The sequence below is a fragment of the Boleophthalmus pectinirostris genome, unplaced genomic scaffold (assembly GCF_026225935.1).
Source record: "Boleophthalmus pectinirostris isolate CB_2022bp ecotype Guang Dong unplaced genomic scaffold, ASM2622593v1 HiC_scaffold_15, whole genome shotgun sequence".
In the NCBI taxonomy this organism is placed as follows: Eukaryota; Metazoa; Chordata; class Actinopteri; order Gobiiformes; family Gobiidae; genus Boleophthalmus; species Boleophthalmus pectinirostris.
The window spans coordinates 18,189,028-18,290,293 of NW_026571070.1; the positions used below are offsets into that span (position 1 = coordinate 18,189,028).

A 101,266-nucleotide genomic window follows, 5' to 3' on the forward strand; every position below is an offset into this window, starting at 1 on the left:
AGAAAGTTGACAATGCAACTACATGGTCAAGATGCAGGTATACACTGATCAGGAGGTCCATTGTTGCTGCTCAGACTTACATGTGCATTAATCATGATGATTTTGTGAAAAGAAATTCAAATCACACAACAAGAGCAGGCTCTAGAGGCAACTGCTTTGTGCCGTTTTGGAAAAGTGCTTTTGGACAGCTCTCTTTTGCTTATCGAGAACTTTCAACACAGGCAGCATTTTCTAAAGCCTTAAAACAGTGGTTGTTCAATGGTCAAATATATCACCATGTTTAACCAAATTACATTTTCTTTTATATTGATCTTATATCTTAAACTCTTGACTTTGAACTTCAAATGAACTGTTTGAAATGAACTGTGTGTATAGTGAGTGTGTTGAATGTATAGTCAGTGTGTTGTATGTACAGTGAGTGTGCTGGTATTATGTACTTTTGTGTGATTGTTGCTGTATTTCTCCTTGTCCTGTAGATGGTTTTACATCAACATGCCGAGGAACTGAAGATGGAAATTCACCCCGCTGGCTATAATCTTTACATGTTTAAATTTTTAATGTTCATTAATCTGTGCTGTCCCTTTACAAATACATAAAATAAGAAAAAAATAAGATTATCTGAATGAGACTGGTCAAAGCGACAACAGAGGACAAGCCAAAAAAAAAATCTAACTTTAGTTAAATCCAGTTGAGAGAAAAGCACAGACATCGCCCCTGTCCACAGATGAACAAAAGGGGGGGTGGGCGTGATTGGTCACACACCACCTGTTGGGCCCTATCGCACCAGCGAGTGTGAGTTTGTGAACTTACAAATATGGAGAGAATTCATCTTGTTGTGCAAGGTTACTCTGACTATACCAAAAAAGAAAATAAGGTTCAAAACATTTTAAAGAAATCCTTAATCAGAGTGAAAGGTGCACTGTGTAACTTTTGTTGGTCACCTGCTTGTCTCCATGGAGATGATATAATTTTGCCTAGAATGCCTGAGATGAAACTACTTACATATGTCCATAAAGACAAGCAGGTGACAGGTCAAGTTACATGTCAGATCTGTGGAGAGGAATCACGGTCACAATAATAACTCAGGATTTAGCCATAAAAAGTGTAACTGAATAAATGAAAAACACTGAGGAACATTTCCAGGCAAGTTGCAGACCCTCCACCAGAGAAGTTGCATCGCATCTTTAAAATACTTTCAAATATTTCTCAACAAGCAGCTTCCATGGTGTATATTTTGATCATAATTTCAGTACACCTACACTCTCATAGATATTTTTGTGATGTATAGGAAGATGGGCCCTGCACATGAATTTGATTCTATAGAACAACCATTACCTGCACATCCCAAAGGTCTCGCTAATATTGAAGTGAACATATGGATCACATATGGACCAAAGATTACCTTGTGTTTTACTAACAAAGCGCATCTCTTCCTTCTCCCGCTCCATCTTTCCCCAGGTCTGAAATGCAAGCGGACAAATTTCGATAGCACGATAAAAGCCAAGGAAATGACTCCCTTATTTTAGCTCTGATTGATTGTGCCTCTGACCTGTTAGACTGAAGAGGTGGTTAACATGAACAGGCAGTGTAAAATAATTGGGCCCGCTGGTATCCAAAAGACGAAAAAAATTCCTGTATCCCTGAACTCAACGCACCTAGGATTTCTCTACCTTGGAGGAATTTTGCGTTTGGTATGTCTTTTATTGAATAGATGAAATACAAAAGATACTTGTAACCACTATTGACATATCGGACATGCCACAAGAAAAGGAAGTACAGGTGTCAGAAATCCTGTGAGACAAACAACAAATAAACACTGCATTTTTGTTTCATCTTTTTTTCTTTTTCCTTGGCTCCAAAATCGTGTCATTGGCTTTTGTGGAGGTGAGCCTGACTTCCTCGTACAAGTGGGATGTGATTTCTGAGCTGGTAAAAAGAAGGTAAATACAAGAGCACAGACAGAGGTGGGCAAGCTAAAACTGTACCCAGGTGAGATCATGGTTCAGAATGAAATATGTGTACTTGTAAACATAAGTGGAATAGGCCAAAAAGGAAAGTGACCACAGCTCTAACCAGAATGAACCATGAATGAATAATGCTGAGTCATTATAAATTGTCATTGTCATTTCAAGTAACTACACTGAAAAAAAAGTTGCTGGATTTGCGTAAAAAAGTTATGGACAGCGGTTGCACGCAATAAAATTATGTTTAGGCTTTGAAACTTTTTTCGAACCCCTCTACACATATTTTTCTCGGAACATGAACATCACTTTTTCATGTTGATGAAATTTGAACAAATCATGCTGAATATGTGAAGATTTATTCCAGTGAAGCTCTGGTCTCTGCCTGTGGACACAGAATAACACATGATGATTACATTCTGATGATCTACTCTGTTGTACATGTTTAAATACACTTAAAGTACTTATTACTACAATAATGGACCAGAACAGAATCACAAGAACATTAGAAGTGTATCTGCAGAAACAAAACTCACCATGTGCTGCTTTTCTTCCTCTAAACACAGTAACAGGGAGGGCATCTGGTATAAAGTCTCCTAATGCCACATCACCCTGTAGAAACACGACAGCTGTTTCAATAGGAAGTTCATTTTGAAAAAATTGTAATAATTTTAGTTGGTTTACTTACTTTGTTCATCTGTGGTCTGTGTTTTGTTGGTTCTCAAACATCTTCCTTTTTTCTGAAACATCAACTATAACATTCATGAACTTCCCCACAGCTCCAGCAGAGCTCTGGACGTCACTCTTTGTAGACGACTCTGGAAGCAACACATTCAAATCTTAGAACAAGTGTCACACTCTTGTAGATGGACAGTCAAAAATATTTGTTTCAAGCTGTCCTTACATTAACTCTAATTTCAAATAAAACAACACAAACATGTTTTAACAATGACGACATTTTAGGCCGGAGAAGCACATAATAAAATCTTTGAAAAGTCTTACCTCCAGATCAGCTCTCATAATCCTCCTGCTTCACACTGTGTGTCCTCTTCTCCTGTAACTGTCCTGTGTCCTGTTACATTTGAATTTTCCCTCCAAAAGTTTTGGGGAGGAGAATTCCAGAGGGAGGAGCCTCACCAGAGATTATAATAAAGTCATGTTTCCTCAACCTGATTAAAACATGCAGGTCTCACATCGGCCACAATCAAGCGATGTTTGTAAGATTTAAACATGCTTGACAGAGAAACGTAAAAAAGTGATGTTACTGTTGTCAAATTTGTTTTTGCAATTTGAGCAACCCCTCGCGGACCGTTTTTTCAGTGTACAAATTGTCTAATTTGTTTATACTGATACAATTTGTCCAGTGGTGGAAGGTAATGAAGTACAAGTAGTAAAGTGCTGTACTTAAGCAGAATGCTTAGGTGCCTGTACTTTACTTTTACAGTGGATACTTTTTACTTTTACTTCACTACATTTGAGAACAAGTATCTGTATTATTATACCAATAACTTTTTTTAACTGGATTGAAAAGTAAAAAATACTTTTTATTTGATCTGGGTGGTCATTTTCTCCATGTTTGTGGCAATATCCAGACTAAGGTGTTCAGTCAAAGCTTCGGTTCTCAGAGAATAAAAATAAATACACAAAATTCAAGAATTTGATAAAAAATTGATAAAATGACCAATATCACTATACATAAATTAATGAACAACACTTGAAATAGGTGAAGTACTTTTTACTCTGGAAGTACATTTTTAAACAAGTACTTTATTACTTATACTTGAGTATAATAGTCCAGTGAGGTTCATTTGGTCTTCTGATATTTTATGTTATTAAGTTCTTTTTTCAGACCAAGAATTTGTTTTCATACCTGACAGTTTCGACTGCTCACTATCTGTCTTCCTCAGAGTGGTCATGTGATGTTGCTGTGACGTGCTCGGTCAGCTGATTTATACAGGTTTTGTATTCCTGTATTCCTACTGGTGGAGACAGGATGACAGTGCCTTCTGCAGTCCGACTTCCTCAGGACAGTATCCCAGGGGTGTGAGAGTAAAAAAGTCCCCTCGTCCCGGTTTATCGTCCCATGGGCACGTTTCCTTATTTCGATTGCCTCTTAATCCAGCGATGGTGTTTGTTTTCCTCTGTCCCAATGATGATTGCTCCATCCCAGCTGAAATACGGAAACGTGCCCACAGGACTATAAACGGGGACGAGGGGGCTTTTTTACTCTTACACACCTGGGATACTGTCCTGAGGACGTCGGACTGCAGAAGGAGCTGTCATCCTGCCTCCACCGGTAGGAAGACAGTGCCAAAACCTGTGTAAATCAGCTGACTGGACACGTCACAGTAACATCACGTGACCACTCTGAGGAAGACCACTAGTGAGCAGTCAAAACTGTCAGGTATGAAAACAAACTCTTGATCTGAAAAAACTACCTAATAACATATTTTACTTGAGTATCTTATTCAAGTGATGCTCTTACTTGAGTAACTTTTTTCTCTTTTATCTGTACTTTTACTTAAGTGGCAAAATTGAGTACTTCTTCCACCACTGCGTTTTTCACTTTCAATATAGGAGACATAGAGAGATTTATCTGAAATAGCCACTGATGCAGCCTACTTAAGCATCAAATGTATTTTCAAGTAGAAGTAGAAGAAAATAATTCCTACCAACCACTCACAGAAGGACAATTCCAAAAGTACATCACATATTACTGCCCACCTCTAGCACAAGGCCAAGAAACACAGGTATTTTACTCCTTAATTTCATTAGGCTCTCCCAGTCCTTCAAGCCATTTCAAATGAAGAGCTAAAAGCCAGGCGTAAGCTTAAATGATAACATTCTTTCAAGGGATAAAAATACACATGTACGAATCAAAGCTATTGTACTATCCTTATTATTATCCACCAGCCGAGGGCCCTGTTCCAATTAAAGAGAACCACAGAAGGGCCGTAGAACAAGCATGCACCCAAACCAATGAGTCTACAATAGGTAAAGTAAAGTACCCCATATTATCGGCCTAGAGAGGAGCTTTCTACTTTAAAAACTATTTAATCAGGAAAATCAACGCCCCAGATCAAAGCTATGGAGATGAGGGACAGGCGGATAAAGCTTCATCACAGCAGATATAGTTAGGGCTTCTCCGCACTAATTCCCTTTCTCTTAAACCTTCGTCAGAGGGGGCACGGGGCCAATTTGCTCCTAAATGACTGCATGTGAACGTGTAGATTACTTTGCATAGCCACTGGGGATCTGGGCTTCCTCAGTCTCCTCTTCTTCCTCACATCTAGGCCTGTGAATTAGAAGAGATTCAGCGACAGATAGGCTTAGCGCATTTGCAGCTACCTTTGCTTAAGTCCAAAGCACAGATCAAACTTACAACTAAGAGCTCATCTCAATTAATATACTTTAGTGTGGCGTATGGCTTTATCAGGTCTTACTCCGAAGACTGGGGCTTCAATTAGTGATCCGGGGTAAGAGCTGAGAAAAGGGTTCAGTGTAGCTCAACTTTAAGACAGACTAAGCGCATTTGTTCTGTTGGTTTGAATCTCGTTTTAAATTATTTTGCTTGTGCTCTAAGATAAGATAAGATTAAATAAGATGAGATACACCTTTATTTGTCCCAACAATGGGGAAATTACAGTCTTACAGTTCAAATAAAAGCAGGAGAATAAGAACATGCAATCAAAATCAAGATAAATAACTATTAAAGGACTTCACAATAGACATACACACACAACAGGAACAAAACAGTTAAAGTGACTTCAGAACTGGGGCTCTCTGAGGTTTGCTTTTAAATGTTAAGTGATTGTTGTAGGCTTTTTGTTGGACCAAAACATGGGCCCTCAACTACCGGTAGTACTTTTGTAGAACTCACATGAAATAATTGAAATTGCCTTTCTTGATAACATTTTATAATATTGGTACATGAGTTAATGCCTTAACAACAAGGCTTTCAAATTTAGGGAGTACTAACACAACTGCAACACAAACACAAAGTATATCACCATATCACCAAGGCTGCAAATATTACAGAGAACACTTTCCTGTAGTAGAATTGGTGACTGTAAAATGTCCCCCACAGAATGCATGTGAGAGCTGGTTTCCTGGCACTGTATTATTAGAATAATATAATCATAATAATAATTATAAGAATATAATCAGTCCACAGTCCACCTAATATCTGCAGCATCACATATGGACAGTGCTGGAATGTAATGAAGTACAAGTAGTAAAGTACTAGTCGTAGTAAGTAAAAGTTTTAGTACATTTTAAAGTAAGGATATTTTTTTCTTTTATTTCACAACATTTGAGAACAAGAATATGTACTTTCTACTCCACTACATTTTTTAACTAGACTGAAAAGTAAAAGTATTTTTATTAATGTTTGAGACCTCCTGAAAAGGTTGAGGCTGATTTTATTTATTTATTAAATGTTCTGAGCAAACAAAATATAGGCTATAAAAATTCTGATGATTCAGTTGTTTCTGTTAAACATTTTTAAAATCAAAATCAGTATATTTGAAACTTTATAAGACTTGAAAAAATGCATGTACTACTTTTACTTTTTACTCTTGAAGTACATTTTAACATGGGTACTTTTACGTAAGCAGATTTTTTTTTCAAGTGATACTTTTACTTATTTTGTTGTTCCAGTATCAAAATGTTTACTTGAGTAATAAAATTGGTTACTTTCACCACTCCACCACTGCATATGAATAAACATTAACACCTTAGTTTCACGTAGTCATCTTTATAACAAACAGTTGCAGACATTGTCTTCATTCTTTCTTCCTTACAGCTCTTTGTTACAGAATGGCATATATTAAAATGTCCTTGATGTGAGAGCCCCTTCACACTGTTCTCTATATTTTATATAATGTCAAACCAATCATCATTGCATATTTGAACCCTGACCCAACTTTCCATGAGTCCCGCGGTACCAGCTCTAGTACTTCTATATATGCGTGCAATTCATTAATTTCGGCCTTGCATTATCATCAAGGACGCCGCACATCTATTCAATAGGTGTGCGTGGGGGAAATAAAGATCCCATTGGTCAGTGGCATTAATAATTTAAAGTTCAATCCTCCAAATATTCTCCGGGACATACCTACGCCCGCTGAGGTCAGATATTTTACACTTTAATCCAGTCTGTTTGACGTAAATAATAATCTCATCTATGTATGGGCCGATGTATAAGTGTGTCTGCCTTCTTCATCTCTCCAATAGGCTTTCTATCATGCCTGGAGATGCAATTGATCTGCAATCAGCAATTAAGCCCCAGTGATCAGAGTGAAGGAGAAGGGAGAGGGGAGGAAGTCAACCCCCCCACGCTCGTCTTGTGTCAGCCCGGGAAAGGCTTCACTCAGCTGGGGTGCGTTTGGCCCGCGGCTGGGCTCACTGGTGGAGGTTAACTCCGGCATAAATAAGCATCTTTGGACTCATTACAGGGATTAGAGAGTAATTCGCCTGCGAGGAAGGAGCAGGCTGCCAGGGTTTTGGTACAGTTTACTACAGTCTTATAGGGGCGAGCACCCTAGAGATTATTACAGGGGGAGGGAGAGAGAGAGGGTCTGTCTGTCAAGAGAGAGAGTGAGAGTCAATCCACGCCCCTGGCTGGCCCTTGATCTGCAGCATGTTGGGCTGCTGTGAAAACGGATAATAGGAGTTAGAACGACCAGGGCCTAGACTATGCACGAGAGGGCCGCTCTGATTGTACCAACTTTTCCCTCATCTAGGCACTTAGCTAAACAAACACCCAAGAGGTAGCACTCTATCAATTTTAATGATGTTGAAACACAATTTAGGCACAAAATACACAACAAATGCTAATTCGGTCATGATGAGAGGCATCAGAAATTCCGCCCCATTATTTATTCAGTCGACTTTCTGCATTTTTCATCAGAACAAATATTCCCATTTCAACAAACACACACACAAGCACACAGAGAGCAAATTTGAAGCATAAATCAACAAGTTCACTCGTCAAATATGAGCAGGGTCTGGTCCGCCGCAGTGTCCATTGAGCTCTGGACTAACATCTGTCCAAAGTCCGGCCTCACAAATATACAGCCAGACAGTCAATATGCCCACATACATTAAACACAAGGTCAATGAGCTCAGGCACTAATACACTCTTATATACATAATCCATTTGTGCTTTGTTTACAAATGTACATTTTTCATTTTAAGGAAAAAAAGTACTTTATAGAAAAATCTAACCCGTATATGTAAAAAAAAAAATTCCACACTATGGCAATAAATGTAATGACAGTATTTTGCATTTATATAATTGCAGGTGTTTTTTCTTATAAAAATACCTTGAAAATCAGGTGAATCTACCCATATCTGACTTGTAACTTGTTGGCCTGTTAGTGTCTTGTTGAATGCCATATTGTGGAATATTCTAGATTAATCATAATTGTTTTCATAAGCTATTACAAAAAGTCAAATCAAATCAAAATCAAATATGCCAACTCACATCAAGTAATACCAGGCATTTCCCTTCCATGACTATAATTTATATCTGTGTCTGTTAAGCATTGTTATTTTTCATTCAGCATGAGGCATCTCTCCAAAATAGCTTCCTCGTCTAAACTGCCTCCTACACTGTGCGCATCACCGTTCTTCCACCTCCATGACGACGGGTGTGGGCTGCCCCGCTTCGGCTCCACATTTGGGACAGGTGAGGGAAGCGTCTGCGATGCTGTGACTTTTGACGCAGTAGTAACAGAAAACGTGCCTGCACCCAACACTGTGAGGCATCGTGGGCCATTCTCCACAAAACCCACACTTTCTCCACTCCACCTCTCCGCCCGTACTTTCATCCTTATTCATCATTCTACCAAAAATAGCAGAATAGACTGTTGATTTAATTTTGTGTGTATTTATCAATGGTAGAAAGTATATGAGGAATTCTGCAAAGCCATGCCATAGCAGCTCACGGTTCATGTACTGGTAGGAAATGTCGCGTACAACATTTGGTTTGCAAAAGACAGCCCTAGCCCCTACAATCCTCTCAGCCAAGACTGGATGCTGCCCCTTTTGCAAAAACACCAAAAAGTTGAAAAGACTGGCAAACTGGATGACACTGGATACGAAAGAGAAGCAGTTTCTTAGTCCATTTTTGACCGCGTCTCTCTGCGATCCTCCGGGACCCAATCCTAAAGCAACCAACAAATTATGTGAGCGTTCTTGGAGCCAGCGGGGCCCTGCGGAGAGAAAGGCCAACCCCAGCTTCTGCCTCCGGGACAGGGGCCGGTAGCGCGGAGAGGCAGAGAGTGAGCTGTGGTAGCGCACATTAAGAATAGATTGTCCCACTGTGGCGCTGTTGGGAAAGAGGGTGAACTTCCACAAGAGCAGGTGGAGGAGGGCTCTCAGCTCGGGCTCGGCGGGGGTGAGGAGGCCCGGTCGGAAATTCTGGAAGCACTGGGAGAACTGGGACCACATCAGCTCCTCCAGGGAAGAGTCCAGCTCCAGTGCGTCGAGCTGGCTGATCCGCAACACTGGATTTAACGCATCGGAAGTGGAATAGGCTGTGTTTTTCTCCTCGTCCCCTGAAAATAAAATAGAACAAACGCATGTCAGTTTATTAGATTTTATAGCCTTCTTGTTGATGAGGAAAGTCTAGATCAAAATCAAATTCATCTTCATTCTCAAAACCACAACTCGTAAAACTGCACGCCATCATTGCATGGGTGTTTGGCATGTGGTTTCACAGTAAATTGTTTTTTATGATGCACATTGTGTTTTTCTTGCAAATGCGAGATTTTGGGTAATGAAATGATGGTTTTATTGAGCTGTTGTTTGAGTGAGGCTGTGTTTCTATACAGTCCCGTGTCGATGAATGAGGAGATGGTGAAAAGTTCAATGCAAGTGTAAGCCAATTGATATAGTGAGTGTAAAATCATTCAACAAATTGTTAAATACAACGGTATATGTACTGGATCTATATTACATACAGTCAGAGTGTAGTCATTATTGTCTTTTTAGTGTAAAAAAAAATCAAACAAGCCCTTAGAGCATATAGACTTCAACCAGGGCACTCCCTCAATGCTCGTATCATTCTCTGATGTGCTTATAAACTTAAAGATCCTATATTATGTAAAATTGACTTGTGAGCTTTAAACCATGTTAGAATATTGTTACCTTATGAAAAACATACCTGGATTTGTGTTTTGTTTCATTCATATGTTTGGGTGATCCTGGTTTATTGGTCTGTCATCTCAAAAAGCTCTTTTCCACCTTTTAATGTCATGAAGTGGTAGAACCAGACTTATTCAAATGATTCTAGTGTCTGGATTTTAAAAACACAGTGGAATACTTCCTGTATTACCATCTGACATTACAAGGTTGAACAGTGCTTTCTGTTTGAGAGAACTCGGCCTAAATACCAGAATTGTTAAATATGTGTGAATAAAAAACACAACCCTGGATAGGATTTTGATGAGAAAACAACATTATAACATAAATCAGAAAATAACCTAATATGAGCCCTTTAATGATTGAGACTTTCACAACAATAGGTTTACTTAAGTGTTTCAACTATAAAAACAAAGGATGTCTTATGTTTAAAAATGAACTATAAATTTACCAGCAGAAACAATGTAAAACGCTGAGGACAATACTTGGAAATACCCTTTCAACAGCCCCCAATGTACAGCAAACTAATGTACACACTGGGACGAACTGCTAAAACCGCGGGTATGAGGCCCTGGAGGTGCAGCCCATCCTGTTAGCGAGGTTATTTTTCTTTATACCCACAAACGGAAATCACTTTTCACATGTAAAACCCATCCTAAATGCAACCTTTGAGCTGTGCAATGCAGACGAGCGGGGGGTCTTAGGCACACAGACACCAGCCAACACACATATGAGGGGTGCGCCTAAAGGTCCCCTCTGGAGATAGGCCTGTGTACAAATCACATCACCAGGGATTAGGCTAACGGCGGGGTCCATGCTTCACCGTAAATATCTGCAAAATGTGGAACTTTTTTTTATTCTAGAGCTGGCTATTGTGGCGTCCAGTTTGAAATACTCTCCAGTTTTATCTGCCCTCGAATGCTTAAGACTAACTAATAGCAGAGCGGTATAGGGCTGGGGTGATAGAGGGGACTTCTCCGCCAGTGGCTTTTGTGTCCTTCCCAACAGGATTTGTCATAAGGCTTTAAAAGAGATTTCAGCTGCGTAAATATGGCACTTTTGACAGAAAAAAGCACACATGATGGTCAACTTTGTCAAGTAGGTGGAAAGAAATAATATGCGGTGGCAATGGTTTAAAGCTTTATGGTGGTTCACAGGGGCATCTGCGTTTTCAAGATGCTTCAATAGAGCCTGGACACACCGTCCGACTAAGTTAGAATTAGCAAATGAATGAAAAGGGTGAATGCAAGCCACGCTAAGCAGGTGTGACAAATTTATTGAGCAGCTGCAATGTTTAGGATTGAAACTCGCCTGCAACGGAAGTACACTGAAGATTATATAAAAAGCCAAGATGTAGTTTGAATGGTAGAATCAAATATACTTTAAATAAACAGTGTACCTTCAGGGTTCTCCAGGTACTTTTGCAACATCTTAATGAAATTCAAGGTAGAATTTGCATCAGAGACGTTAAATTATTTATCAAGTTTTAATCAAAAGCATACATTTCAGTAATTACTCTAGCGGCGTCTCTCCTCTTCCTTTTGGTTTATTTTCTTGTCAAAGTGAATCAATTACCTCCATGCAGTTTAGTTTTAGTTTTTCTAAGTTCTGAATGGCAAAAAAGTAGAAAAGGCCTACAACTCTCTGTAACTGGATGTGTTGTTCCCAAATTACCTAAGAAAATTACTTAAGAACAATTGTTACAGGGTTACAGCTTTACCTTATACTTACAATGAATAGGCTAATTGATGTAATTGATTATGATCTGAAAAGGACATCTTGATTTTAACCTTTTTCCACTCTTTGCAAATTACTTTTAAATTAGAATTAAATAGTATTCGTGCCTCACTAGACTATACTGCACTATGGCCGTGCTCCACATAGTTGAAGAGGTAGACCGTAGCTTCCAAAAGGAAAAAGAGAAAGATGTATTTTTGTATATGAGAAGTATTAAGAATGAGTTCTGTTGTTGCATATTTTTAAAGGTTTACTGCCTTCATAGAAATTATTTGTTAATATCACATCATTTTATTTTATTTGCAAATATTAAATGGCTTTTACAAGTCGTACTCTCCGTCTATTGTACTCCATTGGCATAGTAGAGAGCCATGCACACACATACACACAGCAGGTAGTGGAAATCCCCATCACTACTACAGCAGCAGCAGCAGCAGCAGCAGCCCTCAGGAGAGTAAACCCGGCTGGGTCCAATATTCTTTTCAAAGCCTTTTATCGAGCAGTTTACAAGTTATGAATGAATATGTTTTATTTGGGGAAACACGGTATTGACAGCCACCTATCAATAGTAATGTGACTATTGTCAAGGGTGTGTCGATATTAATGTAATTATGATGTAGAGGGATCAGGGGGATGTCGGAGTCGGGGGCCAAGTAACATCTCCTGCCCACTGCCGTATCAATAGCCGGGATTGCTATTGACGGCTTGCCTTCAGACTTGCAGCACTTGCCAAATATATAACAAGCAGACACTTCAGTCAATGCCAAGCTGCCTATAAAAATTAAGCATTCGAATTTACAGCGCTTTTACCTTGGACAGCTGGAAATCCATGTTCCTTATGTAATAGTCAAAAGTCACAGTCAATGCCAGTGTTTACAGAATAGCGACACGGCAGATCTAATAGACAGTGGAGCATTTGCACACAGAATAAGGCAGGCAGGCTAAGATTGATGCCTCTCTCTCTCCCTCACAGCAATGCTCCACGAAAGGTGAAATATTGACTTGATAATACTCTTCTGGGTCATCCAACCAACTGAACTGGTGACAAAATGCCCTCTATTGGAAAGCCGGTGTCAGATAGGTTTTGTGAAATTCAATCAAAAATTATTAAAAAAAAGAAGTCAGGTCGCAGCGGTCATTCAGAAAAGCATGTAGCACTTTAACATACACTTTGCAGAAAATATTATAAAAGGTTTTCTTATTTGATTCAGGTCATGAGTCCGCTCCCCTTGTTCTCTCAGCCAGTGCATCTTGCTCACACAAAGATAACGCACTGACTCAAGGCTGACTGCCATAGCATACAGACAACAACAACAATATCCAATCTAACGCAGAACAAGCTACAAGATTGCTTCAAGGCAATGGGGCCACAACCAGTGTGAAGGAGGAGAGATGGGGAAACAATAGTACGCAGCGCATCTGACTTTTAGGGCCTACAAGATGTATGTGGGTTACACACAATATATAATGTAAAAAATGAATGGACATACAATTTTAGGGTTGTGAGATACTGGGAAAGTAAGAAAAATAAATATAACAATATATTGAAGAATTAACAACTATGCTAGATAACTTTTTTTTTCTGGGGCAAAAATTCAGGCCCAAATATATTCTTGTACTTGCCACCCTACCAGTGAAGGATGGGTCAAATGAAGACGACGTAAAGATGTAAAGCTACCTACCTTCAGTAGTTGCTTCTATTTAAAACATGCACACCACTACATGTAATGCCTTATAACAAGTAGAGGTGAGATAGATGTGAAATAAGAGAGGACCATATGCAAACCCCTATTGCCATTTAGTGTGACCTTGGCTCTAATGGTCACAATAGGAGGAGGGAAACACAAGGCCCCGCCACACTGGAGGCTCACACCTGGGGAATAGCCCATAGATAAAAGTGAAAGGATGTCTACCTCTTATTCTTGACCTTGGCTTCAATGTCTCTGGGTGGAGAGTTTGGAGCTATAGACTAAGGACTGGTGAGAACTGCAAAGGTGACACTAGTGACAGATTGGATTAAGCATTTGTCACAACAGACAAGATGCTCGGCTATCATAACAAAGCACTTTTAAATCATGAAAAGAGTTAGCTGCTGGCAAACTAGTCTAGTACATTTCCAAGCACTTAGCCATGCTTGTTTGCATAATACACTGGCTGAAATAATGCAGAAACATTCACTTGGACTGGTATGAAGCTTGTAACGAGAAATAGGACCCCACGTTTGGCAAAGCGCACTGGATTGCAACTTTACATTTTCTTCTCTCAGTCATGTAAATTAATTTGTGTAAAAGCTCGGGTGAATAAAACCCATTTCTCCTCACCGCTCGCAATTTTTACCCCCACTCCTGCACTTCCTCTTTATTGCCCCTTTCGCCAGGAACAGCCTATTAGCCACGGCCTGCTAATGTCCTCGCGATGAAAACGGATGGGAATGTCAGATTTCCAACTTTAAGAGAGTGATGTCATACAGCAGACCACGGGCATTAAAGAGCTAGCCACGATCACCCAGGCGGGAACCAGACTAATTGTTATGAGTATGTTTCATGAAAAATGAATGCGTGCAAATGCGCAGAGGGGTCTTCTGGTTGAATACATGTATGTCTCTAATCACCCTCCACTTCCCTGAGCCACGTGGTTAAGGCCTGAACACAGAGAGCCAAAAACACACACATCAGTTATAGATATCCCACATACAAAAATGTACTCAGCTTAATCTGGTTTGCACAGAGGGTAAATTATTTAAGAGAATTAATTGATTTCGGTGATATGAAGGTTGAGTACGCTCAGGCTGTTTGAGTAATAAGTACAAGGCTTGGCAAAAAACAACTTAAAAAGTAATGAATTATTTATAGGTCAGAACAGAAAGTACAATGAATGTGAAGGCGAAAGCTCAACACATAATAAATTAAGGGCACTGAAGTTGATTTCTCTGGAGTCGATGAAAAAGACCTTTAACTTTTGTGTAGAAAGTTTAAAAAGTAGCAGTGAATCATTTGTAAACTTTGAAATAGTAATATAGCCACTGTTGGCAGGAACATACCTATTAAACACTTATAGCAACTATGTATGAGTTGCCTGAAAACAAGCTAAACCCTACTCATTTTCTATAGCAAATGCGGATAAATGTCTCAACTATATAGTGTGGAAAAATGGTGAGGAATTCATTCATTTTACTTCAGACAATCCAAAATGTAAGTGCTTTTAAGTTTTGATTTGTCATAATTGAGTCTGACAAAATATAATGGTGTTTATAAGTTAGCTCCGATGTGGGTTATTAGGTTATCCATTAGTGAAATCAAAACAAAATTGTTATAATTTTACCAAATACTTGTTCATCACACACTTTGTATTCAATCAGCAAGCTTTTTTCACAACCTCTTTCACATTCTCTTTGTCTTTTTATGACTATTATTTTGGTTGATTTTCAGCAACAACAAAAAACTAAATCTGCTCTATTTTGATAATAAGGCAAGAGCATTATGTGATAATCAGGGTAGGGATTAGGTTAGGCAACGTGTGTGAGGGCAATTCAGTCAAAGCTGCTGGAAAAGAGAGATATAACCGCGAGACAGATAAGAGGAGTGATGATTGGGATGAGAAAAAATGAAGAGTAGTCTCTTGAAAATCAATAAGATCAACTTTGCCTTGAATCTCAATGCAGAAGATTTGGATCTCTTGCGCTGATTATTTATGGGAAATGGACTTATCTGGGGAGCAAATGGCATTTCTCCCCTAGAAACAGAATAACAGTAGCAGTAGCCTCCCATCCTAACTTACGGCTAATTAGAAGGACAAAACTACTGTATTATACATAGATTCTTCGACAGGAAGGTAATCAGAGAGAGCAACATGCCGTCTGTATCGTTAACCTTACATTATTCTAACGTGTATTTACGCTTACTAGACGCTATCAAATCATCTAAAGCAACAATCCGGAATATAATATCGACATGTATATAGCAAAACAGAGCAGATATTCACCCATTTGCCTCCTGCTGAAGACCCTTGCCCGTGAAACGAAAACAACGCGTACTTCCTGGTAGAAGCGCTAAGCTCCGCCTTCCTTACAGAAAATTACCAATCGTGTGCATCGACGTCAAACATCGTCATTCCATGTGACCACAGCAAGCCAATCAAATTCAGAAGCTGCACCACAGCGGTAAACAGCAGGGGAAAGTTGCCTTTTTTTCCTATCAATAGCTCTTAAATCACGTTGTAATGTTGTAGTAACCGAACATAGCGACCAAGATGGTGTAAGGGACGCTAATACACGTACTCCTGCAGATATACACGTTTATATGCGTTATTTTTGCTAATCATTGATTTTGTTGGACACCTTTTCTAATCTAAATGTGGGATGATAGGACCTGCAGTAACTTTACACGTGTGGCATGTATGCTAGTCAAAGCAGAGCAGATGACACGAGCAGAGCGGAATTGCTGAAAGACGTGGCTAGCAAATAACAAAGATATTACGCTAAATATGTGCTCCACATTAAGTGACAATGTGGCAGACCATATTAAAAGTCTTTTAAATGACTTTAAAAGTCTTCACGAGCAGAGACTGGAGTATATTAACAAAAGTCCAGCAAAAATGACGGGAGAGGAACTACAACAGGTATGTGACGTCATATCACGTGTCCCAGGTAGCGTGGCCGAGCGGTCTAAGGCGCTGGATTTAGGTTTCAGTCTCTATGGGGGCGTGGGTTCGAATCCCACCGCTACCATTATGAACCTGATACTAAATTATAATGGACACCCCATTTCTTCATTCATTTTCATGTAACCAAACACAAGGCTCTCCGTCAACCAGAAAGTAGCAAAGAAATAAAGAACATGATTTGCTGATAGATTCCTTTGGCATTAAACAAACTTTTTCACTACATAGAGTGTTTCAAAAACAATATAATACAACTCTTCTGAAGGGTGACACGGTTTCTTGACACAATTGAAAGGATACATGAAAAATCCCAAAAGAAGACAATAAGAAAATGGTTTAATAGTATAGGCCTACTACTGTTTCAATGGACATAAACCTATTGCCTATCTGCCCTTTGTTGTAATATTATTGCTAAAATCAAACCAGGACTCTTGACATGTGTAGATTTGTCTATCCATTAGGTTATGATCTGGCCCAAAATTCAAAGAGCATCCTGTTCAGTGTGCCTTGGCCATCAGAGATGACCTCTGTCCTGTCAGATAAATGACAGGAGGAAGCAGAGGGGTGCTTTCATAAAGCCGCAGCACTTGTAACAGGTGGCAAATTGCATTATGTTTCCATCCCAGCGGTAGCGCTCAGGAACACAGATCCACACTCATATTTAGAAAAGGAGAGGTTTCTAATCATCAGGATTGTCATGAGGCATCATTTAGTTACACAATGGAGCGTGTGTGAGGCGGCCTGTGCATCAGAGCAGGTAACAAGGTTTCAGAGATGGGTTTGGTTTGCCGGCCTCAGCCTTGTTTGGTCTTAACAAGGTTATTGTTAGAACCAAGGAGCTTCTAAGTCTTACAGGCTGATGTGAACAGTCCATCACTGCTTAGCCTGCCCTATAGAGACATTGGCAGTTTTAAAATGTATTACCACAACTTTAACTTGGATGAGACAACACATTTTATAAATTTGACATTTTTAAGTCTGCTTTAATTGACCCAATTATATTTGTTAACTTTTGTGGGGTAATTAGCACAAATTGATGAATTATGTCTTGCTTTTTTCTTTTTATAGATGAAAGAGGATGTGCTTCAGTGTTATGTGAAAGACCTCACTGAACAGAACCAAGTCCTCATCCAGGCCATTGAAGATTTACAAAAAGAAACTTTTTCCAAGTCTGGAGTGAGAGTGCATTTGTCCTCTTCTAAAGTAAGTCCAGAGTTTATGAATATATATATTTCTTCATCTTTCGATAAGTTTAAGTCTGTGGGGATGTACTGTATATGTGTAGTAGCTTTAGACTGCACCGGCCTTATGTAGTTAATTGATTCAGTTTATTTAAAAGGCACAATTCTGTTAATATTAAATGATATGAAAGAAGCAATTTTCCAATTAATTTTAGAATTTCTATAATTTAAGAGTAATTATTCTAAAAGAACTCCATAGACAAAAAGGCCTCTTTGTTCTGAAAATAGTTTGAAAATTTTAATCCAAGTTCAAGGCCTACTTAATGTGAATTAGTGAACATGAGTGAGCTAAGAAAATTCTTGTAAACAAAAAAAAAGTCTTAGGCAGTTATATGAAAGGATGATCAAGAAGGACCGTAAACAAAGGAGGTCACATCAAACTCAAACACAATTTACTTTGAAAAGTAATTTCTTTCTTATTCAGTGAGAGGGGGGACACTTGATGTAGTGACCTTAGTATTGTCCCTGTGGTTATGGCCATACTTCTGTCACCACACACACTGAGTGGGGTCTGCACACAGAAAAGTAATTACGCTCCATTGTACATCATAGTACTTATCTGCTTTTATAGACAAGGTCAGAGGGCTGGCTTTATGTGCAAAAGGGTCATAGCAATATAAAGATGTGCATTTCTCAACATTCAGAGCTGCCACTTTGAACTTCAGTCAATTAAATTTTCATCAGGAGCAGTGGTAGAAGCTTCATATACGAGCTGGTACAGGTATGAGAGCACTGAGTTCCTGTTACTGTATTTCTATACAGTTCAGCATTAAGTAACACAACTGTACATGCCAGCAATCAGTATTTTATTTACTGTGAACATTTTACCTTGGAGTCTATACTTTTGTCTGTTTGCTTGTTATTAAATAGTGTATACAACTATGGGAATTTTATAAACAACAAGTGGTATAATATAGAAAATATTGAAAAATTTGAAAATAGATGGTGTGATTGACTGGGCTTCACTGTTTTCCCACGCCAACTCACTGTCTGTTGAAGTTACTTTGAGTGTTTTCTGCGTCCAAATTGGTAAACAAATACTTAAACAAATGCCCTGCTCCACTCCACAGTCTATTAGGGTAGTCAGGGGACAACTGTGTATTTCTGCTCTGATGTCCATAATGTAAAATCCAATCAAATGAAGAGCATTTAGGACTACTTATGGGTCGTTCCACCATGTAAACGATGCAATGAGCTTGGTAATAGGAGCTTGGCTAACGTCTGATTGAATCGTAGTCTATGGCCCTGTTGATGCACAATAGGGTTCAGGGGTAATGGGCACTACAGAGTTGGTTTTGTGACCATAATATAATGAAATTCAAAGCGTTCTATGGACTGCTGCAATTAGCCAGTTTATTTGTCATTCACAATGTGGGAGGATTTCCATATATTTCTGTATAGCTGTTACATACAAATTCAGTTCATAATTTTGGGGAATATATCTCATTATCAGTATCAGAAATTGTGTTTTTTTAGTGACCCCTCCTTTAAAATCTCAACGCTGAGATCGTATTCTCTTATGTGCAGCTAAGAAAACACGAAAAGGTCATCATAGGCCTAGTAACTGCTAACACAGCTGGTCCAGCAATGAATGCAAGAATGTATTTTTGGATGCAATAAACCACAGAGAAGGATCACTTAAATAGTAACACGCACATATATGCACATTAAACTATTCAGTAATGTAAGGCACAAACCGGTATGCATTCCTGTGAGCTTTGACCCTAGGCAATGGAAGAGTAGGCCTGTCACAATTACACATTTTGAAGTGCGATATTGTTGAAGAAAACAAACAATAATTGTGGGTAAACTGGCCTGATGTGGTCATAGTAGAAGGCAGATTTATTTTGTTAATATAAAATATTGTAATCACAAATAAACTGTTCAAACAAATAAAACGAAAATGAGTACCATAAATTAAATACAATGCAACAACCATGTGCACCTAACTACACAGACGTCTCTCCCGTAACTGACAACACACACAGCTTCAGCAACACAACTTCCTTGCAGGCCACAGTTATACAGGTACTTTTAAGTACCTATATCTAAAGCTAGAGGTTTACAAAGGGCCTAACTCACTTTAAACCATGCTTAAAATAAACTAAACACTAAAATACATCAACTAAATACACAAACAAATAAATACAAAGGAAACCAGTTCTCCCCTCCACATGGTACAGCCCACGACTTCCCCCAGGGACTTTAAAAATGGCCACTGTGGCACATGCCCCCGCTTCATTACGACCATGTGGAGATACAGGTAAGTTAAATAAATTAACAAATGAAGTACATTTAAATTAACAATGTGTTGAGTGATAATTTAACAACCCCCCCCAAAAAAAATAAAAAAAATAAAAAAAGGGCTGTAAGGACAAACTGTTTAGTTGTATATGGAGAAATGAGAAATTAATTGAATGAATGTTAATGGGACAAAGACCCACTTTGTCACAATAATAAAACTAATTTATGCCTCCAACACAATTATCCTGAACTAGAATTATCCCCCTCCAAAATATTCTTTATTATATGGTTAAAAACACCAACTGCAATAATTAAACAGGAGAATGCAAGACTTTAGTAGTTAGTTTGTATCTATAATGAGTCAAATAAGTTATTTATTCAACCCTACAGCTCAAGTCTAGTCATATAACATGAAAAATAAAAGTTCCCCACTAATACTAAGAAAATTCCATACAATAAATACTGACCCCAAAAATGATTGTTCCATCATTGAACAATAAGTAGATATAGTAATTCGTTGTGACAAGCCTATGGAAGAGGGAAAGGGGAAGATTTCTAGTGTGAATTTAATGAAACATTATTCTTTAAACAGGATTACATCTGTCTATATAATGGAATGTAAAAGAGCCCCAATCTTCCATGCAGCATAGTAACTCCAGTCAATAAAGCAGGACATTTCCTTCAGGTCCACATTAAAACAGTCTTCTAAGTGCGTGACCTTTTGTGTTGTTCTAGCCGATGCGACGCTCATAGACATAGACTTGTGTAACAGCTGCTTGGAGGGAGTGTGAGGAGCCAGTGAGTGCGAGCCAGAGAGGTCAGGAGGTTGCGATGGTTGACTATGCTAATGCTGTTGTTAATGACTTTGCTGTGAGTGATAATTGATCGTCTTCATTACCATATTAACTCCAGTGCCCCCACCCAACTCAGACCCCCCTCCCAACCTCACAGTCTCTCGCCATGCGGTAATGGATGCCCCCGTTTGATCCTTGGAATAATGAACTAATTAGCTTAATTAAAATCAATAGAGGTGCCAATACTGGGTTACACATTTCAGAAATGCTGTCTCTATCAGCAGGGAAAGGAATATTCCCAGCGTCAGAGCACGCTGGGCGGGAGGGGAGTGCATTAACAGGAAGCTAGGGTCTACAGAAAAGGGATTGGGATACAGGAAGGCTAATTATGTCACTATTTGTAAAAAGAAATACTAAAATAATGTTTTATTTCTTTTAAAGGGGGTAAAACTGTCAACATAAAATCACCATTAAACCCTTTAATTAAATGGCTAAAGGCTGACTTTTGAATTACGCTTAAACCTGCTTGTTGGTTTGTTTAGCCCTAATCCAGCCTCAGTTCGTTTCGGGTTTAGACCTGGTTTGAAACTTGGAAAAAAAAACTCTTTAAGCAGAAACTGTTGTTTGAGAACTAGGTTATTGCTGGTTTAGTCTCAGGCTAAACATAAAGTCCCCAGACCCGGTTCAGTTCTGATATAGTGCAGGCTTAATGTTAATGTTTTGTCATTGATTTGCAGATACAACATTGAGATACAACATTGGATGTTTTTGTAGTAGAGTGCAGACATTCTGAATTTGTTTAAAAGTGTTAAATTTAAGCTATTAGACAAGGGGACAAAAACGTAATGGGAGGGGTAAAATGAATACTAGAGACAAGCCAGGAGCCAGAGAAAGGGGAACTAAATGAGAGCGAGAGGGCGAAAGAGGTTCCTAATGCTGATTTATGAGTGCTTGACGGTCGTTAGCTGGAATAAATGGCTTGTAGGAGTGGCTGTTGCATTACTCCCTGTACAGGATACTAAGTGCATTGTAAGGTCAGCCATAAGGCCAAACTTACATATGTAGCACAGTGCCCTTGTAAACCTTTGTTAATATATCAGCACCAGGATTGGACTCTAAGTACTCCAACTGATGACTGCATGCGTCTGATATGTGCACTACAACGGAGGGACAGGAAGGAGGAAGTTTATCTAATCATCAATGTAAATACTTGAGTGTAACTACAGCAATTGCTCTTGATTTTAATGAAGGAGCTCAAGATATGCCCAACATGCTCATTAGCTTGACCTAAAAGTTATCTCAAACTTTCCTAATTTGTGATGAGAATAATCACCAGTTGTTTTTATAAACCAAGATAAAATAAAACACGCATGCAATATTAACATTTTATCTTTTCTTATAATAAGAAAACATGATTGTTGCCTAGCGTTTACTTCCATAACTTTAGCAATAGACAATAAACAAAAGTATATGTTTTTGGTAACTATCCACTTTGTAATATTGTAAATTCTTTCTTATTTTAGAGTTATTTTAGAAGATGTGCACATAATAATATTCCACTTTTATCAAGTTAATTATGTTTTCGTCTAAATATTTCTCACAAATATTGCATATTTTTCTGTTTGTCTCAAAACTAGTCCTTATTAGTATGAAAAGTATCTGATATGATGCAATGTTTGTGTAATCTGCTCTTTTGCCACTCCTCCTCCACTTGTGTTTTTGACCATTAGGTTAATAGCAGACTTTCCGCACCACTCATAGTAGCGTTATTGCATCTCTCTCATCTAAAAACACATGCATATATTTGTGTCCCTTTTCCCTCTAACAAATGAGTTACCATGGTCATAACGTCCACGGAGCATATTACCTTAGATTGTGGGCCTTTTTCATAATGCTAAGACTAGTGCTGACAGATTACTAACAGGATGAAGTCACACACACACGCACACACGCACACACATCGGGGTCCATAATGAGACCTTATTCCGGACACCGAACCTCAGCTGCCTGTAAATTACATCTGCCACTCTGCCATACATACTTAATCAGCTAATGTTGTTTTATTTTGTATTATTAATTTGTTCTTGTTTGTGATTTATCTAAAGCGCCCCGACATCACACCAATATTTTGTCCGCTTTACAGTTCAGAGGGGGCAGAGGAAGGAGAGGAAGCCGTGCACAGAGTCGTGTACTTAGGGGATTGCATCTGTAATGAATTGACTGGCTGTTTAGGCATACATAACATTGCCTACTACTCACCTTAATAATGTAAGCAGGTCGTAACTCCTGCTAACCCAAGGGTATAGAAGGCACGCATGCAAAGACACACATATTTTCTATTGCCACACGCACACACACACAAATCTACCTATATTAGCCGCTGACCCCGCTGTGTGCCAGGTCTCCCCATTGTCACAGGCAGGCTGCTTTGGAATATCAATATTTCATGATGGGGGGAGAAAATGGTGCAGGTTTGTATATGGTGTATGGATAATAGCAGCTTTCTATAGCTCAAATGACAACGACTTTAGACTGTGATCACATGTTCTGTTATATAGGTCTACAGTAAAAAGACTATTGTTTTTATTTATACAATTTTTACAGATTTATTATTAACAAGAAATCATCTGAATTTGAAAAAGCTCGAAATAAATTGCTTTGTACTGAGCCAGTAACATTCATTTACTTACATAAAAATGCCAATTACATTTTATTAACAGATTTTTTCAAACTTATAGCCATCATTGTAAATAATTTTAAGTGCACATTTTAAATGCGTACAGTTTCAAGGCCAGTTTATGTATATGGCATTTTAATTCCCTATCATTACACAAATAAACAGATGGAGTTTACATTACAAATCCGGTTAGTTTAGACCCAGACCCCGTCCTGCAGTTGTAAAGTCCCACAAACGCTGACCGGTGAGTCATCGCTGTCACCATCGATTTCCGTTTCCCTGAGTGACCCCTGTCGCCACGACGATAGAGTGACCCATATTTCACCAGACCTGCTGCCCTTTCTCTCCTCTCTTTTAAACATTGCAGCTATACTGGCACTCAATGGGCTTTGTGTACCCCAAGCATTACTATTTTTAAGAGATTTGTATGCACTCGTTTCCCATAAATAATTGGATAAATATTTTTTTTAAAGACATGTTTAATTATTATTTTTTTTCAATCACATCTATAATCAGTCAGTGTGAGGTCCACTGAAGAATTTTATTTTCTTCTTAAGCTCTGACTAATGCCAGCAGTAGGGTTTTATGTATTGACCATGTATTGATTGTGCAACTTTTACTATTGTTGATTGTCTACATTGTCCCCAGTTTCATAATACACCACAAGTATGCTTCAACTCATAATATCCAAATTATGCTTATTTTCAACCAAATAATGCTTACTGACTGCCTATGATTGTTGATGTAGCCTAATAGGGGTTATTTAAGTCTGCCTTTAATAGGAATCATAAATTGAACTGAACAAGTGTTGTGTTTCTGTGTATCAAAGTGTTCCTTTCAAAGCCAATGACTTCCTGTGCTACTGTTACATCAAATATGTCTTTAGATGAAAGCCTAACTATCGCATTATTACCATAATCACATTTCAAATTTTACTTCTTCTTTGTAGGCCATTTGATCTTGTTAGTCTTGTTCTCCCTGATCTGAATTGGGTTTATTTATGCGTACTTGATCCTGTCATTGGAAATCAGACAAACATTGACCGGAATAGTCACTTAAGTTGTTGTGTGCTTTTTCATTTATGCTTCAATTTTTCCATGATGCATTATGATGTTTTCCTGGGCCAAAATGTGCAGATTTGTTAGCAATTAATAAGTATTTCTCACCTTTTCCTGTTAGCATCCTTTCAAACCTCAAATCAACTGGGCAAAAAATTAAATCATGTGTGATAATTAACACATTTTACTTTTTAGATCTGTGATTAAAAACAATTAATTTATTCTTGCGTTTTCCCATGATGCATTGTCAAGTTCACAGCCAGAAAAGGTGAAAAATTTAACTAATTAACAAGGATTTTTGCGCGGTTAGCATCTTGTCAAAGCTCATATGAGCCGGACTAAAAACATGCACTTAAAAATAATACGTGATAATTACTGCCTTCAGAGATCTCTAATTAAAACCACTAACGATATTGTAACATGTCTCTTGTATCGCCCGTAGGTCTCTGCGGAGGAGCTCAAGGCTGTGTCTCTGTGTGAGCATGTTGGCCCCACAGCACACTGCGCTCACTGGTAATGTATTTAAATATGGTACATGCTTCTTGTGATAAATGTCTTGTCAAAAGTTTACTCTGCACTATTAACCAATGAACTAATAAGTTGCATTCTAATAAGTTCCTGGGTGGACCACACACCTCGGCGCACGGCAGGCGGGTGCTGGCGGGTGTTGGCGGGTGCAGGCAGAGGTAACAGAGCTGGCCTCAGGGACTCCTCTCTCCTCAGGGAAGTGGAGGTCCTCAGGGAGCCGCTGCAACACCACTGTCCCTTTGGCAATATGCTAATTCTTATATGATATCTCCCACCGTGCACCGCTCCAGCCCCTCAAGACTTGTTCTGTTTTTAGTTGATGGATTTTGTAGGGGAAAAAAATAGTTTTAATTTTAACATATACTTTTTGGAAAAATCATTGAAACTATCATGTTCTGAATCTATAATATCATGCATATAAATGTATTTTACATTTTTACAATGACACTGAGACACCTGGACTCATACCAGTTTGATATGAAAATTTCTTACAAAAATCTTGGGTGGTTTTGGGAGAAAAGTTATCTTATTATAAAGTCATGTTACTTATTGCAATAATTAATTATACATATCCAGTGCTTTTTAATAGACTAACTATTCATAACTTTGCACATGAATTTAAAACATACAGTCACCAGTGTTTTTGGTGCTCCCCACTGTGCAAGAGTCACGTTTCACAGTTAAACAGATATATTATAGGGTAGAACTGATAACAGTGGCCACCACAAACCCCTGAAATTAACAGTTATTACAGTTATTTTTATTATTAAAAATAATAATTAATTTGACCTTAAAATAATATTCAAGCAAAAACTGAAGAATTTAACTATAACAATGTTAGAAAACTACTTGAAACTGTCTAATCTTCCTGTGCTATGTCAAAAAGCAATCCAAAACAAAGGGACTTTATCACTCAGTCAATATTTTTTATTGTTTTCCTGAACAGCAAGAGGGCATCCAGATCTGGTGTGAACTAACCAGACAGTGGTTTGACAGCTTGTGGTGCAATTAAACCAAGCAGCCAGGCTGAAATGGCCTGCTTTGGCTCAGTGTGGTACAGCCTGTGTACTGTGAGGCAGCCTTCCTCTTCCTCTTCCTCTTCACTCATATTGCACCGCATGCAGGAGGGCATGATGGATCCTCGGTTAGGGCACTGACTGTCACAAACACATAGATTTAACATTGCACCTGGAGCTCTTTAAATGGCTGTGCATGTATAATACAAAGTAAGAGGAGGTAAATGAAATGGGTAAATCAGGAGGAGGCAGATGACAGGTTGAAACGCTGGGTGAGTGTGTGTTGTTTGTTGCCACCAGCGTCAACATTAAAAACATCAGATTGAAGCCAGCCTCCAGGGTAGCATCACTCAGCCAGGTGTGAGTGTGTCTGTGTACACACTAAACCGCTTTCATCTACTTCCCCATTCCTCACTTTTTGTTTTTCCGCACATTTATTTAAATATTTCCATTCGAATGCCTCACAAAACACACATACACATTGATCTATTGATGTATTGATGTGTGAGCGGATGTCACTTTTGTATTTTCCATCTCCCTCCAATTTTTTAATTCTTTTCTGCGAGTGTAATCTCCTGCAGAGTTTTTTACGCTTGAGTTAGCGTGAGCGCTGTTGCCAAAAGCACTCAAATGCTTAAAGTTAGTTATAGGGAAAAGAAGCTTTGACACAATATCCTCATTCTCATTTGGGAAAGGTAGAAACTTTTCCAGTCCTGCAGTGCCCCTTGGAGTATTTGACATAGTTCAAAAAGTTTTCTGGAAACACAAAGATACATAAGAAGTAGACTGCGGGTTCATTACTGTTAGATTGTTGTTTAGCTTGTGCCTGCACTAGCTGTTTGTGTCGAGCTGTCACCCGAGTTTGCACTGAGCTGACAGACTGTGCCCTGGACCCAGAGTGGCAATCAGACCTAACACAGCCTCATAGACACTCTACATAGTACAACATCATTTACAATTATCTGAACTCAGGTCATGTCAAGAACAAGACCCTTTTTATGAATTAGCTTTTCCACAATGATACATTCATATGTACATATTTAGTGGCAGCTTGTGTCAAATGCACAGATGTCACACACTCCACTCTCTTCAGACTTGTGCTTCACACCGGAGCTTCCTCCTGCTGTTCTCACAGCCTGAGCGCTGTGACATCTGCAGTGCAGCCACATGGATAAGCAGCTGCCACAGTGAGAGACAGAGGGGAAGAGAGGGGGGAGGGAAGAGAGGGAGGCAGAAGGAGAGGGAGGGAGAATGAGAGGAGAGGTAGGGGGAGAGAGAGAAAGGGTGAAAGAGAGCGGGAAAGGAGAGAGGAGGAGACAGAAAGAAAGAAGGAGGAGAGGGAAAGAAAAGTAACCAGTGGAAGACAATGACGGCACAAGCTGAGAGGGAGTGGACCCTGATAAGCAGCAACAGTTAGACGTACAGCAGGGTGACACGGAGTGCACCTGCACACGCGCGCGTGTGTGTATGTGTGTGTGCGTGTGTGTTTGTGTGTGTGTGGTGGGGATGTGGCAGCGTGCCAGCTGGTGCCATCTGGCTGCTTGACAGAGCTCTTCTCATTAACAGGGGGTTAATTGCTGTGGCAGCACCCAGGCTGTGTCAAACATCACCCTGGGGACGTGAGGCAGCAGGCACACTGCACAGTTGTGTGTGCCCGCGCACGCTTCTGTGAGAAAACACTTGACATTAGAAGCTCTGTCTATTCTCCATGTGTAAATGGTTGACTACAATGAGCAGTGCATTAGCTTTGCCCTGGCATGTAAAAGGGCAGAATTAAGACCAGGGTGTTGTGTATGCATGTATGCCAGGGCACGTGGATGTTTATGAATTATGCCTGCTTGCTGTAATGATGTAGAAAGAATTAGGTTTACAGAGCCAATGTCTCTAGCCCTAAGGGCAAACGCAGACGCGCACACATCTATGGGACAGGGAAAAGGGGTGGCAATTTGCATGTTATTACTGCATATTCATGACTAATTTTGTTAGCCTTGCCTAATAGGCCTGAGTGACAGCTTGAAAAATCGGGAGGCTGCTTTAATATCACACACACTTATGCACACACACTTCAGTCACGTTCGTCCTGCCATCTCTGTCCACACAGTAATCATAACAGCACTTATAGCTCTAAATAGGAATTCCCTGTTCATCTGTTGGCTTGACACTTTGTCATTTGTTTACAGCCATGTACATTACAATAGGGTAAAATATATAGCCTCATTTGTTACATGCATAATCATTACCGCTCACCGCAGGCATGGCATGAATATATTTGCATTTTGACCTGCAGATAATAATATACATCCGGATGTAGTGCATTGTAATATGCATTTTCTAAAAGAAGCTAAAACATATGAAAATAAATAATGAAAATTGATCAAAAACCTTTCTGTTTTGTGAGATATGCACAAATATTTGGCTTTATTATGTGCACAGTCGCACTTTTCAAATGAAATGAATACTTTGTCATTACAAAATGATATTTCTTATCACAGTTAGTGGGGCTTAAGCAGCCGTGTGCATGTTGACACACACACACAGCCACTACCCGCTGTGCAGGTGAAAATAGGGATGAAATTGGCTGCAGTTCCTTTCATTCAACACCTCTTTCCATTTTCAACCTGTTCCCGTTTTAGACCATTACGTCTCTAAAAATTACTTCCAAATTTTGGCTGATTCAAGTATTTTCTTCCCCAAACTGACAGGAAAATAAGATTGGAAATAGCTAATATTCAGGCAATGTTTTTGCCCTTAGTGCAAAGAGAAAGTTAACATGTTTTGTCCTTTGCAAGTTTTCACACACCCTTAGTAAAAAAAAAACAAAAAAAACATTTTATTTGCACAGAATGTATTGTTTTTGTATTGTTTTGTTTATTTTGAGATCACTGCTCTGCAAAGATGTAATGTACAGTGAGAGCACTATGCTCACACAACAAATCAACTGCCTTTACAATGCCTCTACTACACATACGTCCCTACTCTTATAAAGCCAGTTTTATGTATATTCTTTCTTTCTTTCAAAGTAGTTTTTTCTCGTTCCAGCTCGAAGATTTAACTCAGAACCCTCTATCCAGTCAGATGTCACTTTTGTCAAATCTTGCCTTTCCTTCGCTGCTTGGTTGTGTAGACACGCTTGATCAAATGTAACTTTAACATTTTTAATCTGTGCAAAGTTTCATCAGAGTAACTCATCTCGCGAGGCTGGTAAATATGAGATGTGTGTGTGTGTGTGTAGTTTTTAATGTGTTCTTTTTTCACCATCTTCCATCTCGGGTGTGTGACAGCTGTCATGGGTGACGCAGAAAGGTGTCTGGGCAGAGTATTTTCACCGCTGGGAAACACACGCAGATGCACACACACACACATGCACACAAATATATATGATACACCGACACACACACTCAAACTCATATCTCCTCCTGCTCCTGTCACTAGGCACAAAATTCACCAGGCTCAGCATCTCTTTGCTCTGTTTAAATGAGATTTTTTTCATGAATCAAATATTACATTTTACACACGCCGCATGCTTCTTGCTTATTTATTTTCTTGTTTTGAATTAGAAAACCTCAAATGTATCAAATAACATCATATTTTGACATCTTGTAAGGGTAGGTAAGGTAAAAGAAAAATTGCAAAATTTAATTTAGGACCCCTAATGCTACAGTTGCATTTACTACTACTTCAATCTTGATACACTCGATAACAGATTTAAGGGTTGTGCACATTTGAATTAATATCAGGAGCCAATTTGACATGTTATGGCTGTTAATCTATTTTCTGTTTTCTGTCCTGTGTAGTGAGTTTTCTTTGGCTGAAATTACAACTTCGCTAGAGGCCCTTGAAGCCCAATTGCAGACCAAGGACGTGGTCATCTGTGATCTGGAGAAGAAACTCAGAGAGAATGAAGAGCAAAGTAAAATGGTAATAGACTTAATTTCCCTGGTTTTAAGTACGGCATATACTAATTTCAGATAAGTGCTGACTTAGTCTCACACCTGTTAAAATTGGCAGCCTTTAGTAGAAGGTAATTTTCTTTTAGTCTTTCTAAAGTTAAATGAAAAATACTCAATCTGCAGCTTTCCCAAATTATGAAGTTTAGTTCTATAAAAGTGAACCTGTTCAAGTTCATTCTGGCACAATATTTCAGCCTAAGTCTCAGATCACCTGCAATTTTAAACAACTTTTAAAGCGAGGCGTGCTTGTTATTGTTGTCTCTGAGGTGGAGAAGTCTTATTTTACGATATTGGTTTGGCAGCTGTGCTAGGAGCGCTCCGTGTGCAGCCAGGTTTAACAGGAAGCTGAGGCGTGTGTGATGAATTACCAGCATATCTCCAGGCCCTGGGTAACAAACATGGCCTCTCCGTCCGGGATTAGAAGAGACTTTTTATGGCCTTCCCACACCTCCTTATAGGGTGTCACTAAATTATACCGACTGCTGTTTTACTATCTGCTGTGGCTTACACTTACACTCACAAACACACATGTACTGGGCTGCGCCTGTGGTAAAGCCAGACTTGTTGCTTGTTTACGAGTTGGCTGCATTCTGTTTGTTTATGCCCTTTTGGATTGACTCTTTTGCACTGGTGCTAATTAGTGGTTTGTCTGATTACAGAGTCTCCCAGGAACATGACACTAAGTAAAGCATACTTTTGAGGAGTGTTGATATATTTCTTCATTCAACATGTGTCTCCATTTAAGCAGTTTGTGGAGAGACTGAGTAACTGGCTGCATTTTAACCATCAAATCTGAAGTTTATCTGAAAAATATGGCTCATGAAGGCCCAACTCTGTATTTTTGAATATCTAATTTTAAGCAGGGTCGCAATTATTAATCACCTTTATCATAACTAATTAATAACTGAATTAATTAATGGCTAATTTAATTCTTGTATTCTGTGTAACACTCAAACTAATAGATGCTGTGTGCAAGGGAAAGAGATGTTACCACTAACTTATTCAATCAAAATTGCATAAAAATTAATACATATTTTCTGATTTAGATGTAAAATTATTCAGACTATATTTTAGTTGACTAATCAAACAAATAATCACTGACTTGTTGACTTCTAAAATAATTACAAGGTGCAGCTCAAATTTCTAGCAATTATGTGTGTAAAACTCCAATTATAACTTCAATCATGTCTTGAATACAACAAAATACTAACGAACGAAGCAAAAAACATATATTTTTACATATGTGATCTTTCTATGTGTAATATGTTTTGTATTTTTCTTTTACCCAGAGAAGAGCCGTGCTGCTGGAGAATGGGGAGATCCTGGCGTACCTGCAGACACAGCTGTCGTGTCTGCAGAAACTCCAGGAAGACAACATAAAGGAGATCGCAGAGAAAGACATCTGCATCACTAAACTGCGAGCCAATATGGAGGTGCTAAAACAAGAGGAGGCACAAACCACCGCTCAGGTAGGCGTTCACTTTTCTAGCTGAAGTGAAACTAGTATTTTGTGCGGTAAAGGTGAATTACTGTTGATGATTAGAAAATAATGCACTTGAATATTTTTAATTGTAGCTCAAATTATTTAGTGCAGTTGTGAAGGAGCTATAGGAGGGAGTGAAGAGGAAGTAGGATGGACAGTGGGAGGAGGGAGACAGGGGAGCAGGTCAATATGGGGAAAAGTTGAGAGAGAGTTTAAAGAGGAGGGGACGATGCACAATCAGATTTATAAAAAGGACACCTACGATGAGCACAGAGGTCAGTAGTATTAATTCATACAGAACTTCAGAACATGTGTAGTGGCTTGGTTTAATCTCTCTATTACGTTTTTGAAATTATATTTTTTCTGGGCAGTGAATGATGTCCTGAGCCATATTTTTTCCAACCATTGTTTTAAACATGTCTATTTTAGCAGCAGTTCTTTGACTGACTCTTCCACATGCTACAGTTTTGTCTACATATGTTTACTCATACCAGGACAGAACGAAATCTTGTTCCTGTTCTGCCAGACTTGTTAAAAACAAAAACAACAAAACACTTCACCTTAATTCAGACCTCAGACACTCGCCCCCTTCTCCTCCACCTCCTCTCCTCTCTCCATCCTGCCATCTCGCCACAACCGCTCCAAATTAATCTGCAAAATATTGATTTGAGGAGCAGGGGGCGGGGGAGGGGGGCGCACGATTGCGGCCGCATATTAATACGAACAGGCCGCTCTTCGTCTCTGCTCTATACTTTAAGATCCTCATATCTTCATAATTGATTAATGTTCCTTTGTGAAGTGGGGATGAATAATACATTAGTGGGCCTGCTGCACCCTCGGGCTGATGAGAAAATGTTTAATTTCAGTAAATGTAGCGCTCCCTCTCCCTTTCTCTCTTTCATTCTGCTTCCCTGCTTATTTGTGAGAGCTGGAGTGTGTTTGTGAGTTTGCACTTGTGAGCTAAGCATGAGAGGACTGCTGGTGATTTGCCTTTTTTGTGTTTACTACATGTTAGGCGCCACAAACAAAAGGCAGTGTCTGCATATGCAAACATGAAAGAAATAAATGAGGGGAATAAGCTGGCTCTTGTTTCATAAAATAAGAATAAAAACACTTGAGTGACTCTGTCTGTTTACCTTTTAAGCAAATCACAATATTAGAGATTTTTTGTTCTTGTTCAACCCCAGTGTCCTGTCATCTCCATGTTATCTGTCAGTAATCAATAAAAACATGCAAATGTGCCACAGAGCCACCTGATGGGGACCAGGCCTCTGTGAGACTCAATGAAATGACATGTGTCAACTACTGTGACTGCCACAGCGGGACTCGACTTAGCTCATCTGGTTAACAATGCTAATTATGCTAAAAACAGCTTTCTAATAATGATGAGTGATTTAAGTGCCTAGGAAGCATATGCAGCGATTTGAGAGGATTGAGGACGTGTTTTAACAGACACCTGATGTTTGTGTAGACAGGGGGAAACGATGAAACACACACAGGTCTCACATGCACACTTAGCGCTGGCTCATTTTCATGTTGAACCCGTGCCAATGATAAAAGCGCTCTAAACAAGCAGTGCTTTGTCTATGCACACAGAGCACTAATTGAATAAATAATACTTATCCCTTAACAAGGAGGCTAATTAGTTATGCTAATCAGCCTAGATAACCCAATTAACCTCATAGAGAGACGCCGGTGTGTGTTCAGCTGTGGGTTTGTGCCTGAGAGCGTATCACACACACTTAAGAGAATACATTTGCCTAATTAGTTTTCATTGACACAGACGAGCATTTGTGTTTTCCTTGTCCTTATTGTTGTTATTGAATACACAGTAATAGGCTTTCCAACTGTTCAAAATAAGTGCTATTGAAACTGTGTCAACAGCGCTCCTCTACTTGTGCAATGGGATATATACATTTACATGTATTTGAACCCTCTCGCCGCCTGTCTCCTAGTTAAATCGACATGGGCATGTATATTTTTACAACTATTACGGTAGTTTAAACAGAGGTTGTATTTGTACTGAGAATGTCTGCCTGTTCCATTAGTTTATGTCCTTGGAAATAGATTTGGCCTCAAGTTCTGTGCGTTTATTTAAAACCTTCAGTCAGCGCAGCCTCCTAATAGTGAGCCGTGTTTCCTCTCGTTTAGCTCCGGCACTCATTATCCGGGCCATGTGGAAGAGACAGTGTTTGGAGAGGGAGAGGCAGGAGGGGAGGGCGAGCGACACAGGGACCCGGTGAGGGAGCCAGGGAGCGAGCGAGTGAAAACCAGAGCAAACACCAAAGAAAAAGACAAACGGAAAAATGAGCAACGGATGTAGATCATCTTTAAACTGGCCGCAGTTTCCTTTGCTGCGAACAGCGAGCTGAGGAGGCCCACAGAATATCATTATGTTCTCTGATGGGAGCACATTGAGTGAACAGTTGTAGCTTGATAGTGTAAACTGTTTAGCATGCTTTGGTACTGGTGTATTATTCAGTGTAATTCAACAGATCTTTTTGATTTGCTTTGATGACTAATCTGATACATTCACTTTCTGTTACATAATTAATTATCAAACCACAAACGTAATTGTGATTTTGAAATGACATTGAGTCTGAATGACTGTATATGACATTTCATAAAAGTGCATGCAGCAGACAGTGCGCTGTGTCTCCTCTGTAATTGGCCAGCAGTGACTCATGACCCCTGTATCCAGTTCTTTCTACTGTATATGTCACATTTGTTCTGTGAAAGACTTTAATGAAGCCATTTAAGCAAAGTACCAACAGCAGCTCTGGATATAACACATAGCCCACGTGCTAATGGGATTCAGAGCTGAGGCCTAAACTGCAGGTTTAACATCCTGGGGCTGCGCTGGATGCTAATGTGTGCAGCTAGGTCTTGAATGGGGTGAGATGCTAATATTAGCACAGGCTCCCCTCAGCTGAGTCATCTCCTTTGTGTCCTTGGCTTATTAACTCATTTAAGGCTGATTGGATCAGTATGAAAAAGCGTGCACTTGCACTCTTAGACATAGGCACACCAAATTTGAATATCAAAATGGAATTGCTTGACCAGTGAAAACTAGATTAATTCAAAATGGTTGCATCAAGGTGTAAGTAAAACAGATGAGTCTGCATATTTTTAATGCACCTTGCAGCATTTAAAGCCATTTATAACATTAACTAAAGCTCATGTTATGCAAACACACTTTGCAAGTCAAAGCCACTTATGATAAGAATTCCTGATGCTCTTTTGCTTCTTAGCCTCAATTTGACTTCATGAGATCATCAGCATACTACAGCTATTGATTTTGCACTCCATTTGATCGAGTTTAAGCAAGCTTAAATGTGTATTGGCCCCTGTAATAGCATGTAGACTCCTCTCGCTATCCCGCTGCAATGTTCAGGCCATGTGCTTTTCATCACAGACGCACTTGCAGACTCACAACTGTGTAGATTGTGATTTGTTTCTTACCACTGCTCTGTTATTTCAGCCCCCTCTCCATTAAAGTCTCTATTTAGTTTTGTCAAGGTTATGTAAACTAATTGGCCAGTGTTCTGCTTCTAACACACACTGCGCTCTCCCTTTGTTTCCTGTAGTCTTCAACTGTCTAGAGATTACAAAGTGCAGACATGTTACGTTGTTTGGTCCAAGGGGAATCATTTTACTTTTATGTAAGTGTGATGGCTGCTACATTTTATCCTCCCAAATATATGTATCCAAATATACTTATCATCTTATCTAATAACTCTTAAAGCATTAGCATAACCCAGCTCAGGTAAGACTCTATAGTGTATTTGACCAGTATGACACGTGCACATTTGTATAACTCATTCACAGCATGCCATATATTTGTCTGAGTCCGTTTTCTCTGGAGATTTTAATTCCTCTCCTCCGTGTTGTTGTCATGGTTCCACCGGCAGTGTCTGCGCCAGGGAGACGAAGACATATTGGTGTTAATGAAAAGCCCTCCTAAACTTTCCTCCCCACATGAATGTTTAAACACGCTTGTCATAACATTCATTCGCTCACACATGACAGCTAGCATCTGCAGCTGCCTTGCTCAGCCTCAATATTTTATCATACCATCTCCCCTAACCCCATAGTAGCACAATGGCTGGGTGTTGGCAAACTCGATGGTAATGACTTTCTACAGCCAGCAGCCTATACATAATGAATTCAGCATAGCACAGGTCATATAATAGTGCAATTAGTCGACCTTATAAGTGTAAAAAGGAAATATAAAGAATATTATTACACTTAATTTAAATAGGACTGCAAATTCAATGGTAACAACTATCAAATCGCAAAAGCTACAATTATTAACTGATGTATATAAAATGTATATATAGTCCCTCACAAACAACAAAAATCCTGTCTACTTTGGGACTCATTTTTCGTCTGACCTGCTAACCCTCTAGTTTAGAGCTCTGCGTACATGTTCTTAAATGCTTGTATTGGTTTTGCAGTTATTATTTGTTTTCTCTCAGATGTCAGTGTTTCCAAATATCTTTAAATGTGAAAAATGTGTACTGAATCTGACTCAAATGTAATCGCAATACTTCTCAAAAATATTTTCAAATGGTTCAAAGCTGGAGATAAAGCACTAATATGATAAAGTATTTAACAAGCAGACATAATAGAGAGCAAGTGCAGAAATAGCAGCAAATTCAGCCTTCTCATATCATGGCTTTGTGCTGTTCAGAAGTCCTGTACCTCGGCAGGTCAGCAGTTGTGACCTTGGTGGTTTTTACAGAAGTGGTTCACCATGGCAACGGTTGGTCAGCAGCCCTCAGACACCCCCGCACCCCTCATCACTCCCCAGCTGCCTCTCTGCCCATTTGATTGGACACACAATTGAAATGTCATGCCTCAGCAACACACACGCACACGCGCCCGATCAGCCAGCCTGAAAAGCAGGTCACTTTGTACAAGTCCAAATAAGAGAATTCAAAGACAAAAGTGGCACACTCAGAGGAGAGGAGGGCTTTTAGCAGGGCTTCATCGGGCTGTACTGTAGTATTCAAAACCCAGGAAAATGTACTATGTAATATGTCTCTCTGTATGCCTGCTTATATGGTTATACTGCCTGCTGGACACTGGGATTTAGCCGCACAGCTTCAAAGCACTGCAGCTTGTCATAGCCTGCAAATACAAAATCAAATGAATATTAATGTGGAACCAATTACCTGAGGGAAATGTTGTCTGTAGGTTAGCTCTGCTAACACATGTGTCTCACCTTTAGCAAAGTGGAAGCATCGGGGGGTGGAGGGTGGGCAGTGTTGATGTATTCGTTTTTCTCCTAACAAGCTTGTCTCGGCTACTAAAATAAAAATGTCCAGTTTACAGTTTTCTCCTGTTTTAAATTTAAAATACAAACCATACTTTTTCCAGAATTGTGAAATATCTATTGTCAAATACAGTTGAGTATCAGTATAATAATATAAAAATATGCCCTGGATTTTAAAGCCTAGAGACCTGCTAACATCTACTGTAGATGTTTGAACTAGTACAGTATAAGTAGTAGCAGTGTGAACAGTGAGGCACAGTGACCAGTGCGGGTCCCTAACTGCTGATCTACATAAATGACTGTCCCACAGTTAAAGCAGCAGCTCCTTAAAGCCCTTCTAAATCAGTGTTAAAGTCGTGATAATAGACCTCACTGACCAATTGATTGGCCTTCATATGTTTACAGCTCACTTTAATTGCCTCAAAAATACCATTTATCAACCATGTGTGTCCATGTATGTGTGTGGGCAAGCATGCCTGTCCATCGACAAAAAGGCCTATTGATTTATCAGCATCGGGATTTGTCCCGTTCACCGTACATAAAACCCCATGCGTATGTGCTGTTCAAAATGGGAAATGGCCCCATCGATTCCCTTAAGTTGGAGCCCAAATGCTAAAGATTTTTGGATAAGCTTTCTCATTACTTAAGCTGAAATCAATAGGGGAGAGCATGGGTCTAATGAATGAACGGGCCACAGATCAGATGGGGTGTGCTCAACCCTGGCCTGTCCTGGTCGATCCTGCATGTGCGCCTGCTTTCAACACGCTTTAGGTGTTTTATAAATGTTTTGTTTATGATGATTTCTGTCATATTGAGCTCTGTTCTCTTGATGTCCTCTCTTTAGATGGAGGGGTACAGGATGGAGCGATAGGGCAAAGAGTATCAGCTGAGGGAGGAATGTCTTTTCACATGGGTACAAGAAAAACAGATATTTCCATAACTCTATTATTGATTGTTTTCATTTGCTCTTCTTTTTACAACTTAAAACTCAACAAAGTGGATGCACGAAGGTCATACAATCAAAAGATCTGTACCTGCATTGTCTCTGTGTCCTACTGGCACCAAAGACAGGTTGTGTTTATAGCAGAATCGATGAAAAATAACAAGAAATGCAATTTAAGTTTGGTGAATACTAAACACTGATGAATGTTTCAGCATTTCAACATTTCAAGGCCTTGCCCTTAAGTTTTTCTGTGTATGAGAAGTAATAATAATTAAACATGCTCTATGCCCAATATCCTAAACCGATTGAAAAGCTTCAGCCTCCCCTGACCCATAAAAGATGGGCTGTAGAAGACAAATAAAGACATCAAGCCTCAATTTGTGTGTATCAACAAAACCTGAGCAGCGTAAATATCACTAACCATCACAATATTGAAACATCATGCTCCCCTGTTCTGCCTCTCTCGCCTCTAAGGTGTCCTGCCTTTCAGCTCATAAATATGGAGGGATCATGTTGAAATTCACGGACAAGAAAGGAATTAAAATCTATTGTTGCATGTCCTTTCCCGTGTAAAGTTTGGATTAAATGTCACACATTAGCATGTGAACTTTTAAATGAGCTTGTTTGCTCGCCTCAGCGCGGGGCATGTAAATACACTTCATGGGTGTAGAATTGGGATTACTCAGCCTGTGTGGGTCCATCAGAATTGGAGAAGGAGGAAATATTTTGGAGCTGCACAAGAAATGAGGCCACAGCGAGGGAGTGCCACACAGTTGTATTGACTGGTGGTGGCGCGCTGGTGTGCTCACCTCGAGTGGCAGATAGTGGCACAGGAAAGCTCCTGACGGCTCTGGCTTCTGCTGATTGAGGGAAGGGAATGATTGACGGGTTTTCCCCAAATGCCCTGATTGACATGCCCTGCCAACGCGGAGCTGCTCACAGGTGCATTCTGGTTCAAGATGTTTTTAAGCATCAACCTCCGAAATGGGAATGGGTTCTGGGGAGACACACTCGTACTGTAGAAAAAATGACAAACTTATGAGAATGGTCAGCAATAAAGTTTTTAGATTGGAACCAAATAATTTCATCGTCGACGAGAAGTTATTTTTGACAAAGTATTACATTAAGAGCAGTATGAAACATGTCTGATTTAAATGATTCAGTTTGTACGAAATTGTCCGTGCCGTGCCTCTGCTCTCATCAGATTGTGAATGCGTGTTCATGTACAATATTCCATAATAAGAAAACATCACTCTCCATTCCACATGTTTTTCATTGACTATGATTCCCTTTGTTTTAAAATGTGGGGCTGTTTATTTATCGACATAATTTCCTCTCGGTGAAGGGCCTGTGTCTGTAAAACACATTAAAATCATAATGCAATCTTTGCTAACCCAGGAGCAATGTTATTGTTCTATTATATTCAGTGAACAACAGCATCTCGGCCTGTTTATCAATCCAATATCTCATAATGTGCCCTCTGTCTGGTCATTTTGAATATAAAAAGATGCTGCAGTGTTATTGTACTATATTTCCTATATTTAGTATTAATCTCTTGTTCTGACATGCATCTCACACATCCAATATGATATTTGATTAGTTGTTTTTTTCCCCTCTCTCTTTTCATAGTCTCCAGGTGATATTGGATACACATAGAGCGCTGGTATTATGTTTGCTGTTTCATCGGGGTATAAAAATGATTTAGTGTGTACTCAGCATGCACTGTCATTTACTAGCTTTAATTTCACTGCAAGGGTGGGCTTTATTACTCCTCTACTCTCCAAACATGTTCTCTCTTTGTGTCAGAGAAATAGACAAGGACTATAAGGGATAGAAAGACCCAAATCTGTATTGTAAAAAGAACACACTCACAATGAAATAGCAGAAGTAGCTGTTTAAATTATTTATCTGTTGTTGAATTTCAGATCTACACTATAGCCAGTGGTCCTTTTCTCTTGAATCTCAAAGCTGAGTTATTATTATTATTAGTTTGTAGATATACTATATTTAATATTTAACGACATACTATACATGTACATGAGGATGCAGTCCACACAGTAAATAAAAACAACTGTAAAATGTAACTTATGTTGAGCAAACTCAGAAGAGCTGGGATAAACTCAAGCCCTAAATATAGAATTGGAGAAAAATATGATGATGTAAAATTTGTACAATATGAAAAATGTAATTATCTAGGTGCTCATGGTTTCACGGAAGTTAATTAGAAATGCTAAATGTAACTTATATTGAGAGGGAGGGGGAGTGTCTTACTTATTTGTGACCACCCAGTTTATTCAGCCACGTAAAAATATTTTTAAATGTAAAAACAGTTGAAAACTGAAAATGCAGTGCCCTGTAGTTTAAATCCTTACATATCCAACCTCCCCACAACTTGCTCTGAACCTCCATTTGGAAATCTTTGATCCATGCAGTTCTGTTCAATGACTCGTTATACTACTTCTGATACAAACCCCAGCAGATACAGTAGTTACTTTGTTCATTCTAGCTGTGTGGAGAAGATTGTAAAATGCCCCCTTTTTACTATTCCAATATCTAATTCCCATAGCGTGGCCGAGTTAGGCGAACCAGGATGTAGACCCGTCCAGTCTACTCCGGTGGTCCTGGTTGAAGAAATAGAGGGTTTTGGCTATGCAGTGACAAACAGTACCTCTGATCAAATGTTACAGAGCCATAATCATGTTTGTGCCACTGAATTCTTTAACCTTTGCATGACCCCGTTGAATGCCAGCGGCCCAATCACAGAACCCTAATTGAATCTGCTCTGCGGCGCCCCCCGACTGATGAAAAAATAAAATTGGAGGTGAAAAATGAATATCGCAAAGCAAAGCAAAAAAACGGAAAGAGAGGGAGAGGTGGTGGTTGTAAAGAAACAGTGCTTTTATCAATGCACAGATGTGGTCCACGACACACGCAGTCACACCTTTTTTTTATCCCGCAGGAGAACTGAGAGTCGGAAATTAGAGTGAGAGAGTTAGAAAAGGAGGGAGGGAGGGGGCGAGCAAGCAGTAGGACCCAGGTTTCTCATTACCCCCTCGGCCCATTCGGAGGATATTTCTATAGCATAATCTGATTTATTTGCAATTTTCCTTTAAGCGGCTTAGTGTTTACCTCCAAGATTAATATTTTTCTCTGTTATTAATATCAGAGTGTAATTAGGAGTGATGTGTCTCGCACCGTGCTGTGGCCGTGAGGCAGTTCCCTCGATGAAAACTCTTTGGAAGCGACTTTGGGATCCTGTTTCGAGACAAAAAAGGAGGAAGTTATAAAAAGGGCTTAAGGCTGTGGATGTTAAATTACAATAGCAGGTGCGTTGGTGTGTGTGTGTGACGATGGGTGCAGGGTCCTATGAATATGTCAGTGGGCCTGTTGTTTGCGCGTGTGCCACTGCGATGGTCCCCTCTGATTGATAAGGTGTCGGAGGCGGCTGCAGATTGCTCTCGCTGATTGCTTCTGAGAGCTCCAGCTGATTTATAATCAGAGCAGGATGAAGGATTGAGCCGTGGATTGCTTATCTGTTTAGCCCCCCTCCACAACATAAACTGACAAATTATCATGTTGGACACACACACACCACACACATATTAAAGAGGAGAAATGCTATAACGATTCTCATCAAGAACACAATCATATAAACATAATTTCAGTGGCATTTTCATATTTTTGTCTCGGCTCAATCTGCTGTAATCATCCTCATTTGTTTATATGATATTTTGGAGATAACTCGAGTTAACTTCTAATCAATCAAATCAACCTTTTTTGGACTGTGCGCCCCTCAAATGCACTCATCTAATTCAAATATGTGTTGACAAAAATAATGACACTGAAATCAGAATAACCACTAGAGGCTGGTCTGGGTCAAAGCTGTACCGCTCTATTGTTCAAAAGGTATGTTTGTTTTATAATCCAACCAATAAACAGATATCAGCCATGCAAACACTGTTAATCCACCAGGATAGACTGCACTTTCAATGTAAACTATGGCTATAAGTTGTATTACAGCAGGTCATGTGGCACGCATACAGCAGTGTAAACGGTGCATTGAGTTGTACATCTAGCAATGATTTGAGTATCAATGGTTATGAATGTTGTGTTTATTAGGCATTGCACTGAGGCTAAGGCCATGCATTTATTCAAACTGATCACAGCTTGTAGAAAAAAAACTGTATTTTACTGGGGAAGTTTAGTTAATTGCATTATATTCTTCTGCATAAAGCAACACTGGAGCGAAATGGCATAATGCAACAATTTCAAAGTTGTAAGGAGCCATTGGTAACCTCACTTTTATCCCCCTAATCCAGAGACTTTCATTCCCCCCACATTGCCCCTGTCTTTGTGGACTTCCTGGTGTTTTATGGCGTTTAAACATCCCATTGTTTGTCTATAGTCAGTGTTTGTTGTTTTCAGGCACATTATGTGAGACTAATTTCAGCTGGCAAGCCTGAGTACAAGCCAGCAGCAGGCTCCCTCTCTGACAGCTTTAGTATGCCCCATGGCACTGTGACAGCTCTCCTCCGCTCCCTCCCTCCATTTTTACCTGTCCGTCTGATTATCCATAACTCTCTCTCTTTTCACTGCAGTTGTTTGTAAATTTGCAATGACAGAATCTCGAAAGGAGCCCAAAATACAAAGTACAGGAGCACTTGGTGCGCACACACACACATGCACACACTGACGAATGGCAGCAATTAGATGAGGAAACCAAGCATGTGAGGACAGAGGAGAGCTGAGGGCTGGGGCCGTGCTATAGAATGCCTGTGCCAACAATATGTGTGAACTGAAACTTTATTTTTTTATCTTCTCTTGTCCCACCCCTCTGTCTAAGTATCAGCACTTATGTGTGCCAGTGGACAGTGACTGTGGTGCTGTGCTGGCAGTGAGGCATTAACATTTTTAATCTTGAGCCAAATAAGAAAATAATTGGGTTACAACATTATCACTTTGATAAAACTAATTGCTCGCGGGACCAGGTTGCAGCAGAAGCGACTGTGTATTTGCAAGAAACTTCACTTTTAAACAAAAACAATAGTTTTTCTTCTTTACAAGCTTATTTGTTGGTGTGTTGAACTTGCATACACCAATATGGCAAACTTTTTCAACTTTAGTTTGTTGCACTACTAATAACTTGTTTCTGCAGAAGATTTTTTAAACACATACTGTATTTCTTCCCAAATGTATATTTAACAGTAATAAGTAATAAACATTCTAGGCAGCAAATATCTGTATGTTTAAAATCTGCCATTCAGCCTGCAGACCCTATTACAGTCATTTTATTGGCATGTCTCATTTCACCTCTGTAGTGTATGGGGTGTACTGTATATATTTATGTGTATGTGTGTGTGCTCAGGTACCGCCTTATTTATGACCATACACACATGTGTAACTTGTGACACAGGGGCTGATCATGTGCTTCACTTGTGATTGCTTACATCACAAATCATGCCCCTATTATAACCTCCATGTAAATGAGTGAGAGTGTCAGTGAGCTGATACAGAGAGCAGAGAGAGGGGGGCGTGCATGTGCTTCTACAAGATAATGCTTCTGTTATATACATATAAACTAAATGTACAGGCTCCATAAATGCAGTGTGTGTAGGTATGTGTGAATGTACTGTGTGTGTGGTTACCCTGTATCGCTGCTGAGCTCATTTCTCTCTGAAATCAAAGTTAAATGGGTCATCTATCATGAGAATATGTGACTGGGACACTTGTCTCTGCCACGCTCCCACTGAGTGTGTGCGAATATGCACTATCCAAGGTGTTTGTGTGTGTGCTGGCCACTTGTCTGTGCCTGTGCTATGATTAATGGTTTACATTGGGCTGTTCAGCCATGCATGTTTCTTGGTTTATCGTTTTATGCTGTCTCCAATTAAAGCTCCATAACTTGAGTGATGGCTTCACGCCAATGTCCATCAATAGAGGCCATCAGTGGCCTATGCATTCAGGATATGGAAGCCACACACTAACTAATATCCTTTGTTGTCAAAGCCATCCGCTGTGTGTTCGCGTAAATATGTAAATGTGACAGACTTGCTTGTCTGCATTTTTGTAGTTAGTGTCTGAAACACATCTTGTATTGTACTGAAAAGTCATAATCCATATAATATTTGGTGCAATTAATGACAACACAGGAAACAATGCTGAAACTAAATAGGCTTCAAAAATCAATCAATTCATCACCATAAAGATTGGACATGTTCTCCTCTGTCTAATTTGCCTGGTGTGATAAAAAAAGAAACATCCTTTTTCGATATGTAATTTGTGTGTGTAATTTGATGTGTGTCACCTTGTGTGTGCAGGTGTGTCTGTCTGGAACATGATAGTGACATATACATTAACACTGCCTCCTTCATATGTGCACCACACGTGCACGCTGCACAATATCATTTCACGCAATATTATTTCTCATATAGCTGTAATGACATTAGGCCGATATGTTGATTATACTGTCGGCAAACAGCAGCCAGCTGATTGGGTTAGCATATTACCTTATATCACATCTCTCCATTCATCCCTGTGTTTTTTATTGCCCTCATTTTTCCAAATCACTTCCCACTTCCTCAGTTTCCTGGGCGAGGTTCCAGGCTATGCAATCAGGTGATGTGGAGTAATATGAGAGAGGGAAGCAAACAAAGCAGGTTGGAAAAACTGAAAAGTGAGAGCAGCTGTTGATGCCCTTCATATGAGTAAACAGAGGACTTCTCCTGTTGGTTTGAATGGCCCTGAGCACTTTGTGGAGAAGCCCTTATCTAGGTTAAACTAAAAATAGTGTCATTTAGTGACATAGGACTGCCATGGGTGGTGGATAGATCGAGATGAAATTTCCACTAAAGCCATTAGACGTTGACACTAGTGGTTGGGCTGTGTGTACATGCTGACAACAAATGTGTGTATGATTATAATAATTACATGCTTGTTCATATTTCATGATTATTGGAAATCATTGCATATCATTTTCATGTGATTTGCATTTATTCGCGTTTACATTGCTAATACTATTATTGGGTGTGACTGCCACACATATAGGTAATGGTTTAGCAATGGATACTCTGCAGTATGACACACAGGCAATAAATGAGCGGACGATAACAACTACAATAACTCACATGCAGCACATATAGGCAGCCCCATGTCACAGCACCATGACATGGGGAGAAAAATGAAGTGCGGTTATCTGGAAATTAAAAAAGGAACTGTTTTAATATTCAGCAGTCGGAGTTGGGGGAGGAGAGGTGGACATGTGAAGGGGGGAGGGGCAGGACAATGAAGACAGAAAATTAATCAGTACTATTATGTGTATGGTATTTTAGCTAACCACCGACCTCGGCGATTCAGTCAGCCAATAGAGGAGGTGCTAATATTACAGTTAGAATAACAACCAAACCCACCCAATGACCAACACAAAATATAATAATAAACATACATAGAGGTTAACCATTAGTGAAACAAATTACAAATTACATTCCATACACTGAAAATGTGATGTATATCTGTGAGGAGGAGAGGAGGAGAATGGCAAAATTAGATTTTACTAAAATCCTGTAATTCCAGTATGGCATATATGTACAATGCTTATTCTGTCTGTACGAACTAGTCTAACAGGAAAGCACATATTAAGGAACTATTTGCATAGCCATACACTATTTTACACACTACAGGCAAGGCATTTAGGTCACAAGGACACAGCCAAACTATGCACTGGTGGGAGTGGTGACTGAACCATCGACCTGCAGGCCATTGGGCTAATGCTCTACCAAGTGCTGCTTATATCAAATCTTTACAAACAAAAATGTAAAAGACTGTCTTTCTGTGCAGTGGGGACCTTGAAGAACAGAAGTACATATTACTGAGATGCTTTGCAGCAAATTAAAAATTACATTGCAATGTGAAGCGTTGGCTAATTTTATTGGCTGACCCCTGGGATGCTGTAAGCTAATTTAACTATGCTATCATAGCGCTTCAATCAGTTTTCCACCCACTTATTTTATAGTCTTTCAATTATACAGGTTACTAATGCTGAGAGGAGTGTATTGAGCTGTACCTCTAATTCAAAGGCACATGGGCCCATTGAGACACACACACACGCACACACACCAACACGCTGTACTTGATCTGCATATCATTAGTCTTTTGATCGAATGCCAAGGTTTCAGTGAGAGAGACATCACAGTCAAATGGAGCGCGATTGTACACAACACCTGTAGGATTGTGTGTGCGCCCTCCCACAGCCGCCTGGGATACGTGCACCTGCTTAATTGAATTAGCCTTGTTAATGTATTCACGCCAGCTGCCAAAAAAAAGCACAGCATTAACAAGCTCGTTAGACCAATTAGTTAATTAATTGTCTGTATAGCAGCAGCTTCCCAAAGAGCTGTGTCTTCATTATCTGATGGCGGCTGCGTGTTGGATAGAGCTGATAATGCATTTCTGTCATATTCTGAGGCCGTGTTTGTGTGTGTTTGTGTGTGCGCGTGCCTTCAAATGTCACATACTTTTGCATTCACATCTGATATAACTTGTACCAGGCCAACAATGTAGCTACTATACTTATATATTTTTGTTTATCTATGGGCTTTAGGCGGGATATGAACTGAACTATGGCGATTTGCAACAGCTGACCTAAAGACATTCACGCTTACTTTCATTTACTAGGAGCAAAATAAAACTTACTGTTTCATTTTTCTTTTCAGATGTTTTTGTATGAGATGTAGAGCAGGTGAGACATTGGTACGCTGCCACACTTTTATACAAACTGACATTAATTTAAAGAAGACATGCATTTTTCAACTACTTCAAATTTAACTCTACCGTAGATCATAATTTTACATTTTGTTCTTTGTAAACCACAATATTAATCTATAACATAATAAATCATAATAGAAACAGGACCAGTAACTTCATGTTAAAAACTTCAGCACTGACAAGCCCTGCCCCCTCATAATTTCATAGTTTTTCTGTAACAAGCAGCAAATGTTCATTTACAAGTCTAATATGCAGGACAATGGAGAATAACTCAAACCTGCATGTACCAATCGAAATGCAACTTTGTGTAAGCTAATGATGAGGGAACACCATTACAACAAGGTTAAAAGTTCATTAAGGCTGATTTTGCATAATATGTCTATTTAAGCCTTGACTTAATACCTTGCTAATACAACAGTAGCTGTATTATTGTCTTGATGCAGGTATAACTTGCTGAATGACTGAAAACGTACCGCTGCCACACTCAAGTCTGTGTGTGTGTCTTCAAATGTCACTTTCAATATAAATACCATATACGTTGTGTCGTATGTCAACATTGCTGGTGAGATTCTGTGGATTTTGTCTATGTGGTGAGATCAGAATATGGTGGCCAATATCAGTGTGCATATTGCAGTGAAAAGGTTATGTGGGGGCTGTCACTCCCACAGGTAAAGACAGAGCCGTCCTCCTAGCCACTTTCTAATCTGTCTTTTATTAGAAGTTAATATCTCGCCTGCTCTTTCTCACTCCACACTCCCACCTGCTTAGAAATGGCCCCGCTCCATCTTTTTAATTCAATTATATTAGCCATCCTCTCTCTCCTCTTCCTCTCGCTGTGCCCATAACTCCAGAACTCACACCCAGCCTGTTCCCACCTCAACCCTCCCTCTTTTGTCCTCAACTCTTCTATTTCTATTCATAATCCGAGATGGAGGATAGTCTCGGGCCAATGAAGGATTTGCTAAAGCCACTCTTTCTTTCTTTCTTTCTTTCTTTCTTTCTTTCTAGTGCTTTAGTGGCAAAAACACAGGACATAAAAAGATGGCGGGAGGAGGAGGAGAGAGAGGCCAGCAGACCCCAGGGGCGAAACTTTGATTGCTAAAGTAATGAGACTTGATCAGATTGAGGTTTCTCTCAATAGGGGTTCGACTAATATGAAAGTCGAAGGCTTAAGCACTCATTTGAAATAAAATCACAAATCTGATATTCTTTCTTCCGGACCTCCAGCTAAGGTCCTATACTCGCCCACTGGAGAATTAAATCTTCACTCAAGCCACATGGGAACTTTTAATCATTTCTGATAGGCATGGGCTGGGAAATGAGAGAAAAATCATAGTAATGTATTAATTATGTAACAATATTATGGAGTTCTGAAAGTGGGCACAGAGCCAAAAAGACCTTGGGCTTCATTTGTGAGAAGTGGTGATTTTGAACCAGCTGATGGTTGGATGGTCCAGACAGTACTGATTTAACTTAGACTTAGACAAATTTTATTGATCCACAAGGGAATTTATATGGACACAGTAGCTCACTTATCACAATATAATATAATAACAAAGAGCACAAATATAAATGGTAATAATACATTCTAAATAAGTAGCAAAAATAGCAAGAGACTGGTGTCAAATAAGGCATAATTATATAATTTAAAATGTTAAATGACTTGGAATCCAAATAACTCTAGAGCATATTCGTTATTCTACCCCATTCTTCCCTGGCTTTATTCCTTGAAGAGTTGCCACAACAAATGATCTGCTTCTTGTAAGACATCATTCATGCATTGATTTGTCATCTGTTTTCTAGCAGATGCCCTTCCTGATGCTAACTTTAGCCCTGTCACAATAATTAATATATTGATTTACTGTTAAATATATGAAAGCTGGAACTATATATTTTTGGGTTCAATATTTATTGTGATATCTTTGTCTTAGTACTAGTGGGAAAATTATTATTATTTTTCTGTTCTACTATAAGATTTAAGATGTAAAAGGTTGAATTAATAACTTCTATGACTCATTACAGACTTTAATGTTTAATTTTCACTCATGATTTTTTAACAGTATTGTACATTAAGAATATTTTTTGTTTTAAATCTGTTCTTGGGTTTTTGTGTCATAAAATAGATTCAGTATTATCGTTTATTGTCTATATTCTTTTCAGCGATATATCGTACTTCAGAATGTGTTATGTGACAGGCCTAGGGGGATTAAATACCTTTGCAAGTTTGATACAAAATCGTGTTGACATTTATTTTTATACATTTGCTCATTATTTTATCTGTCTCCCATCTTCTCCATGCCTAACTTCTAAAGCATTAAAATGCATGGTTCTGGTGTTGTGAAACTTATTTAATTTCCCAATAGTAAGTCTGAGATCTGTGGAACAGTCAGATAAAAGTATAATTAAATTCGGTGTCACAACACTGGATGCCTCACAGCTTGTAATTGTTCCAGCCATTAGCTATAGTTTGGATGAGTCGAGTCCATAAAAGAGAACCTTTAGCTCAGTGCTACAATACATTTGATGATATATGCACTTTGGTGGAGTGTCTGGAGAGCAGAGGCAGTGGCTGTGACTGTGCCAAAGCAGAAACACATAGACAGATACTAATGCTGCTGCTCATTTTAAGTGTGAAAAATGCACACTTAAAAATGACCAATTCCTTTTATTAAGCCTATTTATTTTTGTCATGAAAAGGTCACTTATGTTGGTCAAATATGCTAATGTTAAGGTGCCAAAACCCAGATATTAATAAATACAAAAACTTGTACAATAACGCAAGTGTCACTCAAAAAAGAAGGATACTTTTTGACCTTTTCTGAACAGTGTTTATTTTGATCAGAAGTAGTAGGTATAAGAATTTATTTCATATTGTAATTTTCAATCTATTGTCTAAAATTGTTATGATGACTGTGTTTGTGTGAGTTTGAAATTTTTGTATCATGACATATTGTGACTTTCCACTGTCAAAGGCAACGGGAAAATAACTGAACGAGAATGTTTGAGTCTAGGTATCATTACTACTACAAGCTAAGACCAGCTTTTGCAGACATCTTTTGCTTAAGTTTTGTTCTATCTCTCAATCATCTAATAAAAAGTTAATAATAATAATAATTAATTAAATAAATGTGTGTCCATTATTATTTCATTGACAGATTTCTTTGTTTATTTCCACGGTTCACAGCACAGAACTGTATGTATTAATATGTGTTGTCTGTATAAGAGGCCTCCTATCTAATCTAACACAGGACTCATTTAGAGCAGTGCTAATGAATAGAGGCTTTGATTTGGGAAAGGACTTGTACAGGCCACACGCGCTCTCTCTCTCTCATGCACCGGGGTGAGGAGTTCAGCGCGTGTCTGCTCCAGTAATCACAAGACCGCTAATTTATTTATGTTTTTGGTTTTGAAAAGTCCAACTAATACAATGTTGAATTCAAGTCAATATTCACTGCTTGGTCTAACTCTAACACAACTCAATCATGTGATCTCCAACCACTTCTAGACTTCTGATAAAACTCATTGTGTGAACTATGCAACAAACAAAACTGAGAATAGTGTAAAAATGTGTAAAAAAAATACTAAAAACAAAAAAATCTGACTTTTTTTAGCTTTAAATCCCCAGACCCTAAGATTTTATCATCTTCCCTTTACTATTTCTGTTTTCCATTAACAGTTGTGGGTGGCAAAAGCCTGACAACCGGCTATGAGTCATATAGGCAGGCTTGACTTTGGACAGTGGTGTTTCTAACAAAGTCAATATTAAAGGTCCTATATTATGTGAAATAGACTCTCGTGAGCTTACATGCCTGGAGTTGTGTTTTGTTTCATTCACACATGTTTGAGTAATCCTGCATTATTAAGCTGTCTACATCTCTAAAGCTCAAAATGCTCTGTTCCACCTTGTGATGTCATGAAGCAGTAGTTTTAACAGCTACCTTTTCACCTTCTTTTTTAGTTCATTAGAGACTGGCAATTCTAAGGCTAAAATTATGGTTTTAGTGGTTAAGGGTTCTAGTGAAGGTGTATGGAGTTTAAAACACAGTGGATTACCACATGACATCATAAGGTACAGTATTTTCTGACAGAGAGAAGGACTCAGCCTAAATACGTCGAGCTTTTGTGTTAAAAATGTGTGAATGAAACAAAACACAACTCCAGGCATGTTTTTGATGAGGAAACAACATTAAAATTGATCAGAAAATTGCATAATACGGGCCCTTTAATATAGTGACTTACTTTCCACTTTAGATATCTTGTCTTGAATTCACATGACATTCTTCATGCACAATTGCTTAATCAGGCTGTCTCAGTGGCATTAACACATTGGAAAAATATGTGGGAGAGGTTATCTTACAAGGACAATGAATCTTTAGAAATTGCCTTAACTTAAAGGTGGACTCTGTAACTTTTCTGGTGGAGGACCTGTTAAATGCTTGTCTCCATGGCGATGTTATTGCTTTGTTTGGAATGCTCCACAGTCTTTATGGAGACCAAACCAGACCAAGTCACAGGTCACATCTGTGAAGAGGCGACCCCTCTCACAGTTAGAATGCCTGTTTTTCTAGGCAAGTTTGAACAATAAAAACACCTGTAATTGAATAAATGTAAGGTTGAACTGTCATACTGTGGAACATTCCAGAGAGAGCAATGACTTATCTATAGGAACAAGCAGGTTACAGCATATATATAATCCATATGATAAAATGCCTGTCTCTCCCTGTGTGTTTCCTATAGCTGAAAGCCCATGAAGAGCATGTGAGGCGTGTGGACCAGGATGTGGTCACTCTCCAAAGCACCGAGGACTCTCTGAAGAGGACCTTAGCCGTGAAAGAGAAACATGCACAGGCACTTTCCCAGGACAATGTACTACTCAAAGAGCGGATAGCTACTCTACAGAACCAAGTATTCAGCTCTTACACTCCCAGGCACATGCACACACAGCACAGCACTACTTAAATAAGAACAGGATTGGGCAACCTTTTCTAAATCAGATCCAGTCAGGTACATGTGGGAATTGGGATCATTTTTTTGACTTCCTTCACAGTTAATCATTCTTCTTTCTTCCCCTCCACCCACGCCTTCTCGTTCTCGCCCTCTCTCCATATTTAATAACTCATCGCCACCGTCTTCGCTCCGCAGAGGGTTGGCTCATTGTACAATAAAGCAGCGTGTTCATATGAATATCACTTAGCAAGAAAGAGGAAGAACAAGGCTGGGGGAGGGGTTAAAATCTGCTTTTGTTATTCGCTTTGATTCACTCATTATTTTACTTCAAATATTTGTTCTGTGTTTTGTATCTGGCGTCTCTCTTGTCCAGTCTGGCCCATGCTGCGATGAGAAGCAATGGTAATGAATGAGGACATTAAAGAGTCATAGGCGTGATGAATTGAATGGCCTTTAGGTTTCTTCTATGTCCATCCCTTTCTTTTTCTTCTAATTCGCTCGCTGTGTTAGTCTCACTGCTCATCGCCCTGTAGGAATGCTTGGTGGAAGTGATGTGTTTTAGGCCTGTATTAACCCATTTACCGTGTCCTTGACCAATCTGACTCATTTATTTGCCATTGGTGGTTTATTGCAGCCGGGCCGGTCGACTAAATGAAATACTTTCACTGTAAAAGCATGTAAGTTACTCGAGTTAAGGAACACCAGGACACTCTAATAGAGACTAGCTTATTACTTCCACTAGAACTAACCAGAATAGATGGACAAAGTGATAATGTAGTGTCAATCTTCCTGAGAGACATGCTTGTATAGTATATAACGCACTATATAGCTATATATATAGGAAACCCTGTGACTCTCTGGAGCCCAATAGTGACCACCCACTTAGAGGTAATTTTTCCCCATTCATTTTTCCCATAGACAGAGCTTGAAATCTTGCTGAGGGCTTATCACCAATGTGGCAACTAATGACCGCAAGACCTATACATTTAATTTGAAATACTGTTTCTTAGGCCTGTATCGACTTATCATTCAATATACAAAAGCTGTAACAGTGTTTTCTGAGAGTCAGTATTTGTCATCTGTACTTTTTCTTTGCATCACTGGGGGATTTTGGTTATTTTTATAAGTTTTATGGCATAAAAGATTGAATTAATAACTTCTATGACTCATTACAGATGCAGATGAGCTACAGTAGCATAAATTATCAATTACCATCGATATTTACTTCATCAACATATCGTACTTCAAAATTTGTTATCAGGACAGACCTACTGGTTCGGAAGCAAAGTAATTAAAACTGTAGAATTTTAAGTATTGCATTTTTTGACTCTCCACCTTGCTGATTAGCTTATGCCTTTGAGGAAAATTTATGAGAAATTTTCTTCCAGATCCTTGACGGGCTTTGACTGTTGAGCTCCACTGTCAAGTACTCACCCCTCCTTACAATCTCTTACTTTACCAGTGACAAGTGGAAGCGGAATAGCCTTTTTTATATGTTGGAAATACCACATACAAAGTTAAGACCAAAACTGAGTAAAGAATATTAAGCAAATATTAAAAGTTGGAGAAAAAAAAAATCCAACTAACCTTACCAAACACAGGGCAAAATTCTAAAGATTATTTCTTAAGATGTCCAATGCCCTGTCTATTAGAATTATATTGTTCAGTACATTATTTTGTATTTGTAACTAACTACAGGCGAACGCTTGTTTTTATTGACGCAACAAAAGTGTTCTAACTTGGGTTAACATTCTTAGCTTTGGATTTGCATTTGAAAAGCTAAAGATAGTGTACTACGACTTTATGTTGTGTAGTCATGTAGTTTTATTGGTCCTGAGACAAAGTGGTAAGTGTAGGGCTCCCCAGATTAACACAAAGCTTTTATGACGCTCCCATCCAATGCTATGGAGACCAGACTGGGCCAAGCGTTCCTAATTTACACTTTACCATCTTGTCACGTTATTTTCTTTTTGAGTCCCAACCGTCCCTGTCCATTTTGGAAAGCTCTGACAACTTCAATATTTGTTTGTGTTTTTTGCTTTTAGTTGCAAAACAGTGAATGTATGGTGAGTGAAACAAGCAAGTCCCTGGACGAGGTTGGACATAATCTGGAAAACGAAAGAAGAGAGAAGGAAAAGATACAAGACCTTCTTCTAACTGCTAACAAAGAGGTGGAGCGTCTAGAGGAAGAACTAATTCATTTGCGCCTGAGCACTGAAAAAAAGGTAAATTGGTTTCTTCCCCAAGGTCTGAATTCAAATATTGCTTTACAAATTCAACAGCAATGTATTTTACATATTGAAGAAAGCGTGTTTTACAACTTGTGAAACAGAGTCATGGCCAAAGGAAATGTCTTTAAGCTCTGCGTTTTTCCACACAACTTAAAACTATACAATTTTTAGATGAAATGTAATATTCACTTTAATGTAATGCATTGTCTTTCCCACAATGGAGCTGATAAGAGGGGTTGTACAGGTGATGGATTCATTTAAATATTCAATTTCCCTATGCAATATTCACACTGACAGGCATTGTCTATTTCTACAATAGTGCAGATAATAAGGTTTTAGATAATGGGTAATGGGATGGTCTGATATTTAGAGTCTTATTAAATGCATACACTTTTGATGAAGAAAAGCCTTTCGATTATTTCTCTTAATTTCTTCTTTCCGTCTGATAGCAACAGTTCTCATATTCATATGCTGTGCTGCTCTTTAACAAGCCCTTTTGATTCTAGGCCCAAGGAGTGTCTTATGAATAGTGGTTTGAGTTTAACCTTCAATTAGCTAAGGTTGGAGAGATACTCCACACCAACATTAGTGATTTACTTCATAATTAAAATTACAGCAGTTTGTGAATTGTTTCAATATACAATACTACATGCAATAATTAGCCATATTCAAAACATGGTTAACAGATATCATTATGACATGAGATTATTTACATACAGTATGGATTCATAACAGCCACTTAAAGCAAGGACAGTGACAATTGTGACTGAAGTAATGGTAGTTAAGGAATTTAATGGAAGTAAGTAATGGAAGTAATAGAAGCAGTAGTAGAAGAAGTAGTAGTAGTAGTAGTAGTAGTAGTAGTAGTAGTAGTAGTAGTAGCAGCAGCAGCAGCAATGATAGTATTTGTTTTAGTTGCACAAACTCAAAAGTACTTTATGTCAAGCGCTTTAAGCCATTACGTGAGAAATATCTATGTCCTACTTATTGTTTTCTTGTAACAATATCTTTACTTGAGTGCTTCCCCACTTCAAATACATCTTAACTTATTTTAATTAGCATAAATAATTGTGTATATGCATTTGCTGGCTGGAGTGTGGGTTTGCGTTCCATCTCTTATGTTTGGATTGGTTAAGTCAACCTATGGATCATTACACAGTGCTGGGGGATCTGGTTTCTTCTGCACATCTGGTCCTGCTTTAGAAGCCCAAGAGCTGGCCGTCTGATCTGCGCACACGCACACACGAACACACACACACACACATACACAAATACTATATGGCTTTCCATGCTTTTTGAGGACAGTATGTAGACTTACGTTCATTTCCTGGAGACTGATCCTAACCTTAACCATAGTTACTTAACCTAAACTCTAATCTTAACATAATCTAACTCATATCTGAAGTTAAAACTTGTTCTAATATAAGAATTTACCTCATGGGGTCCTGATTTTTGTCCCCATAAGGAAGGCAAATCCCTATATTATTTAATTTTAGTCCCCACAATGTGTTAAATATCCACTAAACACATATCCTTACTTATATGACGTCTTGAGCTGTTGTATGACAATACGAGTGTGAGTGAGAGAAAAGGGAATGTTCCTGCTTCCACTTGAATTTAAGTGAAACTGAGAGAAACTCGCACTAAGTATTTTTCTGTGCCGCTTCAAATGTCCTAACATTAGCACAGCTGAACAAATACTGTCAACCCGCCGCCGAAAAGCTACTAGTGCTGACTCATTCTCTCACAGACGCTTCACAGACAAGTTTCCAGAGAAGAATAGCAAACCACTTCTTTAGGGAAATATTTCACCATATTCACTCTAGCCAAACATGAATCTGAAATATTATTTGAGTCAGCCAGAATATATTGTGCATTTAGCATGAGGATACAAGTTTACAAGAATGATTATTTGCTGACAGGAATTGTTTCATATAAGCAGACCAACTAACTGGAATAACTCCTCTTATTGCCAAATTGTGAATTTAAAAGATAGCCTAGATGCCTTATTTTTACAACATAGCAATTTTGCTTTTTACCTGGCAATTAAAGTTACTTTAAACATTTACAACATTTGATTGCCCCAGTACAGATTTAGTGTGTAAGCTGTTCTTGAGGTAAATATGCTAGCTGTAGTAAAAAGAGCATACAAGAAACTCATTTTGTCACAGTTAATAATTAGGATGGTCTGAATGCTCTAAAAGTTAAGTGAGGAATAACTTTTGACCGCTGAAAATCATTTAAAATGAACTAGTTCCGTTTTTCATGTTTTTGAGACAGTAAAAAACAATTACAGGCCTTGAATATAACTTTAGATTCAAATCTGGGATCTGGGAAACATATTTTTTCCATGTTTCAAACCTCCTTTTCATATTTTCTTTTCATTGATAAATATATAGGGAAGAGTTCTGGGGCCTGCTTTTGATGACATATAGTACACTTTGTAATACCCTGGTTATATAGTGTTCCATCTCTGTACATTGAATGCCAATTACAAGGAGAAGCACATGTCTTCCATTGTCCCATTCCGTTGTGTAAAGATTGCTTTTTCAATTTCAATTCTATGCTGTTCTATACTATAATTCTATTCTATGCAATCTGGAGTTTAAATAGTCCAACTTGTGCACAATGCAGAGGGATTGAACAAGTCAGATTGCATATTATAAAGTGCTTTGAGTTGTAAGGTCAAGTAAAATGCAAGAGAGTGTTGTGAAGACAGGTCAATTATAGTAGAAGGCTGTTGGAGTCTTCAAGGTAGGACTTGGACAAACATGGCTCCTGCTTTACAACTATCAGAATAGCTTAGCGCCTTCTCTCTCTGCGTTCTCTTTTAACTCTTGATCTCTCTTATTGCTCATTTCTTCTGGTGCCTTGCCACTCCTGGCTTTTATCCCCCCTCTGCCTCTGCCCCCCGCACCCCCTTGACTGTTCAAATATTATTTCTACCCCTTCTGTAGCCTTCTCCCCACTTTCTTTATCTTGTCATTGCCTGTCAGTGGGGATTCTAGCTACGCCGAGTGTTGTGTGTGTACGTGCCAACACATTGAGACTGCGATACACTTAAGAGCTCATTGATTTAAAAATACCTTCGATATTGGTGGTCCCCTCCTGCAGATTCGTTCAGCAGCTTATCATAACACAGGCGTCGACATCCACGTGGAGGAGATATGCATAAACCAAAGCTCCACTCCAAAGTTTTCTTCTTAAACTTTGTGATTGACCTAGTTAGCTTGTCGTTTTGACAAGTTGTCTGTTTTGACACGACATCCTCCAGTGTTTAGCAGCATCCATTCTGCCTATCACACACTCACATTGGGAATTCGCACACACACACTTAAAGATAAATCGCACGAAGATCTAAAAAAATTGAAGGAAGTGAGGCTTGTATGTGCAGCGGGTAAGTGAAATGACTGCTATTTGGAACAAGAAATTACAGCTGGGTCAATCTTTTGTACGTCTCAACATGTTTGTGCTTTCCTCTGTGATGTCCGTGAAATCATAGTCCAGGTTATTTTTATGAAGTTTTAATTCTGATTTCAGTCAGTGCTGTGATGATGTCTATGGAGTGTAGCTGTTTTTTATGGTTTGTGCTTAAATTCATGGGGTGCCAATGGGTTCAACAGCTTTTCTTTAAGTTGTAAAATGTCCTTTCTTTTACAAAATTGCTATTTGAGTTGCACTCCCCATCAGTCAAATTATTCCTACTTCTTTGCAGGCATATGAACAAAAAGGTGTTTCACTGCCATAAAAGAAAAGGAAAAATCAATTCACACTGCATCAGAATTAATAATTTTGTCCTTAGCCTATTATTGACCTTTCAGAAATTTAAAATCGAATCCTGTATGTATTAAAGCACTTCAGTTAACTTTACCTTTGATTTTCTCTTCTGATTGAATCTTTTCAATGACAGAACTTTTGTGTCTGTCAAATACATTTGTAATACTCATTGTAACTTTTAGTCATACTGTTAGTAGTAGCCACGCGGTGTTTGTTTAGTTTTTCGCCTTTTCTTCCCATGTTATAAGTCATGTTTAGTGCGTTTAGTAAGACTGGCCGCTGACAACCAGAGGTGAGGGGTCAAAAAGCCACGTTAACTCCATCAATCCCCTCAGACAGTTACAAACGAGCTCTCAACTTGGGTCAAAACAATCTGTGGATCATGTGGAACTGACGTCAGCCCATGTAGTAAGAGAGAGGAGACTTAACAATATTACAGCATCAAATGAGGGTATTAGACAAATTCAATTAAAATAAAGGAATAAGCGCAGGAAGGATGTCATCTTTACCATTTCAAGTCTTATGATAAATTATGATGAATTATTGGTGCAGTGGTTATGGTAAAGGTAACAAATTGCTCCTGTTTATATTTTTAAGGGAAAGGTAAATAGGTCCTTCTTAAATACACAGGTTAGATTATTTATTTATTTTTTTATGATTTCAGCTCTGCATTTGCCAGTCTCTACTGAACAAAAGCTAAAAGGTAGCTCTAAACTTCAAAACTACCACTGCATGACATCACAAGGTGGAATAGAGCATTTTGAGCTTTGGAGATGTAGACAGACTAATAATAAAGGGTCTCTGAAACATGTATGAATGAAACAAAACACTACTATAGGTGTGTCTTTGATGAGGTAACATTGAAAAACATCAGATTAATTGTATATTTAGCAGTTTGTGACCCCTAGTTTGTTTGAATTTCCCTGATTTATCACATCACTTATCAAAACATAACTGTAACATTCCCTCAATAGCCCATATAGTATTTTAATTTCAAAAATAGTAGATGAGAAGATTTACTACGCCTGCTGCTTTTACTTACCTAAAGGCGGTTAGTTATTAGTTAATCAACTTGAAAAATGTAAGTAATTTTCGATTCTTCAGTTAAACTTGTATTAAGATGCACTATTAATTTTTACAGTGTACATTAGAGCAGTCAGGGTCTTGTTCAGCTTCCCGGGGCGAGGACTGAATATAACTTGAAGATTTAGTGAGACGTTATTGCTGTCAAAAGTCCAGACTCAAATTAATAACCTCTTTGGCTTAAACCATGCAGTACATATTGGCAGATAAATGGCCAATTAGAGTGACCTTGATCAAAGCTGAGGCCTGGAAAAGCACATTTTAAGTCAACATAAAGGGGAAACAAAAAGGCTTGGAAAAAAAATCATGAAACCATTTCTCTTCAGCCAAAGCTATGAAAGCAAAAAGGCACATGCACACACTCAAAGGTGGGTAATTAGGGAAGGTCACCAAGGTAACGGACAAACACAAGCAATCAGCCGTCACACTGTATGCTTCAGGAAGGAATAAACAACAGCTCCTATAAGTGTGCAGACATCCGCCCACCATCGTATACCTTCAAGATGCTATATAACAAATGTACATGTATATATATTGTTGGGTTTCAGACGACATCAGAAAATGTTGAATTACTAGGCGTAGTCACTAATATAAATGATCAGAGTTGTGGATTTTCTGTATGGATATTTGTAAGACATACTGAGCTTGAGCCTGCTGTATACAGTAGTTACAATCTATACATATATATTAATCTAAAACAATTTATTAAAAGACACATCTGTCTGCCGTATCAGAAAACTGTGGTGCCCAGTGGGAGCTGACATTGGCGTAAACGTCATAACAAAGAGCGGTGAAGTTGTCGTTACCTCTGATGGATAGCTGCAGATCAATTTTTTTTCATTTGTACCAAAATGACTACTACTGAATCCTACACATATCACCGATTAAGAATTGAAATTGGAGAACAAAGTCAGTTCAAAACAGTGGGTGTGTACCAGTGGCAGTGAAAACAGGGATTGATTGGCAATATGGCATCTTGAAAATAAATTATTAAAGATTGCTCACATGCACGAATTACTCCAAATTCAACTTTGAGAGGGAGAAGGGGAAACTGTAACTATAGCATGGTTAGAAGCTCTAAAAAGTTTATTTTGAATAATAGGTCTGCTTTATGAGTATAGTAAATACCACATAGATTAATGACATGAAAAAAAGAAATTATTTTAGTGTAATTTGAAATCACTCTGTACATATAATGAAATATGAATTTGTTATTAAAATGGATTAAGTAGAAAATAAGTCAAGTAACTGATTTTCAAAAGAGTATCTGGTGCTACATGAAAGTCTGGTTTGTGTATATCCTTGGCTAATATAAAAAGGTTTGTTTTGTTCTTTCAGATTCAGAGGAGAGAGACTAAAATCTGCGCTCTACTGAAGGACCTCACAGACTGTAAGAGGCTCCAGATGGACTGTCAGGCACAGGTAATAAATACAGATTTTGACTCTGCATATTAACCATGTGCCTATTTTAGTTTGCCATTAGAAGGGATTAGGAGAAGAAAAATACCTTAATTCAATCTTCAGTTTTACCCCTTACAAACCTCCATTGTGCTTACACCGACCAAGCGTGTTGTTTTTGTAGATGTTTTTAAAAGTAGTTTGCTAATTTGTGAACAAAACACTTTCACATTCCCCTTATTGGTTGTTTCAATGTGTCTTTTTCTAGTTGCTTGGTAAAGACAAAGCTTTTGACAAACTATGTGAAGAGAAGGATGAGCTCAGAGCCAAGATGGCCGACCAACACAAAGAGTACATTCACCTGAAGCATAACACTGAGCGACTGGAGGCCGATTTGGCTCTGAGCCACGAGAAACTGCACACCTCACACCTGGAGGTTCTGGCTCCCCATTTTATCTACGCTTTTCTTAGACACAAATAATAAATCACTGATGTGTGCTAGCGTTTGTGTTTGCTTATGTTCAGGTTAAGAGCCGAGACCAACTAATTCTGCAGTTGAGAGGTGAAATGAAGACAGCTGAACAAAAGCATCACATGGCATTGGAACAGGTGAAGCACCGTCTACCATATATATTAAGTATCTTATTTCACGGTATATTCCCTTATTTCTGCTATCTTAACTCGAACCTAACTTTATACAGCATAATATTTTTAAGGTTTTAAAACACGTTTGTATATTATTGAAAAGTCTTGCTGAAACCACACTGTAGAAACTTTCAATGGACTATTTTATGACTCTATGAATATACTAGTATATGCATTACTACTTCAAACAAAAATGCCATGTTCTTCTGAAATAATGAAAAATGAAAAGGCCTTAAAAGACTAAGGTGATGCTGTTTCATTGCCAGTTCCTCCAGCTATGCTCCACGTTGTGTATTACAGTTACAGTGTTAAAGATACCTGTCTCTTCTGGTACTTTTTATGTGGAAATAAGTGAGCAGTTCTTTGTCTTTTCTCCCTATTTCCCTTCTTTACACCCACATAGCCTCCCTGCACATACCCACACCAGGGAAGTGCCCGACTGGACCATTTTACAGTTGGAAACTGAACAGAACTATTAGAGCAGTGGGAGGTATAGCGTCTTGCTCAAAGGCTCCTCAAAAGTCAGAGCAAAGGAAACACAGCAGAAAGAAAAAAGCAGCAGTTGTTACTCCTTCATGTCCACTATGCCCACACTCTCCCCACTGGTCCTCAGACTAAACATGGAAACTGACTCATACCTTTTTGCAGTTTTTAGATGTTTGCAATACTGTATTTGGTATTTTTAAAGGTAAACTATGTAACTTTTCTGGTCATCCTTATCTCCCTGGAGATATTATTGTTTTGCACAGGATGTAATAGTGTTGCTTTGTATGGTACTTTACTTACCTCCCTTGCATTTATTTAATTGCAATTATTTGTGTTTACTGTTCAGTGGGGTCGCTTCTCCACAGATCTGACTTGTAACTTGGTCTAGAGGTGTGACCTGCTTGTCCTGTCATGGACACAGTTAGGTTTAATGCTATTCTGTGGAACATTCTTGGTAAAGCAATAACACTAGCAGATGGCGTTTCATCAAAAAATTACATTGTGCAGCTTTAAAATTATTCTTACAATATCAGAGTGGTTAATGCACCTTCATCATGTCATTTATTTTGGTTATCTGTCTTATATTTTCTGGTACTTGTACGTGTTGTGTTAGTTTTAGCCTTTGGGTTCTTGTGGATACTCCAATCAGGCAGTTTGGTCTAAATTACCCCTACTGCCAGTCCTCCAAAAACAATGACATTCATCATTTACAGCACTTGATGCACCATTTTACTGGGCCAAACTCCTGTAACTTAATTCCTAAAAGACAGTTGTTGATGAACATATAATTAGCTTCTACATTTTTATATTTTTGCCTCACTCTGTCTCTTTATCGTTGTCAGATGGAGGTATTGGAAGGTGAAGTTAGACGCTTGAACCTGAAGGTGAAAGGGCACAGAGAGGAGACCTGTCAGTTAAGTGAAGAGGTCAGAAGTATGGAGCGCCTTAAGGAACTGGAGAAGCAGGAACAACAGCAGCTACACGCTCAGCTGTGTACAAGCCATCAGCAGGTAAAGAGACATCCTCCCAGTGCACTGCTCTACAGGTGGGATCATCTATAGATCAGTTTGACCTTTGACCCGGAAGCAGTGGCACATACACAGTAGATTGATGCGGATCGCTGGAGCTAGGAGAGCATCGGTCTTCACAGCTGACTGAAGCAGAACTACTCCAGGCTGCTCAGAGTTCTTCTTAAGAGGTCAGAGATCATGAGCTCTGGGTGAGGAGCAGAGAGCAATGCAGAAGGTAGAGAAGATCCTGTATTTGTATGTGTCACTCAGCCAAGCCATGATCCATTAGTGAAATCTAATAAACTTTGTTATCCATGAAAATAGCAGTGGAGTAATATAAGATGCATTTACTAGATCTTTGTGTGAGTGAAAACCGCATGCTCTTCAAACACATTTAAATCAAACAGCGACTCTCTGCACTCAGACAAGCCCTATTATGTGGAATACATCATCTGAATTAGAAGTTTGAATGAGGCCTTTGTTTGTCAGCCGCTCACATCCAGTCAAACAGGAAACAAAGAGAGAGAGAGATAGGCGAAGCATTCTGCTAAAAAGATAAATAAAGTTATTATCAAGGCGCACTGATTTGGACAGTCATGTGACAATTGTAATTACTCAAAGTGCAGGCCGAATGAGGTTCGTCAGGTCAGGAGGGTCAAAGCGATGTGTTTTCCATCATATTTAATGAGAGTTATTTGTTTCCTCAAAGCACACGCTCCCCATTATGGTCACAAGAAAACCATGGTGTTCTTATTAAGCCTTGTTATGAAGCCTTTCATCCAGCAACAGAAAAATCTACCATTAGCGTTGACTATGGCAGAGTGTGTGCAATAATTGAAGTTACTTACTGTATAGTGGAGGTTTGGACAAGAAGTCAATATACAGTCCAGAGTACTACATGACCGAGCTTACTTAATATTCAGAAGTTAATTCAGTTTCATAACATTCAATTAAAACTGCTTCACAAGGTTAGTCCTCTCACCTCGCGCTTCTGTCGTTAGTCTAATTTTCTACACAGTCATGCTATCATCCACTCTGTGTTAGCCTGCACTGGGCCTTGGATAATCCCAGGCTAAACCAACTGCAGCGAACCACTGAAATCTAACTAGTTGGCTGTCATTAGTTTTAAAGCCACGTGTTCTGATCCAGATTACTGCTGGATTATTGTGGATGAAGTTAAGATGAGCGTTAGAGCGGGCTTAACATTTTGAACCTCTCCCTGGAAGGTGTGCTGCACTGGGATTCTATGTGTAACTCCAGGATTAAGCCTGGTTTCACTGCTTGGGCTTTTCCTTCATTATGGCTGTGGTTACTTCACAGAGACAGAATATACTGCAATACTCTGGGAACAACACTTCTTAGTAATACTTTTATTCTGCCACAACTATTTCACATGTCTTTAACATGGGTGAAAAGTTAATGGTTAGATTTACGGAAGTAAGACATTTATTCATTTACTTAAGTCATCTTTGAACATCCTACATTATTAGTTTATTTTGTCAGACAGGAAACATACTTTTTTTTTAAACAACCCATACACTGCGTTGAATCTTATATTATTAGTATTCATTTATTACAGTTAATTAAGTAATACTATAACAATTTGGGAGGTATAGAAAATGTTTGTGTTTTGTAAAGTACTCAGTATATAAATAAATAAATTGTAGTGGAAAAATACTTCAGTTAGTTTCCCGATTATTTTTATTTTATAGTTTTATCAAAGTAATTCTATTTTTTGGCATGCATAAATGGTCTAGGGGTAGAAGACTAGCTGTGATGACTGAAGTAGAGGCCATGTTTGGACAGACATACAGTTTTAGTTATATTTGTTGTGCAGTAAATAAGCAGTAAACTAGTGTTTATTTTCCCTATTCAATCTATGTCCATCTATGGTTTTTGGAACATCTTTAGAATCTTATACACTAAAATGTGTTTGAGAAATTGAGTAATTGTGTATGGCAGTTTATATTGTTTACATTTTTCTGTAGCCCATTAAAACGAGTACAACTGCAATTTGTGGAGAGTACAGAGGCCAAGAAAGCATCCGGCGCTGTAACCTCAAGACACCAGTGCACAACATGTATAGAACAGTTTGTGTCGACATAATTCAGTGTTTGCTTTCAGCTTGAGACATCTGAAGAGAAGCTAAAGACGCAGCGCAGTGAGATCGAACGTCTTCATCAGCGTCTGAAAAAGGCTAAAGAACAGTTGAGAGAGGCCTGTCTGCACGCCCAGCTCCAGGAGGAAACTATAGGCATTTTTAAACAAAAGTATGCCGCTGCCATTGAAAAGGTTCACAGGGTGCAAGGACAAGTGGGAGTTTTAGAAGAGGAGCTGCGCTATTCAAAACAACAGGTAGACAATAAATGGTACTTTATTTGTCCTACAGATTGTTGTTTGTGTCGTTGGAGTGAGTGTATACAACTGTCAGCCATAACATTATGACCACTAACGGATCAAGTGAACATTTTGTCATCAAAGTCAATGTAATGAAACAGAAAAAATGACTGCAGAGGTACAAATTACAGAACAGTTACAAAAGAGAGTTGTCTTGATGATAAATGACAAAATATACATAATATATACAAACACGTTAAATATAGAATTGAACACAAAAAATAAAATATATATATAAAAAAAACTTGGAAACAGCATTAAAGGTACTACAGTATGTCATTTTTCTTTTGGAGGAGTCTGCTATGGAGCTCAACAGTGACTGTGTGAGTGGTTCCAGAAGAAATTTTTCCATTTATTTTTCCCATTGACATTTTGAAAAAATTCAAATATTAAGAGTTCACTGCTAACCAGCTACAGGGTAACTAATATCCATAATGCGGTTGATTTAAGTCTAAAAAGCACGTTTTAAAATGAAAAGATTTGGAGAAATGCTTTTAGCGTTGAGGTTCATAAAGTTTTTAGAAACAGATTTTAAATGAAATCGTAGATCTTCTGGTCATTACTTACCACATAACTAATTAGCCCTGAACAAGCTTTCAGACAAGCTGACTGTGATGGTTCAGTCCAACACATGAGCTAGTAATACTTTAATTGCTATAGCAGGCCGGTGTTCACAATGTTCTGGCTAATCTGTAAATATATTTGTTTTTAGATGAGAGAGTCCCAGATTGCGAGTCAGGCTGTGAAAGATGAACTTGTGGAAATGGAGCGGCGTTATCAGGAGAAGGTTGGGCAGTGGGAGAGGGCACAGGAGACTCTGGACCAGCTAACAGACGAGCTCCAGTCTGTCCACACTCTTCTCCACCAGAGTCAGAAGAAAACTGAGACCCAAGGAGAGACTATTCAATCCCTGCGGGGCCAAGTGGACTCACTACAACAACAGGTATGAACAAAACGAGAATATAGTGAATCTTGTGTTATCTCAGCAGATTTCCATCAGTTTGCACAAGTAATGAACAGTCCTAAACATTTTATTTCCCCACGACAGAATTATGACGCATCAGAGCTTGGCACGTTTGATTAGATTTCATTTATATTCCGCAGTTCCCCGTAATTTTAATGTAACAACCAATAAATTTAGCTGGAAGATGATCTTATAAACACATGGAGGTGATTAGATCCAGCTTATGGCTAATAAAGCAGTTTCATTGGAGCCAAGCAGAGGTCTCAAACACTGGAGATGTAATGTAATGTGTATGGCTTCTCTTTGAACTGTGATGACTGCACTATGTAGCTGCAATCAGGTGTTGGCCCTTGACGTGTTCATGAATTATGAGGTGAGGGCATATTTCCTTTGTGTCCACGTGCACGCTTATGTACGGGGCATGTGCACGTGAGCACTGGTGTGTGTCACTTAATCTTTTCTCCTTTTTTCTTTTCTGTTTTATATTTACTACGTCAGGCAACAAATGAATCATCTTTATTACAGAGAAATTTAATTTGGATGAACTTAACTGCTGCCGCCAAGGTCAGACGGGCAGAATGTCATTTTAATCCAATCAGCTTTAATCTGTTGGTTATAAAAGAGTTAGGCTGTTGAAGAATGGCTGTATCTCGGGCCCTTTATTACGCTGGCTAATGACTTTGATTGTGAGGCGCCTATCAAGAGGTTAGGAGTTCTTATGGAGCTTTACGTCCCACTAATTCTCAAACTCAGGCCAGTGTTGGGTTCAGCTCACTCTAAACTCAGTCATTTTTACATTTTTTTGTTTGTCAGAAAAAGTAATTAACCTATTAACTCTTACTTAACTACAGTATAGCTTTATATAATATCGTGTCCTTTACGAAATTTTGAAGGCAAATGTTTGATTAGATTTTTTTATTCATTTTATTGCCAGTTGTCCTTAAGGTTTTAGAGGTTTTTATAGCTTAACATCTTGAAAAGATTGACCCATTAATAGTGATAACTATATGCCTTACGTGACATAAATACCTTATGCTCAGTTTGTCATAACTCATAACTTTTTCAAATATGTAATAAATCTCCAAACGAAAACATTATAATTTCCCTTTTAAAACAGAAAGAACAGCAGAATTGTGCAGAGAAGGTCATATTTTAACACAATCTTTTCTAATACATTTGCAATCAGATTGTCTAATGGAAAGATAAGCATTAAAAATTTAAGTCTTATAATGAAGGACATCATTTCATAGAGTGAACAGTGAAAACTGCCAATGAGCTCTGCAGTGGTTTTGTCTTGTTGTTGGGCCAAGACTTTGTCTCATAATAAAAAACACACTAATAACTGCAGTCCCTTTGAAGTCGCTTTAATCTGTTTGTTACAGTTAAAGGCCATGTCGCTGTGCTTAGCGCAACAAAGGAAAAGAAAGACAATGCATCTATTATCATGGTGGGAAACCAACATGTACTACTGTCTATAATGAGATGAAAAGGATTTATTACAATGCACAAATTCTGACCGCTGTGATATTCGTTATGCTATTATATTACTTTAAAAGATGAATTTTAACTCACAACAAAGAGTCTTTTTTAATTTTCTTTTCTTAGAAACTTGTGATTGAGGGTGACCTGAAGGTTTACCAACAAAGCCATTTATATTCTGATGATGAGTACCTAAGTCAGCTAAAACAAAGAGAGCAACTTCAAAAGGTACATTTATTACTTGTTATGCATTCTCATTTTCCCTTTTATAATCACACAGAAGACATGCTACTGTGCATGTTTTGACAGTGTCTTGTGTCTATCTGTGTGTGTGTGTGTGTGTGTGTGTGTGTGCAGCTCTGTGCAGAGCAGGTGGAGCACCTCGCCGAGTGTGAAAAGGCTATTCTTCAGATGAAGTCAGCGCTGGAGAGACAGTAATAACAGAGTCTATAAAACTCTCATTCTCCTCTGCTCATCTTGGATTGTGTCCTTGTCTCTCCTCCTTGCCCTTCCCTTTCGCCTCCACCCCCTTCTCAACTCTAACAATCTATTGTACAACACAAGCAAAAGTCTTCACAGTATGCACTTTTATTCTTTTAGCTTGCCTGTTATGCAGTTTATTTATTTTGTACATTTATAATAGTTACTTTTTGTGCTTCGTCCACACAGAGCTGAAGAAAAGATGGATCTGCAGAAAGAGTTTGTTGTGTTGCAGCGCACACACCTGAACAGTCGTAGGCAGCACCAACAGGAAGCAGATCAACTGAAACAGGAAGTGACACGTTTGGAGCTGGAGCTGGCTCAGACCCAACAGGTCAGTATAGGTATAAGGCCACACTGTCCTTTCTCTTAGCTACAGCACATACGTTTGTATTTCACACGCTCGCTCTTTTGTTCTAATTCAAACTGCACGACACATTGTTTCTGTGAGACTCTCGAGCCAAGAACATTAACTGAAGCTCTAGCCAAACTCTTAAGGACGAGTACCCAATCCACCTACACACCCTCCACTCATGTGATTGTCCCATGATTGCCTGGCAGAAACAAATTGCTTTGCCATTAATTAAAGCACCAAACGGTGCCAAGGCTGGTGAAATTGACTCCAATTAAGAGCTCAATGGGACACTAAATATTCAAATTACTCAAAGTGGTGACTGTAGCCTGGCAAAGTGCCAATTCCGCTGGCAGTCATAGACACATAATTCAGAGTGTGTATGTGCGGCCTTGTTGGTGTGCTGTAAGTGGGAGCGTTTGATTTTACACATCATTTGTGTGTCCTCTGTCACATACAAGTGAGATACATGTGACACACCTGCTCTGTTATATCACAAACATACACACATGTGTTTCTCAACAGCTGTCAGGACGTGTCCGTTCATTTAGCCCAGTCCCCGTGGAATACTGGTAATGACTGTGTCATGTACAATGTCAAGTAGCGACATATGTCTCAAAGCTACTTTTACATTTCTTACATTCATTATGCATATGTCCTTTATTAATCTTTTTCATTATTCACATAATGCATAATTTTCTAATGTTTAATAATAGAGGGCTCTCATGTTTAGCCTGACACTTTCAGTCTAAGGTCAGGGCTTTTCATGGAATCAGAAGTAATCGATGTATATAACTACTTGTTTATTTCAAATACAGTATGTTAATTACAACCTTGCTGAACTCACATCTGTGGAAAAGTATGGGCATTTGCATTATATTGTATTTGCAATGACACTTAACGCATTGCAAGGAACATAATGAAATAGTGACAAAATAACACAATTCATGTATATACATGACTAAAAGAGACCCTAACTAAAATGCAATATTCATCATGAGGTTTTTTTATTGATCAAAGGAGAAATCTTAAATTTCTCTAAATGACTGAAGACACATTTGAGGTTAATTTGGAGTTAGTTTGTGGAGACCTTTCTCTTTCTGTCTGGGCTGACAAACTGGCTCACAGATTTGCTTGGCCCTCCGGTGCAGGTGCATGTAACGCTGCTGAAGTCCGAGGGAGAGCTGAGAGAGGCGCGACACGAAGCTGAGAGGAAGACCAGTGAGGTGCAGAGGCTCACACAGGAGCTACAGAAGGAGGAGCAGAGAAGGAGCAGCGCCATCAATGACAAACACAGGCTCAAAGCATATATCCACCAACTCAGGAAGGAGCGGGAGGAGCTACGCACTAAGCACCAAGTGACAGGTACCAATCATTCAGTGCATCATCACTCACTCATCTTATCTATTCCATTGTCACTCAGGGCAGGCTGTCCATCACATTTCTAATAGTACAATAGAAATATGAAAAATACAGTCTTTCTAGGAGACCCTTTATGTACAAAATATATTAAATTATAATTTTTTGTGAGCTACTGTCATTTATATTTTGTGTGATTGTTGTGATGGGAGCTTGTTCGAGCTACTATGGACCTAAGGTGATTGGTTTGTCCAGGTAAATAGCTTAATAGTTGCAGTGACATACATTAAATAACAATTATGTAATTTTTTCACTATCTGTACTGGTAAATTACACTGATATGGTCCCAGGGTTGTGGGCTATAGAGAGATAAAAGATGAGACAGGGATATGAGTATACATACACTGTCTATAACCTAGGAGAAGATAGACAGATTCCCAAAGGTGCATACACTGTTCTATAGAGAGTAGTCTATTTTTTTCATAAAATTTTTTTATTAAATTTACAAAGGCTCCATAAAAAGAAGACAGTCAAGTCCAGACCACTTTGAAGCTTTTAGTTTAACCTTCTAACCATAGGAAATCTGTAAAAGCATCAGACCAAAACTATTAAAATGCCTTACAAATATATTGTTAGAGACTATGGATCCCTGTAGATCGGGACATGCCTTAGCTTGTAATATGTGACCTGCAGTGAGTAGCATGCCTGCTGTTAGCTCAGCCAGTTAGCATGTTTTCATAGCTTCCTCACAGACTCTGGTGATATAGGTTTGATTTAATAGCACACTGCTTTGGCTGTATGGTAATGATGTCATTTATGTATATGTGAGTGCACGACAGTGGCCTTTGTAGCGCTGTGTATCCAGTGCAGGAATGGTGATAGCTGGGTCTCTCCGGGCACAGAAATGTCTCATTAAGAATTAACGTACACATCTATGGTCACGGTAGACACACGCACACACAAGTACCCACTGGCTGGACTCCCTGCGCTTTAATTAGCACATACACACTACCCCTGTGAGGTACAAACACGCACACACAAACCACCTATTGTCCGCTGAGAGATGAATCTGAGGTCTCTCTCGGTGGCAGACAGTGGCTGGCTTCTGCGCTCAACACTGCTCATTAACAAGATAGAGACAGAAGGACAACGCAGTGTAGCTTGGCCTTTGTCTGTGATCAAAACGCATTCCCTCAACTCTGTGCGCCACACAAAACCACATATTATTCAGCCGTTACCTTCGGCAAATACAATCTAGCAATGTAGAGCCCATTGTGACGACTTAAGAAGAATAAAGATGCATTATTATAACAAAGGAGACATTGTTTACCTGGATATAGCCATGGCTTGAATGGACTGGGTGAGGAGTCAGTTTGAAGAATTACTGTCAGGTACAAAAAGGCTTTTATGAGCACTACGCCCTTTTGGAGAGTTTTTTTTGCCAAACGAAAACATTACCTTGAGTGTTGATGATTCTTTTTGTTGCTTGATAACACAATGTAGGCCTATAGTTCAGCATCAAGTGGAATGTGGCGGTAAACAGGTTTGGCTCATATAGGTGAATCTGTATGGATGTTTACGGACAGAAAGTTACAAGGCCTGGCTTTATTCTGTGGTGTAATGACGTGTGCACAAACAATGAGATATACCCTTCAGTGCAGATATGCTGTCCCATTACAATGACTTTATTTGGCCTTTCTGTATAATTACTTCAAACCTTAGGAAACAAGGTCTCCTCACTATTTAGTAGGAGGGACAATTTTGAGAGTGTAACTCTAAAGGCACATACTAACAAAATATATAGAATTACAGTTATGATTCATTGCCTATTGCTCATTTAGTTAATACCCCATGCGTGAGTAACAAATTACTGAAAAATACCCTTTTCAGTCAATTAAGTTTTCAAAAGGGCATTTACCACTTTCACTGTTACTAAGGAAAAGACTTGATACAGATTTTAATACCATTATATAAAACATATATAAAATAGAATGCAATTTTCAACACTAAACAATAGAAGTTTCTCTTATATTACCTCTTATTTAAGTTCTGATTTTTTTTCCCCAAGATCTATTGTTTTCAGCATTTCAGGATTGTTTTGATACTAATATTTGTACCATATACTATCTGTGTTTTGATTTTTTAAACATCCTATAAAATACCATATATTGATACATACGTTGCTGCAGGAGTGCGCAGTAGATGTGATGTTGAAGTTGCTCTCTATGGCCTGTACTGTACATGAGCCTGTCAAGTGTCAAGCACAGAGACAAGGGCAAGAATCAGGGAAGTGTCATAAGAGAATTCTGAAGCGTCGTGCGGCAGCTGGATTCAATCAGGCCGTGTCAGGAGCCATGACGAGACCTAAAGAAGAGAGTGATTAAAACTCAAGTGAAAATAAGTCCTTTAACTTTACCTATGACTCAATCTGTCACTTTCTGTCACTCTCAGATAGTAGCTTCTCTTCCATAGGATTTTCAGATTAGTACTATTCTGGTGGAAAATTATAGGTGACTTAGTGTAAAGTGAGTTCCAGGGTTCATTTCAAGTTCTTTTATTTCAGCAGACATGATACACAGATTTTAAACTTTTAGAAAATGGATGTGTTCATTAGGGAGGCACTGATCCAATACTGATATTGGATATCAGTGCTGATCCAGAAAAATTTGCATTATCGGATATCGGCTTCCAAGTATCGGTTCAGCCAATATCCTGTTTGGACATATAATTTGATGTAATAAGACCATTTATTGGTCATGGTCTCATAATGTTTGAACTTTTATTTAAACAAAGCTGTACTGTAGTTACATGAGAGATTAACAACACCTATGTAACACATTTGGATCAGATTTGTCCCATTTTATTTTTGCTTAAACTATGGAGTTTCCAATTTCTACACTGATATCGAAATCAGTATCAGAACTGAAAAAGGTTGATCGGTGTGTCTGTAGTGTATGCAATATGTTCAAGACAAGCCACAATTTCCAAGTAGAAGTATGCATCAGATATTGCCTCAGCAGCTGAGATTCATTTTTGTTTTATTATGTCAATAAAAGCTCTTATATTTGTCTATTATTTCATTTGTTTAGAAAAAGGCTTTTTTATGTTGTCAGATGTCAATGTAAATGACAGAACTTTAAAATATTCAGATGACATTTTAGTCAAAGTCATTGTGCATCTCTGTCAAACGCGCTGTGAGGTTGGCCTTGATGTAAAATGAATTTGATAACTGCGCAGAAACAACTGAAACAAGCGCATAAACAAAAACCTAATATCCATATTTCCACCGACAAAAACAGAAATGTGATATAAGCACCCCCTGCGCCGCTGATGTGCATCTGCCTAAAGATGATGAAACCATTATCCTGTACAGCTCCATGTGCACTGTACTAATGTGTGTGTGTGTGTGCGCCAGATCCCTGGACGCACACACGCACAGGCCGCTCTCCTCCAATTCACCTCTATTACTAGCTATAATCCCATTTCACACTCTATCGATCCCCAAAACTGTTGTTCACCGGAACCAGCAGCAAACACTGGCATTTCTCCCCATCATTTCACAGGCATTGTTCTTTATTACACAAAGAAGCCCCCCTCCCCTCGTTTTTGTCTTAGAGCAAACTCAACCCCAGTGAAATATGAATTATAAATGTATGGCTAATAAAAGAGAAGGAGGGAAAGAGGGAAGAGAGACAGAGATAGAGAGAAGTGGTTGGTAGAAACATCAGAGAAAATGACTCCTTTACAAGAGTCTATTGATCAGTTTCTATCAAAGGGGGATGTCAGACATGAGATTACCTGGCAGTTTGAGCATTAGGTGCCGTGTGTTATAGCCCCGGGCCCTTGTACTGCTGCCAGAGGATTGTAAATAAAGCAAAGAAGAGGAGAGAGCAAGAGGGGAGTGTGTTGGGGTTGTGCGTACCACTTTTTGATTCTATGTGTGCGTTAGTCTTTGTTTTTCCTCAGCCCGCCTCTGTTGTGTTGCTTTATTTTTATTCGTGATGATGTGCGGGCGTCTGTGCTCCTACACCTTTTGGCTCTTACCCAAAAGCAAGTGTTGCAAGTCGGCGAAACTTCAGAAGGCGAGAGAGGGAGTCGAGGGAGGCTATGGAAGGTCTCAGAGGAACACCTTAGCCTGCTTACCAATCCCCCTACAAAGCCAAAGGAAACCCCTATGAAGCTTGTGGAGCTGTTATAAGGGGGCAAGGCACGACCAGTCTAGCCCCAACCACTGATTCAGGGTTAGCCAGGTTTTCATCCTTCTCATGTTAAAGGTTAGCCGTGAGAGTGGGCTAATCTGACTCCAGATCAGTGATTATAGGCCCCGATAATGTATGGTGCGCTTTGAAGTTAGTGCCAATGTATTGAGAGGGACAGGCCAAGTTGGATTAAGGACTGATGTTGTGCCTCAAGTCGTGAATCTGCTTTAAACGAGTCAAGAAAGTCAAAGTGGCAGTTGAGGATCTGAGATTACAGTCACAACATGAGCTGTAGAAGGCCATTTAAACTTATGCACAATATTTCAAATTCATGACTTTATTAAGGATGAAATTTAGATGTTTTATTACAAAATATTTGCTGTACAGTCATGTTTTGCCCCTCTGTTAGACACATATAAAGCTTTATCTTAGAAAAAAGGCAAACTTTTGAGCAATAGATGACTGCAGAGTATTTATCACATTTTTCTATTGTAAAATAATTCAGAATATGTTTACATGTGTGTATGCATACAAATATACTGTATCTCTGGGTCTGTGATATTATTACTGGTTATTATTATCAAGTTATAGGTCAAATTATGATAATACTGTTAATTTTGTTTTGAAAATATGCAAATCTTTAATTATGAAAAAATCACTTTTAATATAAAATGCTACTAAAAGAGCTGATTAAAAATGAAAATGACACAACCTTGCATCTTTCAAATATAACTCTCCAATTATATTTCTGGTCTTTTAGGTAATTTTACAGTTTTTTCTCATTTGCCTGATTCTGAAACCTCCAGTTATACAATTATAGACATATTTTAGCAGATTTCGTTGGATAGGCTAAATATTCAGATGAAATTTAGCTATTGTGCTTATGCCGACATATTTATGTTGAACCTGCTTGCAGAGACGCATTGATTATAATACACTGTCCTAATTAAAACAATAAAAATACATAAAATAGCCTTTAATTATCAATAACCTCCCAATTCTATTTTCAGTTTGTGCACTTTTAGCCGTTGTTGCTGTTAAAACCATGGTCATTGTCTTTTCCATGTTTTAACTGTAGTGCATATCTAATAAAAAAGTTAAATATTCACAAAATCCCAACTTTTTGACAAATTATTACCGACAAATCATCACCATCTTCCCCTGATCGACCCAACCCAGCTGTCTGCGTGCCCTTGTCTGCTCCTATTACTATGTGTGTTTTAGCATAAAAGTCCCCATATTCTAGGTCACAGAGCCAGCAGTCTACATCTCCACTTAATTTTATACCGCTGTGTGTGTGTGTGTGCATGTGTGTGTGTGTCTGTGTGTGTGCCTACCTTTGCCCATGTGTGTAGCCGGCCAGTGCACGCAGCTAATTGCCTCCCCTGGTGGGTGGTGTCACTGGGGTCACCTCAATCTAATGCCCTAAATGTGAATTTGATCCACCTCTCAAGTTTTCACATCTCGCCTGTATTGATTATTGAGATACATAGCAAACTCTCACCTTGAGGTTGAGAAAAAGCCAAGGTAGGGCAGGTCCACACACAAATAAAATGTTTGTGCATCGTTAAATATTTAGCATTTTCAGATATGCCTTCAATTTTCCTAGGGCTTCAGTTTAAACAGTTTGAATGCTGGAAAGGCATACATTTATCATGGTTTCATTACATGTAGATTTTCTTTTTGTATTTATCTGCTTCTACTTCTGGTATTGGTTTTTAAGCTTCCTTTTTTCAGTCTGTCCAACCACAAGGCTCATAACATGGTGCACCTCTCTAAAGCATTACAGCAACACTCTTAACATTTCTGTATTTTTATTTCACACACTCAGCGCGCACAAAGCCAAGGTCCGGCCCGTAAATATTCAACACAGCTACATATTCAGTGTGCACTTCTCAATATTCACTCGCCATGGCCACCGATGGCTGACAGTTTATGTTATATTCAATGAATACTGAATTTGGTGAAAAGGTTTTAAGAGCTATGAAGAGACATTGACTCACAAAACAGCACAGAGCAGAAAAGAGAGGAGGGAGGGGGACCAAATTTTACATTTAAAATTTAACCTGAAAAAGGGGCCACCAAAGCAAACCAAACCAAGAAACCTGACCAGCGTTTATTATGCATCTGCTCAATGTGCTAAAGCATTAAGTGTAGGACAATGGGGTTTTATTGCATGTAGATGGAATGGACGGCTGAAAAGGCTGTGTGATTGAGGGACCAGAGTCAGCACTATGAACTCAAGTAGCTTGCTCAAGGTAAAGAGTGCCATCTATTGACTAAACCGGGAACAGCATCTTTTGTCTCCCAACAAAGAGCCGCTGCTGCTGCTTCTGCCGCTGCCCGGGCCTGGGTGCAGAACTGTGCGAATGCGTCCTCCTTCCTCCATCGCCCCTGAAAGCCATTCACAGCCTCCTCTCTGTCCCACTTTCTTTGGTTTTTCTTTGAAGGCAAGTTGCTGTTCATATTTTCCCACTCATGCTGAACTTGAGCAGAATCAATAATCACCTCTGTGTATGCATGTTTTGTAAATCATTCTATTAACCTTGGCCCACTGGAGGATGCCGAGCGCAGTGTAAACCTTATATTTACATGTATATAGCCTTCTTTCTCTGAATACAATAAATAACAAAATCTCAGCCTTCAAGAGTTAACCCAGCGCCCTTTTCAACAATAGCTCAAATAAAAGGTTGCTTTTCATGTTGTGATGTGGGTATTTAAAGTGGACTAATGAATCTTAACCAGACTGTGGCAAACTGTTGCGTTTTTAAATCACACTCTTTTTTTTTTAACTTCTTTTCTTCTTATCCTGTCTTTGCTTAGTGGAGGAGTTGGCAGCCCGTGCAGAGGAGGCGAGGCGGATGGAGGGCTGCCTGAATAAGGAAAAGCTAGCAGAGGAGAAAATAAGGTAAGAAAAGGCAGGGATTGAAGCTCTTTGCCTGTTACCCCATTGTCCCCAGTGGAAGCGCTATAATCAAAAACATTTAAATTTTTCTCTGGCTTACAGTAGGCCGTTTAACTCAACATGTGTTCAACAGATCAGCCCCTTTAAAATCCGAACCATGCAAAGGAATAATACTGACAAAAACTGACATATTTTTCTTATATTAGATGATGTGAAAGCAGTTATCGTGACCGGCATGTATGGCCCTTTAAAGACATTTCTCGAGATTTATCGTCTGGAAGCAGATGCGATGGGGTCCCGGAGTTCAAAGTTCAGGGGTGAGACCTCTTGTTGACCCCTGTGTGTCACCGAGGCTGCGGCGATGACATAAGCTAGCACGTCTCACCCAGTTTGAGGGGCTGTTTTTGTTTTTTGTTGTTTTGCATACTTGCGGTCTGTGGTTTTGGGCTTCATGACTTCACTGACTGCAACGTTCTCCTTTTTTTTTTCTTTTTAGGGAGTTTCTCGGTTAAGTTCAACCATGGAACATTTTTATCCACAACCCGGCAATTTAGAACTCGGCATGCTCCAAACTTTTATAGCCTCCCCTCGCAATGATTAGCTTTTATGACATTTCAGCTAATTTTAAGTGGTTAAACAATAGTCAAGTCTGCACATTACATTACATTGCATTTACTGTTAACTGGGTATTATCTAATAAGTGCAAAGACATAAAGGGTTTTTAAGCAACAACACTACGCTGATGGCTTCCATGTGTGCACTGGGAAATCCCCATGTTTCCGCAGGATGCCTTGTCTTTTTCACCGCCTTCTCTCCACAGCTCTGTCCATCCTATCATGTTCAGTCTCTATGGCCCTATCTATCAGACATATTCTTTCCTCTTCACTTTCCCTGCTCCAATCTCAGCTTTTACGACCGCTGAGTTGTCCCATTGTTCTGGCTTCATTTAGTTTATTGTTAAAACATGTTGCCAGTGTACTCAGTCGGGGTATATTTCTCTCTTTAATTTATGTGGTTTACAATAGATTGAACCTGTTAAGTGTATTTTACAACTTGATTTAAGACAATAGGTCACAGAATTTTAACAAGCCTTCCTGTGTGCTCAGTGTTTTACCTTCTTCCTTTCCTCATTAGCACTCAGAAATACTTCAATTATAAAAAGGTGTTAGATATTTAATTATTTAGGTATTTTTGTATTTCTATTTTAATTAATATTTCATCCCAATTACTAATAAAAAGCCAATTAACATTTATGGTTTACTTGTTTTGAAATGTGTGCTAGCGTGTTCAAGGCCCAAATATTTTTTTTTACTATTCATAAACTTGCAATTTCTCATTTTTAAATATTTCATTGGAGCTATAGGTCAGCAGTGGAGGTGGTTTGTTTTGCCTGTTGTATATATATCTATAGAGTTTGTTGGTGTGCATGTGTGTGTGGAGAGTTGTAGGGGATGTTGAGGCTCACTGAGACTGTGCAGGGAGGTTTGTGGAAATGGTAATCATTTGTCGTATTGATCCGGCTGTAGCCAGGGCAGCCCCACGTGCACTCCCCGGGCCGGCGTGCACGTGCATACACACTCATGTTACCCACAAGCACACAGGAGCACAGTTGCGTGGCAGGAATAGACCCTTTTATATTGATCCCCTTCACATTCCCTTAGCTGGCCTGCCACACACACATTTATACGCACATGCTTACACTTTCTGGTCCCACACCGAGTCCCACAACACCACATTTTCTCAGTATTGATGGGTAAATTAAATACTTAAATCTATTTGTTTTTGTCTATGCATTATTTAAGATATTTACAGTTTTAGGCGAGCTGAATAAGAGTTTAAATAGACGGATAAGCAATAAATGTATATAAGCTACCGACCCCATAGTGCAAATCATATTTTTTTCAAACCCAATCAGTAATCACCTTTGACCACAGAGGCATCGATTACATGTTGAAGTACTACCATGAAACATATTTTTTTACATATAAAAAAAATCTACCTTTAAGTGAATAAATATCACAAATAAATGCCTAAATTAATTACTATGAATATATAGACATGCGTTCACTTCGTTTCAAACTCTTCAGTCCTACAGAGATTTCCTCAGTATTGATGGGTAAATGAAATACTTAAATGTGTTTGCTGTTATTTATGTATTATTTAAAGTCAGTGCGTTTTTTTTTTTTTTTTACAATGGCTGAAGGTAAAATAAATATATAAGTGTGTATGTTTGTGTCTCTACAGGTCAGTGGTGCTGAGGCTGGAGACTGAGCAAGCTGAGCTGAAGAGGGAGCTTCAGGAGGCTGTCCATCTCAGACTCAAAGCACAAACAGAGAAACAGGAAGCACAGGAGCAGGTAAACAACTACACTACATACACACCAGTATCACCAGTGTGGAGTGGGCTATAAACTCAGGATTCATGATTTACGCTTAGATAAACCAACAGGTTAAACACTCATTGTGCTTAGTTACATGATTATTTAATATAACTGTATTTACATATTATTTCATTAGTTAAACTGTTAAGTGCAATTTTCTGAAATTAAGAGATTAGTCATTGAAGTTGTTAGATTACAGTAAAGTGAACCACATATGTTATTGTATATTGTATGATTTAGTTCAAACTGAGTCATTCAAATTTTGTAATTTAAACTGTTTACTAAATTCCTGGGGATTTAGCCATAGTGGTTAGTTGAGTAATGGATAAATGCAGCTCTAACCAGTTCTTACTCACTGCCGTTGTGTTCCTGAGCAAGACACCTAATGCCTGTGTGAATATTGGGAGTGATTAGAGGGGGTCAGAGTGGCCTTCAACTCATGTCTCTTCAGTTCTAGCTAGAGAAAAATCTATGAATAATGGACTATAATTACGAAGTGCTTTGAGAAGCTTGTAAAGCGCAGTATAAATCTGGGCCAGTATTGCTATAGTTGAAATGCATAATTTTTGTTGCACCCATACATATACTACATTTTTGATTGCATTTTTATCCACCTAAAATAGTTATATTTCCAATGAAAAAGGATATTAAAGTTAAAGCTAATGTCAGATTAAAAGTTAAGTAACTATATAATGTAATGGCTATACCTTTCACTGTCATTCAAATGCCATTGTGTAATAAAAGTGGTTTCATTTCCCCTTGCTTTGGGCCTGCTCCATAGACATATATAAAGGTGTGTGTTGTTCTCTCCCTTCCAAGGTCTCCCTCACCTCCCTCCCGTACCTTTTTGATGATTAGTGGCGTATATCCCGCACTAGAGCCCGGATTATCTTGTCCAAATGGGGGGAGGGAGGAGGGGAGGTATACTGGAGGAACCTAAACCTGGCAAGGTGATTTGGAGCATTAATTCCGGGGTGTAATATTCCCTGTTATTCCCTAATGTTCGGGATGGGAGAGGGGTGCTTGGTGGGGCGGGGGGCGGCTCTCTCTCAGGGGAGCGGAGTTGTCAGAGCTGAGCCGCTGCTGTACAAAGGCAGAATGGATAATTAAGGGTAAAGCCAGGACGGCAAGTGATGTTCATTTAGATTCGACAAACTTTGAATTCTGTCTTAAGCTTCACTGCGCAATGGTGCTCTTTCCACTCGGATCTTGATTTTGCATTTTGTTCAATTCCATCTTAAAGTTGGTTCCGCTTCCCTCTCACCCCAACGCTCATGTTTTTTCCAGTCTTTTTACTCCATGTGTCCTCCACTCTCTCACCTTACTTTTTTTGTCTTTCTGTCGGGCCTTGTGAATAATACATGGCACATCACTGCTCCCCCTCACATTAGTGCAGTAGGGTTTGACATCAGTGATTACCCAGGGCCAGTAGACACACTGACTTTAGCCAGTTAGGTAGCCAAGTAGCCAAGACAGTGCTTTCAAAAAGATTTCTTCATCTCCAGTATTTCTCAGCTGTGGAAAAGTGCCTTCTTTCATCTTTGGACCTTTTTGCTGGAGCCTTCTTGCTTTGGAAGTACATTTCATGATCAAACAATGATGTCAGATATGTTTCTGTCAAAACTGAGTCATGCATTAAGAGACATGCTACAGCTTACAGGAATGGCATTACAGCTGTTAGTTATTCTAGGGACTATTTGACGATGGTATTAGAGAAAAACATACAAGAAATTGCAATGTAAGGACCTAATTCTCAAGTGGTTAGTACCTACTATGCCTCAAAGTGAGCAAAATTGAATTTAAATGATTATAAGACTGCATGAAAATGAATTCTGTACACACAAAATGAAAACATAAATCTCCACAAATGCATTTTTTGTAATAGCTGTCATTGTAATCAATCCAGACTCTGTAGAATAAAATGAAAAGTCCACAGTCTTTGAACTCCCAAGGATCAACCACATAAATGTCATTTTGTGTTATTTTGATGTGCGATTGTGCCATATACTAGTAAATGTGTTCTGGATTATAGGCGTGTTCTTTTTTTTACATCATCTTATCTCCTTAACATTTTGCTGGTTTCTCACAACATCAGAGGAACTTTTCAATAATTTTGACGAGTAGTTAAACACCAGTGTGATGTCCTGGCTGACTATAACTCCTTCATTAGGTCCCGATCGCTCTTATTGACCAGTGCAAGATGAATTATCCGCTGGTGAAAAAATCAAAGGTTTTGAAATGGTAAATGGTACACTACAGTGGCCTATAGAGGAAATCTATATTACAAATTGCCTGGGTGCACAGTAGGTGAACCTCAGATAGCTGTGTCTTGTACATCTTACTGTATATGCTGTGTTTGTGCGAAATGTGTGTCTTTGAATGTGTTTAGTATCTGGGGAAACATAGATTATAATGTTTGCAATTTGGTGTTAGCATGCACGCGCCACATCGCTCTGGCCTGTCCCTCTGCATGAGTCCAGTTCAAATACAAATAGTGGTAAACACCAGGCATGTTTTTGTGACTTCTGTTGCTTCAAACAGTGATCAGATCTCCACTTTTCTCCTCTGTCCCCCCTCTTTCTCCCCCTCTCTCGGCCACACACACACAATCACAGTCATTAGCAGTGTGTTGACTTGAAGCTCTTTTAGCATGGAGTGAAAGATTTCAAACAGTTTTAATGAGAATTTCCAGTAAGTTTTCTGATGGCGAAAGTTCAAATGGGGTTCGTGTTTATTAACTTTTTCTAGTTAGTCCTCAGATCTTTTGTAACAACTGAAGTCATTTGTTTCCAATATGTGATAGTGACTTTAAATCTAAACAAACTATTAAAAAAGTGAACTTTGGTTTTTGAAGCAGGCTTGTTGATTAGTTCTTAGCAGGGAAGGATCTCCTAATGCAATGACATGTTGTTTTTTTATTTGACTATTGCATTGTGAAATTAATACCGCTGCAATAAGTCCCTTTTAGGACCAAGTTACAATGTAGGATTTATAGTCAATTACAGCATGCGTACTCTGAGTCAGATGATGCCTTTGTGGCTGTAGGAGTCAGTAGATCTATCTTAGATACAAAATAGTTATTTAATGTTAGAGTAACATATGCCAAACCTTCATTTGTTTAAAGAAGAAGACACTATGTAACTTTTCAGCTCCACCACTGGCTCATTTGCGACGCTCTTGCTTTGCCTGGAATGTTCCACAGTATCATCATCATTTATCTCCATAGAGACAAGCAGGTGATGTGACCAGACTGTAGTATCTTACAGGCCATTTCTGTGGTGAGGAGACCATGCTCACAGTATTGGCTAAATGCTAGATAGATTATAAATGCTTAATGCCATACTGTGGAACATTCCAAGCAAAGCAATGACGTCTTCATGGAGACAAGCAGGTGGATCAGAGTTATTTTTTTAAATTCTTTATTTAACCAGGACTCAGTTTAGAACAGGTTCTCCTTTACAATGATGTCTCTTTGTGAGTCAGAAATAAATTCACTTTTCTTCACTCTTCTGTATATTGATGTGCGTGTTATTGTATAATCCCTACATTTAGTTTTAATTTGACGCCATGTCTTTCCATTGGTCCCACTCATTACAGTTACTAAAAGCCTTGTGTCCGGCCTAATTAGCCAAGAATGACCCAAGGCAGATCTCCATTTTTTACTCTCACAGGTCTGATGAGGGGGAAACAGGGATGGCCAAATGACGCTCATTTGTTTTGGTGATGAATCGGGAGAGGAAGTGCGATTGTCTGATTGTTTAAGCGGAGAATGGACTTGGTATTTGTCCAGTGAGTGAGTGCATATGTATGTTCAGGCATGTGTGGCCCCATTGTCATCCCACACAGCTCATTAAACCACAGCACAGAGCTTCATTTGAGATTCACACATAGAGTCATGCAGCCAACCTGACCATTGTTTGCACTGGGACAGCATTTCTTTGTCTGTGTGGAGAAATACCCCCTTTGTTACTTGTATTTTAATTTCTCTTTTTTTTTTTTCAGTTAGGTTTTTATCATTTTATAATTTCTTAATATAATTTTAGATTTGTCAACAGCTTTTACTTTTATGTGAAGATTGTAAAATTGTTTATTTAAAGATGCACCATGTAACTTTGTGGTGATGGGTCTACCTTGAATGTTCCACAGAACTGCATTAAACCTATCCTTCTCCATGAATACAAACAACTCATAGTTAAAATGCTTGGTTTTCAAGGTTTTCATTATATAGATAACTGGAGTGTAGCAATGAGAACAAATAAGTTATTTTGTGGGTCCTTGTGGTTCCTAATTCAAATTAAATTCTTATGTGTACAGATTCTACTTACAGTTTCATAATTAAATTAACCATAATTTAATTTATTTGTTAGATATTTTAATTTATTTGAATGCACAAGTGAAATCTCCCAAACCTCTTTCTATAGTGCATCATCAGTTTTCCATTCACACTACTGTACGTTTTTCATCAAAATGCCCATTCAAATTCATGCCTGTTCAAGGTTTAACCACTTCACTGTTAATAAAGCTTAAGTATGGCCTTGATCTAAAGCATTCAGTACAATGTGTCATAAAATTGTCTTTATAAAATCAGCCACTCAGTTAGCAGATGGGAAATGCATAAAAGTATGTAAAATGCCAGTATTCAAGGTAAAGTTTTTAATCATCTCACCTCAACTGCCCTCTTAACAGGTTTTCAAAAGAGCTTTGTAAAACGGCCTATTGAAGACTCCTCTTTAAGAAATCTTCAAGTAAAAGAACTAGTTAGCTCAAAGAGATATGATCAACAATAAAAAGAGAAAACTTTAAATATTATTTTTCTGTGAATAGTCAATTTTTACAGTCAAAGAAATTTTCATGTAGAGCTCCACAGTACAATTATTCAATCATGGACAATAGTACATTTTACTTGATTAGATATTGTATTAGCACAGGTCTAAGAAGTTCCTCAAACGTGTATTAAAGTCATCTGCTACCTCAAATTAATATGACCAGTTTTTAAGAGAAGTTTCTTCATTTTCTCACTCATTACCTCACTTAAAGTTGTAACTTTTCTGGTGGAGGGTCCGCCACCTGCATACTTGTTTCATGAAGATGTTTTTTGCTTTCCCTGGAATGTTCCTCAGTATGGCATTGCACTTATCTATCTCCATGTAGCAAGTGGCACTATCAGGCCAAGTTACGGGTCACATATGTTGATACGCGAGCCTGCTCACAGTAAGAAAGCATTCTTTAAATGAAATTAATGCAAGATAGATACATATAATACATATAGGCAAAGCAATAACAAACCTCCAACAGAAAAGTTACATGGTTCACCTTCAGTGGTTTGGCTATCATTATGCCAGATGCCCTGTCTGTCTTGCAAAACTACATGTTACGCTTGTGGAGGCTAGATGCAAAAGATAACTTCAATAATGGCGGGTAAACAAGCCGGCAGCGTGCGTAGGAAGGAGAGGAGAGTGAGATGAGAGGACGCTGCAGCAGACCAAGGTAATTAAAGAAGCCATCATCAGCATCATTAATATGCTAGATCTGCTGTGGCCCACTGACTGGTCTAATGGGGAACATGTCATCATCATCACCATTAGACAGAGACGCACAAACACACACATATGCACACACACAACCACACACTCACAACTACACACACACAACGACACACACACGCTTTTAATGTAGGGTCACGCCGCGATTATCACCATTAGGTCCAAAGGAGGAAGAGGACCTCATCTCCACGGGCACCATAGACATCCATGTACAGTGCAGTATAGATCTTTAATTCAGAGCCCAGTGAGTGATAAGTACGCATATTTAAGTGCTGTCAGGCCTGTTGAGTCTTTTAATTAGACAGAATGAATGAATGTTTTATGAAATCATGTTTAACAATAAATGTGTTCATTAATTTGATGAGGGGATGTGCTCTGATGGGCTGAGTGCAACAGCGTAATGGCTCATATCAGCTTTTCCACTCTGCTGATGATGTTTTTTAGACAAGACATTTATTTTATTTAGTTCTAGAGGTGGGAAGAGCAAGCTAAATGTTTGTCTATAAGCATGAGCAGCATTGCTTTCCATTGTGTATGTGAAGAAGTACTTTAACACAACTCAAAACTCTAAGTGTTGGTATTTGATATTATTTGAATGTTACTCAAGTAATAAAACAGAGTGTTGCATCCGATAAACCAGCCAAGTTAAAGAAATGTGAAGCAGTGCTGTGTGAGCGATACTGACAAAAAATAATATCTCAGATATTATCTGTTTGACAGTATTCAGATGCACTGTATACTTCATATTCTCATGTATCCAAAACAACAATTACAAGCAGTGTTATAGGTGTTATAACTCCTTAGAGTGCTTTTGCATATTGCATATGGATTTTTTGTGCCAGATGCCATTCCTGATGTGATCCTCTTCTCTTAATGGCCTCTGCAAAGTCTAGTCAGCATCATTAGAAAATGAGTCACAGATTATTATTTTTAGTGTTCCTGGCCTTGCCCCAAAAACTGAAAGTTGAATTATGCTTATCCTTTGACCTTGGTCTGTTTTAGTGAAACTGTACCGTTAATGTGCAATGTGAAGCCTGTCCGCTGCTCTGTGGAGAACAGAATAGATGGAAAATCCATTAACTGCTAAAGTCCTCAAAATCATTTTTCTCTCTGCAGGTAGGCCGCGTGGTATGTCATGAAAGTTCATTTAGATGTATAAGCTCTGAGAAAGCGCGCCAGTCTATTGTCGGTGAATATGGACCGCACATTTTCTGGCTTGCGTGATGGAATAATCAAAATGATCACTTTTGTCCCTGCTGCTGCTGAAACTATTCCAAATTTTTTACCAGCAGCTCAGTAATCAACTCCTAGGTCCGGCCGTATCACTAAACTCGGGTTTAAGTGCGTTCCCAAATGCGTTTTGTTGGCCCCTTTACCCCCCATCATCTGCTAAAATATTTGTGCTACAAAACCAATCTAAATGTTAAGCAGGTGTGCGTCTCCTCCTCCTCCCCCTCTGTGCGTCGTCCTTCTACCTTTCTTTCTGCAAATGTCCTGTTCTTGTCAGCGGCCCCGCCCCCTGTCTTCTGGCCCTCTCCCTCTCCCCTGACACCAGTGGAAACAGGCTGATGGGGTGTAATTTAGTCCTAATCACAACATCGGACTAGCACAGCGATTTACATGCAGCAGCCAGCGAGCCAGTCACACAGTCAGGAGGGACATGTTAATATGGGACCACAGGTAATTACTGTCATTACGCCCTGCCACAGATCCAGCCGCTGTGTGTACGTCCCTAAGTGCGCCCAGATGCATTGTGGGTGCAGCGTTTGATTGGTATGATTTCATTTTTGTGTATATAATTAATATTGGTGGTGTCTTTAATGTGTAGTTTGGGCCAGTTAATTTACAACGCTGGCTGCTTTGGAATGATGATTTGTATGTGGAAAACAGAAATGAATTCAACAAGGGATTCACCAAATGTATTTCATATTGACAAATATAATTACAATTGATGCTTTGACTCAGTTAAGGATTCAGAATTGAATGAGTTGCTTGATCTAATTTCTCATTCTCACAGTACTTCTTGATTGCTTTGTTTGTTCAAATGCGGACACTGCTCGCAAGAAATCCAATTAAAAGTGGACTTGCTATTTTAATTATTGATGATGTGTCAGTGGCTGGGTTCGATGCACATAAAAGTATTGCATAAAAACAAGTGATGTAAACAACAACCCAATTTTAAAACATTGTTGTAGATGCTTCAGGTGTAAACTGTCAATAAAATGGTCAAAATAAAAAGTTCACAAAATGAAATATACTTTATTTGACAAGGAAAATAAAACGATGGACTTTGTTGTCATCCTCTGGAGGACTTGACAGTTGTAAAAGGTGCATTAAGTAACCTTTGTGGTGGGGGTCCACAACCTGCTTTGAATGGAATGGTCCCCAGTATGTCAATAAATCTGCATCCTAATGGAGTCAAGCAGGTGACACCACTAGGCCAAATTACAGTTCAGATCTGTGTAGAGGCGACTCCACTCCCAGTGACAAGACATGATTTCCATACTGAGGATGCAGATGGTGGGGTGGATCCTTCACCAAAATAATTATTAATTTAACTTTTTATGTGGTCCATCCATCCATCCATTTTCGTCATGTGTCTTTTTACGTTTCTCACCATTTCAACATTTAGTAATGCTACCAAATGTATCTGTCCATACATTAAATGACTCTGATTTTGATAGCCAGCTAGCTCAGAAAGCGCTAACGCAGATGGTAGAAAAAACACTAACCACAAAAAGTACACAACGCAGTCCTTCATTTTCTCCCAATTTGGAAACTAAAATATGTTATTTTCACATTTCACTTTGGGATAACCGCTATGAACGGGCATTTAGGCTTGCCACATGAAGTTGGGGAGCTATAAATTTGTCAGTTGGGAAATTATCGCCAAAGTCACACTAGACATTAAATGCTACAGTGTATAAAGAGAGCCTATCTACCCAGTATTTAGCTCCAGATTCATATCAACATGAAATATATTGGCATATACAGTAGGCCGCATTCAAAGGTCACATGCACATAATTTATCGCACACAGCAGTTGATATTTTTTCATTTTAGGTTAATCACATGCCATTTTGGGACTCTTCAAATCACAGCTCACATATTGGAAACTTTTTTAAGCGGCTGCTCAAAGCTTTGTGGGGAGATGGTAAAAGTATATCAAGGTGTTGCCATGGCGATAAGAATAATGTGTCAGGGTCCTGAGAGTTGAGGCCCGGAAAGGTCCCAGTGATAAGACCCCGAATGTAAAAGTCAGCAGTTTGTCCGGTGCCTGCCCATCTCACTTTTCACAACACACACACCCCACAACTCTCAATCTGTACCTCTGCCTGCTACCAACCCCCATCTCTCCATCACCTACTGTGAGGTTTTGGTTTTCTCAAATGCATAGAGCTTTGCCAACCACTAGGGGGACCTCCAAAAGATGAACGTCCACTACTGACTATTACTCATTGCAAATTACTTCAGTATTTATTTTAAAATACAGTGTGTAAGAGGCATTTAAGAGGATAATATGTTTTATTGTATTTCTTGTATAAATAAATAAATAAATAAATATTGATTTATTAGTACTTTAGTCAAAATAATTTATAATTGTCATGCATGTGTAAATGTGTGTCTGAAAACACATGGTTTATACTTTTGACACAGTTAAGTTTAAGGTTAAGGTACACTTTATTATTCCTGAGGAAATGTGTTCATGTAGTCTGGTTTTGTTGTCTTGGTTTTTTGCTTGTGGATTAGTTAAAGGTGCAATGTGTAACTTCGGAAGGTTTTCTTAGGGTCTACCACTGTTCGCATCCATGTTGCTTTACCTAGAATGTTCCACAGCATGACATTAAACTTAACTATCTCCATGGAAACAAGCGGGTTACTACATCAGGTCAAGTTACATGCTACATGTCACATGTGTGAATGAAACAAAACACATCTCCAGGTACACTTTTAGGAGGTAAAACATTATAACATTATTTTGTAATATAACACTTAGATTTTCTAAACTTAGGGCTCCCAGGAAGCATACTGCACATAGCCCCAGATAAAGCTAGAACTGGTCCTGTCTCCATCTCTTCTCCTTATGCTCCTCCCATTTATCTATTTATACCCTGTCTGCAAAGGCCATCTCCTCCATCCTGCATTACTCTCAATTTACCTAATTTTGCCCCTGTATTATATGCTCTATTTATGACATTCATTTTCACCCTCACTTTGCTGCATATCGATCTGAACCACACTTATTCTGTTTTAACCTTTTTAGCTTTAGCACATCTATAACCAGCAGGGGACAGTGTGTAGGATGGACTTATACATCCATGTAAAATAAAATCAGAATCTAATACAAGAGTGTTTGTGCTTGCTTTTAAGTGGGAAGTTGTAGTTTGGAAAGACATACTTTTGCATTAATGTGGTGATCTTGTTTGTAGGTAGACTCGCTGCGATTGGAGCTAGACGCAGTGAGAGCCAACAATGAAAACCTGCGCAAAGAGAGCCAACTGGTGATGACGAATATAGACCAATGGATCACACAACAAAAGTAAGAAAATACATTTTAATTTGGTGATTTTTGTCAATTGTATCAACTGGCTTTGAGAGTAGACAACAGAAGTCTGATATGATGTTATTATTATTATTATTATAAGAATTTGAAGTGATTTATGGGTTTAATCAGAGGATGCCCTGACACATTGAACTTTTACAGTTCAGTGTATTTTTGTTACTGTGCTGTCTCACATGTACAGTTTCAGGGATAGAATATGCCGCTTGTTGTTGAGTCATAATGATAATAGTGATGACTGGTGGCTAAGAGACACAAATGTATGTCATCTTCATCATTCTTTTCCATAAACCAATTTTGTAATGAACCTTTTGTGTGTTTTGTGTTTGCCCTGTTCCTGTCAGAGCGGCCAATGAGAGCGTGTCTGCCCAGATGAAAGCCCAGAGCACTGTTCTTAGCATGGTCACTGAGGAGAAAGAGTGAGTATTGTCACTTCTGTCTTTGATGCATTGTAACTTTTGATCTTAACCAGGAAGCTGCAAATAGAATAGTTCACATAATTGATAGCAATTTAAACACATAACTTTTGCGACCTTGCATAGTTGTTTTGAAGTTTTATATAAGTCTTCCTGTGTCTTTGTTTGAAGAATCTATAGGGGCACTCTAGTCTATAATAACGTTGATGCATTATCACTCAGTCGTCTCTGTCCTTATCAAAGTACAAACTGTCTTCTGTCCTTCTGCTCTGTAGTGCCAAGCCTTTCTTTGCCCCACTCAGGGGCAGATAGTTATTAAGGACTTGAATATATTTACTTTGTTACCTAATAAAAGTATGTATGTACAAGTTAGACTGATGAGTCTTTTACAGGTATTATTGGTAGTACTGGTAATAGAAGCTTCTGGAATAGGAACATGGTAATGCGTGGGGTTGTATGGTATTTCTCAACATAAACATTATGTTAAAAACTAGCATCTCTGAATAGAATGCCTCCATAAACATGAAAGCATTACAAGAGCTGAATTAAATAATGCCTATTGTAAACAGCCATATATAGCAAATATAGACCTCGGTAATAGTAGCCTTGATGTATGTTTGCATGGGCAAGTTGCAGGGATAATGCTTGTGACTGTAGAGCTCATTGTTGAGATACATTTTGTACAACAGGCCTTGTTAACAAGAATGTTATGTAAAATGTTGCTCTGTGCCCCTTTTATTTCTGTATTTAACTGTGTCCCTGTGTCAGACATCTCCAGGAGGCCAACAGCGCACTCAAGGCAGAGCTACAGAGACTGAAAGGGAAGGCAGAGGAGAAGGAGAGGGAGCGCTTAAAGGTGCAAGTACAGCTACAGGTGAGAGAGGAATATAAATTTTTTTTACTATATAAACTATTACTATTTATATTATACACTACTATTTTACTACTGTAAGATACTACAACTGATACTACTGCTATTATTGCTCTAATACAACACCTACTGATACTGGACTTGTAATTCATGTATTTACTTTTATGTTTGCAGGGCCAGTTTGCAGAGCAGAGATGTTGTTGCCGCGACGACCGAACGTGAGTGATCTGGTGTGCCCACCCATACAAGCATGTACACTTCACCCCTCCAGCTGAACAGAGTTAAGCATTCAGATCTTAACAAAAGCGTTGGCCACCATGCTTCGCTCTTTCACACGCAATCTCGCCCGAACAAAGCTGATGATGATAATAACAGCGGGGAGTGCCAACTTGCGAATGAGACACCCCATGGGCCCAGCCACCTGTGTGTGCGCCCCCTTCACTGTGTATGTGCGTGTGTTGTGTTTCCTCGCCAATCTGAATATGTGATTCATGCTGGGCCTTTAACAATGATTACACTCCAATCAAGGGCCCATCCTCTTCTGCATTGCCTCCCCCATGGCTGTCAAATAGCATTCATCAATAGAGAGGAGATATATTTATTATGTTCATTAAGGCAATGAAAATGAATGTGGCACAGATGGGAATGGGTGTACGTAGGACTGGAGTGAGAAAGCAGAGAGACTGTTGGTGTGATGGGGCACCTGCCTCCAGCGTCGCACCCCTTATTTGACCCCCCGAGGTCCCCCCGCATTAACAACCCCACCCCCCCACCCCTCCCCTCCTCCGCACCTCGTCACATTTTACATACACACGCCCGTCCCAGGACCCCTCCCCTCTCAAACCACCCAGCTCTGTTTCCAAAACGCATCAGATTTGTTTTGACTAGCAAGGGCTTTCAATGCTATTCAAAGCTGTCAGTCATTTTAATGATATCATTAAGGGGCCGCGACAGAAAGATGAATCGCTTTTCTTTGTCTTTCCTTCATAATTGGGAATGAGCGAGAGAGAGGGAGAGAGAGAGTGTGGGACATAGCCAGGAAGGCAGTTCATATAGATGTATGCATAACAGGGTTTTTGATTGAGCGAATATAATAACACAGAATGAGATAAAAACAGTGAATGAAAGCTGCTTCAATAGTGCCTCCCCATCCGTTCTCCCATTGCTTTATTACCAGAATGCCTAATTTATTTCATTTCATTATTGCAACCTCCATGCCCTGCAAACACATCTACCCCAAAACGCCATATGTATGAAAATGATACATCCATATGGCGAAAGATATGTCATAAGATCTCATATACATCGAGTGAATAATCTCATTACTTGTGGCAAAAAGGATATCGCTAGTGTGTCTTTCCATTGCCACTATCACTGACAGCAATCAACACGGCACGCAGGTTCTGTCATTAGATGTGCCTTTATTAAAGAAATGTATTATCATTACTTGGCCTACTGTTCTGTGGCTGCCTGTGTCACGACTTTACATCACAGCAGTTATTATGTGTCAGTGAGAGCAACATAAAGGTTACAGAGAGGAAGAGGATGGAATGGGCCTGGTGTTCTCAGATGTGTATAAAAAGTAGGAAAGGCAAAGAAATATCATAAAGCTTTAGTTGAACAGTAGGTAGAGCATTCTTTGTCATGAAAGAGATCAGCATTGTGTAGCCCATAGAATTTTCAGTTAGCTTAATGTAAAACCAATGGAGATTTTAAGATGCTAAATACTAAACATAGTGTTCATTCAGAGTATTCCGACAAAGCAGAGTGATAACTGTATTTACCAGCAGTGACCCAACATTATATCAGATTGTTCCACTGCTCATTTGGTTACATTTTTACAGTGTTTTGGTGATTTGGCATATTTCTCCAGTAACATAAAGTTTTTGATGTTCAATCCTGAGCTTTAAACCAGGAACAGAAAATGCAGTACATATTACAAAAATCATCTGTTTTTCTTCCACCAAAGCAGAAACCATTGTTTTTGATAACATAAGACAATGTTAGTTTGTTTTTTAGCTAGATAACTAAAATCTGATGGTGGTATTTTTATATAATTAGTTACAAATTATTTGTTTTTGTAAATATAGAATTTAAAATTCATGGCCCACTGGTCTTAATCGAGATCTGCCTTTACTTTTTGTAATCTTCATACCAGTGGTAACCAAGCATCCTCTGAAACCATTAGTCATGCAACTAAAGTCATTTACAGGAACAAAAAATATACTTTTTCAAATCTACAAATGCTAAATTGTAGATCATTTTAAAACTCAAAACAACAACCTCTCACCACAAGCACCAAGTCTCTTCACTTTTTCTGCCAGACTCAACTAAACTAACCTTGGATTAAATCAAGTGATCAGCATGAACTCTCCCTACCTGAAAACACTGCTAATATTGTGAGGATTTGAAAACAAGTGGAGGAAGCTGAGATGAACGCCTGTTTTGCTGGCGGCACCAAACTGACGGGGTGACTGTCTGACACGAGCCATCTGGGGCTGCTCATTAGGCATTAGGCTTCATCAGTCGCACCACTAACGACGTGCCTCCAATTAAGAGCAGCCCGTGATCACAGCGGAGGATTTCTACAAACACACACACGCCGATGGAGATAAGAAAGAGCCAGCTGCGCGACGAGAGGCTCAAGTCTTGCATAAAATTTACAGCAAAACCAAAGCAATAAATAAGAAAGATGAGAGCGAGATCGGAGGGGAAAAGGGGGAAGCGCTGCGTAGTAGTAGTTTATTGCCTGGTTTAGAGAGCATGCCATCTTGGCTTTGACACTAACGACTGTAATTATCCACAGCCTGATTGGGTTAGCTGCTAATTACACGCATCCATGTTAGCGTGTAAACACAGAAACACATGTTTACACAGCGTCATGCCAGGCTCCCCTCGCCTCACCGCCTCCGAACTGAAAGAGCATAAATCGCAGTTGTCTCTGTAGCAGTGATGGCTCATGATGTTCCAAAGACCACATTACCAAAGTCTTTAAATCATGTCGGGAATCTTTTTTATGGACTTGAAGTTTTCTGTTTCCCCGCCTAAGGAAAACTCATAAGACTTCTGTGCATTTTTAATTTAAAAGATCAAAGGAAATTTCAGCATTTCTTCTTATTAATGTGCTTTGTGTCATTATTACAGTGTGAAATTAAAATATGTTAGAGGGGTCACTCGCAATTACGCTCAGTTTATGAATGTCATTTTAAGGAAATTAGGTTTCTTTTAAAATTACGTACATTGGCAGAGCTTATATTACTTTCTGGTAAATGCCTCTGGTTAGATGATGTTGTGTCAGCTGCTATGATTAATAATGCTCAGGTTGGGCTATTTTTCAAACTTGGCACAGTATTCAAACATTTACTTTGCTGTCTCACCTGAGCCAGGGGTTTTTATTCATATTGGCTTTGCTGAAAAAGAGCAAAGGATCACGGTCTATGTAGTTGACTTCCTTTCAGCTAAACAATGTAAGAACTTACCATGTGATTCTATAGTGGTTCATGATAATACTGGGAGAATTTAATTATATTTTATACTTTGTTATTATTTGACCTATCCTGTAATGCAAACCAGTCAGGAACAGAGGACAACTGCAGTACAGCGATGGTGCATCTCTAGATCTTAAGCTAGGCTTGCTTCGCTTCCAGCTGAAGCTTGCGGCCATTCCATGTGCATGTGTTCAGTTTAGATATGGACAAAATTGTCACATCTTTCACAAACTGGTTTTTGACCCCTGTGGCTGGATTAAACCACACCATGTTGCACTTAATACTGTTTTTGCATTAGCATTGAAGAGGAATCCCAAAAGAGACAATTTACTTTGCCGTTTGTTTTTTTGCCATACACCAACGCAGTCCTTTTATTTTATTGATATTGTCTCTTGGTTGAGGTTTCACAGTTAAAAACACGGGCTCTGTGTTGTGTCTCTAATGAGTCTCATAAAGTTTTCAGACTAAAATGTCAGTTTGCATATTAGCGTCTCCCTCAAGTGTCTGCTCACATCTTAAATGTTTTAAGTTGTGGCTAATAGGGCCCAAAGTCTTTGTATATTCATGCCTTCATTGTGCACATCTTCTCGATATGCAGGAACAATGATGCCATTTATTAGTGTTTTGATGAGCACTTGCGTCCTCTCAACTCATGCAAAACGAGGAGCGCCTTCCCTTTCGCCGCTCTGATAGAAAATCCCAGCTTGCTCTTTTACAAGAAAATTAACATTGGGGAGGTACTGCAGTACTTTAATGGGCTAAGAAGTCTTCAATAAAGTATTTAGAAGGTTTTTCCCCTCAATGCTAACTGGACAGGTTCAGTGGGGCATGAAAGAAAGAGCTCAAAGCGGGGGCAGCAGATCCTTAGCCCGTATAGAGCGCCATTATACAGCGTCGTTAATTTAATAGACATTCTTTAGTCAGCCCTGGCTCTGCAGATAGCGGACCTTAACGTTTGTTTGTCATTTCACAAAAGCATTTTTAATAAACAGTTAAAATCTTAAATGGCTTCTTGTACTCTTAATGTTTCCTGGCTGCGTTTGGTTTTGTTTTTTCGATATTATATGGTCTTTCATATCTAATTTAATGATTTCTGGAAGACATTTGCTAACCCATCTTTGAGTTCAATAATAACTTATTATGAAGGTGGTTATAATGAAAGCACGCGCCAACTTCTTTATGTTGTAGGTTTTTAAAGAGATGTGATGGCAACTCTTAAACTCAAAAATGCACTTCGCTGCAAAAAATGATCTCAGTGTGGATTGTAGCTAAAGAGTGGTGTTTTTTTTTTTACAGAACCGGTTTCAGGAACAACTATTTTGAACTATTACAATAATAATAAAAAGTTTGCCTAAATGCATGTTGTGTCATATGGAAATAAAGTTTGAAATATTATGTTATTTATGGCACACTGTTGAATCAAGATTGGAGATACTAAACTAAATTATTCGATTGAAGATGGCAAAAATACTGACGGTAGCCCATAGTTCATAGTTCATAGTAGTAAGCTGTTAATTACATGTCTTGTTTTTGTACAGAAATGTTAAATATCATAACTTCCAGCTTAAAACATGCACATTGTCTCATTTCATTTCTCATTTCAGAGTCGAACAAGAGACTTGCATTGCTTCAAATCTGTGCAAAATCGAGGAGATGCAGACCAGACTGCAAAACAACCTTGAGGCCGTCCAGAAGCTAAATCAACAAGTGAGCACACACACACGCACGCACACACACACACGCACACACACATTACAGGTATACAGCAGATAGTTAGATAAACAGACACAGGGTCCTGACAGTCCTTTCTACGCGGTGAACACAAACTCACACCCACGCACTAGCCCACCTGCTGCTGAGCTCGCACACTAGAGGCCCCCTTTCAAGCGGCCAACTTCAAAAGCACACGCACTCATACACAGGCATCCATTTCCTCTTCCGACGATGAAAGCTCCAAAAGCCGGGTTGGGGCATACTTTGGGCGCAGGGAGGGAGGGGCGTGAAATCATATCGGGACAAAGCGGTGACGTTCCTTTCCACTGGTAAATGATTTCCCTTTCAAGAAAGTAAAAGAGGGATGTATATCAATACCAGGAACGCTGATCTGTATGTGACAGCATAGGGAAATGGCCCGCTGTGATAAGACAATGTGAGGGAGGAAAGGAGGAAAAAACACAGAGGAATATTCGGGAAGGAAAAAGCTGACATTTTTTTAACTTCACAAGAGTCAACAAATCACCAAAGGAGAGCGAAATCAAAAAAGTACTCGGCAGCCGCTCTCAGTTCTCCAAAACTACAGAGTCTGGGGAACGGCTCGCCTGACTTTTTTGTAAAGAGTAGCCCGCTGATTGACGCGTGGTGAGGAAGTACTTGTTGAAGTTTTCATATGTGTTCCAGTGAGAAGAGGTTTGAATGAGGAAGATACGAGAGGTGTTGCACAGGTCAGAAGTGGAATGGTATCTCTAATATTCACCATGTAAATGTATAAAGCACTGTAGAAATATAGAAATAGGCCTGATAATTACTATATCGATTTATTGTTCGATATTTGAAAGTTCCTTTGCACTACTGGCAAATGTTTGGTTATTTTCTGGCTATATGATAAGATTAATGGCGTGAAAGGCTAAATTAATAACTTATGACTCATTACAGATGCAGACTAAATACTAAAGTGTTTCATTTGCCATTTATTTATTGCAGCTCATGTTTTTTTAGCAATATTGTACATTTAGAATATTTTTTTGTGGTTTAAATCTGCCCTTGGGTTTTTCTGTCAGTGGGATAAATTAGTTTCAATATAAATTAGTGGGATAAATTGGTTTCATTATACGGCCAAATAAACTTTTGTCCAGTTGACAAATTGAATTTCTCCTCATCAATATTATTTTTATCATCTATATTTACTTCAGCAATATATCACACTTTTCAAATTTTGTTATCATGACAGGCCTATGTAGAAAGTTATTTACTGATAGGATTTCAGCAAATGTCTTTAATACAAGCAATAATAATGATTGGGTGGCCATGATTCATAGTGAATGTATTGGAAGCACACATCTTCAGGTCAGTCAGCAGTCCATTTTTAAAGTCCTGGGCTTGTACTGGTTCAACCCAGGTTCTGCCTTTAGTCATCTATTATTCTATGTATTTATTTTTCATTTTAATCATGACATTAAACCCAGTTGTTGCACATTTGCTAGACCTATTGATTCAGCTTGGACAGGCAACAGTTCATTTACACCAAACAGTTTCCTTCAGTGTCCACCAGAGGCACATTCAGATATCAAGATGCTAAATGGATTGTCTGCATTTATCTGAGAGCAGTGCCACAGTATAAATCACCTCTGTGTCTGTGCTTCAGATCAGTCTCATTCAGTCAAACTCAAACCATTTTAGGTCCTCTATTCTCCAGGTGTGATGCATTTTCTCACAACCAAAATGATGCGCAATATACATTAAAGATGCATTGTGTGGGGGGGGCTGCTATACCTGCTTGTCTCTGGGGTATTATTGCTTTGCCCAGAATTTTCCACTTCTTTACAGTTGCAGTTGGTGTTTCATTGGAAAAAAATTGAAAAAGAAAAAATTAATTATTACTGAGAGCGGGCTTGCCCTTCCACAGATCTGATTTTTAAATTGACCTACTGGCTCCACGTCCTTGTGTTCATGGAGATATTTAAGTTTAATACCATATTGTGTAAGATGATAGGAAAAACAGATGTAGGCATACACTCCATTAGAAAGTGTAAATGTAGTGCACCTTTACGGGGCCCATGTTACTCTATTTTCTGATATACTGTATGTTACAATGTTGTTTCCTCATCAAAAACGAACTTGGTAATTGTTTTGTTTCATTCACACACATTAACACACAAATCCTGCATATGTAGGCCGTGGTCTTCTCTCAAACCAAAAACACTCTGATCCACCTTGCGATGTCATTTGGCCAATTTCTACTGAACAGAAGATTAAAAGGTTGCTGTTAACTTGAAAACATCTGCTTCATGACAAGGTGGAACAGAGCATTATGAGCTTTGGAAATGTAAACAGACTAATAATAAAGGGTTACTCCTGTGTGAATGAAACAAAACAAAACTCCAGGTATTGTATGTTTCTGATAAAGTAACAACGTTCCAACATGACTAAAAGCTCACAAGAGTATTTTTTGTAATATAGGATCTTTAAATACAAGAAACAAAAAAATTATAATCACAAAAATACACGTTATTCCATGTGAAAATGAATAATCATTTTCAGTCATCACAACCATACTCATACAGTGAAATCTGAAGCAAATACAATCTTTCAGTTAACTGTGGTATAGAGATTGCACTAATTCTGTACATTAAAGTTTCCTAACATGATGCACCAACTTTGCTCTTAAACTTCAACTGAGTTACCCCATCCGCGTTCATGATTTGTTAAAATGGAAAACACGTCTTTACAAATTAACGAAACGGCAACATGCAACATCAAAGCGCCTCCTTTTCTGAGCGCTTCTGTCTGTCTTACCCCTTTCTTCCCCTCCCTCTCTCCTCCTCCTCCTCCTCCTCCTCCTCTTTCCCCTGTACACATCCTTTTCATCCCGACATATGCACACCACCAGTCCACCATGTGAAAGCTGAGGAGACAAGCTGCGATTTTTAATTCACCCCCCTTCCCTTCCTTCATTTCTTCTCCTTTTTCGCAATTAATAACACGTCCAGAGCGGTAGCCAAATGGACAAGCAGAATTAAACAGGTCTGCGTGGATATACAGTTAATTATAAATGTCATCTTCACTGTTTTTCATGTGGAAATTTTAATTCTTTTAAACGAAGCCAGTCGGAGATACCCCCTAAGCGTCTTAAGATGTTTTTTGACACATGTCGCCGTTATGTCAGGGTTTAAGCTATGCTATTTTGAGTCATCAGATGCAATACATTTGGGAAGATTTATTGAACATGTGGGAAATAGTAGCTCCGGAAGCATTTTACTCCCTCTCTTCCTCTCTCGCTTTCTCTTTTTTACTCCCTCTCTGTGTCTCTTTCCTTTTCTCACATTTTTTCTCTCTCTGTCTCTCTCTTTCCCTCTTTCTCACCCTCACATACACAATATTCCACGTCAAAAAGAATTCTCTCTCTTTCTCTCTCTCCATCTGTTTTTCGCTCTCTGTCTCGCTCTCTTTCTTTCTCTCTCCTTTTCTCTCTCTCTCTCTTGTCAAATCCGCACAGACGACCAGACATGTTCGCGTGACATCATCCTTTAACCGCAGACAAACATGTAGAAAAACAGATGTTGAGGAGCGCAACTGTCATCACACCGCCTTTAATTTCTTATTTTACTTCCACTTATGGCTAAAAATACATTATTACCACCTTTTATCTACCGTATTACAATTTTTAGACTTGGCACATTTTGCATATAATTACCACCTCGCTACAACAAATGCTTTTAGTATTTTTTTCACCGCTGTTTTACCCAAATGTCCTTGTCAAAATATAAAACACCCTTAATTTAGTCGCTCTGTAATTGTGTTTTTAGTGGGGCTCCAATCATGTTCTGACAATGGCGGATTTGTTTTGTGTCACGCATGATTTTGTGTCAAATCGACCTCTAATGATAGCCCAAAATTGGTTGTTTTCATGTCGAAATTTACACCATTGCATGACTCCCACTTGTGACCGTTTCAAACTGTGAGCACAACACTATCCCAGGAAAAAAATGCTTCTTGCAATTTCCTCCCCATTCATATTTGTGTTTCAAGAGGCATGAAAGCAGCTGTGAATGATGAATTAAGCATTTAATCGAATGCCGGGTTGCTTCATCAACGCGATAGCCGCTTGATATTTATTCATAGCTTCAAATTAAGTTTTGTAATTTGGTTGATTAAACTAAATAAATATGATGTTTGAAACTTTTCTCATTTCTTGATTTTCACTGTCATGCTTCAATGCAACCCCAATTCACGTTGGGACACTGTAAATAAAAGTGGATGTAATGATCTGCAAATCTCATAAAGTCATATTTTATACACAATAGAACATAAGCAGCATAACAGGAACTCAGATATTTCAACATTTGATGAAAACTTGGGGCTCATTTGTATGTGTAACGTGGGGAATAAACATATTTTCCATTATAAGTGTGGATTCTATTTGAAATTAAAGGCACGCTATGCAACTGTTCTACCTCATGTTTGTTTCCATAGAGATATAACTGCTTTGTTCCACAGTATAGCATTAAACTTAATCTCAAATCAGCCCAAATTGCTAGTGACATCTATGGAAAGGCGACCCCATCCATTGTATAACATCTGTAACTGATTAAATCTAATATAGAAACATTTAACACCAAAACTGCGAACCATCTCAGGCAAAGCAAAAATATCTCCATAGAAACACTTACACACTGTAAAACTTGGCGGGTCCAAGCACCAGAAAAGTTGCATTTGCATCTTTAAATTATTTATAAAACACAGGACAATGCACCTGGAGGAAGATTTGCCATTTTGTGGAATATTCCAAGTAAAACTACATCAATGGAGAGTAGAAAGTTTCGGACCCTCCACCTGAAAACTTACATAGTGTCTCTTTAATCTTATAGAGACTGGTTTGAAAAGCATGTTTGTTTATTTGAATTCAAAAGGTTGGAAAAATCTGATTGAAGTTTTCTCTTCTGCCTTCATATATATTCTCTTCCTACAGTTAAATATTCTGGGCCGGGAGAACAGGCATTTGCATAGGACACTGCAGGAGGAGAGGTCTCTGAGAAGACAAGGGGAACGCATTTCTTCAACCTCCCACAAGACCTCCTCCACCCAACCACTTCCTGCCTTCTCCTCCCTCCACTCCACTCCTCCCGAGACCAGCGCACCAGACAGGTTTCCGACTCAATTCAAAGATGGGGCATTCACGTTGGATAGGCCAGCCGGGTCGCAGGTTTTGGGTAAAACGCGCTACATGAAGCCCACTCAGAAGCGCCAGACTTCGCTTAAAGAAGAGCGATGGAGAGAGAGTGTGAATGTGATCAAATGAAAGGCCCCTGAAGAGTTTGACCTCCTGTGACCCCGGTGACCCCCATGTCTCACTAGGGAGTCCACGCACTATAAGGTTAATGTCCTGCAGGTCAATGTCACGTCCCACTGTGGATTTAGCCTAAGGGGGAGCTCCACTTTGAGTGCATGAAGGAATTTTCTTAAATCATCAAAAAAGGAGAAAAAAAATCTTCTAAAACTTCAGTTATCCCGGACTGTGAAGCAATTTTTCTAAAGCACTTAAACACTGATAGACTTGGAACAGCGGGCCCATTGTTTTAAGTACTGTGATAAATTACTGTTGATTATAATGTATGACACAAATGAAGTAATTGCAGGAAGTGACTAATGCTGATGACTGTCTTACTGTGAACAGATTAGCACTGGCACATAGATCCATGTGTTGGTGTAATGAGTGGAGAAAACAGCTGCTTCCCATGTGCCTAGAATTAGCTGTATGGCTACATATGTGGGTGTATTGTGTAGCTTGAAATCTGCTGGGGAAGTACTTAGTTAGTACTTACTTATTTTAATTGTAAATTATACTAAATGTTAAATTATTGTAAATGACACTAACATAATTTTGAACTAACTGGATGTATAGATTGCATTAAAGCAAGAAAACAGCCTAGTTTTCTTCCATTATTGTTTGAAGTTTTAAGTGTTGAGGACCCTGTATGGCATAAAAAAAAAAAAAAATTCTATCTTGCATTTATTCAATTACTGTGTGTTCATTGGTAAATTCACAAATACCTTGAAAAATATGCATTCTTGCTCTGACCTATAACTTTGGCTGGAGGCACCG

At 38.9% G+C, this 101,266-nt stretch overlaps 2 protein-coding genes, 1 long non-coding RNA gene and 1 other non-coding gene across 4 annotated transcripts; 2 read left to right on the forward strand and 2 right to left on the reverse strand.

Annotated features, from left to right (window-relative positions):
• Positions 1-2,496: 2,496 nt before the first annotated feature.
• Positions 2,497-2,993, reverse strand: LOC129408055 (uncharacterized). Its single transcript, XR_008631802.1, has 3 exons — positions 2,964-2,993; positions 2,650-2,779; positions 2,497-2,573 (listed from the first exon to the last, which is right to left on the reverse strand). It is a non-coding gene; the product is annotated as an uncharacterized LOC129408055 (long non-coding RNA).
• Positions 2,994-7,799: 4,806 nt separating this feature from the next.
• On the reverse strand, positions 7,800-15,914 carry pex2 (peroxisomal biogenesis factor 2). Its single transcript, XM_055150943.1, has 2 exons — positions 15,828-15,914; positions 7,800-9,523 (listed from the first exon to the last, which is right to left on the reverse strand). The coding sequence occupies exons 1-2, from the start codon at positions 15,829-15,831 to the stop codon at positions 8,586-8,588; spliced, it is 942 nt and encodes a 313-aa protein (XP_055006918.1). The 5' UTR covers positions 15,832-15,914; the 3' UTR covers positions 7,800-8,585.
• Positions 15,915-16,113: 199 nt separating this feature from the next.
• Positions 16,114-101,018, forward strand: LOC110160863 (myosin-11-like). Its single transcript, XM_055151263.1, has 26 exons — positions 16,114-16,463; positions 17,574-17,708; positions 24,962-25,032; positions 29,858-29,981; positions 31,303-31,482; positions 51,215-51,382; positions 53,470-53,649; positions 59,854-59,937; positions 60,182-60,349; positions 60,439-60,522; positions 61,887-62,089; positions 64,043-64,106; positions 64,179-64,409; positions 65,164-65,394; positions 67,021-67,122; positions 67,252-67,328; positions 67,564-67,708; positions 68,878-69,091; positions 76,108-76,192; positions 78,434-78,545; positions 88,542-88,651; positions 89,017-89,091; positions 89,857-89,962; positions 90,134-90,177; positions 95,052-95,154; positions 100,133-101,018. The coding sequence occupies exons 1-26, from the start codon at positions 16,329-16,331 to the stop codon at positions 100,460-100,462; spliced, it is 3,561 nt and encodes a 1,186-aa protein (XP_055007238.1). The 5' UTR covers positions 16,114-16,328; the 3' UTR covers positions 100,463-101,018.
• Positions 16,491-16,572, forward strand: trnal-uag (transfer RNA leucine (anticodon UAG)). Its single transcript has one exon. It is a non-coding gene; the product is annotated as a tRNA-Leu (tRNA).
• Positions 101,019-101,266: the final 248 nt, after the last annotated feature.

Excerpts from the sequence above, each read along its gene's own strand:
- LOC110160863 (XM_055151263.1), top strand. The coding sequence starts at position 16,329 with ATGTGCTCCACATTAAGTGACAATGTGGCAGACCATATTAAAAGTCTT. Across the intron at positions 51,383-53,469 it reads TAGCTACTCTACAGAACCAA|TTGCAAAACAGTGAATGTAT; the intron begins GTATTCAGCTCT and ends TTTTGCTTTTAG. Across the intron at positions 67,709-68,877 it reads AGCTGGCTCAGACCCAACAG|GTGCATGTAACGCTGCTGAA; the intron begins GTCAGTATAGGT and ends CCTCCGGTGCAG.